Source organism: Rhinolophus sinicus, linkage group LG01 (genome assembly GCF_036562045.2).
Source record: "Rhinolophus sinicus isolate RSC01 linkage group LG01, ASM3656204v1, whole genome shotgun sequence".
NCBI lineage: Eukaryota > Metazoa > Chordata > Mammalia > Chiroptera > Rhinolophidae > Rhinolophus > Rhinolophus sinicus.
Window position 1 is genome coordinate 206,632,260 of NC_133751.1, and position 144,179 is coordinate 206,776,438.

A 144,179-nucleotide genomic window follows, 5' to 3' on the forward strand; every position below is an offset into this window, starting at 1 on the left:
ATCCCTGCATTTCCACAAATGTGTTAGCACAGCCCATTTTTGAGGATAAAGTAGGGTGGATTAGCAGGAAGTGATCAAATGAACTTTAACCCTACCGGCACTGCATGGGTCTATAAAACTATTTCTAAGAATTGTTTCTTTTGTAGCAATTATTATCAAGCTGGCCAATTATATATGCTGGCTTCACTGGCAATGGCTTTATACTCTAAATCAGGGATTAACAAACCTTTCTGTAAAGACCATACAGTAAATATTTGCGGTTTAGTGAGCTACACACAATCCTGTTTCATATTCTTCTTTCTCTTTTCTTTTTTTTCCCCACAACGCTTTAAAGATATATTTAAAATATCTTAACCCATGGACTATATGAAAACAGTCTATGGGCCAAAATCGGCTCACAGACGACCGTTTGCCGACCCCAGTCCTAGATCCTGATTTCCTTTGTCTTACACAGTTTAGCAATCTAGAAGACTACACCCTAAAATGTTCTTCTCTTTGCCAGAATCACATTAAAAGTCAATCTTGTTTTCAGCATGTAGGAAACTGGACTCTTTCAGAGGTTTAATTGGAAGAGAAGAGGTATTCCATTGAAATATATTTTGAAATACATCGTGTATATTTACACATGCTCACACATGTATGGTCTCAGTATTCCAAGTCAATAAAAAACGTCTGAACTTTTTCAGCTCGTTTCCATGGGAATAAATGTTAAAACAAAACGTATATTCTCAACACGCACCAGGTTTTCTGGCTGATGAAACGTTTTATGAGTTGACTTTGGAGGGTGTTTTGTTTCCATCAGTGCCTGCCTGGCTGACTCTCCTTGCTGTCCTCTCCTGTCTCTCCCCCTTCGCCCTTGCTCGCTCTGTGCATTCCCTGAGCCACATGTGCTCCTCGCTTGTCTCCCTGTCTGCTGATTTCCCTTTCCTTCCCTCCTCTCCCTCATCTCTTTGTGCCTCTCACTCTGTGGGCCTCTGAGATGGACGTCAAACATCTGGTTTCCATCTCCCCACACTGTTTAACTGAAGCCCAGCCGACCCAGATTTCCTGTTCATAAATCATTACTCATCTGGAACACACTCAGGACCACTTTGGGGAGTGTTTACTCAGCCTATCTCCTTTTTTAGAAGATCTGTTTTCCTTCCATATCACTTCAAGTTGGCTGCCATCTTCTAAGTTGATAATTTTCTCAATTTTTAGTTTTGAAAAGTGGACAAAAAGGAATTTACTTTAATCAGGCACTTAAACAAATTGCATAAAAATTAGAATAGGGTAAAATGTAAGAGTTTAGAATTATAAAAGTAGTGAAAAAATGAGAAGTACATATATTGTACTAAGATATTTTACATTTGATGTAACATTTGATATTTTAAATAAACCTTTCAGAAGTGGAGGTAATAACACAATTATAGTTATGTGCCAGGTCATGCTTGAAATATTTATTCATTTAATCTCACAACAGCCCTACCAAATAGATACTATTAACCTTATTTTGCAGAAGAGGAAATTGAGGCACCAAAAAGATAAGTAACTTGCCCTTATGGCTACTAAGTGGCAGTCCTGTGAAAAGAAATAGACAGTCTGGCACAAGAGTCCATGAACTTAAGCACCTGATTCAACTGCTTCTTAGTTTCTTCAACTGTAAAACTATCCCCATTTCACAGATGGGGAAATTGAGGCACAGAAAAATGAGTAAATAAAACTGTTATAACCGTATTCAAGTTTTTCCAAACATTGTCTTTTTATTAGTACTTCTGATATGTTTCAGCTGTACTGTATTAGTTTGCAGTAAGCTCCCAAGAAGTGTTTCAATTCTGCTCTACAGCAGCATTAACGTTTAAAAAACGACTTCCATTTTTACATTTTTCATAGAAACATGTGATATGCCTAGGTTTCGCTTAACTGATTCATCTCATAAGATAAATAAAATATGTCAAAATATTTTCACCTAAAAATTGATCAAAGCAATTCAATGATTTTCCTATGGTCATAATGTCTGACTTCAGAGGAATTTATTTTTATTATTTTTTTTGAAATTTATAATTTTGTTTTTATTTCTAACATAAATTTTATCATATTATATACATTTTCCTGCAATTGGCCTTTGTCCCTTATTATGATATTCTTTTTTTTTAATTAAAGTTTATTGGGGTGAACATACAATGTGACTTCAGAAGAATTTAAGAAACTGAGAAAATAAATTAACATAAAGGGCACTACACTTTGTCCTTGAGTCATTCATTATTGGGCAATAACCAACATAAGGAATTTTTAATGACCATTCGTGATGTTTATTAAGCGCTAAACACTGTGCCAGGTACTGGGTGGGAAAGATACATTAGATAATTTTTCTCCCTGCAAAGAGTGACACTGCAGAGGCAGACATAAAGATTGTTGTGAGATTCTTGGGAATTATAGCATTTTGTAGAAATGTAGATTATTTGAATGTGAGAGGTCAGCTAATCTCTATCATTTTTCAAGTGGTGTGTTAGTGGGATAGTGAGGGTGGGAGATGGGGAGGGTTAGTTTGAGTTTCAGTAACTAACAACTCCAAAATCTCAGGCACTTAGAACAGCAAACATTTATTTTTTACTCACATTGTCTATCCTATATGGTACAGCAGGGGCCCCTGCTCCACATGGTCACTCAAGGACCCAGGCTAATGGAGCCTCCACAATTTTGCAGCTGTCCCTTCAAGAATATGTGGCCTTCGTGTTCAACATGGGGACAACGAAGTAAAGGGCATGGCTTTTTACTATCTCAACACTCACCCCTTTTCCTTGGCCAAAACTCATTGTCTGGACCCACTTCCTGCAAGATGGATGGAATAGACTTGGGAGCTGATGAATCCCACCATGTGCTAACAGAAAGGAAATGAAGGCGCAGAAAGAAGAAAATATCAAGCCTATTCCCTAGCCTCATGATCTCTGCACTCCCTGGAGTTGGGGTGAGAGATAACAGTCTTTAGGAACAGGGACAGGTCAGAGCAGATACCTGTGAGGGATAATTTGATGGAGATATTGATTCTGAGATACACTGCAACGAAATATATTACTTATAAATTCCAAGCATGTCCACATGTATTTTATAAGCCTTGTATTTTTTAATCCATATAACAACTCTTTGAAGTTAAATATTTTGCCTAAGGATGCACAGATCATAAGCGATAAATCTAATGTTGGAACACCCGTCAATCGGACGCCAGAGCCTGTCCTGTTCTCTTACATGCAATGCTGCCAAGAGTCCTCTTGTGCAGAGCAAAGGAAGTGGTGCCCAAGGTTTTTTAAAGTTTTATGTTATTGGCATCAATATTGCCCCCATTTTTCTCTTCTATGTGTGGCTCAAAATTCGATTGTCACCTCTACTCTGACCTTTCTTTCTTTAGTCTCTCTCTTGTTGTGCAAATATCTTTTTCATTGGTTTGGTTTCTTCACTATAATTTGTGCCACTTTTACTGTATCAGGAAGGGTACATGCATCGTGATGAAGGAAGTACATGCAGAATAAGGCAGAAAACTATTATTCACTTATCTGTTTATTATTTATTTATTTATACAGAAAGACAGTATTCAGATGGCATTTAGTCTATGAATCTAGTCTTCTGATTCCAAATAAACCAACTCAACAATCATAAAAAAAAAAAAAAAAATCCCTCTGTTGCCCAGCGGTTTCTGTTATTCATAAGCAAAATATTTATAACTAAGAAAAATAAAAAATTAACTATCAGCAACTCATCCTGACATATGGAATTGGCTGAGCTCGGACGGGGGTGATGTACAACCGTCCTCAAGCTCTCTCCATCCTGCAATGGGAAGCTGCCAATTCTTGTTCTCTCCTGGGGCTCAGCTCACTTGCCTACTGAGGCTGGTGCTTTGCAACACCTGAGCGATAGCAGCAACTATGATTCTAAGATGCTTCAACTCCTTCTTAGTGCCTTTGGTATAAAAGCTAAAGGAGAACGCCTGTCTGGCCAAGCAGAAAAACAACAGCAGCGCACGTTTATTTGTGAAGGGAACTTCTTTCTCCGTTCCCAGCACTATAATGACACCAAGTGACAGATAAACATGGCATTTGCAAAACGGCACTGTTTTTAAAGCTGAAGGTGAAGCACCAGTAAGGAAAACAAGAGACCCTCATTATTAGGACCAGGATACCTGGGCAGAGGCAGACGAATTCAAGATGCTAGCTGCTCTGGGCCCCAGACATACACCTAATTCAGAGCCTTTATATTTGTGGTTGCTTCGGCCTGAGATGCCCCTCATCACCACCTATCTTCTCCCCCATCATCAGGTATTTTCAAGGCTGGTTCACATCTTCACTTTTATCAGGTATCTGATCAAATTCCTTCTTTGCAGAAAGACCTTCCCCCAGCACCATTTATAAAACACACACACACACACACCACTCACTCTCAATGTCCCTACTCCACCATATTTTTCTGCTTCGCCTTTATCACCACTGAACATGTTAGCGATTCATTTTCCTATCTCTGCACGTTATTTGGGCAGAAGATCAGAGTCAGACAGCGAGGCATGATAGTGGAAGCAAGGTCAGACAGTGCAATGATGCTGGCTTTCAAGGTGGGGGAGGAGGCTGTGATCCAAGGAAGGTCAGACAGATTCTCTGCTAGAAACTTAGGAAGGAACTCGGCTCTGCCCACACCTTGATTTTTCCCCATGAGACCTGTTTTGAACTTCTGACTCCCCAAATTGTGAAATGATAAATTGTGGTGTTTTAAAGCCACTCGCTTGTGGTATTTGTTGTAGCAGCAATAGAAAACTAATACATTTGGGTTTGTTTGACTTCTCTGAGCCAGTTTTTTTCACTCATTGCATCTGCATTGTGTAAAATAGAGATATTAATAATACCTACTTCTTAGAATTCTTGCAAGGAAAGTACCTAGGACTCTACTTGACATATTGTATGTGCTCAGCAAAAAGACAGCCACCATCACTATTGTGAAAGACAGGTTTTCCATGCGAGCTTTTCCCCAGCATCATTTGGCTGTCACAAAACCTATCCTAGTAATCAGTGTACTTCTCCTGCACCTCACGGAATGTGAACTGATATAATAACAAATAGACTCAAACATATAATGTCTCAACATAACGTAAGTTTTCTTTCTTGCTCACAGAACAGACCTGAGTTCAGTCTCTTCCATGCATCATGCAGGCGCCCAGTGCCTGTCGTGTGTGGCTCCATAGTCGCCCGAATCCAGAACACAGATTATACAACATGAGGACATGTGCATGTGAGGTGTTCATTGTCCAGGCCTGAGATTGGGACATGTCGCTTCTGCTCGTTTGACTGGAAAGGACTTGGCCATAGCCATATGGAACTTAAAGGGACATTGGGAAATAGAGTTTTGTGTGTGTCCGGGAAGAGACAACTGGCGTTTTCTGGAGAGCTCTCAATCTTTGTCTTGTGTTCTTCCATTAAAAGGTGAGCTGCTTGAAAACAGCAGCTTTGTCTGTTTTGTCCGTAGTTGTAGTCACAATGCCTGCAGCATAGTAACTATTCAATAAATTCATACTTAATGACAAAAAAGTGAACATAAGCAAATTTGATTTGAATGCAGCCCGTGAAGGCTGGGAGTGCAGAACAAATTCACCAAGACTCACACCCCTGCTTATTTTCCCATGCATACCTCCTGCAGATCACTAAATTCAGATCCGAGGAGATTAAAAAGTCCTAGAAGTGTCCAAGTACGGACAGTTTCCTTTAGTGAGCCTGGTAAATAAAAATCATGATTACCCAACATTTCTGACATTGAAAATTCACAATTGCACACCTCATAAATAAACAAGAAAGGAATCTTAGCAGTATTTTAGGTACTGCTTGAGATTTTTCCATTAATCTCCAGAATGCACCCCCATCTTTCTCTGTCTTCCATGAACCCCGGGAACAAATTAGACTAATGTACTCACCCTCCTCACAGGAAATCTCTTTTTGCATCTCTTATTCCTGGCCCAGGAGGACACTAGGGCAGGAAATGGTTCAAAAAAGTGGCCGGGCCACTAGACAGACTTCAGCCAAGGGCTTCAGCCCATGCCCAGGGCACTGTGTCAACAAAGGGACATGCACGGCTTTTTCTGTCTGGAAGAAAACAATGTGTGCTCTGAACTTTGACCAGTGGATGGTGCTTCTGGGCTTCCATCTTGTTTTGGCTCTACCAGCTCACAGCAGCTGTGACAGCCATTTAGTGCCCGTCTTGCAGGCGGTGAGGCCCTACATCAGCATTCTATCAAGACTGCGTGGGGAGGAATGGTTTAGACCAGAGAACCTATTCTTAGAGAGCTCCAGGAGCTCTGGGATACCTCCAGTTGCAATGAGTCGTGTGCGCATGTGTGTGTGTGCACGTGTGTGCTAGGCAGTCACACAGTGGACTCTAGACCTGACCAGACAACTTGCTTAGCATCTCTTCTCTAGAAATTGCCTTTTCCTGTTATCCATGTATGTGCTCATATTAGGAGTGAGTAAGTAAGTAGTGACCCAAACTGGGCAGCTGGACCAATTAGTCAGGGAGTCAGGTAGCTATGGGTCTATATGCTAGTGGTGATATTTTCTCATGCAGGTGAAACAAGTGGTGATTAACAGGTTCCATAAAGTGCAGGAGTACACTGATTACTAGGATAGGTTTTGTGACAGCCAAATGATGCTGAGGAAAAGCTTGCATGGAAAACCTGTCTTTCACAACAGTGATGGTCACTGTCTTTTTGCTGAGCACATACAATATGTCAAGTAGAGTCCTAGGTACTTTACTTGCAAGAATTCTAAGAAGTAGGTATTATTAATATCTCTATTTTACACAATGCAGATGCAATGAGTGAAAAAAACTGGCTCAGAGAAGTCAAACAAACCCAAATGTATTAGTTTTCTATTGCTGCTATAACAAATACCACAAGCGAGTGGCTATAAAACACCACAATTTATCATTTCACAGTTTGGGGAGTCAGAAGTTCAAACCAGATCTCACGGGTAAAAATTAAGGTGTGGGCAGAGCTGAGTTCCTTTCTAAGTCTCTAGCAGAGAACCTGTCTCCTTTCCTGGCCTTCCTTGGATCACAGCCTCCTCCCCCACCCTCCAAGCCAGCGTCATTGCACGGTCTGACCTTGCTTCCACTATCATGCCTCGCTGTCCGACTCTGATCTTCTGCCTCCTTCTCCCACTTTGAAGGACCCTTGTTATTAAATTGGGCCCACTGGGACAATTCCAGGTATCTCCCTCTCTGCTATTTGGCAAACTTCATTCCCATTTGTTATCTGATGTAACATATTCACAGGTCTTCAGGATTAGGACGTGGGCATCTTTGGGAGACCATCATTCTATCTACGACATCAAGGTTGCATAGCTAGCAAGTGGCAGAGTTTGAATTCCAATACAAGTCTGACTACAAAACTCAGATTCAAAACCATCACATTCTCCAACCTCTTAGCTGGTTACCACCACACGGCTCTCTCTGCCCCTTGAATGACTTCTTGAGACCCTCCCAGTATCCCAACATCCAAAACCCCTTCACTCTGCAAAGCTCAGAGTGACTGTCGTGTGCTGTGAACAATTTCCTGAGTAACCTCCCCAGGGAGCAACACAGCTACGCTGTCAAACCCCCATCTGCAGTCCTCCTTTCCCAGTGCTTGTAGACTCTGGAATGAAGAACCGTCCCAGCCATGTGTAGCCCACCTCATCTTCTACCATCCACCCCTCTGGTTTTAAACCTTAGGAGTAAAGAGAACAAGAAGAATCGTTCTTCTGTAGGAATGCATTCATGTATATGAAGGAAATGGCCAGCGACCTCTTACCCCCACATCTTCTCTTTGCCACGTGGAAGAGCTTTGGTTCCTTCAACGATCTTCACAGGCCAGGCTGGCACCAGCTCCTTACTCTGGGCACACTCCCTGGCACACACTACTTTACCAGTGGGCCCTTTACACAGTGTCAGTTCCTTAGGTGTGGTCTAATCACACCTCCATCTAGAAACCATTTTTCTATAAACTCTTATGAGCTCAAACTAGCTTTTCAGTGGGTATGTCACAGTATTTACTCAGATTTAATTGACACTGACATGGATTAGAATCATTAAGATATTTGCAAAGTGCTACTGTTAAACTACTATATTTGTATCCTATGAGGGCGTTATTTGTGGGATTTTGATAAGTGGACCCAAATCAAAGAGTTTACATTTATGCCTAGTAAAATGTATTCTTACAGATTCAGCCCCTTTCAACCAAGGACTTTTCACTCTCCCTCCCAGTTTCACGCCATCTGTAAATATGGAAATCGTGACTTATGTGTTTCCGTCCATGGTACTCATGCAAATGCTCAACAATCTGGATCGGGCAGCAGAGTTCTGCAACACAGAGACCAAAACCCTCTGGGTTACTGAGTCGACAGTTCCTTCGGACACCACAGTTGGTAATGCACCTCATTATACCAGCCTCCACCCATATTTCTCCAGCGTGTCTGCAAGTACATCATGAAAAGCTTGTCAAACGCCTTGATGGAGAACAGATGACGTCCTGTGTGAACCACATTTCCCAGCTAAATGCCTGTGAAAGAAGGAAATGAGATCTGGGGGTAGTGGTGGCTGTAATTAGAGTAGTTCTTTTCCTCAGACCTTCCACTGAGTGAAATGGTTTCACACTAGTCACCTTACACAAAATGACACTTATGGTCTTTAATACTATGGAAATGCATAGACTGAAAGAGCAGAGTCATGTAACCAGGTCTGCTCGCTATGTCTTCGGACGTGCCCCAGAGAGCCTTCCGTGTCCTCTCAGTGACGAGCACAGTGTCTGCTCTGCCTGTGTCTTGGGGTTGTGGTGAATATCAATGTAGCTGAGACGATGAGGGTGTGCTACGAACGCCAAGGCACGCCCTCCAGCACTGTGTATCTGAGGACATCGTGGCATCGTCCAAGCACCCCTTTCGTGGCCTCACCTCGATATCCTCAACCAGCTCAGGAATGCCATACAAACTTCAGGGAAGTTCTAGTTGCAATAACTTCCTTAAAAATGCACTTACTACATGTGGAGAGTTTGGAGGTAAAGAACAATTTATACAGCTGATAACACTAAAAACAGTACTAATTCCATGAGCAAGTCAATCCTGCTTTCTTTTAATAGAAGTTTCCCACTTCCCAACCCACTTTGTATTTATGAAAGTGCGTAAGGCACAGCTCTGGCATCTTTGGGATGGCTTGTCCAAAGAAAGAAGTTCTCCAGTCACATTGAAAAGACACCTCTCAGGCATGTGCAGTCACACCTGCCAGTTAGTGCCACCCAGTAACCAAAGAGATGACCAACATGAAGGATTGAACACACAGAGCAGCTAATTGGAGGTGTGTAAAATGTCGTGAAATGACAATCATAGGCAAAAGACCAGCACTCCTCACTCATCAAATGTGTGACCTTGACCTGGCCACTCTAAGTCTCGGAGCTTAATTTCCTCATCTGTAAAGTGGGTTCTTTGTACCTTCTTTACCGTGGCAACTTCTTCATCGTACCTTCCCCACCATTCTGCCATTTCATCATTGCAGCTTTTCCACAATTGTACCTCTCCACCATTGCACCTCCTTCACTGTCGCACCTTCTTTATAGAACTATTGTGAGGATTAAATGAAATAATGTATATGAAATCACCAACTCTAGAGGCAGGCTAGGCCACAGGACTTTCCATGACTAACACAGCAACAAATGTTTTCCTTAAGATGAATCATAGCTAATTCATACAAAACCAGCTTCCGTGGTCGCCTTTGATCTCAAGCTTACCATTTGTCATGGTGTCAGAGCTTTCAGTCATTATGTCACAATCCCCAGCAGACTTACTTTTAGTTAAAAATAGAATCTTATATTATGTATAAGCACTTCAGAATAAACTGAATGTGTCTATATTTACAACATCGAAATTCCCAAATTTAAGAATTTGACCACAACATGAATGGACCTAAGGGTTATTATGCTAAGTGAAATAAGTCAGACAGAGAAAGACAAATACCATATGATTTCACTTATATGTGGAATCTAAAAAAACAAAATAAATGAACAAAACAGAAACAAACTCATAGATACAGAGAACAAATTGATGGTCTCCAGATGTGTGGGGGATAGGTGACAAAGGGGAAGGGATTAAGAAGTGCAAATTGCCAGTTTTAAAAACAGTCATGGAGATGTAAAGCACAGCATAGGGAATATCGTCAGTAACATAACAACATATGGTGCCAGGTGATTACTCGACTTATTGGTTGATCACTTTGTAAGTTATATAACTTTCTAATCACTATGTTGTACATCTAAAACTAATATAATATTGTATGTTTACTATAGTTAAAATTTCTTTTGCATTTTAAGCAAAAAAAGTCAAGTGCAGTGAGATCATTCACTCTTAACCAAGACATGAATTAACAAAAATGCAAAGCAGCTTGCAGCTTTACTGGTAATATTTATAATACCTTTTGATAACGAGGAAAAATAGCATTCTATAATAGCAAAAGCAAATATTCACTAAAAATGTAAAGTAAGAAATTATATTGAACTGTACATTACAAAGAACATTCCACAAACATTAGCTCAACAAATGGCTTTTGCGGATGGGAACACTGAAGCTAGAAAGCTTAGGAAGCTTCCTCGGAGCTCCACACGGCTTCAGTGCCAAGGCTGAAATTCACACCAGCATGTCCTCTGTACCCCGTGCCTTTCCCCTCTAAGCCCAGATTCCTCCCAGTACAACAAGCTGCCTCCAGCCTCTAAACTCACTGCTTGCCACCTTCTTCTCTGTTGCTGAGAATGTCTACCTGAACCCCCACCACTCTTTCCCTTTCTGGTTACTCTCCAGAGGATTCGGACACCAGGCATGCTGGAGATTAGGATATTAGCCACACAGGCTATAGGGTTGGGAGGAACGAGACGAGACATGGCTGGAGGGAGCCAGGGAGACCCAGGCCCTGTGTCCTTATGGGAAAGCGCATTCAGATGTGTCCAATAGATGAGGCCACGCAAGGAAGAGCCACCGGGCTGGTTCCCAAGTGATCGGCCTTCTTCCCGAATGAGAGGAGCTGTGCCCTCATCCCCCTGGCTCAGGCCATCTGCAGGCAGGGACTGGCGCAGTGAACCTGGAGGGAGCGAGAGTCAGGCAAAAATCAGGACCAGGCCTGAGACTGGGGTGGAGGCGGAGCTGCAGACTCAAGGCAAAACCAGGAAGTGAGAGGAAGGTCTTGCCCTCTGGCCACTGTGCAGGGAGGTGGGCGCCGGATTTGCTGTTCCAACAGCAAAGGGAGAGGTGCGCTGCTTGGCAGAGAGAGTGCTGGGCAGGCCCCAGTGACAACTGTCCACTGCAGCCAACCCCTCAGCTACCCAAAGGGTGCCTCTTTGTGAACCCTTTCTCCGGGTGTTCTCCAAAGAACACACGCCAGTCAATATTTTCCCATTAGAATGTCATGAGGGTTTTTGGTTTGGGTGTCTTTAATTAGTGAGTAGGCTTCATTTTTTTATAGCAGCTTTAGTTTTACGGGAAAATTGAGCAGGAAGTGCAGCTCCCATGTCTCCCCACCCCCACCCCGACACACAGCTTCCTCTATCACTAACACCTGGCATGAGTGTGGCGCGTTTGTTACAACTGATGGGCTTGGTTGGTTGAGGTTCTTCTTCTCCAAGGAGGAGCCTTCACCCCCGTGACTGAGGGGTCTGAGCACTTGCTGGTCCTGCCTCCGTGGAATTGCAGTCGTTTTCAGTTCAGCTTCATCACTGTGCTTGGTGGTCCAGGGAGGCCCTGCAGGGAGCACCAAGGCCTCCTCTCCACCCAGTTTGTAGCAAAGAGCTCGTTTCCCCTTCAGGGTCAAGGTCAATCATGCAGGCACTACACCCCATTTCTTTTCTGGTTAACCCAGTAGCAGGAGCAACCCCGAATGGCCAAGTAGCTGCACATTTCCCACTCAGTGGACGGAACCACAGTTGTAAGTTTAGAAGAAGCAGCCCTGCTGAGGATACTGAAAGCTCTAGCCCAGAAAATCCCAGCATCGTGGCTACACACAGGACAAAATGCAATCAGGTTATCAGGGATACTTGGAGAAAATAATCACATGTCCCCTCCCACTTCATTGTTCTTAGATGCCTACGGAACGGTTATGGAAGGCACAGCACCACACGTTGGTCTCTGGCTAAGAGCACAGAGAAAGCCTGCAGGACAGCAACGCAAAATCACAAGGTGCTATTCCCCAGCTGGCGCAGAACTGAGGTTGCAGGAAGCCATTATACTAGTCGTTAGGGTGATACATGGAGTCTGGTTCTCTCCTTCCAGCAACCTAGTGGGAAGGTCCTTCTTACGCCCTGGAAGTTACGTTTGGCCTTGTGCCTGGATGTGACCAGTGACATATAAGTGGGAAGTGGTAACTCACAGGATGTAGGTTACCTTATACTTTTTTTTATTTTTCCCTACATTGGTAACTGTGGAAGCATTTTTCAAGATGAAGCCTCTGTCAGCCTGAGGCTGACATGGTAACCAGTAAAGGCAAACCCAAATTCAGAATAAGTGTCTGTTCCAAGAAGGACAAATCGCTGTTCCCTCAGGATAGAATGGGTCCAGTGTGATCAACCTGCCATGGGGTTGTTGGTTGGTCCCTCAAGACACCGCACCAGGAGACCAGGATTGGTCACAGCTGTTGGCAAGTTGACTACACACCAGTGGCAATTGCCGGGCCAACCTTGATGGAGTGGAGTCCAGATCACAGATCCCATAGAGAGGCTTTGCCCTAAGCTCCTGGTGATTTCAGCTGTGGGCCATTGGAGGAAAGAAGCTAACAAGATCCCCAGTGAGAGTCACCGTCCCACCTGTAATGGGGGCCTTTGGTGGGCTTTCTGACAGAATGTGAATAATCTCAGCTTCTGAGTTCATTGCAAAAGGAGCCTTCTTTTACCCCAAACTGATTTGTCTCTAACCCCCAGTGCTGCTCTTTCGGAGTCCCTGACTCTGATGTCATGGTCCATTAGTCAGCATGACCCTCGTCTCTCGCCGTGTTACCCTGGTTGCCACAAAAGCTGTAAACGTGAGAAGGATGCGGTCCCGTTAGCCATTACTCTCCTCCCAGGCGAGGTTACTTCATGCTAAGTGGACAAGGTGATCGCTTAAAGTTCTACCTTTAGGAGGTTTTCCCTTCCCTGCTGTCCCTCCGGATGTCCCGAGTAAGGACGCAACGCGGCACAGTCCACCTCATGTGGCACTGACACATCTCACAGACAGACTATAAATCATGTTCCGTTTTCCTTCTGAGGAAGCCACGTAGATGTGGGCTGCAGAAGGCTGCATTGTGGCAGAAGGAGGGACAGCTACTTGCTCGTGCCACATTCCCATGTCTGCAGACTCTGCTTGCACCAACCCAGGTCTTCCTCTGAATGAAGGAGGGCTGCTGGGCTCCCCTGACTCCGGGCTGGGTGGGCTGGGTAACGTGCGGTTCGTGACTGCCAACCTAGGAGGCATGGCCATGTCTCACTCACTAGAATGACAGGAGCTGTTCCCAAAGGAGAGCCCTTCCACGCTCAAGAACATGTGGATGGGCTCCCAAATCTGCAGGAACGCTGCTGTGACTCCATCCAGGGCAGGCTTGTCACTGGCCGCTCACAGCTCCCTCGCATCCACAGAGAGTTTGTGACAGGCTGTGCAGGATCAAAGAGCCACCCCAGGGCCTCACAGCTGGTCCCCAGATGCGACTTGCATGTGTCTGTCTTATGATAAACTAAAAAGTCTTTAAAGAAAATAAGCTAATGGCAGTACAAATAAATCGAGAAGATACAAGCCCTGAAGTTTACAAAGTTCATTTTCAAAGAAATGAGAAGAATAAGGAAACAACCTGAAATGTTTTTTGTTGTTTTTTTTAATTTAGAAAGGCAAAATGAAGTAGCACAAACTGAGGTTATGAACAACCAAGATGCCATTCAAAAGGTCTAAAAAGTTACCAAAATAAAGCTTTAAAAGTATTCAAGAGAAAGAAAATGAAAATAGTGTAAACACTAATGATTATGGGATAGAGCCGAAAAGAACGGAGAGACAGTAATGAAGTAAGATGGCGACTCTGCTGCCACATTTTACTTGACAAAGACGAAAAGGAGCTTCCAAATGGAACATGTGACCCTTCCGACCTCCAACTTAGTGGGGAGACCAGGAAATAGCCTCACGTTGGCATCACATCAAATGCTCAGCTCCCTGCCTTCCTCAAAGGGGTTTGGAGGCGGGCAGCCTTGTAGTTGAGACAAGCTTGCCCTCAGCTGGATGTTGGCACCTGGCCCCACATGGCCCTGGGGATGTCCTAATCCTCTTCACCACCTCGCAGCCAACATGTACTCATTCACTCGCCATCCTGTGCATGCCCATTGAGCAAAGCATTCTGCGGGTCTGTGAGGGACATACACACACACTTATCCAAATCCTTGCTCCCAAAGACTCAAGGAATAATAAGGAATAAACATCATATACGAAAATTACTGAAACCCAAATGTCTGTTTTCCCCCCACTGGCCTCCAGCCTTGATCTTCTCCCATTGCCACAGTGTGACTTTGCTTTGGTTCTGCACCAATTTGAACTAATCAGTTTCATAGGGTTTTGTGGGGGGTTTTGTTTTGTTTTTACAGTTTTACTCAAAGTTTATGGGTTCATACGAGGCAGCGCATTACACATAGAGCATTTCCCTGGAGAAGTCCCCGCCTGACACCAGTTACCAGCTCTCTCTCCTGCCACCCAGCCACCGGGGGCTTCCTTACTGCCACAAGGCAGGTTCACAGAACCAGTATCTGAGATGGAGAGTCTCATGCAGAAAGGTTATTGAGCTGTGCTTTGTGGATCAACACTGCCATCCTCAAGGTCACAGTTATTGGGGTGGAGGAATGCAGGGAGTGACAGCGAGAGGAGTGACGAGGGAAGTGATCAAGGTGGGCAGATGACAGCCATCAAATGGAAGGGATCGGTTTTCATGAGGTTGGGGGACACGAGAACAGCTCTGAGAGGCGGTGATGGGGAGCCAAGATGGCAAACCCATCCTCGGGGGCCGGTATAGCTGGGGTCCAAAGAAAACCCTTGCTAGGACTGAGGCAGAGGATATTCCCAACAGCAGAAAGCCAGTTTTCCAGGAAGATAAATGGAAGAACAAACATTCTGAAAACCAGCGAAGATACCAAAGGAGTTTGCTGATGAGAGAGGTGACTCAGAAGGCACAGTGGAAAGATTCGGAAGAGGAGTCTCATTAGGAGATGTGGACAGCACGGGAAGAGATACTAGGCGATGATGAACTAGAAGACCGCCCATTAAGCCAACTATCAGATGCGCCTCACACTACCCAGCCCAGGACCTCGGCAGCACGGCTTCTGGGAGTCTTGTAGGATTTACAAGCTGCCTCATTCTATACTCCTAGCCGCTGTGTGTTTCAACCAAATAAGGCACTCTTCCAGGCCCTAACAAAACGGAAAGAAACCTAGGCCCTGGGGTGTGGGGATCCAGCACCAAAAGATAGGAGAGGCACTAAGGCTACTTCTCCCACGCCCACACCAAGGACAGAGAGGGATGTGCTCCTGGTCTGGGCTCCTTCCAGGAGAGGGACGAGGCTGGGGAGAGATGCAATGTTGTGCCATGGCACTGCTGCCCCCATTCCCCATTGCCAGACCCCCTATTTTTCTCCACTAGCCAGCCACTTAGAGCTGAGATCAGCCAATTGCCTTTTGGGCCCAAGGATGACCCGAGATGCTGAGAACCCTGAAGCCTCGTTCACAGCACCTGGCGATTCCCTGGCAACGGGACCTTGGTGAGATGCCTCTCAGCTTCAGTTGTGGTAGCCACGGTGTCTGAGTCAGCCGTGCTACGCCCTGACTGTCTAATGTGATCGTCAACACTCACTTTGCCACCGGAATTAACAGCTGACACTTTGGCCATTATGGCCCTTTGCCCAGGACTTCGCCATTTGCTGTGGCTCCTTGAGTAAGACATGGCTTCTGACACTGGTTGGTGGGGCACAGGGCAGCTGTCAGAGGGACCCAGGGCCTGGGGAGCTCCCAAACAGCATCCACTGCACAATTTTTTAACCTGGAAATAGAGATGACATTGGTAAGCATGGCTGCAGAGATGAGGTGTCTAAGGAAAGATAGACATTAGTTCATAAAATTTAAAGCCACATAAAGAAAGGAAAATGGTAAGCGCTTTTATTATTATTTTTTTATTTATTGGGGGTGACAATGGTTAGTAAAATTACATAGGTTTCAAGTGTACAATTCTATAATACATCATCTATATATCACATTGTGTGTTCACCACCCAGAGTCAGTTCTCCTTCCATCACCATGTATTTGACCCCCTTTACCCTCATCTACCACCTCCCTTCCCCCTTACCCTCTGGTAACCACTAAACTATTGTCTGTATCTATGAGTTTTTGGTTTCTTTATTTACTTGTCGTGTTCCTTTGTTGCTTTCAGTTTTATATCCCACATATCAGTGAAATCATATGGTTCTCGACTTTTTCTGTCTGACTTATTTCGCTTAGCATAATAATCTCAAGGTCCATCCATGTTGTCACAAATGGCAGTATTTCATCTTATGGCAGAGTAGTATTCCATTGTGTATCTGTACCACATCTTCTTTATCCAATCATCTATCGAAGGACACTGGTTGTTTCTATGGGTAAGTGCTTTCAAAATGTACAATATTTGTGAAACTCATTCAATAAGTAAAGACATTCTTAACATAGAGCAATAAATATGCCAAAAAAGAAAAAAATAGCACCACTGGCAAGGCAGACTTTCAGACTGTTGAATTCAAAAGCCAGTTTGTCTACTCAGTGCTGTGTGACTCGGGGCAGTTACAAACCTCTCTGGGCCTCGGCTGGCCTGGCTACAGCATGAAGAGCTCACATCAGTGCTGGTGGACGAAGAGATGTGTGCCAGGCCTGGAGCAGTCTCTGGCCTGGAGAAGCCATCGCAGTAGATGCTACTGTTAGACTTCTCACGACTGTTTAGAATGAATTCAGCGTGTTTAAAATTTTAACTTAACTGGTCATTTAAATAATTAAAGTAATGCAACATAAAGTCTCGCATATCGAATTAGCAAAGAGTTAGTAAAATGAACGTATACTTATCAGGCAAAGGAGACCTTTCCAAGCCCATTTGTAGGAACCTAAGTTGGTGTCACTTCTCTGCGGGGGCCTTTGGCGACACGTGCCAACAGACAGGAATGTGTGTCATCCTCCATCACATGCTCCATTGCTTCTCATTGGTTCGCCAGTGACAAAAGATACTGGTGTTAACATCTATCGCAAGGTTATGTGTCACTGAACTCTTTGCAATCGTGGGAAGGTGGGAACCGTGCAGGTGTGTCCACCAGCCACCAAGTCTTCTCGTTCTGCCCCGACGCCCCTTGGATGCCGCACTCCTTCCCACCCATGGCACAGCCCTGATTGTGCCTGTATCACTTTCAGCTGGACTGTTAAGAGCCTCTGTCATGCAGGGCGGCCTGCAGGGTCTCAGCTCCCGCTCCCCACACAAGAACGCAGGACATGGTGAGGCCAAAAAGGAACACCCACGGAGCCATAGGTAGGGGAGTCATACCACTATATTCTCACTGGCAGCTGGGTTGGAGACACACGAAGCAGGAGCCACAGAATCCACAACCTGCCGTCCACTTCTCTCTGCCAACCCACCTCACTGGCTAGCTGCTATCTGCCTCTCTGCAATCTGCCCACTTTGGGAATCTAGAGTGAGAAAGCTGGGGTCCGGGGCCCAGGGGCCTAAGAAGGCGTGAGCCTCACTGTCAGGGTCATTATAAGACCAGGGGACTGAAGGACACCGTGCTGGTGGAACTCCTGTCTAAAAACCGAACATTAATTTAGGGTAGGGTTTGAGTGACAACTTCGGCCAAACAAGCGAATAAGAGTCCCAGTGAGACCCGGCAGACAGTTAGTATACTTTCGCAGTAGGTGAAAAGGGGCTGCCACAGCAGAGGCTAATGAACTACGCCCAACTATTTTTAGCCCTCCTCCCTGCCACGCTGGCAGCAGCTCTCCAGCTAAATGGCAGGCAATGGGTTCCATGTGTGTGAACTGGAATGCAGCAGCTGAAACGCCTCCAGAGGCCCAGTGTGTTTCCTTAAAAGGCATGAGAAAGTCAGATCGGATGGTTACAGGGACAAGAGCCTGGACCCCAGGTGGACCCCAGGATTTCCACCCGACAGAGGTCTTGGGGGACAGGTGAACCACAGAGAACCTGCCTGTGAGCATCCTTGAAGTGAAAATGGGTTATTTTGAAACTCAGATGAGGACTAGGGAGATTTGAGCCACAGATACGTTGCAGTCCGGTCCTCTGAGGAAAAGCTATCCCTGTGTGATTCATAAAGCCACTGGTAGAAATTCCCTTCAGACATTTACTTTACTGTCAGCCACTTGGTTAGAACCTGAGGCTAAACAGATCCAGTCCTCGGCTTGCGTCTCTCCCAAGGAAAGCTCAGAGAAGGCCGCAGTTTTCTGAATATATTCTAAGATGAGATGAGAGTAGAATAGAATGGAGCAGAATTAGAATGTATTCTAATTGGGGAACTTTATGCCAAACCGTATAAAATGTGCATAAGTATTTTTTGTTTCTGGAGATGGCTCATATTTATTTTTGTTCTCCTGAAATTGTGTCTTATCATGAGTAGCATTAGTTCCCTTGATGAGGTGGGAAATTCGGAAACTGTTGGGTGTAACTAAGGGTCAAGCATTCTTTTCCCACTAGAGTCCAGAAAGACAAAGATAAGAGACGTGTTTGAAGTCTCTTTGCACAGCCCTGAACGCATTCTCAATCATGACGCTGTTTTCCACAGCGTTGTCAGAGGTCACACGCATTGGATCTGGCGCAGGAATCAGGGCAGACCGCCAGGAAGTCACGAAGGTGGGGAGTTAGGTGTTGGCTGGAGTGTGGGGCACAGACCACGCACGTCCAAACTGAGAGGCAGCAAAGCACGTACCTCATTGAAGCGGCTGAGTTGACAGTCACGTCAGGGCCCAGTATTCCTGTCCCAAAGATGGACAACAGACTGGGAGTGTCGGTAACCCCATTAGCTCAAGTGCTTCCCTTTAACAAAAACTATACCGCTTTGTTTCTGTTTCTCTGAGTTTTGTTTTTTGTTTTTTTTCCCTTTGGAAATTATCAGGAGAGTGAATTGGGACAGATAAAGCTTATACCATTGGATGAACCACACACAGTTTGTTAAATGGCACAGATTGCTGTGTGTTGTGCAGAAACACACACACACACACACACACACACACACACACACACACCTGTGCTCGCGGCCAAGACACAGTCAGCCCACATCCTCCAAACCAGAGCCCCACCGACCTCAGGTTCCCAGCCTCATGGGAGGCGGGTTTGTTTGTTCTTGATTACACCATCCACCTCTGAAAAAAAAAGCACACCAAACATGCCGTTCCTCCCCCATTTTTCCTCCTCTCAGTAAAAGGCATCCTCAACCATGTAACTTCCTTTCCTCACCCACCTGTCCAATCCATAAGCAAGTCTGACTGACTCTACTTCCAAAATGAGCTCAACGCCATCCTCCCTTCTCCATCTCCATGGCCAGCACCTGGCTCCAGCCGGCACCTTCTGGAGGCCAGGGCTGCAGGTCCTACAACTGCCCCTTCACTGGTCCGCCAGCCACACGAGCCATCTTGCTCTCCCTCCAACGCGCCCCACTCCACGTGGCAGACTCAGAAAAGCCTTTGACCCAGCTGTTCTCTCAGCCTGGAATCCTCTTCCCTCAGGTTACCCCACGCTGACTCCCTCTTGCCGTTTGGGTCTTAGCTATAAATCAACTCCTCTGAAGGGCTTGCCTTAACCTCCAGGCAGCCCATCAGATCCTCTCAGCCCCCCGATGGGTCCTTGTTCACTGCCCGGTCTGTAAGTTTGCCTCCCCTCCCCGTGCCATGGAAGGCCCAGCAGGGCAGGAACATGCACTAACCTGTGCAGACCAAGGCCTCATCCCACGCCTGGCATGTGTCCGCGCTGAACCTATGTCTGTTGGATAAGTGAGTGCGTGGCTGAATGTGTACCAGTCCAGGTTCAAGGTTGCAAGTGACAAAAACTTACTCTGGTTAACATACACAGAAACTTGTTTTATTGAAAGGATGTTGAGTATCTTATGACAATAACAGGAAGACCAGAAAAGCAGGTTTGATTTCAAAATGGACAGGAACCCGGGAGCTAAGCAGCCAGAGCCATGGTGGAAATTCACTCCACAGACAGGTCACAGCAGAATGACTCTCTCTGGGGCTCCTGGACCACTGGACGTCAGGTGGTCTTTTTCCAAAACACTGACCCCCATCTTGTGGAGCGCTGGGCATGCAGTGGGCTTATGGTAAGAGCTCAGAATATCTGCTCAGTCATTGAATTCCCTCGTTTCTCCCCACTAAAGTAACGAGGAGCGTAGTGTTTGCTATAGATAGATCTCTCTTGAAAACCCACTTTCATTAATTTGATCTTACGTCTCCACTTCAATTGCTATGTGTTCATGTCCACTCGGGCCAGAAGTCAGTGCTGCATATGCTGTACTCCTCAGCCCACTTCTGAGTTCCCCTGCGGCCACAGGGGATAGCTCCAGGTGTGCTGGCAGCTCTCTCCCTCAGGGCCCATGTCTTCCTGCATCTTGACCTAAGGACCTTCTGTAGCAACAATGAGGGCAGGCAACCTGGAAGTACAGGGGACTTAACCTCCCCAGGAAAATCCTAACCAAAGGGATGAAAGGGGACAGATGGGCACACAGTGTCCCCTTCCTCATCACACCACCCCCAGCTTCTCAGCGGGTCCCCAGCAGGTGGGTGGTTCACCAGCATTGCAACCACAGCGCTAACTGGTTGTGATCAATGCACCTTCTGTTGACCTTTCTCTGTCCTGCTTCTCACTTCCCTCATTGATGCACCCCACATACCATCCTAAACAAATGACCTGCAACCAAACCTTGGCCAGAGTCTGCTTTTAGGGGAAACCCAACAAAGACTGGGTCACATATGACCAGGCAACTCCTTGAACCAGAACTCCTATCAAACACAACTGTTCTCATTTGAGTCTTCTAATCTGATATTCATGAGTATTCAGGCTCCACCAATTTTTTTTGTGTTGTGCTGTTTCCGTTTCTAACATCTCCTGGGAAATGTGTGCAAAGACTGGCACTCCAGCATCCCTCTTGAATGCATACACACTTGGTTCTTCCCTGTACATATGCCCAAGTCCCTTCTACAAGAGGGTTTTCTGCAACAGCGTCGGGAAGGTTTTCACAGACATCTTTGACTTAAGGCAGGAAAACCATATCTATTTTCCAGGTTTCGTATTACTTGGAAGGCATTTCCCTTATGCATATGCTCAGGGGCCCTTTCTTCTTTGGTTGTCTCCCATCACCCACTGTCAAATATCTTTGGGCTGTAGCAACTGGATTTTCAAATACTCCTTCTCTGGTGTTTCAATCTGACAAGTTCACACCCACCATGTGGGTCACAGAATGAGGACTAATGTGGAAAGGGATCCTTGAACTGGTTCCACACTGAGCCTCAGGATCTCTGAAGTACAGTCCAGCTCTGGAGCCATGATTCCAAACAAACAGGAAGACCCCCTGGGAAGCCGACAGTGCTAGGAACAGCTCACACCAGCCCTATGGCTCGGAGGGCAGGCGGGAGGCAGAGGCAGCATCAAAGCGGAGACCAGGGAACTAAAGCCGAGGAAGGAGCAGAGCCTTGGGAAGCCCCTGGACTTGGCCCAGTGTCCCAGCACCGACAGCAGCCCCCAGCTTTGCTGGAAGCCGCGCCCAGATGGGTGAACCCGGAGAAGCTGGCTCGTGAAGACTAACAAGATCCAGCTGGACATTTGACAGCAGGGAAATTTGGCAGGGAAATCTGAACTATTCCCCCAAATGAATCACCATCAGGGAAGAAGGTTAAAATTGACCCTGAGGGTTCATGATATTGGCTTCCTACAGAAGTTCTGGCGCCCATTCCCACTCACTGTGACTTTTTTTTAAAATTATGTAGAAAGTTGTAAAGGGCGAGGCGAGTGGTGGGGGGAGGTAAAGGCACTTATAGTCACAAATCCAGCAAAAATGATGATGAAAGCACTGAAATGTGCTGAGGTTGAGTCCAGACAGATGTGCCTGTGACTCAGCCCCAAGCACGTCACCCTCTGCACAGCCCTAAACTTCAGCTGGGGTGTCCAGCTTCTCTGAGTCCTTCAGAGAATAAGCAGAGCAGCCCCAGATAATCAGAGGTGGGAAAACTGGAACAAAAGGAAGGGGAAGAATAAGGACTCTGTCCGCTGAGAGTAACAGAAGCCTTGGGTAGGGTGATGGGAGAAGGTGGAGCCCTAGCTCACATCCAGCTTCCGGGGAGAGCATCCAAAGCCCCTGGGGAATGGCAGTGAAGGTCCAGCAGGCACTAATGTGGCCTTGGGAGCTCAGGGAGAGCTTCTGGGTCATGGTGACTTGCTCAAGTACAGCTGGATAAACTGGACCACTCTGACCCTCTGTTTCATCATCTGTAAAACTAGTATAATGGCCGCTACCAGACAGCACTGCCTGAGATGATGAATGTGAAACCCCCCGTACAGTGCCTGGCACACAGCTGCTGCTGGATAGAGGTGACTTGTGTTAACTAAGGTCACGCTAGCTGCTAGGACAGCCCCAGTGCCTCACTCAGCAGAAGCTTAGCTCTTGTTAACAAAATCCAAGACACGTGTTCTTTACTGGCACGCCCCCTTCTACACCAGCCAGGCTGGAAGTTCTCTGAGGGCTGCCCCAGAAAGAGCTGGCTGGGCATCAGGGTCAGGGCATGCCAGGGTTCAAGGAAGGATGCGGAGTCCCTGGCGTGGTCTGGCAAAGCACGGGTCTTGGAGAGACGTCCATGAGTTTCGGGGCAGGAGTCCTGCACCTCAGACCACACTTTGCTGAACGCAAAGTCAAGACAGATGACCTAACGGGGTTTTGTTTTTGTGTCTTTGTGGGAATATATGTGGAAAGCTGAACAGAGCACAAAAAATGGAATCAGCTCTTGCCTATTTGGAAACAAAATGTCTCCAGAGCCCACACTTCATTTCTCCTGCGATTGCTCTGGTTGCGGCCACCATCACCTCTCACCTAAATTTCTGCCACAGCCTCATCACGGGTGTCATCACCTCGCTGCTCTGGCATCTCGTCCACACACAGCAGCCAGGGGTCCTTTAAAACTCACAAACAATCACGTCAGTCATCTTAAGCAGCCGCTGAACGATGGCTTGCTTACCGCCGAGTCACCAAAGGCCCCTCTGGCCTCTCCCCTCACTCACGCAGCCCAGCCTGGCTTTCCTCGGCGCTGCTCCTGTGCGTGACGCACAGTCCTTGCTCTCGGGGCCCCGGCTGCCCAGGACGCTCCCTCAGCTACCTTCTTGGCGGCTTCCCTCACCACCTTCACGTGCTCTTCCAAAGGTGCCTTCGCAATGAGACGCGTGGTTACCTACTGAAATGTGGTGGCCCCCGACCACAGCACGGTCCATCCCCCAGGCTCACCTTCTCTGTCCCACGGCCATTGTCATCTCCCGTAGCTGCCCGTCATTGCCTTCTTCACACAACAAAATTACATGGAAACGGGATCTGCATGTAAAATTGAAAATCTGGGGCAGCTGAATCCATTCATTCTTCTTCCACTCCATTTTATAGTTAACATTGGGGTAAAAAGCAACTTTTTTAGGGTCTGGACGTGTGGGGAGTGACAGCATCATCGATGGCTAGGGAAAGCCCCCTTAGGAGTGTCCTTGTGGCCCAGTGGGGTTCTCAGACCACAGCTCTCCCTCCCACAGTTGTTGACTCTGCACATCTGAGCATCCTGGCGTGGGTGTGAGGGCCAGTGCCTGTGGTAATGTACCCTGGAGCGCTCCTAACGTCCAGGTTTTCTCTCCCCGGGACCACCACGTGCTAACTGTGCCAGGTCAGGATAGGAAACCAAGGGAATAGGAAAGACGGCCATTTTACTTTTTTCCTCAGCATCTCCCACCTCCTAAGATTTTCTGGATGTATTTATGCTGTCTGGTCAACCTAGGTCATGTCCAGGAGAACTGTGTGTCCAGTGCCTAGATCTGGATCTAGCACGTGATAAACATTCAATAAACACATGTGAAACAAAGGAATGAATGAGTGAGTGAATGGTTAAGTACATCCATACAACACAGATCATGAAACAAGTTAAATTTACAAATAGTACAACCCATGTATGGAAATACCGTCAAGTTTAAAATAACTATTTGATAAAGGTAGCATGTTTATTTTCATAAAAAAATTAAGTGTAGACGAACATTTCAATTACCACGCTGGAAAGCGCCACTACTTAAATTTTGTTGTATTTACTTTCAGTATTTTTTCTTTGCAAAAGAGACACATATATTTGTGTGTATGCGTGTATACACATACATGCATGGATATGAAACTAAATACACAGATTAAATATACAGATGTGTATCCTTTTTAAACATTCTATCATAAACATTGACTGATTACAGTTGTCCCCCATTAGCTGTGGTTTCACTTTCCACATTTTCAGTTACCCGCAGTCAACTGTGGTCCAAAAATATAAAATGGAAAATTCCAGAAATAAACAATTCATGAAGTTTGGAAATGCATGCCATTCTGAGTACTTCATCTCATCACATAGGCTTTGCATCATCTCACATCATCACAAGAAGAAGAGTGAGTACAGTACAAGATGTTTTGAGAGAGAGACCACATTCACATAACTTCTATTACAGCATATTTTTATAATTGTTCTATGTTGTTATTAAGTATTATTGTAAATCTCTTACTGTCCACAATTTATAATTTAAGCTTTATTGTAGGTACATATGTATGTAGAGGAAAACACATTGTAGACGTAGGGTTTGGTACGCCCATGGTGCGAGGCATCCACTGGGGGTCTTGGAATGTAACCCCATGGATAAGGGGCGACAATTGCATGGACCATTCATCAACATTATGACATATTCAATGGCTACTTATCTTTTTCTTTTGTTGGTGAAGCATGATGGATTTAAGCACCCCCTTCTCGTTGGTCATTTTGATAACCTCTAATTCATTTTTGCCATTGCAAATAACGCCATATGGAATATCCTTGAACATAAATCTCTGTGCATCTCCAGTTGTTTCCTTAGGATAAATTTATTGGGAGAAGAGTTATGAAAACTTTCAAGGCTCTTTACACACCCTGCTGGATGGGATTACAGAGGTGTTCCACGTGGTGAGTGTGGTGAGGATTACATGGGTATATTCATTAGTCAAAACTCATTAAACAGTACACATATATGGATGCACCTCATTGTATGCAAAATTAATTTTTTTAATGTGATGGGGTGAATAGGCCTCATGTAAACAGGGCCGGAAGCAAGACGCCCACCGTTCTACCATCTCTAGGGCTTTTGTTTTCCTACTAGTTGAAGCGCCCACGTCCAGAGGAAGGCCTGACTGCTGGGAGGTGGGAGGGGATTTTAAGCAGCTGGGCGAGGGAAGAGGAGGAGGAGATTTGAGGCAGCTGTGGAGGAGAGGCACTCTGGGGCTGAGACAGCTTATTCAAGGGCTTTTGTGTGAAATCAAACCATGGGATATGTGATGAACTTTCCCTCTTGTCCCCTCAAGGAGTCTTCAGTCACTGGTCACTAATGTATGGTGAAGACAGAGTCACACACACTACTGGGGTGCCTTGGGCTTCCAATTTTCTTCTAGGAGAGTTAGGGGCATGGAGGGGGGTGCAATGTTCAGCCCGTCGCTGAGGAGACTGGGGCCCAAAGCCCTCTGCTCATGAGTTTCCTACAAGATGTTGGTGTTGGGTGGATGCTATCTTCCCAGAAGTGGTCACCCAGGGCAGTGAGTGCACCAGTCACTGCTGAGGTAGAAGAGAACCAGGGGAGAAGGTCACGGTGGCCTTTCAAGGTCAATGCAGCACTTGTGGAGAAGCTACACTCTTTCCTCACGTCCCGTGGGGAAGGGAGGAAACTCACTTCCTGTGGAAGCAGGAAGGGGCATTCAACTGACCCCTTCCTTGAAGACAAAATCCTAAGAGAAATACACAGAGGGGGTAGTTGGCCTGAATTATCCTCACTGCCACTGAGTTAGGGGCTGAAAACCAGCTTTCAAGTGGCCATGAGCCTGACCACTGGACCTGCAGGAGGAGGTTGGGTGGAAATAGGGAGGCCAGTTGATTTGACAAGGTCATGTGAGTTTCCTGTTGATTAAGTGACCCAAGAAGGCAGCTGGACTTGAGCTGACCAGCTTACACTGTACCCCAAGAGGGTGTTGTACTGGATAAAGGCATTTCCAGCACCAAGAGCCTGTGGGGAGGGCTTCCCCCAACAGGGGCTGCGAGACGGGAGGAAGAGGTTCACAGAAGCCCCGTTGCCCAAGCTAGTCTCCACAGATTCTGCCAGAGAACCAATATATGCCCTGAGAGAGCAGCATGGGGGCCTTGCTGCAGAAAGGACCCACGGGCAGGGGAAGAGAGAGCAGCCCCAGCCAACAGAAAGTCAACTCAACCTCTGCCTCAGGGATCCAACGAGGAACTCCAACACAGAACTCCACAGGCCAGGAAGGTAAAGAGGAAGCCCTGGACATCTCCACTCAAACCCCATCCTGTGCCGCAAGTCCAGCCTGCGTGGGGTTCAAGGCATTGGATAGTACCTGCAGTTTAAGTTTTAAAACAAACAGGATTCAGCCTCAAGATCCAGTAGTGATGGTTTTAATACCCAAAAGTGACTAGGAAGTGATTGAATTCAGCTGAAAGGTCTTCGCTAGAGCTGCTACCACGCTGTCAGCAATGGATCAACATAACTGAGTTGGAAGCAGGTATTGGAAATGCTAAAACTGTGTTGTGGTTGAATTGGCTGAATTGCATGCACCCCTAACATCCCCCACAAAAAAATGAAAAACAAAAATAAAAAAGATATGCTGAAGTTCTAATACCCAGGATTTCAGGATATGACCTAATGTGGAAATATGGTCAATACAGATTAACTAGTTAAGATGAGGTCACACTGGGGTAGGGTTAGCGCTCATCCAATATGACCAGTGTCGTTAAAAGGAGATGGCCATATGAAGGCAGAGACATGGGGAGAAGCCACGTGAAGTCAGAGGCAGAGATTGGAGTCATGTGGCTGCACGCCAAGGAATCACCAAAAGGTAGGAAGAGGTAAGGAAAGATTCCGCTAGAGATTTCAGGGTAGCACGGCCCTGCCAACACCTTGATTTTGGACTTCTGGCCCCCAGAACTGGGAGACAATAAACCTCTGTTGTTTTAAGCCACCCAGTTTGTGATATTTGGTTACGGCAGACTGAGTAAACAAATATTTTCCTGGCTTATAAACCATCCACTACGCCACTGACACAACCTTCCTTAGCCCCTCTACAAACATCTCCTGCTCCAATGGGATGAACTTGGCCTGAACACACACAGTCTGAGGGAGGTGCACAGGCCATAGGGAGGTTCCTGTGGGGCTGGGGGACTTTGGGGTGGCTGTCACTGAGAAAGTCACAGACCACATTTCCCACCCAGGCTTCATATCCATTTGAAAGGCATCCATGACCATCACCTGAGCCCTTTAGAGATCTACTAGGTTGGTCTTATGCTACAAAGGGGGGGGGGGGCCTCAAAGATGAGGGGGTTGGCGGAGGAAAAGGTAAAAGCCAGCAGGGTCCTCAAGACCAGAAAGACTCCAGGGTCCTGAGCAAGGAACCCCATCCAGCTGACCAGGGAGTGCTGGGTGTGAGTGGGTCAAATCCCTCCACTGGAAACAAGAAGGTGGTAACCAGGGCCATGGGCCTGGATGGGGCCCAATTTCCCTGGCCTAAGGGTCATTCTGACAACAGGTGCTATGAAAACAAGCCAGCCAACAATAACACCAAACCCAAGACACTTTCAATATACTTTATTAAAAAGTTTCTTTGTATAAATTTCCTAAAAATTTTAAAATTAAAATTAAACCCCCCACCCCCGCAAAAAATAAAAACACACACAACATTAGAGGAATGCCAAAAATATTCTCTATTATGATTTTCTTTTCATTCTTTAATGACGGCATTGGTCCCATAACAGTGCACAGAGATTAAGAGATTTTGCTGCCTTCTAATGTGATCGTTTGTTAGAGGCTTTAGAAAAAGAAAATGCTCTCAAACTTTAATCCAGGGTATTGGGAGAAAAACGGAAAAGTTGGGCACTTGTTTATTCACCATACACAGGCTTTCCATCTAAAGTCATGCTTAATTAAGAGGGGGAAAAAACGAACCAAGCGGAAGTATATAGACTAGCTGTGAAGTTGGGATTATTTTCTAGAACTTACATTTGCCCGGAACAGGCATAGCATGAGACTCCAGACGGAATTTGAGTTTATAGGAATGTTCACATACACACCAGCAGTGGATAACTATTACACAACGTTCAAAGTATATGATATTACTGCCTGGAGACAAAGAGCATTGGGTCCAGACACACTTAGCACCACATCGATAGGTCAGGTGATGGAACGGTTCGTCCCGAGTTCGAATGTGAGTCGAAACATGAAATGGTACAGTGCCAGGGGGTCTACACCCAGAGCTTCTAGGAAGACGGCTTGCAAAGGGCTGACTCCTTCTTCTTCAAGAGGTATGTGTCACGGGTCGGCCACCTTTAGGTCCCAATTGCATTGATGACTCCGGGGTTGACAAGCACTGAGCAGTGATGGAGAGGGGCAGGCAGGGAGAGAAGAGGAGGGGGAAAAGCCATGTTACTGACCGAAAAGGGCACTGGATTGCTCATGAAAACGATCCCACAGCCACTGGTTTTCATCGCCCATCTCACTTTTCTGCTGCAAACCTTCATTGGTTTCCTGGGAGCTTTTTGGCTTGGGGTGGGACTCTGTGCCACCTGGGCCCATCCGCTCACCTTGCATCACCTGCCAGACCTTCATGCTGGACTATCCCGTCCTGGCACTGGGCCCAGGCTCTTGGTGCAGCTGTTCTTATTTTATTACGAATCGAACTGCCCAACATAATGGAGATATTGGGTGGCCCCAGTACCAACATTATTATTTAGAGGAAGCAAAATTATTTAAACATGAATAGATGGGGCTATTTATCTTTGGTGGTATCTATAATCATTCATTATATTATTTCCCTTATAATCGTGTTTATTATAATATTTTATGAATAACAGAGACTTTAGTAACATTTCCAAATACTGAGGAGTAGTTGGTCACGTGTTTCTTCACTGGCAAAAAATACAAAGATACTTGCATGTCTTTAGGAAATTACAATAATTCAGAAAATTAATTTCATTCATGTGCTTTATTTGAATACCTTCCTTATCAGAAGATACAATGTATCTTCTTTTTCACAGCCATCATAATCATTCAAATGTCTTGAACAGCCTCAGTACTGACCTGGGTCTCTTACTTTATTTGAGAACGCCACACACACAAAAGCATAATCACTTACCAGGAGCGCAAACCTTTTCACATTCTTTCTGTGAATTAAATCTATTTTCGTTTCCACCGCAGCCTCCGTACCAGAATCTCGCACAGCTATTGGTCTGAGAATCATAGTACCACTTCAAAATAAATTTCCGGCAAGTGCCTTCTTCTTTTGGCAGCTTACATATATCTTTAAAAACAAGATGAGGAAAGAGCAGAAATCAGAATGTGCAAGTTACTGAGCACCCAGCACGAGAGGCTGAGGGTCTAATCACAATAGTGTCGGAGACAGACCAGAGAAGAGAGGGAGGAAAGCTCCCTAAACCTTCCAGAGCCTCAGTTTCCTCACTGTCAAATGGACATAATACTCACCCATAGCAGTAGATACAACTATATTGATGAAAGGATTTGATAACCTGCACTCAGAATTCCGAATGTCAGCTATCGGTGTTGGATAATTTAAGGTGAAATGATTTGTGTTTCCCCTTTCCAACCACTGGGCTATTTACTCTCTGATCCTTTCACGGCTAAATCCCAGAGAAGAAACCGAATTTTAAAACCTTGGCATTTTCTACTCATTGGCAAAATAGCAATTAATTCTGTCAGAATATAGTTCAAAAATAAAGCAGTACATTTCACTGCCAGCCAACGAGATTGAAAATCAAAGTTAAAGTGGAAAAGAAAAATCCTTTGTGTGTGTGTGTAGCCCAGTGCCTTTGTGACCGGCCAAATTAAACAAGGACAAAGAACTAACACTGATGTAGAATTCACCACAGCAAAAACTGTCACATCGCGAAGCTATTTTGAAGGCTGAGAAGCATTCTTTTTCCAGTTAAGGAAGTTTATGTTTGAAATGCATACTTCTGAGGCAGCCCAGCTGCAAAGTAAAAGCTACGCTGGCCCCAGTGCTGGGAAGGAGAAGTTTACAGCTCGCACACAGGAAAACTCCCGTTGACAGAGTTTTCTGGCAAACTCCAGACTGCCGCGAAGGAGGAGCATTCGTGTCAACCATTATCTGAAAGTTTGAAAAACGTAACCCTTCTCGCGAAAACCCCCCTGGAGTGTCCGATGCTGTGTTTACGTGAGTAGCTAAGGCTTGAATCACCCGGCCCTCCCCACACAGGCTGACATCTCCATGGGCCTCTGTCCCCAGCTACATGGTTGCTCACGGCCGCAGAGTTACTGAGCACATGTGGTTCTGATGGGAACCAAGATGGGAAAGGAAAACCTGAGTCTTCTGGGAGAGAACCAAATCATGGGTCTACACGATGGACTGGACTCCAGCACACAGGACTGAGGCTCAGAATTGCTCTAAAACACTCCCCGGCAACGTTTGGGGGAGCTGTCACCCAGGCAAGAAGACTGGAGGCTACACAGCTCGGTGTCCCAGCTACAGAGCCTCTCAGAGACCCAGGAAGCCAGCGGTGCCACCAAGAGCTTTTGAAGACACAACAAAGCCGGAATAAAGTGATGACAAGTCACGTCAACCACTTTCTTCTTCTCAAATGTGCCAACAACTGAAGGGAAATGACTGGTGTTCAAGGAATGTTGTGGAGAGGACTGAGCACGGCAAGCTCACCCAACCACCAAAACTTACCCCTCGTTTACTGGGTCCCCTGCGAGCGTGAGGCCCAGACCAAATGGTTGTCTCATCCCCTCTCCTTTCTTCCTCAGAGCATCGCCCAAATGGCCCATGTTTGTTCCACTTTATTTGTGCCAACTGCGCTCAGCCTGGCCACCTGTGTTTAGCGATTCCCTTCCCACTGCCCTGTTCCCTTCTGAAGCAGACACGCACTGTCCTCCTGGACCCAAGGACACTGGCCCGCAGGCTGTCCTGCAGCTGGACACTCTGCTCCCTGACTGACTGGCTTTTCCAGCTTCCTGACATTTTCTCCTCTGCTCTCCAGCACCAAAGCATCACCCTTGCATTCTGCACCCTTTGCTCCAGCGAGAGTCTCTGCTGAGACCCTGTGTGGTTTGCTAACAAAGTGTTAGGGCACTGCTACAGTGGACATGCAGATATTTGTGAAACCAAGAGAAATATCTTAATGAGGGCCCCACACTCTTCCAAGACAAAAACCTGCAATTCTCCATTTTTCAGGCATGAAAATGGAGATTCTATGTCCTTCAGAAGCTTTGGAGTTTTAAACTCCCATCACCACGATTTCTGAGACACATGTCTTGGACCTGAGTCACCTGTGCTATGTCTACATATACTAACACAACCATTTTAAAGACAAAAAAAAGTGTCTTGGTGTCCAAAGAGGGATGGATGGTTGGACCTCGTTGAAGCTCTTCCCTAGAACAAGTCTTTGGACTCAGCAGTTGTTCATGCTCCCCCTCCAAACTGAGTTGCCCCTTTGAGCACAGCCCTGGAGGGAGCCTGGAGCCCTCGCTTTGACCTAAGAGAGCGTCTGGCTGCACCCCCACTCATCTTCCCCACCGTATGTTGGGAGCCAAGAAGACAACAGCGTGAAGGTTATCAATAACGTTTCCTGGTTCACTTTTGCCTAGAACAACAACATAAAAAAGCTTCCTTTTAAAGGAAAGACTTGGAGGACCACCTGAGGAAAGCTCCTGGTGAAGTAGCAATGGGTCACTGGGCTTCAGTGAGCATCCAAACACGAAAGGAAACTGGCGCAAAAGCAGCGTTTGGATACACCCTGCTCAGGGAGGCCCAGCTATTCACAGAAGACACGGATGCCAGCCTGGGACGTCCTAGAACAACAACCATGCGGTGGAATCACCCCCTAGAAACATGGTCCATTTTGGTAATAACGTGCGTGTGTGTGTGTGCGCGTACCCACATATAGTATTCATGGGGAACAAACAGGAACACTATGCATTGGGTCATTAAAGGTGGTCACCAATGCTGTGACTGTGGAAGTCACAGTTTCTTCTATTTTTCTGCATGTTCTGAATTCTTCACATTGAATATCTACTATTTTATAACTAGAAAAAGATAATACTCTTTGAAACAAAACATGTGTTGAACTGGAAAACATGCCTTTTTATCATTTGAGATTTCTATGGCATCTCAAAGCAGCATTTTTAAAGGCATCAGCTTTGACATTTTCCAAAGCAGCAAGGTGTCAGGATTTCAGTGCTTCTTTGAGCAAAATGGGGAGGGGGGTTGGGTATTTATACTGTAATTGTGACTACATCCATCATAGGTTTAATGGTTTCACAAACAAGGCTTCATCGCCCTCAGCGCCAACATCGCTGCTGTGGTGTAAACGCTTCCAAACCTCAGAAGCAGGTACAACTTGCCTGGATGAAAAAAACGTCCCTGTGTCTACATTTTGAGCATTGATGGGCTCAAAAGGTACCAAAGAAATTGTGGTGTTTCTAACTCAATTTTAAAGGGAGCTGTGGTTAAGTCTTGGCCCCTTTGCTCTTTCAGATCTTGACCAAGAGACTTTCTGGTTTTTAATTCTTATACTTGACAATAAACATGCCAAATGCCCTTTGAGACCCATCATAACCTAAATATTGCCCCGATAGATACACACTCTCACACAGCGAGAAACACACAGCCTTGAAAACGGCGACTTCTCTTTAACTACACAGAGAAAGTGTCTGTAGCTATTTAATTTACCTGAACTTGTGGGGTTAAGTTAGTTATTTATATTATTATTCACAGAAAGTCATGGGTTATCGTTACAGCATCATTTTGTGCTGGCCAACGCCATATATTGCTAGTGCAACATGGCCAACCAAATACTGCATTTCATCAAAATAAGAAATCTTAATTTTTCTACGCACTATTATTTTATATTCCACAAAGTAGACAAAACACTGTCAAGAAACCATGACGTGTCACCCATTATAAGTCACATTTTAATTTCAGAAGTGTTACAATGGGAAAATCATGCATCTCAGAATCAATAAAATAAGTAAAATGTTGGTGAACTTAATTTCCTTCAGAGCTTTGTAATCAACCCAGCTATGCCTGCTCAGACACCATGTGGTCATCTCTACCGATGGCTAATTTCTAGAACAAGTAGAAAAGCATGTTACATATTTTGTTACTTACTTTGGCTCTCTTTTGCATTAAAACTTTCCCTCAGTATGTATGGGTAAGCCAATAATTTAGAATTCATTTTGTAATATTGCAAAAAGTAAATTTTCTAAGTAAAATTTTTTTGGTTGTTTAGATACTTCAGAGAATCTTATCTTTGGTCATAATATGCATAGAAAACATCTACCCAAGGCTTCTTTAGCCAAAAATGAGATGGAGGAGAAGAGAAATGGTGACCAAAAAAAACACCTAAAACCAAAATTAGCAACTACAGAGCACGTGAAAACCAGCAGTAACCAAGCTGGCTGCAGGTGTCTGGCAGCCAAGGCTTTTCAAGACTGTGATCATCACTGAAAGATACACTTACTTGTTGTAACTGCCATTTACAGGCAGCAAACAGATCACAGAAAAGTGTCTGTGATTCTTTTCAGTGCTGAGGAACACGAAAAGAGAGATGGGATTTTTTTGGAGGAAAGGGAATTTGTTTTGTTTTGTTTCGTTGAGGAAAATGCAAGTATTATTTAAAACGGAATCGTGTGAAATTGCAAAGCCTGGACTCTGAGTGGTTAGTAATGATGCCATGGGTCTGCTGAGGCAACCAGCCTCCATCTCAAAGCCAAGGCCGCAGCACCACACTTGCTCTCCACACCAGACAGGGCCAGGCCCTACCGGGGGACAAAGACTGTCCCCTCACCAGACCGTCCTGTCATTATGTACCTGTGTCACATAAGAAGGGCCTAATAGAGAAGTATTATTAAATGTGAATTTCAAAATGGGCGAACATGAACATATGTCCGGGAAAACAAAAGTGTGAAAACTGCTCACTCCTCTTCCCCTTCATGTCATAGGGTTTTGCCCACAGGTTCCTGCATAGACTCGGACACTGGTCACCACGTTTCCTAAAGCAAAGTGCCAAACTATGACAAAATATAGTTCCTTAAAATAGAATCAAAATCCAGTGAACTTTTCACTCATGGAAATAAAACAGCAAGGAAAAGTAGCTAACATTTAATACTAAGAAAGTGACACACTCTAAACACACACCGTGTATTTATTTAACTGACTGGTGTTGCAGAAAATAAAAGGAATTAAACTGTATTCATGCTCACATAGAAAAGCTTTTTTTAAAACTTGATTTTGCCGGAATTGTCTGAAAACTACATCTTTGGAGAAATAATGCATACTGTAATAATTGATATTTGGATGCAAAACATACATGCAACTAGCGACTAAGCATCCAGTTACCATATTTTTAAAAATACGGTACTTGATAAATACTTAATAAAGTGATAAATTACCATTTCTTTTTCTATCCACAAAAAAATATGATTATCATTAAAATATGTTTGCCCTCAGGGAAAATTTCCAAAGTGACTTAATTATACGGGGGCAGGGGAGAGGCGGAGGTTGGGAGGGAAGCGGGCAAGACAAGCTTTCATCTCCTTATTCTGTTTGCCGGTTTTGAATTTTAAACATTGTCAGGTCAACATCCAATTAATTTAATTCCATTGAGTAACCGTGTATTAAGCACCTTCAGGCAAAACGCACCATTTTGTTACTGTGTAGCTCAATTACGCAGTGGCCTGTTCTTACGAAAATCACGTGAGTCCTATGTTCACGCTGACTTACATCACTAGTGGGAAATACACACATGTGAAATGGTGAAAGAAGATCCAAGTCCTGGGTCCGAGAGCTACATGCTCATCAGGACAAAGGAGAAAGGTTTAGACAAACTACTTGCAACGTTGAAAGACACACAAGCCCCAATTTCAAAACCTCTTCTCTCTCTATCACACAGAGAAAAGAGACCTAAATGTTAAAGGTCTGAACTGAAAACATCTTTCTATTTCTGAATCTGTGACTCAGTCTTAAAAAAAATAAAAAGGACCAGCCCAGCCAGCTTCTTGTTTAAAGATTGTGTTGTTTATATTAACTAAACGTTGTTTATATATTCTTGTCCCTTCTGGACCACACATAAGAGAACCAAAAACATCCCCAAGGCTCGCTGTGTAGCTCACGCTCAGTCATTTTCTCTCAATGAAGCACTGAATTGGCTAGAAATTTTACATTCCCTACACTCTATGAGAGGTAAAGTCACCAGTGAGTGGGAAACAATACATACAGATCTCAGTGACTTGGAAGTTAGAATTTCATCTGCCCTGACCCATATCTTTGGGAAATCCTACGAGTCTTTTGTGGCTGCTCTCTGAGTTAAAGTACCATGTTGGAGGTGACTCAGAAAGGAGCTGGAGTGGGTTAGGAGCTGCAAGGACCCAGTGCAGGGGACGGGCTTAAGGCTTGTGCACGGCCCCCGCTGCTGCACTCAGAAAACTGCTGATTAGCTGAAATGAACGGGGTCGAGACTGAAGTTTTCTTCTCCATCCAAAACCCTCACCCCACATTCCTACGTCCATTGTCTTTTTCATTTGAGTTGAAAATCTTATTGGAAGTTTTTATAAAATATTTTTATACAATCCTCATGAAGTTAAAGCTTAACTACCCAATCTACCATGAATTCCTGAATAGTTCCCACAAGTTTCTATCAAGAGGAGAGAATTTCTTGGTTTTTTTGTCAACCTTTCCATTAGAAAGGCAGAGGGGTTTGAAGACCACATGACTGCCTTTAATATAGACTAATTCCTAAGCTTGTTTCCAAAAGCAAAGTACTTTGCACATTTTCTAGTCCTATAAGTAGCTCGTTTATGTGCCCTTCTTGTACATCTATTGCATAGTAGTTTCACAGTTCCTGCACTGACTCAGTTACCTTCTTTCTCGTCAGTATGGGTTGTGGCTGTACTAAGAAATGGTAGATAAATAGATGATAGACAGATAGATGATAGATAGATAGATAGATAGATAGATAGATAGATAGATAGATAGAGTGATAGAGAGACAGATACACACATACCTGGACACAGGGAAAGTCCATTGATGCAATAGTATATTCTAACAACAGAGAAGATTCCCTCTAAAAACAACTAGAATCAGGAGGCTGTACTCCCAAGTGGCCCCAAAGAGACGGGGGTGTGGAGTCAGAAACCATCCAACTTTATTTAAACACAGAGGAGACAGGGTGCAGAGTCTACAGAGAGGATAAGATGGAGAAACAAATCATTTTAAAAACCTACAGTGGAAAGAGTAAAATGCGAAATCCTGGTCAGCAGCTCAAAAAATAACGTGCTGCTCCTTCTGACTGCACATTCATGGAAGCAGCACGGATGCTTTTAAATCGAGCAGCACAAAAGCGGCTGGGCCCCCAGCAGACGGCTTTCACCATAATCGATCACAGACAGAAGCACTGTAAAGAAATATGCCTCCCTCCTCCTGACTGAGGCCCACACACCAGGAAATAATGAACTGTCCCCACTTTTAGGGAAGACCTTCTCCTTTGGGGTTTATAAAACAAAACTGTATCTAAATGGCCATGGACTTTGGACTTTGGATATTAGTACCAACATCTTTTGCAAAACACTTAAGCAAACATGTCGACTATTTCAATCATCAGTTCCTCGTGGGTGAACGGCCTAAGCTCACAGTCCGCTGAGCGGGGCGGTTACAGGCCTCGCAGAGTTCTACTGCCCAAGAAAGAACAAGCAAGTAATCACTGTCAGTTCCAGAAACACGTCTACCTAGACCCTGGTTAAACACACGATGTGCACCAGCGCGGCCCAGGCACAGAGTGTGTGATAAGTAAGCCCAGGTGTGTGCTCAGGGAGGTAGGACCAGCACACCCATCCCTTGGCTCACTTCCAGACCCATGTCGCTCATGAGTTCCCATCTGGGTTGTCTTGTGTCCTTTTAAGCAGGTTTTTATTAGATTGAATCATTGACTGGATGAAACCCTACGCCTTGCAGTGTCACAAACCACAAATCCACTCTAGTTCCAAGACGAGGCCGAGGGAAAATGACGACACATGAATTCCTGGCTGCAGCCCCCAAAGCAACCCCCCCATCCAATTTCCTCCAAGTGACAGCCAAGGTAAGTTGCCAATTTAGAGTTCAGAATACGCACAATGAGACCATGCTGGGCCACACAGAGCCGATGGGGAACTTTCCCGTGAAGTCATGCCTGGCCTGAGAATTAGAGCCCCAGCAGACGACAGAGAATCACCACTTCAAAGGCTTTCAAGTGTTTGTAAGAATGTTTCCTCAGTGTGGCTAAAGGGACCCAATGTTTTCACAACTCACCTCTTTCATCACCAGCCAACGGCTCCGTGCTCACCATTAGATTGATGGTTGAACTAGCAGCTAACTTTGCTGTTTGTGGAGGTGGAGGCTGAGTTTTCTCTAGAAAAGAAAAATATATGCAACAAGTAGGTAACTCAGACACTGACGGGCTTGGGAATCCGTAGGGACTGGGGCTCGTTTGCCTTTCTGGATTAATTCTTAGATGAGGGTGGGCCACTGAATCATGGAGACTGAAAAAGGCTCCACACACACTACTGATGTCTGTTGTCTGAAAGTTGGATTCAGCTCAACAAGCAAACAGAAAATCACTGAACTCTGAACAGAGCCTCTCATTTCCCACATAACCTCTTCTGTGTCCAGCCCAGAAAACAGATATCTGGGCTTGAAGGGTCTGTGGACTCTTATCTTCGTGGATTACAGGGTGACTGGTGGGCATTCCCTTTCCTCGTAGTTCCTCCATCTGAATAGCACCGGCCCAAAGGGAACAGAATGTTCAGCCCCCAGAGAAGCAGGGGTTGAGAAGAATGTGGGCAGGGGGCAGGGGCATAGAGAGAACTTAGAAAGGAGGGGGGCGCGTGAGTAACTAAGAGACTGGAAAAGCATGCAAGGGCAGGCCTCCGTGCAGCAGAGGAGCAGGGGGACGACAGATGGCAGAGGGCAGAGCCCCAGCATGGTGGGACCAGGGGAGGCAAATTCTGACGTCCTTTCTGCAGTGGCCATGGACGTCCCATGGCCCCTGGGGTGGTGTGACTCCTCAGTTACTCCCGAAGGAGCCAGTGACTCTCCGTGCTGTTTTCTGTTCACTGAACGTGGAAACACGCTTCTGAAACACGGACAGGTGGACAGTCGAGCCCCAGCCAGGTTTCAGGGGCACATTTCTGTCTCCCATGGAAGGGGCTGCACTCAGGCCCAATGGGTCTGCTTTCCTCCATGAAGTGGCCCAGGACCCCAAAGGCATGGCCATAGTTCACAAGGAACCCATTTTCCATTTCATCCATTTATGAAGCTGGGTGCAACCAAAACACCCAGGATTTGGTTTTCACCTTGTTGTTATATCAGAACAGATTGGATGAAGAACTGTTCCCTCTGTGACCTGATGACATTCGTGTAGTAAGCACTTGTACATGGAATGTCAAGGTACCGACTTTCCTTAAACCGACAATGTACTCACTTGTGCTGAAACTTCCTCGGTAGGTGGCCCTGACCTGAGACCTCAGGTAGCAGACCACCGCCACGTGGTACATGTGCCCAGCACGCAGGCCCCCGATGACACGGTCTGTGACAGTGACGTTCTGCTTCAGGACCAGGGACTGATCGTGGGCCGAGGTGACGGTAAGGTCGTAAAAATAAGGACTGGAGGGTTCTGGCCTGTCCCAGTGGAGTTTGGCGCTGTTCTCTGTGATCTCAGACACCTGGACCTCTCCAGAAGGCTTCCCTGGAAGGGAGATCAAAGCAGAGCGCGGACATCAAAATAAAACCCTCAGTGACCGAGACACACAGCGAGAGATGAAATCCGAGAGGTGTGTGCCAGCAGACAGTTGATCGGACACTGCGGTGAAGCAGGGAACTCATTTCTTGTTCAAGTTCCTAAGTGAAATGTGACATTCATAGTAACTCAAAATCGCATGATTCATCAGCACGGTACATAACTCCATTTTCTGTCGAAAATCCCTCTTATTAAAAGATACTTTGAAAACACACGGTTCAGTGTGCTAATAATCTGAATGAAGTGTTCAATACAGAAGGAGCCCCATACTTTAAAATACATTAAGTCATGCAACTTCAGGCATGACATGAAATTCTTTTAAAGGAATCTGTTTTTTTTCTGTTCATAAAGTGAAGACAATTTCCATGAGTTTTTCCCATGAGCATATACATTGTGCCTTCACTTTCCTGTAGTTTGTGGCACTCGATAGTATCTTCTCACATCTGCTTTGAGGGAAAACAATAACATAACACACGCTGGGTCTCGTTAAGCCCACCTCCGCCTCGTACCTAACGCGGCCTGGAACCTGCTTTCCCGTGAGTGGTAGCAGCATGCACTCAGTCTGCTGAAGACGGGATGGTCCGGGCTCCGACTTAGTTTGCTGAACTAAACACCCGATATTGCGGGGCCTCTTTTCTATGGGAACGTGCTGCATCACAGGACAAAGTCTGCGATGCAAAGCTCCTCCCTGATCTTCTGGAATCCTATCCCAAGGGAGGCAGGTCTGGCCCCAGGACCCCAGCATCCCAACTGCCACTTCGCTGCCCATTCTCATTCCCTAAATGGTCTAAGACCCTACTTCTACACCATCCCTTTAGCTTAAGACAACTAGACGTCCAGGAGAGAAGGGTTGTGCCGGCTGCTGACCTCCCAGAGAGAATGGGCAGCTCCCATCCTCACCCCAAGGCTGGGTGTGGGGCTCGGGTGGGGAGTGGGAGCCAGTGGGAGACTCACAGGGGGTAGAAGAAAGATCGCTTTGTAATATAGGAACAAAGCAATGTTTTGGCAATTCCGTCCTCTGATGGGCACCTCTTAGAATACGTCATCTAGATGTACAAATCCCAGACCAATGCTTGTATTTCAATTGCTTTGTAAGCAGGCCTCAGGGGACATGCCCGAGACACAGTAAATGACGACATCACAAGTCAGCAGCCCTACCCACGGCTTTCTTACCCATGGGCTTAGCCATAGCTGGCTTGGTGGTGGCCGGTCTGGCTGCCTGGAGCTTGGGGGCCTCAGGCTTTACAGCCACTGGTTTGGCAGCAGTGGGAGGTCTTACAGCTGCTTGTTTCACTGCTGGCTTCACTGCCACAGGCTTCGCTGCCACTGCAGGTCTAACCGTGTCCGACTGCGTGGTCTCAGGCTTGGCAGCCACAGGTCTCATGGTGGCCGGCTTTGCAGGGACTGACTTTGCAGGGGCCGGCAGGTTTACCGTAGTTACTGGTTTGGTTGTGGTGGTCACTGGTTCTATGGTGGTCACTGGCTTTGTTTTGGTCATTGGTTTGGATGTAGGACTTGAAGTAACATTATTCAGAATGTTTCTGTTAAAACAAATTAAATACTGTTTCAACCCACACATATTATTGCCTGTTGTCTAATATAGACAGATGTAACCCCACGAGTTATGCGAAATGTGCTTGCTGTCTTATCAAAACCTATGCAGGAGTTTTTATGTCTTATACGTAGAATTGCACCTTCATAGGACGTGTGCCACAGAAAACACAGTGAACAGCATATAAAAACAGAATCTTTAAAAACAAAGGCTATATTGTACTATAAATACATCTGACATCTTATTTTCCATTTATGAGATAAAGCAGGGAGAGAATAAAGAGACAATAATAAATATTTTAATAATTATTATTATTTGTATTGTTAACAATAATAGTTGACCAATATTCTAATTATAAAAATTGATGTACTCAAACATATACACCAAAAATTAAATAAAATCAGTTAATAGCTACTCTCATTATAAGAGAGCATCCATTCAACAAAATGCTGTGCTTAGCTGGAAAATTATAGCGTCAGAGTACACTTCCACGCCCAGGGCTTACTGTGTATGTTTGTTTGCATTAATTTGTGTGTGTGTCTGTTTAGTTTTCTTCACAATTTTTTGATCTATTACGAATCCCTAAAGAGAATAGCAACACAACTAAACAGATACAATGGCCCAGACCCACCCTTTGTTCCTTTCTTGTCCTGAGATGAACGTTCACTATTGTATAGATAGATCATGCTGTATGTCATATGCAGAGTATTTTCAAGTTAATGTTATACAACTTCAAATACTAGCTTTGTCCATTCTGTTTTCCTAAAGATAAGGTTGAGCCAATTTTACAAAATGCTCGAGAGGAATTATAAAGATGATTAAAACTAGAAAAAGAGAACCTGTGAAGAGAGATCAGGCAGGCACCACAGTGGCAGAAAGGGGCCGCGGCTGCCTTAGTAACGATTCTCAACTAATGAGCCTGAGATCTGATGCATCCCCTCTGAGGACAGAGGCAAGAGTTGAAGCATTTGAGAGCTGACAGACAGAAGGGTACGCAGGAGGAAGAGGAGGGCTCTCCCTCTCCACCCTGGAGGTCAGCCAGGCGTAAGCCAGATACCCATTTTTCAAGGGTCACTCAAATCCAAATCTCATCTGGGTGCAACAGTCAGAACTCCCACTTGCCCCAAAGCATGGCACACTATGGCATTCTCCTGAGTGGCACAAATTGCTGTCGCATTGCCTGTGCTCAGTTTCTGCTGCCACATCCCCTCGCCTAGCCCTCTGTCACACGACCACACTGCTCTCCCATCTGCTCCTAGAGTTGGCACCAAAGATGGAGCTGGTCTTAAGGTCACTGAGCACGTGGCAGGTGGTCAGCATCACTGTGGGTACCCAAATCCCTCCCACCCCCCAACCGTCTCATTAGTCTTCCTAGTAGAACGTACACCTTGCCTCCTAACACTACCACCGTCACCTGTTATTAAACCATTAATTATTTGAAGAAGATTTGTAGTCCATTTTTTTGCTTAATGTATCCAATCCTTCTGTATCAAATCATTTCACACCAGAGATGGTAGACTGTTTGGACATAGGCCCCCACTGCCCACCCTCTCTGTATCCCCGCCCTTTACAAGGGGATGTGACAGGTTCTCCCACCAAGTCCTCCTCACCCTGAAATCTGGCTAGGCTGGCATTTAGACATGTTTTGGTCAATAGAACGTGTCAGAAGTAACAGTGTGCCTGTTTTAGCCTAGGCCTCAAGAGGCCTTGCACACTTCCACCTTCTCTGATGGAATCTTGCCCAGTCGCCTGTGGACAAACCCAGGCTTGCCACTAGAGAAGGAGAGACCATACGGAACAGAGATGAGCCATCCAGCTGAGACCACTCTAGACCACCGGTCCACAGTTTATGAGCAGCAAACAACAAACATATCAGTGAGCCCACTGGAGGCCAAAAGAACCGCCCAGCTGAGCCCAAGCAAATTTTGCTAACCCACAGAATTGCAAATTAAATAAATAGCTGTTTTAAGCCACTACATTTGGGGTTGTTTGTTACACAGCAAAAGCTAACAGGTACAAGAGATTCTTCAAAAAGAATGTCCCATATGACTTTTAGGAAGTCACATTTTCTGGATTTCAATGTCCTCACCCCATAAAGTTACGCATTGGAGGACCTTTGTATTCCCTCTAGCACTGTCATTTGAGAGACAATTGTTATAGTCACTTACACTTGTTTGTGACCAAATTTCAAAAGATTCTTTGCCGGTTGATCCCCTTGGAACCAATCACACTGTTTCCTGATATCTGGGGACAAGTAGAAAGCATTTTCACCTAGAGAGAAACAGAAAAATATATATACTTTAAGTGCATGAAATCACTTGCAAATTAAAATTAATCTGCTAATGAGTTCAATGGATCATATAGTAGGAAGCCCATAAATATTTGTTGTATTAATTCATTCTTTCAGACAAGCCAAGTGCAGTGATTTTAAACATTAAGTATAATGGTACTTGATCTGTAAGACATCGTAAGCCAATATCTCCTACTTGGCAATTATTTGGGTGATTCAATTGAAGGTAATATTTACTCAATGTGAGGAGGAAGACAGGAATAGAAGGAAAGTCAAGAGCAGAGTCAAACAAGTCCCAAGCTCTTGAACATCAAATTATAACCAAGTTACTTTCAATATTTTCCCAGTGCGGTGGTTGCCAAACTTTTGTTTTCAGACTTCTAAAGACAGTGGCCCCCAGGTAAACTTGCTGGCTTACCTTTGCTTCGCATCTTTTTCCCTACAACTTTTGGGGGACAGGCTTCATAAGTGTGAATACTGTTTTCATGGACTTCACTTTTCCCCTGAATAATAAACTCTCCACATACACGTGTTTATCCATACTTTATACATCTCCCTCCTTTGTTAGAGACCTTCCTGTGACAACTCTGGGCCACACACCATGTGAGGCTCTAGGGAACACAGTGGTCAGTGATACACCTTCTCTAGGACCCTGCAGTCCCCAGGACCACAGACCCATAAATGAATGACCAATGGGCCACGTAATAATAGATGGGGTAGGTATAGTGTCCAGATTAAAGATGAACAAGCCTTGGGAGGGGGAGCATCCATGGTGAGTAGGGGCAGCTAGAGATAAGTTTTGAAGATGAATGTAGATTTGCTGTTAAAGCAGAGATGGTGAGCCCTGTGGGGAGGGGTAGTCACACTGGCAAAGACCCAGAGGTTTCCAAGCGTGGAGCTGGTGGCTAAGCCCAGATCGATGCAACTCCTTCTGGAAGCTACCCCAATGCCCCATCAGGATACACACACATCTCGGCAACATGCCAGCATATTATGTCATGTATAATAACTGTGCACTTCACCCATTCCCACACCTAGACTATAAACTCTCAGGGACACTGTGTCAAGGGCGGGAGGTGCCTAGTCGAATTTGGTTGAATAAGCACGTGAACAAGGACAGGGTTTCCGTCTGTGTGTTCACTGCCAGTTCTGACTCCTAACGTGTGCCTGGGATGTGGTGGGCATTGACATACCAGGGGTGCCAAAAAAATGTATACACATTTTATGCAATGTTATCTATGTATTACTTTTCAAACTGAATTGAATTATGGTAGCAATGTGTAGTACGACGCTTGCTCAAAAGATGGCATTAATCAAATGAATACTAGTGTCACCACCCGACAGGCAGGATAGTCAAAGAAAATGGCGGAAGCATGGTTGTCATTTGAGGAGCACAAGACCATTTGGCAGTGGCATTTGAAATTTGAGAATGTTGTGGAAGTACGACAATGGAGGTGTGAGTGTGCAACAGCACCTCCAACACGCCTGACAATTGCACGCATCCGTGGTAAGTGTGAGACACATGGTACTCTATGAAGAAATTGAAACGGCATGTGCAGCGATGCAAGTAGACACTTTGGTCAGCGTTGCTCAAGCAGTAGTTCACTGTAATCAGAAGTGTCTGGACGCTGATGGCAACCACTTTGACACCTTTTGTAATTGCAGAAGTCAAACGTGACTTGTATTTATCTTTTGTTATCGGTATATATTATTACAATTTTAATAGTTTTTTCCTTTCCTAAAATGTGTATACACTTTTTGGGCACCCTCTGTATATTGTTGAGTGAAAGAACAAATCCCCGTCAGCACACGAGTTGCCTTTTCCATGCCTGGGCCCACCGCCCCGTCCCTGATAACCCCAGCGGGTGGCCGGACAGGAAGCCCACGACGTCCAGCAGGACTTACTGTTGACAAAGGACGGCAACAGCCGCCCAAAGCGCATCAGAGGCTCCTCATTGAGCTCCGTGGACTTATCCACCAATTTGAAGAAGACGTCGTTTGGCTCGCTGGCGAAGCTGTACACCTCCTTGACGTTGACCTTCCTGCCAATGCCCAGAATCACGAAGAAGTAGCCCCTGCATTTGGCCTGCAGGATGGCTCTCTGGGCTTCCTCCAGCTGCGGCTTCGGCACCTCGCCTGTCAGCATCAGGACCACGATCTTCAGGTCACGCGGGTTGGGTGCACTTTCAAAGACGTTCTCTACAGTGTATTGAATGGCGCTGCCCAGGGCCCTGGTGCCCTGCAGCTGTGTCATCCTGCTGCCAAGGAAGTCCACCAGCTTCTCCTTGGAGCCGTAGTCAGTCAGGGAGAACTCCACCTTCACAGGCGGCACACTGGCGTTCCCCACAGACGCGTAGGGTGCGTGCTGCACAACTGCTATCCTGGCGAAATGCTGAGAGGCCTTGGGGTCGGGGCTCACGTCCAGCTGTCTGACCAGGTACCCGATGTATTTCTTCATCTCGTTGAACTGGAACAGAGTCGTGGTCTCAGCGCTGTCCAAGATGAAAGCCATGTCGATGTCCACATCACTGCCCGCAGCTCGCCGGTCCCTGAAGGCGGGCCTCCAGCTGCCAAATTCGCAGGACGGGTCGATGTTGCAGACGTCTGGAAAGAAACACGGCAGCCCATTTTATACCTTGACTCCTGCAGCAAAGACGTGGCACAGCAATCTGCTGAGAACCTGGGGTCATGAAAATTGTCACAGAATCCAGAAACCTATTTATATCCTGTTGACGTGACTGTAACCAGATTTCCGTTTTCATCACCTAACACTTACTAAATAAATCAGTAAGCCAAAATTCTTGTTAGTATATTGTGGCATTGGCTTTAGAAAAGGAGGGGGCATGGGACGGAGGGAAAGGAGATGGGAGGGAGGGAGGAGGGAAGGAGGGGGGGAGGGAAGGAAAACCACCTTACTTTTTCACCACTCCTTGAAGAAATGTGTTCCATTAATAGAAAGTCCCAAAGCCAGATAATTAAAATCTGGACTCCAAGATCAAAATGTAAGCAGAGCCCACTTTCTCCCTTATTGCTTATAAAACTTGTCCTTCGCTATCAGACAAAGCTCTGTTTGGGGGGGGGGGTCACTTTAAATATGGAAACTACTTATGACGTAGTGTCCTCGCTGGTAAATACCAGCTTTCTGCATCTTAATTTACGGAAGGCCTTTACACAGACGATGATAATTCACTCAAACGTCCCCCGTGATAGTACGTTCTGCAGTTGCAGCTAGACAGATGCCCGCTGGGGAAGCACTTTACCCAAGCAAATGTGACACGTCAGGACATTCTTCAGGAAGTCCGTGAGGTCTCTCGTGGGGGGCAGCACGCGTGCATGCCCCACGGCGGTGTTATTGATCTGGTGCAACGAAAGGAAACACTCAGTAGGAGAGACGATAAGCAACTACTTGAGAATACAGCTGAGGAAGGAGTTGGGGTCACGTCATTAAAACAAGCTTCCCAATAGATCAGTATCTTCTCTTGTTTCTTTAGAGGGAGGGTTAGGAGGAGGCACTGAGTTTAATAGGAAAATACAGGTTTTCTTCGGCTGAAATGAGCGGGAGTTCAAATCCCACCCCTGTACTTTCTGCTGGACCCAAAGCAAAATGATCTAACCTCTCTGGGGTTGTTTCCTCAGCTGTAAAATAGAGATCATGGTATATTGCCAACGGAGTTATGTGAAAGGCTAACTTAGATAACGTATGTCAAGGGCCGGGTACAGCCTCCAGCACATAGTGGGGATTTAAATTAGGTCGTTATGCTCAGCAATAATAATAATAGCAACTAGCAAATGTTACCGCATTCCTTTCCTGCTCTCCCAGGTCTAGAAAGGGATTTGATGACAAAGCAAGTAACGAAATCATTTCTGCAAGATTCAAAAAGTCCTGCCCGTCACGGCACCAGGCACACCATCACTAATTATTCACTCAGTGAATCATTAAATTGACTTAATGAATGAATAATTAACTTTTCAAACTCACTGAAACTATGCTGTTGAGAAACCTGCGTGGTTCGGGGTCACTCGGCCCACATAAGGGGGACGTAGGTAAACGCACCCCTTACAAGAGCATGCAGCTGACGGGCCAGGATGGACTCCCAAGTGCAGTGCTCTGTGCTCTAACTGGCTTTTGGTTTGGCAGAATAAACCCCAAGAGATGGCAGCAATAACCCAACCGTCTCGCTGACATAGGCAGTGCGCAAGCCGTAAAATAGCCGATTTGGAAGGAAAGATACATGCAACCATCTCACCCTCACTTCGTCTTTTGCAGGTGAGGAATCTAAGACACAGAGAGGTTAAGTAACATGACCAAGAGTCCTAAAGCTGGAAAGTGGGTGGCCAGGAACTAGAGCCAAGGCCTCCGCACTCTTTCCCTCTCCATGCCCGTCATCCATCCCTCTTGAACAGTAACCCCAGAATTCGCAGAGTAAATTTCAACGAACGACGTACAGCAAGTAAACAGTTATTTAAGCGAATGACAAGGGGGCACATGGCCGCGTCACAGGCTGCCCCTTGGATGCCAGCCTAACTGAAGAAAGGTTTGAAGAATGTGCACACTGGGGAGCTGGAGTCACCCAGGTTTGGGGACCTCACTAGGAGATGGCAGGCCTCCCAGGTCAGCCCTAGGAGACTGTCTTCCAACACGTGAGGAAGGACCCTCAATCTAGTGCCGAAGCCAGAGGCTGTCTTGGAAATCTCACTACTGAAGGTCTCAGTCAGACCAGCCTCCTCCAGGACCTTCTTAGAAATTCTGGGGCATGGATACATCAGGGAGGGCATGGACGTGCCTAAGACCTTTCTAAGAGCCCAAGAAGAAGAGCAGATGTCACCCAAGCACACGGGGCACAGACCTGCAGAGCGTTGATGAGCTGCCGGTCCTCCTGGTTCGTGAGGAACAAGGGCGTGATCCCGGCATCCGACAGCTTCAGCACAGCCTCCCTGAGCTGTGGGGATGCCCTCGTGGGCTTATTGCTGAAGAAAACGGCCACCTTCCTCATCAGGAATCCATTCCTCACGCGCTTAAACGTGTTTCTGGCCACGAAGGACATGGCGGTTTCCAGACTCTGTTGCTTGGATGTCAGAGACACCTGAAGGTTCCTGATACTCTCCAGGAGGGCGGACTTCTTCTTGGAGTCGGCAAACCGGATCTCCGTGGTCACCTCGTTGTTGTAGGTGACCACGGCCACGCGGGCCCCCCGCGGGCAGTTGCTTTCAGCAATGGTCAGGTCGCCCACGATCTTTAAGAGCACATCCCTCATGCGGCCAAATGTATCTGAGGTGACCCCCTCGGACGTGTCTAAAGCAAAGGCCAGTTCCGTCGGGAAGACGGGGCATTCCTGGGGCCCTGTGGGAAGTGGGGGGTTTTCAAAGACACACTTTACTTACTGGAAAAGGGGTCTTCCTCTTTCCTCAGAAGGAAGTCAAACTACTGGAATTAACTTACCATAGCAGCAAGCTGTCAAGAAAACAAAGAGAGGCGTGAAAGACACGTCTACCAGGCGAGACTTCCAAATGTGAACATAAAAATGCATCACGGGCAGCAGGGAATCATGTACTTACGACATTTATCCTTGATGCTCTGGACAAGGGCGCATTGCTTCAAAAGGAAAGGAAAGAAGGTGTGAGGAGAGCAGACAAAAAGGCTTACAGGACAATGATTCGTGCTGCCCACAAGCAACTTACATCGATCGAGTCGCCTCTGTTGCCTTTGTGACCCTGGAAAACAAGGGAGCAGAGGCTGGTGTGGGACGTGGGACGCGAGGCACGGTCCTTGGCCCACAGAAACATGTCAGAGGAAGCAGAAGGGGACCTTGGCTGCCCTTGATCATTTCAAGCTCTCCCTATGAATTTGATTTTACCGCTCAAAGAGCAAAAAGAGGAAGACTTTGGGGACAAAATTATTTCACCTGCGAGGTAAATAGCTCCACACCATGAAAACCTGGAAGCTCATTACAAAGCCACGTGAACCACACATCTGCATGTGAGTCCGAACCCACTTCTTCAGAGAAAAGGAAGAATGCCCTTTCACCTGCTACCGGGGACATCCTGTTCCCAGGACAGTGGGGTCACTTAGCTTCCCGTCAGCTCCAGGTCTACAGCGTCCTATCCTGGCTGAATGCTCCAGGGGAGACCCTCCACCGCCCTCGGCATCTCACCCCAATATGTGTCCACCCTGCTGGGCAGGCAGTCTCCTGTGGGCCCCGTGGGTGTCTCCATAAGGCTGCTTCTGCCCGCTCGCCTCCCATAATACCTGGCGAATCGATCTCCCACTAAAGGCTTCACTCATTTGAACCCCTGACTCGGCCTTCTTCTCCTGGGTCCAACCCATGTAATCCCTTAACCTTTCCTTCTAGCAGTGATCTTCCATGTCCTGAGTTACCTTGTCCATTCTTCTTTGAACCTCATTAATTTCAACATTGGAAGACAGTAAAGGGAGAAATTCAAATAAGGAAACAAAGCTGTGAGTAACGAAGAGATTTTATGGAGGGCTACAGAGAGGCATCCTCGGTGGCAGGACGGACGACTAGCAGGTTCTAAACCGTGAAGCAGTGGCTCCCCTGGGGGTTTTATAGCCCAAAGAAAGCATTCCCCAAACTGAGGTCTGACATAGTCACACGCCTTCCACGAGATGCAATCAAGAGGTATTAAAACATGTTCTCTTTTGTTTGCTTGTGTCTCCCCTACACAAGCCTCAAACAAGGAAATCACACCAGGAAATTGCAATATGCCCTAGACTACAGAGTTCCACATGAAACTTGTCTTAAAACTTTCTTGTTACTCTAAAACTCAAAAGCTCTTTGCTCCATTGTAGTATCAGAAGGGAAGTGGTTTAGAAAACAAAAATAAAAACAGTAACAACAAAAATGGAGCACACCTTTTTTGTGAGGAAAGGAGACAGTGGCAAGTTTTCAGGGACCATGTGAAGACTGTCACCCCACCCCCAGGCGCTTAATCGGAACTGGGTAGGTACTTACAGATGGTCCTGGGTATCCAGGGTCTCCCTTCTGCCCAATTGTGCCTGGAGGTCCTGAATTTCCCTAGAAGGGGCAGAACAAGCACTGGTCAATCGCGGCAGAAGAAGGAAAATCGTCAACTCCTGCAGTTGGAAAGGGGCTGAAGGTGATCTAATCCGACAGCCCCCATCACCACCAGGAATCTCGCACTGTCAGGGAACTTGTGTGTCCAAAATTCAAGTTTAGGGACAAGTGGCCTTAACGAAACTAACAAGCAACTCCCCACGGCTATGTTCTCTGGCAGGTTAAGGTAAGACAGAGCTTGCCTAAGGACCGTTAATAAGACTATCCACGGACACAAAGAAACCAGTAGCTGACACGTAATTAGATCACTGTTTGGTCTGGATAACCAAAGTTTTAAAACCCTATCTTGAGTAGTAAACAATCTAGTTTGACTGTCTTCGTGAAGCAAATTAACAGGATCACTACTATGATTTTAACTACACTTTAAGCTAAAAATGACTTTTGGGAACTTTTACCCACATCTAGACCACGATTTGCTAACTCAAGACTCAGTGCACTCTTCAAAAGACAAGTAAATATCCACCACTGAAGAGAGTCATCCAGAGCCAAAAGTGGCTTGAGGAAGAAGATGAGTCTTTTCACGGTGGGAGGAGAGGAGCACGTGGTCTCAGCCTGGCTCGCCTCTGAGCCGGGGAACCTTGTAAGCACATCCTGCACCTCATGAAATCCTGTCGCCTCACCGTCTGGTGGGGAAGACCAAATATGACCACAGAGACATCACCATCACTCCTTCTGAGACCTGAGTGCCCATGGCGACACTCTGGGCGTGGACCACGGACTAGTGACTCTTGAGAGGTGTTAGAGAAAGGGGCTCCTGGGCCCTCCCCACCAGGGGGACATGGCAGAAAAAGGACAACACAGATGCAACCACAGGGAGTCCTAAGGAGACTGCCCTCCGGCTTAGGATTCCTTTTCTCGCACCCTATACTGTCATCGCCAGGTTGCAGGCAAAGAATAGTGTGCAAAGAAGCAATGGAGGGGTCAGTGTTCAATCACACTATCACACACATTCCCATTCCCACCGGCAGCCATGGTGAAGGCAGACTTACCCTTCGGCCTCTGATGCCTTTGGGGCCTGGAGCTCCCCCTGTTCCTGGCTCACCAGAGGTTCCCTGGGAAGAGAGCCAGGAAGTGGCACATGAAAGGTCTCGCTGAGGTCCCTGGGGCATCTGACCGCACTTCCCAGGGCAGCCAAATGGCCGACTTTGATTTCCTTTTCCACTGGGTAACTAGTGCATTTGTGTCTTTTGCAGACTCAGCCTTAGCTTATTGAACCCGTAATGATGATATGTAGATGATAGCATTTTAAGGTTTACAGAGTATTTCATTGCAGGTTGTTTCATTTCATCTTCACAAGCACCATGACAAGTGCATACTCTCATTTCCATTTGACAGATGTGGGAGCATCACGGAGAGGGTGGGGCTTTTCCCAGGGTCACTGGGTTCACAAGCGGCTGACCTAATACTAGAACCAAGATATTCTGACTCACAGCCCATGGGCACATTGTTTTCTCCTAAAACATGGTGATCTTTTTACCACTAGGGGAATATTTACCTTTGGACCAGGGTATCCAGGAAATCCTCTTTCTCCCTATGAAAGATACACAAATGACTCAATTTTGGTCTCAATTTAAATTCATCTAAAATAAATGATTCTTGAGCAGAAAAAATATATATCCAGAGTCCTCAAGAAGAAAAATTCACTATATTCCAAGAAACTTTTCAGAAATGATTCTTTAAAAAGTACATGTCTGAAGTACGTACTTTTTTGCCCTTGCGTCCGTCACTGCCAACTCCATCTCGCCCGTCATCTCCCTAATTGTAGAGAGAGAGCGTTACTGCAGGCCACCGTGCTGGGCACGCCACAACCACCTCTGTCTAGAGCCATGAGCAGAGGGTGCTTAAGTCCCTGAAATGTTCCCAGATTGAGGTACAGATCAAGGAATTGTTCCTAGTCTTACCCCATCCTCCAGGTGTAAACAAGACTGTGTCTGTAACAGGGGATTAAAGGACTCCTTTGGCAAAACAGTGCTGGTGGACTACCAACGGAAAGACGTTCTTATAGCTATTGGCGAAGGTACTGCTTGGATGTGGAATCAGAGACTCATCGAACCTGGGAATCTTAGAGTTGCAAGGACTATTGAAGGTCACCTTGACTCTATGCATCTATGAGTCTTTGATTCTACTTCAAAGCAAGAACACAGGACTGCACTTCTCCTACCTCCTGAGTCTTCTGTGCTCAGGCCTCCTCGCCTCTCCGCCCCTTCCCTTCCTTCCCGGTCACGCCAGGAGACTGCCTTCTTTCCAAACACCCCCTCCAGGGATGCTAAGATCCGTCCCTATCACGCTCTCATGGGTGGCTTTCAGAAACGGACACAATTAATTATTTCAAAAGAATCACAAGAATTTAGGTAAAATAGACATTAATATCTCTAAAACATACATGGAACATGCTACTTAGTTAATGTACAGTTTTAAATGGACACCAACAGCTAAACAGTTATTGCTCCCAAATTTATGGAAACAGAACCAGGAAGATTGTTCCCGTAATGGTGTGAATAGATTTTAAATTCTGGTTTTTTTCCCTCTGCTTCTAAGACTGAGAGTAACAGACATGGAGTTTCTTAAAACTTCAAGTAGCTGTAGAGATGATAAATACAGAAGATAAATATTTTAAAGCTTTGGGATTATAAGTCAGATCAACAAGGTCCATTTATAGAGTTTTTAGGTATACTGACTCATTTTAGAAAAATTCTCAATGTTCTGTAGATTTCCTTTTCTGGTATAGAAATGTATCCTAGACAATTATTGTTGGTGAGCAGTTAGATATTTTAAATAACAGTTTTTAAAATGTGTTATCAAGGTCATAATTGCAATTCCTAGAATGTCTCATTCAAAGGAAACTGCTCTAATCTGGATTGAGATGTTATCAAACCCAATCCTATTTTAACCCAAGGATATTTATGTATTTATTTTGCAGTGAAGCTCCAACTAATCGTGCTCACAAAGCATTTGCAAGACCGGAAATAAAGGTGGTTCAACCTTCACATACTCGGAAAATAATGTCTTTACCCACTCCTCCCACCCCAATGAAATAAAACTTATTTTGAAGTGTATTTGCTTATCATAAGCAACAGTTGTCACTATTTTCAATCACACCCCCAACGACCCAAAAAGCAAGCATCACGTCATCTCTCCTTGGAACAAACCCAATTTGCAAAGACACAGACTAGACCAGCACATGGCCACACCTCCCCGCTTACTGAGTCTTTCAGAAGAGAGTCAGCGACAATATATTTTGATCTTACCGTCTCCCCACGGGGCCCCCGGCTCCCGAGTCCTCCCTTTGGTCCTGGATCTCCAGGTTCACCCTACACACAAGAAACAAGGCTGAGATCCCTGAGGGTCTGGGATGGATTTGAAATGCGATTCCAAGCCCTGCTTCATTCTAGGTGGTGCCACCGGTAGGGCTGCTGCCAGCTGCTAACTTCACCTTTTAGATTTTGATACAAATGGTTTTTTAAATTGCTATGTTCCTGGGTGGACTCCTCCTAAAGAATCCAAGAAGGTTGGTGTTTGGTTTTTTTCATTAACGTGGCATCGGGACATGCTGACGGGGAAAAGAGAGAAAGAGAAACAGGAAAAGGAAACGCCACGAGAGTCGGTGGGCTGAATTCAGCAGAAAATACAACCCCACCGATAGGAGGGGCCTCACATGAACACATTTCTTGAATGGAGGAAATGCTGCCCTTTCAGATGGGTTATGAGAAGTTGTGGGTTTTCTCAAGGCTTATAGGTGGCAGGTTCTCAGACAGCCATCACAGCCACCTGGGGTTCTTGGACTAGTAAACGTGGTGGGCACAGCTACTGGCTGCACTGCCAGCATTTAGGGGCTTGTGCTCAGCCCAATACGGGTGCTCTAAGTGCCACAGATCTGCTCTGATGGCTCGAGGACGCTGCGCTATGTTCACATGCTGTGGCATGAACAGATCAGATCATCCACGGCTGCCAGCGGGTTTGTTCTGGCGACAAGAAAGTCACCCCAGTGGCACAAGTTGTGGTAGGGGCAGGGACCCTAATGCCAAGCCAGCTGCCAACAGGGCGGGCGGGGCTGGGAAAGGCCGGAGGTGAGGAGAAAGGTGTGTGAACTCAGCAGGTGGGCGGGCTGACAAGTGAGGGGGAGGCCACTTAAGGCCTGGCCAGTCCTGACCTCAGGAAATGAGCTCGACCGTCATCAAGACAAACCTTTCTTCCCAGAGGCCCGGTCCTGCCACGTTCTCCAGGAGCACCTGGGGTCCCTCCACTTCCCTGGAGCAGGAGGAGAGGGGGGTCAGTGCAACGCTCACCCTCCAAGCCTGTGTCTGCGTCCCACGCCTCCCCCACACCCCCAGAGGTCACAGCCACACTCAGCACCACGCACGGTGTTGCAGACCCACGTGCAAACACGCGTGGACATGGCTTGTGCAAACCCAAAATATGAGTGTGACCGTTCTGGCCAGTTTTCACACATTGTGGGTTTCACGTACACGGCTTTGTTCCTTCTCGCGCCCCACACCTCCACGGTGACATGTGACTGGACAGGTGTGGAAACCTGTGTGCACTTTTCCTGCGTGAGTGCTGAATCAGCGTCCCGCCATGCGAGACAGCACCCAGAGCCCGGAAACGGCCCTAATGAATGGCAAAACCAGACGAGACCGGCTTTCTGTGATTGGTAACTACTAAGAGCTTTGGCTCACCCCTACTCTGTCTTAAATTGACTAATCAGAGCTGAAATAAATGTTGACCCAAAAAAAAAAAAAAAAAAAAAAGCTTTAAAATAGATATTTAGGGCTGGCCCCGTGGCTCAGGAGGTTAGAGCTCCATGCTCCTAACTCCTAAGGCTGCCGGTTCAATTCCCACATGGGCCAGTGGGCTCTCAACCACAAGGTTGCCAGTTCGATTCCTTGAGTCCCACAAGGGATGGTGGGCAGTGCCCCCTGCAACTAAGATTGAACATGGCACCTTGAACTGAGCTGCCACTGAGCTCCCGGATGGCTCAGTTGGTTGGAGCCTGTCCTCTCAACCACAAGGTCGCCGGTTCGACTCCCGCAAGGGATGGTGGGCTGTGCCCCCTGCAACTAGCAACAGCAACTGGACCTGGAGCTGAGCTGCGCCCTCCACAACTAAGGTTGAAAGGACAACAACCTGACTTGGGAAAAAAAGTCCTGGAAGTACACACTGTTCCCCAAAAAGTCTTCTTCCCCTTCCTCAATAAAATCTTTTTAAAAAATAGATATTTATCAGATTTCAAACTTGGAAAGGACTTTCTAAGCAAACAACTCTCACCAAGCTCCTGCCTGCACGACGAAATATGTTCGTGCTGTTAGGTAGTTCATTATCAGGTCTTAGTCATCGCTATTTTCTGTAACAAGTGACAGGATGGCTCCCTGAACGTGTGTCATGCAAAAGGGACAGCAGGTACAGGATGCCGGGCACCGATCCCACCTCGGCTGGAACAGCACGTCTGCTAGTCATTGCTGACAGCCAGGACAGACGTGGAAGTTTGCAGTCACACCAGGTTTAAGGGACTTCTGTGTCACACTTGAGGATGGGGACCTCGTACACAAAAATGCCAAGCCACAGCGCCAATCTCCAGGGGCCAAATATGAAACAGTTTGGCATAATCTGAGCATTTCTGTAGATTTGGTTCGATTGTAGGCAGTTCCATCCCATGACCTGTGAGATGAGGCACCGCCTGCTTTCACCAACCACCCAGCTGGTCCACGTACAGAAGGGGCACCACTGGCCCTAGAAGTCCCCGGGGCACCAAGAGAAAGGGCTCTTCCTTCCGCAGGTAAACTAACCCGTCTCTGCAAGGACTGACCCAGGGTCGGTGCTGCCAAAGACTCGGCTACGGGGACGGTCTGTCTTCAGCCTGCTGGGCACCATGCCACCCACTGAGCTAAACAGGGTGGGACCCACAGCAACTCACCCGAGGCCCCGGGATGCCTTGCTCACCGATCAGGCCTGGAGGGCCGGTGGGACCAGGAGGGCCCTGCAGAAGTAAAAGGCCAGTGTAAGTGCTGTGTGCAGGCAGCACTCGTGGAAGCTCAGTGGCATCTGCATTTCCACAGAGCCCAGAGCCTCGCTTCTGCTGGCCACGCTGCTATCTCAGTGGTACGAGCAGCAGCCCAGCCCAGAACGCGAGTGGGGAAGTTAGTTTAGAAAAACACAAGGGATAAGTGTTCAAACAAAAGCTTTACAGAAAGTTCACAGCAGTGCTAGTCCCAGTCTATGAAAGGGGCAAAAGCCCAAGTGTCCATCAACCGATGAATCGATAAATAAACCATGGTCCATCCATCGAGTGGGACATGACTCAGCCACAGAAAGGAACAAAGCACTGACACACCTTTCAACATGGTGAACCTCAAAAATATGATGTGAGTGAAAGAAGCCAGACACAAAAGGCCACCTAGTAAATGACTCCATTTATATGAAATGTCCAAAGAGGCAAATCCACAAAGGCCAAAAGGAAATTCGTGTTGCCAGGAGCTGGGGAGAGGGAAGATGAGGACTGACTACTTGATGGGCACACGGTCTCCTTCGGGTGACGAAATGTTTTGAAACTAGATAGAGGCCATGGTCGTACAACCTTGTAAATGTGCTCATGTTCATTTTACGATGGTTCATGTTGTGTTCAGTTTTGTGAAACTGACTGTCACCTCAATTTAAGGAAAACACGAGAGCGTCTGAGGAAACATCACAAGGCGTGCAGTCACACGGGGTGGGGGGGATACTGACCTGCGCACCTCGTGTCCCCTGCTCTCCCACAGAGCCCGGCTGGCCGACACCGCCCTTGTTGCCCTTTGAAAGGAGAGAGAAGATGCAGGGAGGAGTCAGGATGGTTTATACCAACGTCAGCTCTCTGTTCCACAATCGTGTGTGGACGAGGGGACAGGGCAACAATCCCTGCTCTACAAGGGGGTTGGAAGCCATCGACCCGATAACTCCAGGGTAAGACATTTAAGAAGTGGAGCCAGAATTGCATTCTTACCACCAGTTCTCACTCTTGCCCCATCTTTTCTTCAAGATGGCTTTGTGAAATAGGATTTTTTTTTTAGACCAAAACCTGTCTTGCCCAGGTGAGAAGACTGACACACCTAGATGTTGTCACGTTCTAATGACCAGGTAAGTGAACACATTATAGAGGAGAGACGCCCGGGGCACTGCCTCCTCCACCTGTTTCCCTTATTTGCACCCCCAGCTCCCGTTTATCATTTTTCACAAGTCTTTTAGAAGAGGCTAACTTTCAGGAAATGGGACAAAAGGTGCCGTAAGCCTCGCTTGCAAAGGAGAGACTGTTTTAACTATGGGCGGGTGGCATCTGTGCCCCTTACAGACAGTCCCCTGAGAGCACACGGTGACTTACATTACAATGACAGAAAAAAGGTGCCAGCTCAGAGGCTCACCTTAGCTCCCGCTGGTCCTCTTCGTCCAAAGCCGCCCTGTGGAAGAAGTCACGCAACCGGTGAGGGGACACGGGGGACGGAGCCTGGGGGCTTTGTGTGACAGCCCACACGTTCCTCTGGCACCCGCTGTGTGCCAGACCCTGTGCCCAGTCAGCCCCGAGGAAACACATAAAAAGACACCCTGCTTCCTGCCCTCATCTCAGGAAAGTTTTGCTTCCACGCTACCCTGTTAGTCACCCAAACGGAAGTTTTGAGAATTACTGCAAACCTGCCAAGCAAAATAATGACTCCTTCTGGCTGCACAATCTCAGCCAATTTCAAATACGGAATGTGAAATGGGAATGTCAAGCTGTCTGCTTTTCTACCATTTTCCTAACAGTAGGGAGAGGTAATGAAATACGTTCATTATGATTGAAGGGAGTCCCAACCTCTCCAAGTCCTCCTGGCCAACTATAACACATCCTCAGTGAACAGAATCCAAGTGCACACACGTGAACCTGACAAGCCCAGGAGTGCTTAGTTTGGGCTCGTGACTTGGCCACACTTTCCTCCAGGCTCCAGAGGTAGCCCTTAGTCCAAATAAATGAGGGCTCACTCCATCAGCGACCCAGTCATTCCCACGCTGTGATCGCTTCCTCTTGAGTGGGAAGGTTTGGGATGGGAGCACGGGAACACCCTGGGTATGTCTCTGCAAGGTTAGGAGCTGGCATTCTGGAGAGTGTAACAACCAGCTGGTTCCAGGGCTCGGCCCACTGCTGCATAAACCCAAGAACCACATCCTCCACTCCCAGTGGACCAGCCCAGTGGCAATCATTTGCCATTACTCACGGTAGTGGCAGCTTCTTGAATGGAAGCCTTTGGCTTCCTTCCATGGGCAAGTGAGGGAGGGGTGGGGCCGGGTGGCTCCTCCACAGAGTAGCAAGCTGGCTGGCCCCTTCCAAATGGGACAGACTCGAGTATGACAAGAGGCCATCAGCTCAATGACTCATCGCTCAGGCCAGCGGCAGCCTGACGTGAGGAGTGGGGTAGCCCAGTGGAAGGACACGTCTCATCTGGGCACAAGCCTGTCACAGCAAGGTCCTAGGGAAGGGGTAGAGGCCATACCACCAGGCCTCACCCTGCTGCGAAGGGAACAACTGAGTCTACGAGGGCCTTCAAGGGACTGCATCAAATTCAAACCCAAATTTCCACCTTGTGCATAGAATTAAAATGAATTGTATGCACAACTACATTGTAAGTCATTTCCGGAAAACGAGTTTTGCCTCTGCTCACAAACTGAGTGGCAGAGTACGTTATAACAATTGAGTCCTTCCTCACTGTGTTGTCATTACATAGCTCGGCAGCATTATTCAAAAATAATACTCAAGACTTGAAAGATAGCCTTTTCAAATATTAAGTCTTCTTCCGAATTTTAAAGGTAAAATTATGCCCACAGCATCCCCTGATTAAGGATGAGAGTCGTTTCTTTTAAAAGCCCTCATGCCTGCACACCCCCTCCCACCATCCAGCTGCTGGTCCCTTGACAAGTCTGTCACTGTCCCTGGGGAAATGCCTGAGGGTGCCCTGTTCTTGGCTGCACAGCCCCAGCCAGTTTCTGAGCCGAGACCTGCCATGGGCACCCACCAGCTTCCGGAACTGCCCCTGAGGATTTACAAATTCCAGACCACTTCTCCCCATGCAGGGACCATCTACCAGCTTCAGGTCTCAGCTCTGAGTGCCTCTGGGCCCTGGAGGCTTTCAAACAACTTCCTAAGAGATCATTTCTGTTGCTTTGGCTTTACAACTCTTCATCAAGACTCCAACATTAGGCATCCTAGACTCAAAAAATGAGCTATTCTGCAATTGACATTCCTTGAAATGGCAGCGGTAAGATGCAATTCCCCGGAAAATGGAAACCTGATTTCATTACATGCGTTACAGCAGCACAAAAAAAAAAAAATTATAAAACCAGCAATGAATATCCAACCCCACCAGCCTTGCTGCCCCTCGTTCCCTCACCCCACCCCTCAACTCGGGTTCATGGTTTTGTTTGGATTTTTTAAATATTTAGTGGCCCAAATATTTGAAAGCAGCAAAGATATTACATCACTATGTTTTTTGGGAGGGCAAGGAAGCAGGCCTGGAGGAAGGAAAAAAGAAGCACAGAGCAAATGGTACAAAAGCGGTTTCTCTAAGCAGCAGATTTGGGTGACAGCGGTTTCAGAAATTCCCTCATAAAAAGTTGCTGTGTAACTTTGCCCTAGGCAGCATTTGGCAATTCAGGTGGCACTTACTAACATGACAGCAGAGCCCCCCAAAGCCCTAAGAGTCACTCACATCCTTCCCGGGTTCTCCAGGACTTCCAGACACCCCATCTCTCCCGGGGAGACCCTGGTGTGGGAAAGAAAATTGACATGAGAGTCTCATCTGCAGAGAAGACCGTCCAACATGGCAATATTGCACAAGACACTACAGGAAGAGGGATGGATCCACATGGGGAGGCCGGACACTTGTGGGGTGCATCAGACGAGGTGCATTCCCACCTCCACAGTCTTGGGCTTGACAAGCACTGCCCGTGAATAGCTAAGGGGCACCAGTTCTGCAGAGAAGAAACCCCTCCTGGAAGGGTTGCTTCCGCTCCCCAGCGGGGCCCTCCTTCATGGGGACACACCATCGGCTTCAGAGGGGTGGGGCCCTCTGCGCCTGACCTCTTATGTCCACCACCCTGACGGTCACCGCATCTACGGCCTCTGTGGCAGGAAACGAGCCAGCGTGAGCTTGGTCTCTGGCCCTCAGCACAGCGTGTGTCGGAACGGGGAGTGTCATACCATGGGCCCAATGTCTCCCGTTTCTCCTTTGGGTCCTCTCTGCTGGCTGTCCCGTCCCGACTCACCCTGAAAACAACACAAGTCAGGAATGTGAGCCACATGTGCAAGAAAAGGACACTTGAAATTGGCTTTAGCAAAAGAGAAGCATTTGCAGCTTTTCTTATCGATAGCTCTATAAAACCTGTAAGCAAATGACCGTCCCTGGGCCAGCCTCCTGTCCTCCAGGCCAGGACAAGGCAAGAGGGAGCCTGGGGCACCGTCCTCCCTGGGGAGGAAGAACCATCGCCCCCCTGTTTGGGGCTAAGAATGTTTGGCCAACCCCATGGTCCAGTCCAGTCAGAGTGGGATGGGATTTGGCTGGAGAGCCCTGCATTCATACCATCACTGATATTTTTCTGACCACCCAGTCCATCTGGATTAAAGTTCCTGGGACCACATTTTTGGGAAATCTCTCTGATCTTTGTATGACAGGCTTGGCAAACACTTACGATCTTTGCAGTGTATCTTTGCGGCTAGAGAGCACACTTATCTCCACCAACCCCAAAATTGTCAGAAATGAACAAACCACATTTTATCAACATGTTCTAAAGCAATTTCAAAGGTAAAGGCTTCCTTTCCACCCTCTTCTCCCACAATCCTCTTCCCCAGGTCTCAAGTTGTCAGTGAGGAATCTTCCTTACCGGGTCACCTCGAATTCCAACATCTCCTCTTTCCCCTTTGACTCCTTTAGGTCCTTTGTCACCCTAAATAAAAAAACACAAGCAGAGACCAAAAATGAAATAGGATTTCAAATTTTTATCTCACCCTTAAAATCATTCTTTAGTTCATAAATCTTATATAGACCAGTGGTAACCAGTTATTTACTCATTTGCCATGAAGCTAAAATTACTTCCAAATATTTCTGATTTGGTCAGGTAATCCACAAACCCTTACTGGAGACTCACTCTGTGCAGACACTGGGATTTCTTTATCACAAAACAAACTCAGTTCCCGCCCTACGAGACATAGTCTCCAATCAAGACAATATAATGAAATGTGTCACAGCTGCCAGGGGACACAGGGGACGAGGTCAGGGAAGGCTGCTTGGAGGAAGTGGTCTTAAAATACACGAGTAAAAGAAACAGTCCCCGAATGAAATGTTTACAGTGTTTTCACAACAGCAACACTATGGAAATACACCTACCCTTCTCCCGGGACTCCCTTTCTCTCCAGAAGAACCAGGCAATCCTTTGTCTCCCTGCCAAAGACAATGATAAAATGTCATTCCTGGCACAACTTCTACCACAGACTGAGGTACTAGTCACTGGAATCTTCGGGACCAAAGAGCAGTTTGAGAGCATGAAATCACTTACATCTTCACCGTCGAGGCCATCCAGCCCAATCTCCCCTAATTCACCCTGTCAGGGGACAAGACACACAGGTGAGTGTGGAAACCATCCTGGCCAAGGAGAAATGACAGCTACTGGGCAAGTTCTCAATATAAGAACAAAAACAAGTTTGAGTACCTTCTCTCCTGGGAACCCGCGAGAACCCTAGAAGGTGAGAGAAAGAGGAGACGTTACCTCCTTCCTGGAGGCTAGTCCCTCAGCCACAGAACAGGGCTCGCCCCCCCACACCCCCACAACCCCACCCCACTCGAAGGCACAGCGTCTGACCAGCCAGCATTAGAGGTTTATCTGTTTGTGTTGCCCTCTCACTATCACGTGGGAGATGATACAGCTCATTTGCCTGGACCTCAGCACTTGGGTGGCCTTGGCTCCCTGGGCAGGAGGGGTGGGCCCTGGAAGCCAGGGACAGGGGCTGCAGTCCCCGTCCCTTTGTAACTTCGCAGTGTAATGGCCCTTCCTTTCAGCACCTGTTTTCAAACTTTAGCAAATTCAGGAAAAAGTTCACCAGCCCTCGAATCCAAGTATCTCACACAAAGAACCTTCCAGCAAGTTCAGTCCTCTCTCTCGCCTTCCCCCTCCACCCCCACCCCCACCCCTTTCCCTGGTTCCTCTCGGGGTCCAGGGGCTGAAGCCATGGGCACCGGCCTTCTCTCTGCCCTGGCTCACACCCTGTCTGTCCTCGTGAATGTTTCCTGGCAGCTTCGTGTTTCCATAGGAAACTATTTCTCCATTCTCAGGCTCCCTTCCCAGCGCGCCCTGTGCTCTGGAAGCTGCCAGCCTGCGAGCTGCCCTCCCACCAGAGGCCACGGGCTACCTGACCCTGAGAGCAGAGAAGCCCGGCCTAGGAGGCACTTGGAGAAGGTGCCCCACTTCTGCTCGTGCCACTGACCACCTGTCCCCACCAGGTGGGATGCTGTGGTCCCCCCTCCATACTGTACCTTTACTCCTCTCTGGCCGGGGCAGCCCTGGAAACCTTGAGTGCCATTCACGCCAGGCGGACCCCGTTCACCCTGTCAGGAGAGACAAAAGTAAGTTGGAGCCACTTGTCACTGGGGCTCCACTGAGTCTGCATCCCTGGAAGACGTGTGTGAGAAAGCACATTTTACTAGCGGGAATGCTGACTGAGATGGGGAGCCCCTCCAGCATTCCTGCCCCCCAGACCCAGTCCACAGCACCCTGAAGGGAGTGGGGTCTGAGGGTCTGCAGCGCAGAGGGGCATCCTGGGGGATGAGGTGAGTGGGTTTCTGGGCACCGGGTCTGGGTGGGAGCTGGGCCCCCATGGAGAATCCACGGGCCAACTGCTCCGCTGCATGGTCCCTGGTTCCCGGCTCTGATGTAGCCCCTGACCAGCCCTGACATGCAGACCTACCAGCTGGGACCTTGCAACCTCACCTGCTCCCCATGGGGCCCTATAATCCCATCCCAGGGCTGGGCCTCCTTCTAATGTCTCAAAGCCTCTCGGACCACCTCTGCCCCAAGTACAGCTTCCTGAAGGCTCTACCCAACCCCAAATGGGCCCCGGGTTTACTGACCACCCAAACCAGCAAGCCTTCCCTGGGAGACGCCCTCCCCTTAAAGGGCATAACCCTGATTGCAGCCTGATTCGGTCCCCTGCACCACGCTCCAGCTCGCTGCCATCTCTGCTTGGGCTCTGGTCTTACAGGACACTGAATATGCCATCAGTGTCAGAAGCCACTTCCTCCCTCCCTCTGACACAGATGAGAGCCCCGCACTCTGTAACCGCACTAGCCGTGCTCGGGTCCCCAGACTATTTCCCATTAAGCACAAACATGAATAAAGGCATTAAGGAAGTTAAAAATGAATTTTTTCCCGGTGGGAAAGTCATTGGACTGTTCACTGGACTGGAAACTGAACAGATTTTGAACTCCACAATTCAATCCTAGCACGTGAGGAACAAGGAGAAAATAAAAATGTAAGGAATAAAACAATGCCACTTACAGGTCCACCCTCGTCACCAGGATAACCTCGGTAGCCATCTTCTCCAGAGATACCCTGTAACAAAGTAAATCCATTCCGGGGTTAAATCCGTAGGTTTGGGGTGGGGTGTTCTATATTTAAGCATCTTCCCGACCCCCCTCCATGCCTCCGTGTGGTAGAGTGGTGCTAAGATTTAGCAAGGAGCTGGGTGTCCCTTTGAACTTAACGGTTCTCCACTCACGAGTTCAGTGCCTTTACCCTTTCTTTCAGGACCTGTAGGGCTCCTGGTCTACAGGAAACCCTGCAACTCAGAGGCAGTGCTAAGAGTCCCTGCTAACCATGCGCAGGAAGGCTGCCGGCCAGTGAGCCCCGCTGGTGTTAACGTTCTTTCATAAAGTGAAGAACCAGTGTGTTCAAGAAGAGTCCCTCGGTATTTGCTCCTCAGATCTGCAACCTGAGAGCACCCCTTCTCCGCCTCCTCCATCCCCATGCAGTGACAGTACAGACACCACCCAGCCAAGGTAACAATGGACTCCTGAAACCTGGTCTCGGTGTGAGAAAAGGGCAAAGCCACCATACCTTCGGCCCAATGCTGCCGATGGGCCCCCGGTCGCCCCTTTCTCCGGAGCATTTGCAGGGCACCCCACAGCAAGTTTTCTCGGCAATGTTGTCCTGTGAACATGAAAAAACAAGTTCAAGTCTCAGTAAATGCCTAGAAAAAAAAGGCATAGATATGCTGTAAAGGTTAAAATCCGAAGTGTGTGGATTCCACAGTGAGAGACCAAAGTCACTAGATGTCATGAGCATTCACTCACAGACTGGCTTGGTGGGCGTGGGAAGTCACAAATGGGACACTGAAGGGCAACCAAAGTAAGATCGATCGTATTTGCAATGCCACCTCAAGCTGGGCCTTACTTCTAGAAGCTTCCAACCCAGATATTCAAATTTCAAATGTTACGCATTAACTTATGTAGTTTTAAGCTCCGAAGAGCAAAACCTAAGAAGCAAATTGCAGAGGGTCAGGGCAGAGGTGGTTCCAAAATGGAGGTCCATGTGCCCTTTCTCAGAACCATGTCAGGGTCACGGGCTACGGCACCAGCCTGCAAGAGGCCTGGGGAGCAGCTGCGGTGTGGGGTGCCTCTCAGCCGCAATCGCCACAACTCCGGTCACCAGGGCATCTCAGAGCCGTCACACCCCTGACTTTCCCTTCCCATCTCAGCCCTGACCTTACATGGGAAAGCACACACCCAAGATAGACTTCCTTCTGCTAAACTCATGGGGCCAAATGTGTTCTCTTGCCACGAACTTCCTAGAGTTTCCACTCTCTCCCACATCCCAGTCATCAACTAAGTTGACATCTTTTCAGCCATTTTTCAAAAGGCCTACTTCCAGCAGTGCTGGGAAGCAGCGAAAGGGAAGGAAGGGTCAAAGCCAGTTCACCCCACTGTCCACTGTCACCACCACCAGAGGGTCTCTGAGTTGACAACGCAGCCCCACATGTCCCCAAAGCCCCGCCCACTCCCAAACCTGCTGAGGCTGAACTTGTAGGGCTTAGGGAGCCCAGAGGGCACTTTCATTTGCTGCAAAGGAAACTAGACAAGAAGGCATTAGAAGCGCTTCTCTACCCAGAAATGGTCTTTCTTCCCTGGCATAGGCTTGTTTTCGCCCTGTGAGCTTTCTGAGGCTATTGACACTTCCTGAATGGGAATGGCCAATCTCAGTGTTTTGTCTTCTCAGCAATCTTAGGAATGAAAAGGTCCTCATTAAAGGGGGCAGAGGAAATGCCAAAGCGACAGCATCAGTGCGCCTGGGGCCCCAGTCTCCACCGTGCTGTCTTTCTAGCTCTTGAATATCTCCGTTTCCAGGCCTTACACGTGTTATGGCAGCAAGACAGGTCCCAAGTGCATTAAATGGGTTACATTACCCACCAGAGGCCCCTCTCCCATCGCCTGGCGATAACTGACTCCATTATATTGAGATGCCCAAAACTGTGGCATCTGAACTGGTTTGTGGGTGCAGACATCAAACCTCACCAGCTGCTCTACGAGTTCGTAATCCAGGTCCAGCAAGTTCAGTCCCAGCGGCCTGTTGTACGCAAATCCTCGCCCAAACTCCAACTGCGTGAGCTGCTCCATGTTGGCTACGCGTTCGAGGCCCACCAAGATCAGAGCTTGGACTCCTACAAGGAGAAGCACATTTCGTGACTCACCGAGGCCCTGGAGACACTCAACATCTTTTTCTGCTCTGACTTTTTTAAAAAAAAAAAAAGAAAACTTCAGTACAAAACTTGGCCTTTAGCTTGTCAGCCACTCTGAAGGGTTGAAAGACTGGAACTTTGGACCCTCTGAGCAATTGTCTCAGATATGTCAGTAACTAAACTCGTTCCTATAAATACAGGCAGTGACACCATGAAGCATATTCACACATAAATTCTCAAACTCTGGTCCTATCAACATAACTCAGGTATGCTGCGGGAAGAACTGAAATATCCCTCCAAAATCAGGTAATAGCAATGTCATCCCCGCTGCTCATGAAAAACAGGCGAATAAATCGCATGTTCTCATCACCAGTGATGCTTCTGTAAATTCTTCTCAAACCTCTAGTGTTGGCATCCACTTTTTGGCAGTCATTGCTACCAAATTCCAAAGCAATAGACAACCAAATATTATAGCTGACAAAGGGCATTGGGGCGTAGCCAGTCACCTTGAACTTGGAAGTGTGCTGCTGTTATTTACTTGATATTAAAGTGTATTTTTACTTAGCACTGTGGTATTTCTGAGCTGTGATAACCGTAAACTACAATACAGCAATATTTTTGCTTCAAAATTAACTCTTACTTTATGCGATGTAACTAGACGAATCAAACCTTCACGATCGTCTCCAAAAGCATCACGCTTTCTAGGTGTCCTACCACCAGGTCAGTCTTTCTGACCTGGCAGGGCCTGTGGCAGGACATGGCCTACGTGAAACCCTGGATAGCCCCAAACCCCATAGCCCCAGAGGGGCAGCAGAGGGCAGGATGCTGGGTGGCCAGTGCAGACCCCAGAGGATGCTGGGTGGCCAGTGCAGACCCCAGAGGTGCTGGGTGACCAGTGCAGACCCCAGAGGACCCCACCAGCAGAGTCCCTTCTCTCCAGCAAAGCAGTGTGCCTGCCTCCCCCAGGTCTACTTCTCATGCTTAGAAAGCCTCAGAACCTACCTTCTTCTCGGAGTGCCTCCGACGCCCTTTGTAAATCAGCCAAATCTCCATCTGCTCCATCAGTGAAATGAATGACCACCTGAAAGTAGACGATGAGTCAAACACCAGCCGAAACTAAAAAGAAACATCACAGGCTCTTGGAAGGGAGATGAGCCCATTTGAACCCCTCATCTTGCAGTTGAGGAAACAGGCTGAGAAATAAACACCCCATGTCCACAGCTGTTCGATATTGTGCAACAAATGAGGCAGAAAATGAATGGGTTGGAGTCTGACATCAAAAGACACAGCAGCAAGGAAAATAAAAGCAGTTTATCTCACTCTCCTATTTATGTGACATAGTTTCTGGAAGGTGTGTGTGTGTGTGTGTGTGTGTGTGTATGGTGTGTATGTGTGAGGGTGTGTGTGGTGTGTATGTATGAGGCGTGTGGTGTGTGAGTGCGTCTGTGCTATGTGCATGTGTGAGTGTGAGTGTGTGTCTGTGTCTGTGTGTTATGTGTATGTGTGAGGGTGACTGTGTATGGTGTGTGTATGTGTGAATGTGAATAAGTGTGAGGGTGTGTGTGGTGTGTGTGAGTGTTGAGTATGAGTGTGTGCTATGTGCATGTGTGAGTGTGAGTGTGTGTGTCTGTGTGTGTGTTATGGACTGAACTGCACCCCTCCAAAACTCATTTGTTGAACTCCTGCCCCCCAGAACCTCAGAATGTGACTGTAGTTGGTTGGCAATAGGGATTTTAAAGAGGTGATAATGGTTAAATGGGGTCATTTGGGGGGAGCCCTAATTCCACATGACTGGTGTCCTCATAAGAAGAGATCAGGACACAGACACACAGAGGGAAAAGTACATGGGGACAGAGGGAGAAGCACCGTCTACAAGCCAAGTTCAGAGGCTCCGAAGACGCCAACCCTGCTGACATTCTGACCTGGGAGCGCCAGCCTCCAGGACTGAGAACACACACTTCTGTGGTTTAAAGCAGCTCAGTCTGTATGGCAGCTCTAGTGAACTGCTGTGTGTGTGTGTGTGCGTGCGCTCACGTACGTGTGTGAGCATGGGTATGCACACACAATAAGCACGTATGGATGTACATACAGAGAGGAAGGGAGAAATGTGTAGCGAGAACAGAACTCTTTAACAGGCAGGACTATAAACATGAATTAATCACAAATTCCACTCATTCAAGCTGATTTCCAGGATTTTTTCCAGCTTAAGTAAAACAAGGACGATACGACATTTCAGGCTATTATGATGGGTTGAATAAAAGACGCTTACGCACGGCACTCCCAACCCCAGGAACAGGAGCAGCGTTTCCCAAGCCCCGAGCCGGTCCTCCCGACCAGCCCAAGCCCGGAAACTGCACCTGCAGCGGAGCTCGGGAGCCGCGCTCACCTTCACGCTGTCGGGAGAGGCCTGTCTGAACTTGTTCTGATAGACCTTCAGCGTGTCCGCCGTGAGCACATAGGGGTGCTGGCTGCGCATGTTCCGGAACTTCTCCAACAGCTCGGGCTGGTACTCGGCGAAGTCAAAGGCCTCCACGGGGCCCGAGGGCGTGCTGGCCACCACGGACACCCGCACCGTGGGAGTCTGGCCACCCCCGCAGCTGAGTCGTTGCATCTGGCTGAGTCGATTCAAGATGGCATCCACCTTGGACTCGAGGCCCTTCTGAGCCACAAACACATTCTGAGTTCTTGAACCATCAAACCCCAGAATCACATCCAGGTTACAAGCTGGAAAGGGGGAAAGCAGGCAATGAGCTGTACATCAGGCAATGAGCCGAGATGAACGCAACGCACGAGCACGGCCCTGGGACCTGGACCCAGACGTCACCTCACAGGCAAAATGACGTTTTGTATGGATGAGCTCTGAGAAGCAGCTGGGTCTGCCTCTTTCACAGGGAACACGGGTGCTGACCATTAGGCCATTTTACTATGTTGTTTTATTTTTATTTTTCTCATAATATTAACCAATTTTGGCACGCTGCACAGTTGTTGAAGTGCTTCCCAAGTGTGTGCTTTAAATGCACTTGAGGACTCAAATACTCCGATCACATACAATTAATCTAATAAGCCTATGAACAGAAGCAGGGATCACTACTTCTGAATTATTTGGGAGATTAACGACTTGGGAGAAAAGGTAAGTCTTACAAAGGCACAAAAAAAAAGACAAGCTTCCACTCTTATCCTGGAAGGACATCCGAAAGCAGTGGCTAGGTGACCACCAAGGTCAGACCCACATGGACATAAGTAAATGCCTGAAGTTACCAAACACGGAAGGAATGCATAGGCTCATGCACATCAACAAGACAGGACTGGCAATATGCCCATGACGGGGACTTACCTCTGGAAACATCAGTCACACCCGGACATAAGGTTTCATGCATTGCACCATCCAGAGTTTCCAAAACTTGCTCTTTCAATTCCGACAGCTTCTGGACGTTCCCCACTCGGAACCCCGTCGCACTGTTGGACGCTATCTTCCCAACCTCCACGGAGTCCGTGTTCCCCAAGCCCACGGCGAACACTTTGACACCACTCTGGGTGAGTGCCAGGCTCGCCTCCTGGGCGTCTTCCATTGACTTTCCCCCCATGATCACAAACGCAATCTGAGGGACCCTCTGATCCAGGCGGCTGCCAGCCTCTGGCACAAAGTGATGCTGCTGCAGGTGCTCGAGCCCAACCTTGGTGTTTGCGTGTCTCCCCCCTTTGTAGACCACTTTGTTGATTGCGCTGATAATCTGCTGCTTGGTGGAAAACTCCTTCAGGAAGAATTCGTCAGTGGGGTCCGAGTTGTACTGGACCAGCCCGACTTGGATGGAAGCATCCTCTCCGTAAACTGTATCCACAATTTCGGACACAAAATGGAGCACTTCCTGGAAACTGTCCTTCTGGAAATTGATGGAACCATCCAACAGGAACACAATATCTGCTTTCCTTGTATCTGAAAATGACCAAAATGAAAATGAGGAGAAATTTGTTTTCCATGTCCAGAACGTTCATACACAAAATGTAAATTAAATCATTAAAATAAGACATTCCTGTAACTTATTCACAGTGAACACCTTAGCTCTATTCTGTGCCTCTATAGTTCTCAAATTCACAGCCCTCAAAACATTATGGTAAAAACAAAACGAGACATGATAAATCATTTAGACAAAAAGAAAAGGAAACATGAGAACTCAGGGAAAGTGGGTCCCCGTCGTCCCATGCAAAATGGCATTACACCACAGAGTCAACGCTCCAGGACCTCAGGTGTTTTAGAAAACACCTCTAAACACTTTCCTCTGGTCAAAAATAAAGGATGGTGTCTGCCAGGAGTCAGGGCAGATGTGCTGGAGGCAAAGCAAGGAAGGTCTGGGAAAAACAGATTGGAAAATGGGAAGTGGATCCCACATGCTTTTGGAGGGGTGCCTGCCAGCATGCTGAGAGCTTTTGCGGGACCCTCCTGAAAATGAATGGCATTTGGGGGTAATTTCCCAGTTATATCAAGTGGTCAAGACTGGCGTAGAGAAGGGCATGGATTGGCCACCTCCAAAGATGCTGTCCTAGACTGAGAGCCATCGAGTTTGCTGTTATCCCTCAGTGGACCTTTATAAAAACTTTCAATGGGGCTAAAATTAACCTCATGGAAGCGCATGGATGCCTCATGGAAGAATCAATGACCACATGTTTCCTGGGATATTGTATCGATAAGTACTATCGATTGCTGTGCACAGACTTAATTTCAAGGCCCGATATGCAAGACACACCACCACAAGCCAGGATGGAGGAGTTAAAGAGCTTTATTACAAAGCGAAAGTAAATAAGACAAGATAGAGATGAGGGGAATAGATCATCATAGCACTAACAAGCAAGGAGGCAATTCATCATGCCACCAGGGCCCAGTCTATTAGAGTCGCAGAAGCAGCACTGGCCCTTCATCAGTATGAGCGAAATACCTTGCAGCAGCAGAGGCGGCCCAGGGAACAACCGTACCTGCCTTTTTTCTTCTGGGTTTTAAGGACTTTACTAACAACAGCGGCAAGGAGCCAATAAGCATACGTGTCAGCAACACAAGGAACTGGTCCCGGATCTGGCTAGGAGCCGGGGCCAGTCCTGGGTACGAGATTAGATGTGCCGGAGCCTGCGAAGGCCATCCTGTACTTTCTTGGTCCTTGGAGGGCAGCCAGTCCCCCCAAGGCCAAGCACGTATCCAAGTCACTGTGAAAGTTTACACCCCAGATGTCCCCAGGCAGACTTTCATATGTTCTATCCCTTACAGATATGTTTCCTTCTACAATGTCAACTGAACTTTTTTTCTAATATTTATTTTTCTAATATTATCTGTAGTAACAACCAAGAGGAGAAAATTATTCAAATTAATGCTAATTACATTTTTCAATTGAAAAAAAATTGATATCACTCTCTTCAGTCATGGGTCCCAAGTTCATACCTGTCCGAGGTGGCAAAGGTGTGACCATTCCTGGAGGGGCAGGAGTGACCCTAGAGGGTCCAAATGCGTTCAAGATCCTGTCTTCTAGGTTGGGGATATCTCTGAACTCTCGCACCATGAAGACCAGTCTGGGGTCATTGGTGATGGTCTGCAACTCTGTTCTGTCGATGTTTCGGGTTCCAACCCCTAAACTCACAATCCCCGAGGAGCGTATCACCTGTGAAAACCTGGAAACGTCATCCTGGGATTTTCCACCCAGAAACAGAACCAGGTGTTGGGGCACACCATCTTCTATCCGGCTCCCAGCAGACTTGACAAAGAGATTTCTTGCCACAAATTCCAGAGCTTTGCCAGTGTTCAGCGGAGACCCTCCTCTGAACCTCAGGCGATGGATGGCGTCGAGCACGGAGGCCTGGGATTTATGGGTCTTCAGGTAGAATTCAGGAAAGGCATCGTTGCTGAACTGCACAACCCCAATTCTCACTTTATTGGGGCCAACACTGAGTCTTCGAACAATCTTCATGATAAAATCTCGAATATGTGCGATGTTATTAGCCCCCACGGCATCAGAGCTATCAATGAGGAAGACGATGTCTGCGGCATCACTCTCAACAGCTAGATACAAGGAAAACAGGAGAAAAACGCAGTACATGACTGGTGCTCAACTGGTTTTGTCTCTGCATTTGCTCCTGAACTTTGCATTGTGTTGCACCATAATATGAGTGTTAAAATTACAACCGGATGCACATGTGTTTATCTCTTGGGCTTTTTAAAATTGATTTTCAAAACTTGGGCCTTTTTCACCCAAACACCATCCACTTCTTGAATTATCTTAAGTTCTCCAAAACTTTCTGAGTCTACTTGATTTTAATTTTGGCTTTGTGGCCTGGGTTACAATTAATGTTAAAAATGAAAGCAGCATTTAGAAACTAATCCTGGAGACCGTAATCTACAGAACTGTGAACTGTCACTACCAGAAGGGACTGAGCTCATCCAAACTAACATCTTTGTTGTACAGAAAGAGAGAGACAGCTGAGGCCAAAGGTCCTCTCCTTGCCCACAGCCGCCGCTCAGCTACCAACCACCCAGACAATGCCAACTGTCTCCCAAAGGGCCACTACATCTCCCCAGGTGTTTGACTCATAGTGTTTCTTTTTGCTCACATAGCTCTAGCACTTATACAAAGTTTTTATTTTCACTATTACTTCTCCTATTTTCTTTACGTGGGTCCATTTTTTAACTATAAAATTAATCAAAAAGTCCTGAGAAAGATGAGCCATGTTTTCCTCTTAGTTAGAATTCTGGGTACTTCTTGGATGTCCTTTTTTTTTTTTTTTAAATTAAATTTATTGAGGTGATGATGTAATACAGAATTGTACACCTGGATGTCCTTTTATGAAACTACTCAGAATATGTTGTCACCCAACAAATTCAACCTGTCTTTTGCCTCATAAATCCCTGGGCTACTCAGAGTGATTTTGCTGTGCTGTGCTGATTACTCTGAACTTTGTATTGCATTGCAGGGAAAAAAAAAAGAAAACTAGCACAGCAAAAACTGAGCAAGTCAGGGAATTGAACCCTTTACACTGAAAAAGAAAAGTTTTCTCAGCCAAGCCTTGGGTTCTCCTATAGGACACAAAAGATTTCAGAGAATTTCAGCATCAGAGAAAACCACCCTGTGACCACGATGGATCAAGAAAAAAACGAGGTCATGCTGTAATCATGTGAACACTGACAAAAAAGAAGACAAAAATAACCAAACACTCCCTATCTTGGCTAATGGGAGTGACAACTGCTTTTTTTACCAATTTTAGCTTTAGCCATAAGATTTAGTAAGACCCAATTATAGAATTGCTTCCATTTCCTGACAACACCTGATCCTGGGTGAAGTCCCATTTCCTTAAGCCTTCTCAGAATCACCTACCACAAGTCCAAATCCTATCAGAAGTCCTTTCTAACACCCTCTTACTGAGCTACCCCATGATTCATCCTCCTGTGCACCCTCCCTCATGCAACAAGCAATAGACGCAACTGGTTCAACCGTAGGTGTCCCCTGATTTCCATGTAACTCATCAAAAGTACCATGGATCTTTGAGCCTGTTATTTTTTTATATCAAAAATACTCATAGAACAACAGCAACAAAACACACTCCATCTTACGTGGAAGAGGATACTGGATGCTGGACAGGATCCGCTGTATCTGCTCTGAGGTCAGGGTCGTGATGGGGGTCAGCAGTTGCTGCTCCAGGTTGGGCAGCTCCCGGAAGGTGCTCACTGAGAACACGTACTCAGGGCTCAGGGAGATCTGAACCAGCTCCTCCTGGTCTGTGTGCCTTGCGATAGCCAATGGTGCCACGCCAGACTGCTTGAGCTCTACTGCCGAGTCGCCCACCTCGTCCCCAGATTTCCCAGACGAAATGAGGACCAGAAACTGAGGGACGCCCTCTTCGATCCGGCTCCCCTGTGGCCTCTTGAAGATGTTCCTCACCACGTACTCCAGGGCACGCCCAACGTTGATCTCCCTCCCACCCTTGGGCCGCAGCCGCCTCACCGCATTCTGCACCTCATCCTTGCTGGAGTGAGCATTCAGCAGGAATTCCACAGTGGGGTCCTCACTGAACTGGACGACGGCCACCCGGGTCGTGTCAAAGTCCACGTCCAGGGAGTCCACCAGTCTCTCAATGAGGAGGCGGATGTACTGAAACTCAGGGCCAGCACTTTGGGACCCATCGATGAGAAAGACCACGTCCTTCTTGTTGCCGACACCTGCGAATCATACAGTATCATGGGTTTCACCTTCATGGGCACCCAGTTCTTAGCACCAACAAACCACCTCCTGGTTTGTCCTGAAATCGCCACCTGACAGACAAAGCATCCTAATTCTGACAGTTACCATTAAAAATGCTCGTCCCAGGAGTGAATCCTGGCCTTTCAGTGATTATAAATCAGGGGGAAAGGAAGGAACCAGCAAAGTATAAGGACTAGTGACTCTGAGGGAGGCAGAGACTAGACACACAAGAGCCATGTCCAGACAAATTGGTGATGGTGTTTTGAAAGCAAAATGGCGACTGAGAATTGGCCACTGGAGGGGCCTTAACAAGAGCACTTTGTGTAGCATTGTCACAGTGACTGATAGATTGGGGTGGTTTGGAGCAGAGTTGTGGGGAGCACATATAACTTTTAAAGGAAGCTGAGGCGCTCCTAGATGGGGAAGATGGACATCGACAGAGTGTTTGAGAGAGAGAAAGCAATGCATTTGTGTCATGAAGGGAATCATGCTTCCTATGCTCAGAGAAGAACTGATAGTGCAGGAGAGAGAAGAACTGCAGATGACACCCTTGAGTAGGGGACAAGGGACGATGCCCCAGGGGACAGAGATAATTCACCCCCATCACAGGAGGGAAGCTGAGTATTGACACCAATGCCGGAGATACCGTGTGCTGCTACTTCTGGAAGTTCTTTTCCAACTTACTCCTGTTTCCTCAGTGACATGGGAATCCAGATTGCTATCTCAGAGCAAGCTGAAGGAGCAGAGCGGGTAAGAAGTGGGACAGGGAGAAGGGGGAGCTAGGGAATCATCACTCTGAAGAGTGGGACCGTGAATGGACTAGGAACCGTATTGTTGTAGAAACATACGCTTGTACTTAAAGAAGCTGCACATTCATTATGACAGTAGTTCCAAAGTGTGTTCCCCAGGACACTGGTAGTTCCAAACGTATCATGAAAAGGCCGTTACAGTCAAAGAAGATTTGGAAATGTTGCATTCCCTTACTGTATTGGACATACACAAAACACATCAATGACGGGGCGGGGGGGAACCTCTCACTTTGTTTATCTCACTGTTTCCCAAGTTTATTTGATGATGAGCATTTAGACCATTCCCGGGACACCTGTGAGACATGCTGCATGCTGTCCGGGACACCAGCCAGAAGCTGACACCCCTCAGCTGTGCCACGTCAGTCACCCTGGCCCTCCTCACCCACCCACTAGCACCGCATCCTGCAGCTGACTTTTCGCTCACTTGCTTTTGCTCCTCTCTTCCTCTTTCCCCCTCTCTGTGCCCTGAGGCTGCACATGATATTTTGTAGGATGTGAGCTACAAAGAACAAGACGCAGCTGCTTCGTTACCACTGCAACCCTCCCCACCTGGGTGCCCAGGGAGGGCAGGCTCCTGGTGCGTATTTTTGGAAGGGATGAATATACCTCAGCCCCCTTCCTTCTCAGAAGCCAGCCTCCCACCACTTTCCAGTTCACTGTGACCAGGCCTGGAAAAGGGGAACAGGAAAGAGGATATAGACTGAAATATGCTCATAGAGCCACAGGGCCTCCCTGACACTTAAGACCAAGCAAACTCAGAAGCAATCTTCACACTTTGGCTCTGGAAATACCAATATTTTGGAGACTATGCTCCAGCTTGACAGAGCACCTGTGGTCAAACTCCCTCCCTGCTCATGGAAGGTTGCGGCAGCTTAGAACCAACGGTACTGAACTGGTGGTCTCCATCAGGTGGCCCACCCTTCAGAGAGCTATATGGAAGGCTTAATTCAGAGTTAAGGGGTCTACACTATAAGCCACACATAGTTCCCTCTTTCAGACTTTAATTTGGCCAAAAACATGAATCTTAGCATCTCCCCAAGCCTCTGTCATTTCTGGCACCCAAACCAAACACACATGGTTCCTAATTCTTCGTGTAATTCTGGTTTTCACTCTATATGGCAGAGGAAACAAAACTGAGAACACTTTGTAGCCCACAGTCCAAACAAGGAGCCCCAGATGTTCCAAGAAACAATGACCCAAAGAGTCCCCTCCTTACCTGGGCTCAGTAGAGTGTGCAGGACTGACCGCAACCTGCTCACCTCGTCCCGGCTGAGCTGGGTCACTCTCTGGGAGATGTCCTGTTGGATGTCCCCCAGCTGCCTGAAGGTGGGGACAGCCACCGCAAAGTCTGGCATAAAGGAGATGGTCTGCATCTCCGTGGCGTCGGCGCTGCCAATGCCGATGCCAATGGGCACCGCCCCGCCCTGCTTCAGGTTCACCGCGGGGCCCCTCACATCATCCCCAGACCTGGCGGCCGTGAGGACAATCAGGAGCTGGGGGACGCCGTCGTCTATCCTGCTTCCGGCAGTCTTAGTCAGGACATTCCTCAGGACAAAGTCCAGGGCGGCCCCGGTGTTGGGGGTCGGCCCCTTCAGCAGGGTCAGCCTGTGGATGGCAGTGATCACGCTCTGCTGGTCCATGTACGAATTCAGGTAGAACTCGGGCCTGGTCCGGTCACTGTACTGTACCAGGGCCACACGGACCCGGTCTGGGCCCACGTCCAGGCTCTCCACCACTCTCTGGACAAACTCTTTCAACAGAGGGAAGCCGTTCTTGACACCATCAGAGCCATCCAGCAGAAAAACCACGTCCTTTTCACCTGAAACTGGGAGGAAGACAGCCTGGATGACTCACATGGCCGGAAGAGGGACAATTTCCTACCGACGCGGGGAGCTGAACAAAGACCCCACAAAGACATCCAGTTCAGAATCCCCAGAACCTGACTCTAGCAGTGTCCTTATAAGAAGGAGACAAGAGGATCAGAGTTAGAGGAAGAAGATATGAGATACGAGGATGGAAACAGAGGTCAGGGAAGAGAGAAGATACAATATGGAGGAAGGGGCCACGAGCCAAGGAATGCAGGCAGCACCTAGAAGCTGAAAAAGGCGAGGACACATGTAATCCACTAGAACCTCCGGAAGGAATGCAGTCTTACCGACACCTTGAGTTTAGCCCAGTGAAAATGGTTTTGGATTTCTGACCTCTAACAACGTAAGAATTCATGGTGTTTTGAGCCACTCAGCTTGTGGTACTTTGTTACAGCAGCCATAGGAAACGAATACACCAATATATAGAGAATACACCCTTTTATTGTAGAAGTTTTCAATGCTGGAACAGTATTATTAACTTTCAAAGGTGCACTCAAGAAACAACATTGAGGACCAGAGACAGAAGGATGGCAGAGCCTTCATAATTCTTAGCATTTCATTGATGGGAGGTTTCAAATGATTTTCTACAAGTCACAGTGGATCAATGGGGAAAAATGTAACCCAGATGTCCAGGTTACCAACAGTGTAGGGGCCCAAGAGTCAATAAAGAAACTCTAGATTCTCAGTTTTTTAATCAAAGGGATTATACATGAAACCGATGACTCTTTTCACCGCATTTTTATCAGCAAATGGAAAGTGGTTAAACACAGAGTCATGGTAATGCAAATGGGCAGCTGGAAATTTCCATGCAGTGTTTACAGCGGGAATGTGTCTGCCTCTCATCACGCTTTCTTCTTGGTGAATGCAGTGAAGGATACACAGTGTTACCCCCTTAAAACAAGACACTGGGGGGCTATGAAGAGGAAACTGTTTTAGCTACAATGTAACCAAGTCATATGGCTTTTCTTATGCATAAAGCAAAACTCATGTTTCTTAAAAGGATTTTTAACCACTAACGAGTCTACATCTTTATAATGTATCTGATTATAAAATACTCTAATGTCCTTAAGAATAATCGTCCTGGTTCTCCTGTTTTGCCCTACAGAGCAGTTAGAGAGTCAGAGTCGTGAAACAAAAATCATGCATAGATCCTTGATCCTACAGAAACCACCTATTAATTTTCCATCTCCTCTGGAAACCCAAGGAAGGCTTCAATCTGAGGACCTGGGCCCAGCAGCCTACCACCAACTCATGCACTGGAGAACTGGATTGTGGGAGCAACCGGAATTTCTATGCCATACCTGGTGCCGACACCCCATTTTTCACCAGGTTTACGAACTTCACAGTCTCTGGTTGGAGGTCTCCAATCTTAGGAAGTGACTCCGCAGTGAGGATAAAGGCAGGGGACGGCACGATCTGCTCTAACTCGGCACGGTCTGCGTTCCTGGCCTGTAAGACTAAAGGCACTACAGATGTCTCTTTCAGGTGGAGTGCTGGCACGTCCACACGATCGGAAGACTTCCCCGCCACCAGCAGCACCAGCAACTGAGGCACCCCTTCCGCAATCCGGCTTCCGGCAGACTCCACAAAAATGTGTCTCTGTGCGTAGTCCAGGGCGTAGCCCAGTTTGAGGACTTTGCCAGTTTTGAGTTTCATCTTCTTCACGATGCTCAGGAGTTCAGGCTTATTCTGGTGCTGATCAAAACTGGACTCCACCCTCACATCATTGCTGTACTGAGCCACGGCGACTCGGGTCCCATCTGGCTTCACATCAAGCTCGTCAATAACCTTGTGGAGAAAGTCACGGACAGCAGTGAACTGGCCCAGGAGGTTGGCTGAGCCGTCAAAGAGGAAGAGAATGTCTCGCTTGCTTTCTACAAAAAAAAAAAAAAAACACGTTAGGACTTAATGAGGGGCAAGAATAGAACAGGCACCAAACTGCCGCCAGCCCAGCACCACCAGCATTCGGTAAAGGGAGTTCATGCAATTCATCTGATGATCACTGTACCAGCAAGGGAAGACAAACCCACGCGGATTGTCATTCAAATGTCCGTTTCAAAGCAGTGCTTATTTGCGAAGCACTAGAACAGCTAGAGGGGCCCACCCATCACGCCTCTTCAACAAAGCAAGAGTGAAAAGCCCAGAGGGTTCCATACTTGCACCAGGTGGCAATCACTCTAGGAAAACAGACAGTGTTTTCAAATTATCATAAACTAAACTACTGAACATGTGGTCTTTGTTGTCCTTTTGCTTAAAAATTGACCTGTCTCGAGTGACAAAGGCTAATATGGGTTAATCACCCACAGATAACTGAGTTGACGTATATCTGCTCTAACTGGATTCTCTTTTCATTATGTTTGAGGTGATGGATTAGGCCCCAGAAGAGTACCCATCACCACTTGCAGGTCAGGCTCTCTGTCGGTGCTTTCTAATCTGCTGTAGTTAGACAACAGAAAAAGGATGACAGCCATGGAGGACTACCACGTGTCACGTGAACATGATTTTCAGGTCAAACACTTCTCAGGATTACTTTGCTTAGCTTTCAGTTGTGTCAGTCTTGCCTCCCATCTGTGATGACAGCAAGCTGGTAGATTGAATGCGTGCACATCTAACCACCATATTAATCTGCAGTAATCATTCTAATCCAGACTTCCTCTGGAAATCATTTTACCATCACATAAAGATACAGTCTTTGTTGGGTATGTAACAAATAATTTTGTAGATACAGCAGATTTTGAACATAAAAAATATCATATGATGGAAATAACGGCAATTTTTAAATGATCCTAATACATACTCATGCATGAAAGGGAACCCATCTCCCTCTCACTCTCTCACTTCCACCTGGGGTTGCACACCAGAATCTTCACAGGCATTGGGGCAAAAAAAAAAAAAAAGAGAGAGAGAGAAAAGCATTTTCTGAATAAAGGGAGGGACAGGACGCAAGCAACGTAAGCTGGATTTTCTCCACTTGCTTTCTTTTACAAACACTCTTTAGAGAAGGAATCTGAACTTGCTGGTACAGTGACTCAAACCCCCTTCAAAATACGTCAACCACAGGGAGCCAATCGTCTGTCTATGGTCCACCACGCCCTGGAGCTCAGATCCGGCCACCTGCCGGCCAGCGAGGAGCCAGTGGAAAGAGCCCCGCGCGGGCGCAGGCGCAGGCAGGTGGGGGAGCGTTACCTGGCTGGGCGAGCGGCACTTCCTCCACACCTCCACTAACATATGTGGTTAAGGGCTGAATCAGCTGCTGAGGCAAAGCCGACAGGGAGCTGAAATCATCCATGAGGTACACCAGGCTCGGGTTAAAAGCAATGTGCTCGAGCTCGGCCTTATCCGCCTGGTTGGTGCCTACACAAAAAGTCAGGACGCCCTCGCGGGCCAGGGCGTTGGCCGCCTCCAAATAGGAGTCCTCAGACTGCCCGGCCGTGAGCAGGAGCAGCAGCTGCGGGACGCGGTCACGGGTCCTGCTGCCGCCAGCTTCGGTGAAGTGGTGCGCGTGCACATAGCTTAGGGCAGAGCCAGTGTTCAGGCCTGACCCCCCCTGCAGCCGCAGCTGCCTCAGGTGCGCAAGCACGTCTGACTTGGTGTGGTATGTGTTTAGGGAGAACTCCGTCACCGGAGTGTCACTAAATTGCACTACACCAACACGGATACTGTCACTTCCAACATCAAGGCTGTTAACTACGTTCATTACAAAGTCCCGCACATAAGGGAAATTGGTCTTTCCAACGTTGAACGATCCATCCAAAAGAAAGATGATGTCCCTTTTGTTTACGTGAACTGCAGTGAAGCACAGAAAACAAGGTGAGACATACACACCCGCTGAGGGTGTCGTCATGTGTGCCTGTAACACGTGCACACATGCCAACACGCAGGACACAGAGCAGGACATCAGTGAGCAAAGCGCGTCCATCTCGCAAAATATGGCAGAAGGCTGCATATTTCCCTCCAGTGGTGGCTGGTGCTTGCGAGGCACACCGATAGCTCACACAGACACAGTGCCAAAGCTACAATGTTTGCAACCAGCAAAAATGATAGGAATCCTTGCAGCAGAAGGTCCTTTCCTGGAAATTACTTCTACAAGAGTGCCATGCCCTCTGCCTCGCTTGTGTCTATGACCTCGGTCACAGCCGGCTTTATATGCATGATCCTGTGTCCTCTGGAGTTCACCTCTACACGTTTACAGAGAGAGTTTCACTTACAGACACATTAGAAGTGTTAGTCCAAGTTAACCTGAGAACATGACTTCCTTACGGCTAAAACAAATTAACAAAATTCGGCTGTTCTCATCTTGAGGTATTCCTAGAACCACCCATTTGTCATTCTCTGCTGTCCCCTGTCCTGAGGGGGCAACTCAGCATTGCCCGGCAATGATCCAACAGGGTACCCATGGGAATTGCTCAAGAATGAGATCACGGGATCATGGAAACACAGTACAACACCAAGAGTCGACTTGCTATGGTTGGTTGAGGTCGTGCACATGAAGAATCAAAAGTATCATTCTCAGATTAGAGCATTTTCCTCAACACATTTAGTATGTGCCTTTAGAAACAATTATCCCCCATTTCTTCCCAGGTGCCCACTAAAATGTAAAACCTAACAAGGAATTGTATCCTGTGTTCAATCACATTGAACTTTGGCGATCCAAGTGTGGATTAGAAGCTTTAAGGAAACAAGAGAGGGGGTGGGGGGAAGCATGCGTTCATGCAACATGGGTCATGCACCAAACAGTCTTCCACTGGTAACGTTTGTGAGGCAGAAAAGCCTGCTTCCTTCATATTCATCTTCATTAAGGATAGCAAGCTGTGCCTGTTCAAGTCATAAGCTCATAGACCGTTGCAATATTTTTAAAAATAACTTTCCACTGATAATCACATTACATGCGAGATCTGAAGAACCACTGTTTTTCTCTTCACACCCATCTATTCGCTATGCTTTCCCACTGAAGGACACCCTTAGAGAGGACAGGGGTTAACGTTCTATGCTGGTCAGGCTTGGACCATTTGGAAGGGATGGCCAGCACGGGAGAGGAAGAGCCGGGCTACATCTAGGTGGGGGTGGGAAGGCTGGGCAGCCGTCGTCAGTGGAAACAGAACACAGGGACCTGAAGAGGGGGAAGAACTGCGAAGTGAGTAACCTCCTCAGCCAGAAGCTTCCAAGACAGGTGGCTCCTGGTCCCATAGTTTAACGCATACAGTTCTTAATGTATGACATTTGAAGTCGTACAATTCTTGTATGACCTTAAGACATACAGCTGTACCAAATGGCATTTGAAGTCATACAATTCCCAGCTCGGGCGAAATGGAAAGCTGAAATAAATCCCATTTGTTGCTGTCGCTTCCATCATTTAAGAGCTGTCCCCTCACTGAACACAAAGAAAACTTCCTTTTGTTTCTTTCTTTTTTTTCTCAAAGGCTCTGCCTAGAGACCACCCTACTGCGTGCCTGACGCCCTTCCCACCTTACCTTCAGTGGTTCCAGAGAGGGTCTTGAGAGGCCCCAGCAAGCTGGGCAGCATACCCTGCAAAGGGAGGGCTAGGAACTCGGCTGGGGTGAACACCAGGGACGAGTCAAACGCCATCTCTTCCAGCTCAGCCTGGTCGGCAGCCTTGCTCCCAACGGCAAAGCACACGATGCCACTTTTCTTCAGCTCCTGCGCTGGCTGGCTGATGTCGTCCAGGGACTTACCGCCTGTAATCAGCACCAAGAGCTTGGGAACCCCCTCAGCGGCCCGGTAGCCGGCCGCACTGGTGAACAGGTTGTTCTGAACATAGTCCAAAGCGGAGCCCGTGTACAGGGCTGAGCCCCCCATGGCCTTCATTTTCCGCACGGCGGAAATGACTTCCTTCTTGCTGGGATGGCTGTTGAAATTAAACTCTGGCCTCACAGTGTCTGCATACTGAGCCACTGACACTTGGATAAGATCCGGGCCGATTTCCAGCTTCTGGACGACTTTGATAATGAAGTCACGGATGGCAGAGAAGTTGGGCGTTCCCAGTGCCGATGAGCCATCCACCAGGAAAACTATGTCCCTCTTGTTGACTTCAATGACTGTAGGTAGCAACATGGTGAGGTGAGAATAACAGTCTTACCAGGCACATGCAACTACGACTCTACACAGCTAACTCCTCTCAAAGAATGTTCTCATCTGCTGGGACTAAAGGGAAGTCAGGGGAGCCCCTGGGGAGTTTGTCATAACACACACACGCACGGGATACAGCTGCATCCTTCCCTACGGGACGGCAGGCTGGGCTCCCATTCACCACCACCCACCTCCCGCCTTCAGTACTTTTTACAAAAATTGTTGCACAAAAACAAATTTACTTTTAGTAGCCTGCAGTTTAGCATGCTGTCACTTAAAAAATCAGGAAGCTCTTTTCTGCCATAAATCTATAGCTCGGGTTTCAGAGCCCAGAATGATGCCATCGCTCAGATGATGAAAGAAGCAATCCGTGTCTGCTCAGTGGCCCGCTTGTGTCACAAACTTGACTTCATAAACACCTACTGCCAAGTGCAAAGGCTGAAAGATCATAAACATCCCGATTGCTTCCGTTCTATTCTCCATGCCTTGATTGTTCAGGCAGCAAAAAACATTACTTGGCATCATGAAACGTATAGAGCCCTGTGTTGTGAAGGTTCTAAGCTGTGTGGTAAGACTGTGATAAAGACAAATGAGGAAGCAAAAACACCTCGACAAAATCTCTGCCTGGAGGTGACTGAACTTATCCCCCTGCTGTGTCCACGCCTCGGCAGGCCGCCTGGGTCAGGGGAATGAAACAGGTCAGCCCACAACACCCAATCCAGAAACCTGGCAGGGCTTCCAAGACTCACAAGACCATACATGGGGCAGGAGGGTTTGCAGTTTATTAGGTAATGGTCTGGACGTGAGGGGCCGCCATCCTTCCACATGGTCAGTGGATTATATGCAACACTTTAATTCACTTGATATTTAACTATATTGACGCCGATTGGTCCAAACCTTCCTCTGTAGAAGGAATCACGTAAATGCACACATAGACACAGAGCACCCAGGGACAGGCACGTGGGGATCGTCGCTTTGGCATTAAGCTGTGGTGTAGACAATGCATGTCAAGTTCTCAACTCTTGTGGAGACCTACAGACAGGCCTACATCACCCCACACAGGGATCTCAGCTCCCAGCTCACTGAGGTACTGGAAGCCACTGAGGAGGGGCGCTGGCTCCCACAGCCTCCCTGCGTCGGCCATGTCCACGCCCCCGTCTCTCCACACCGGGACCCTGATGACCTCCACGTGGACACAGCAGTGGGTGCTCTTTGTCTTCATCCTATGCAGCTTATCAGCAGTTCAGGGCCCTGGGGACCTCTCCCCCCATCACTGACTGCCCCTCCCAGCTCCTTTCCAGGCCTTTCCTTTCCTCACCCAGCTGCACAAGCACAGCTCCTGGAGCCCGGTCCCCGGGGCCTGTCTCTCCCATCCACACCCCAGGTCTCCTCTCTCGTCCATGTCACTACCCACTGCTCATGCTCACCTAAACTTGACGTGCCCACAATAAAGCTGCAGACACTCGCTCCCGAAATGAGCTGCCTCTCCAGTCTTCCATGTGCCAAGCGAGCCCCAGCCCCTGCCTCCGACAATTCTGAAGGAGCCAGGCTCCTCCGTGCTGCAAGCCACGCACCTGGAACGCTGCCCCCTCTGCTCTCCGTCTGCTCACCTCCTCTCTGTCCTGCAGCCTCTCAGACTGGCCTTCCCTAGCCACCTGCCACCCCATCAAACATGCTCTGCCCTTGTCCTTTCCATGACAGCCCCTTACCTGTCCTCATATAACTTACCGCCCTCGGGGAATGTTTTGTGTGGCCATTGGTTTACATTTCTGTTACGTGTCTATCTCCCCACTATAGTGTAAGGGGCCAGTGTCCCTGCTGGTCTCGGCCACCAGCACTGTGGACACAGACTGGCACACACCAGAGAGCCAAGAACAGTTTTTCAATATACAGAAACAAACACAAAGATTAAAAATGATGTTTGTAAATGCAGCTCACACACTAGTGAGCTACGGAAAACTGAAATGAGGGACACGTGCTGCCACAAACAGGAAAGAATTTGAATCTTCTCCGGGAACAGAACTAGATCTTCCTCTAGTGTAACTCCTTTGTCATAGATTCAAGAAACTGGAGCCCAGAGAGGTTGTGTGGCCTGCCCAGGGTCACACAGCTGGTTAACACAAGATCCGGGACCAAAGGCCATCTTTTCTGACTACAGCTGTGGCGTTTCATCAGGGTTGACAAAACCCGTGGATATTTTTGGTTTGCAAAAGTGAGCAAGCCCAGAGACACCTGTGTAGGTTGCGTTCCAATCAGATGGATGTCTACAAATACCAGGAGAATCTTCAGAATGGGATCTGGTGTCCACTCTAATTTACCCCGCCCAGCAATATGCCTAACGCCATTGGTAATAAGATCTCTGACGGACAGTTGGGCTCTCCAGTCAATGGAACCTCGTACAACCAGGTCTGCCTGATGTTTAACTGCCACAGCACCAAGCACATCTGTATTCTTGTTTGGATTTTGCAATACACTTCCCAAATCCCACAGTTGCTACATGTATATTTGTTATGTGAATTGATGAGTTTTATGTTTTTAAAATGACTCCAACTGGGTGTTTTTGCAAAAGGCCCTCCTTTGAGTGTATGTCCTCGTGTCTCCACTCAGAACTACCCTAAACTTGACAGGCACAGGGAAAAGCTTCCCTAAATATTGTACCACGCTGAGTGCTTTGCTATGTCTCCCATTCAGAAGTGCATCTCCCAATAGCCAGCACAAAAACAAGGATTTTCGGCAGACAGTGCTCACATATCTATGAGCACACTTCTAACATGCAGACTTTTCAAGGTCAATGGCGTTATCCTGGAGTAATTTTCTCAGAATCGTAACGAACGCTTGAGGTCCATTTTTAGGATAACTGCATCATAAGTCGATGATACAAGGATGTTTGACATCTCAAAGTAACAGGTTCGTTGAATGACAACTTTCTTGACCACTCATGAGCTTTTCCACTCACTCATAGCTCTTTAGAAACCTCAACCGTCACAGACATCACATCCGAGCACTGGCTCACCTCAAAAGGACTTGGCTGTGTGTGGTACTTACAGGTTCTCCTGAGGCGAATCGTTCTGTAAGGTGCCTGCCTGACATCTACAAAAACCAACATACAAAACACCCCACTCCCACACGGAGGGTGAGAAGAGCATACGTACCTTGTGTGACAATGGTTGGCGGTTGCAAGACAATGCGCCTTTGGGCCACACCAACAATGTACGACAGTAATTGCTCCTGGAGATCCCCAAAGCTATGGAATTCCGGGACAGTAAACACCAAGTTCTCATTGGTAGCTATGTACTGAAGCTCTGCCCTGGGGGCGGCCTGGGTTCCAAGGCCGAAAGAAAACACGCTAGCCTGCTTCAGTGCTACCACCCCGTCGTGGATCTCGTCACTAGAAGGCCCGGCACTTACGAGGACCAGCACCTGGGGAATCCCTTCTTCCACTCGGCTGCCTCCTGCCCGGGTGAAGTGATTCTCCACCACGAAGTCAAGGGCAAGGCCGACATTGGCCAACTCCCCACCAATGAACCCAAGGGCTTTGACTGCATCCAGAACCTCAGCCTTGGTGGAGTAGGTATCCAAGGAGAACACGGTTCTGGGCTCATCACTATACTGGACCACCCCCACTCGGATTTGCTGAGTTCCAATTGAGAGTCTCTCAAGGAGATTTACAAGGAAGTCGCGAATGACTGTGAAATTGACACTTCCGGTGTTGTTTGATCCATCAATAAGGAAAATAATGTCAGCAGAGTCTTGTGCTTTAAAAGAAAGAAACGCAAAAAATGTGAAAGCGTTAGAACAAGTGACCACATGCATTGTTCAGTGTTCTGACATGTTTCTTTGGAAACCAATAAGAAACAGGAAATATGGACAAACGCAACACATGTTGATTAAGGAACGTGAAATTCTTTCTTAGTTCTGCATTCTGAATGGATAAGAGGCAACGTCTTAGAAATGATGGTGTAAAATAGGGACATTTAAATCAAATTTTTGTTTGTGCCATTTTTGTAGAGCTCTGAGTCACTATTCTGGGTACATACTCTAGATATTTCTAATAAATTTGGAGGGAAATGTAGTTGCATGGAATTATGCATTACCACACCTATAGAAGAAAATAAAGGACTACATTAACAAAGGTCCAAAGACAATTTCTAATTTTTAACCATCTCTCTTATTATCCTCACGGAATTGTAAGAATTTTCCTTGTCCAAATCCACAGCTACAAAGCAGAATCTCAGATTCAGGGTTTGGTGACTCATCCCCAATATGTTAAACACTTGGTTCCTTGATCAACTATTGTGTCTTCTTTTTTTCTTTAAAAACCAAAATGGCCACATACATGCAACTTTGTGAATTTGAAAGGAAGAATTCAAACTACACTTAAAATTTCGATTTTATAAATACTCTGATAAATTTTTGGTTTGATTTTCTTTTTCTCACATGATGTTAAGTTGCGTGACACTCGAATGAAGGTCTGGGATTAGGCTAGATGTTTTGTTAATGTCTTTTTGCTGTTGCCTCTGTATTCAATCACGTAATGCAGAACAATGTTAAACAGAGTGATATGAAACCAGTCATGACATAATTATCCAACTTTGTTTTTATGACATCCTAAACTGATTCCCTAGCGGGACCATGAGCCTCTAAGAAACCCTTAATCAGAATTAGCTTCCGGGTTATGCAAATGAGCATAAAAAAGGCTGACCAAGACCTCTTTTCTCCCCACAATGGTAAACATGAAACTTCCATTCCGTTACTGAGAATTGGGGTTTCACAGAAGCACTGAGCGAGGAATGGCAATCAAAAAAATCTATAAACCGGGGTAGGATATTTCAAAGGCTCAGCTAGAACATTTAAGTCAGACTGAGTTAAACTACCGAAAAAGCAAACATATTCTGGTAAATGTTATTTTAATAACTTAAGTGTGTGTTAGAACAGGAAGAGATTTAATGGGATCATATACAATATTTATATTCTGAGATTTGGGGAAGCTATATTTGGGGTATAATTATTATACGTAAGGCTATTCATTCTGAGTTTCTTCATGACAGTGAACATTTTATATTTAAAATTATTTTTTCTTTGTGCCAGCAAAATTGCTTTGATGTTCACTATGGAAACAGGATACAAATTTTGTCTCAAACAGTTGAAGAATTTTGCTACAGTGAAATTATGTTCTCACCCTACAATCCCTCTCATTGTGTAAGCTGAGCCAGAAATTGCTAGAATCAGAACTGCTCTTTCTTTCTTTACATATATCCCTGGCATCCTGGCACAGGAAAAGATATTAACTTGGAAATATAAGGTCTAGTGAGGATAATTTTCCACTAGAGTAATTAAGACCTTGTGTTTTTAATAATTGTCACAGAAAAGAATTAAATAAGGCTGGGCCTTTGCTAAGAATTCCAAAGCATTTGCCACTCTTTAGCCAAAACATTAGATTCCTGAGGGATGTGTGGGCGGGTGTGGTACCCGCAGTGTGAGCTATGTAGCAGGCCATATAAATGCTCACGTCTTCACGTGACTAAGGGCTCTGCAAATCACACCACAGAATCCCTCAACATGGCCCAGGCCTACACCAATGACCCCGAGGGATAAAGGAAGATTTGCCACACACTCTACAGAGCCAGACAACTCATAGAAAGATTAACGATGATCCCAGGGTCCATAATAGAAAATATCACCGGATGACACGTTCCCTTTTAATTACATACTTCTTGATTGCAATTTACAAGAGTCTAAATAAGACAAATGAACCCTGAGGGAAAACCCTTGAACGCTTCCCTTCTAAAAGGCTGAAGAGCTGCAGGTCATAGAAAAATGTTGGATAATTCGTCATCACTGAAAAAAACAACCTTGTCCTCTTAGGCACACAATGATGGGACACACAAGGGCATGCTGTGTTATCCAAGAGAGCCGAAGCCTCAAGAAGATGCAAGAGCCACAGGCTGCTGTGTACAGCAGGGCACACCAATCACCAATAAGAACTCTAAGTGTGATCTGGTCTATGGAAAATGAACACCGTGAACTGGTCCTTAGCTCATGGGGCATTTTTTTTTTTTAAACATAAATTAAGAAGATCACATTTGTATTTCTTATGCAAGTACAAAATTATTGATGGGTTTCATGCATTCTTGAAACCTTCATGTTTTGCAGAGAGAAGAAAACCCCTCCTGGAATCCTCACTGGTTATAGCACATCTTCAGTTTCCATTTTAGGTCAAAGCTTTTGTGTCTAATATCCATTTATAAAAGGGACTTTAAAAACCAGGATTTTTGGAGACTGATTGCAGCATTTATTTAGAGCAGTGGCAATCATGAACATTGCATACATAAATGTATTTACGGGGGAAGGTACCTGGTGGGCAGGTGATGGGAACGAGGTGCCCTGACTCGTTAGCAGTCTCTGTAATGCCTTCCTGACTCCCTTTCCCCAGGACGAGAAGCAGAGAGTTATTAATGTGATTTTATTTTGTCTGTGGAACATGCAATGGGACATGATACTGGAGGAATTGCGGAGTGAAGTTAATTAGAAAAGACGACATAAATGGGTTAATGGTCCGCCCTGGTGCCGCTAGTGGCTTGGACACTAGAAGACAGAGATGCTTTCCTGGTGTAAAAACAAAGGTTTTATCATCTGTATGGAAACATATTGTGTTGAGAGGCTCAATCAGAATTCGTATGGCAATCTAAGAGTCTGCTCACTGACACAATGGCAGACCCATCCACGCTTTGTCCTGAGTTGGGCAGCCCGTCAATAAGAAAAGACGTCCCATTTCTCTACGGATCCCCCCCTCACTGCTTTTGACATGGAGTAGTTCCTATCAATGTATTCAGAAATAGAGTGATCAGTGAATTACTGATCCTGAGACTATCGTAGCAAATGGAATGGGTCCTCATAGATACCCCCTTGTCATTTCCTTGTAACCTGGAGTGTTTGGGTTGGGGCTCTCGAGGGTCCCACCTGTGTTTCCTGAAATCTGGCAGGATCAACACTGGTGCCATCATACAGAGGTGAAGCATGTAATTTGAAGGAGGGGACACGTTTTAGTGTTAAATATAAATGACCCAGACTGTCACTCACCCCTCCCTATTGGAAGCAGACCCACTGGTGGGGGCATTCGCTCTCCCACCCCGTCAAAGCTGAAACCGTGCGTAACCATCGGGGAAACCATTTTATGAACAACCAAATGAAACACCTTGAGGTTGGTCAGTTCTGAAACCCTTCTCTTAACTAAGCTCTCTGCCTGCCCGAAACAGCGGCTTCCTTGCTCCTGACGTCTGGTCAGCTCACTCATCCCTTGTTTTCGGAATCTCTGTGATGAAGGCCTGATGTCTAGGACTGTTTCCCTACAATTCCTCCCTTACCCTGATCCCCATCCCCAAAGCTCTGCCTTTCTCTACACTCCTCTGCCCCTCTGGCCTCCCTAGGCCCCGCCCATACGGCCTTTCGATTGGTTGATTTTATGCCTCAAATCTTCAGCCCTTCCTTCTTCCTGCTCCATCCAATGTCTTGAATTAACCAGAGACCGACTTTGCAACCTGTCACCTCGCCTCCACCCCGCTGTCTCTGCGACCCTCTTGGCGGGAACCACTTTAAAAAGCCCGGGACAAAAGCAGTCCATAAGTCTTGCCCCAGAGATCTTCCTGCTCCATCCACTGCATGCCTCCTTAGGCCCATTTGCCCAGTCACTCCCTTCTTTTTCATTCACAGAGTTATCCGCATCCTTGTTGCAGCTAAGTACCCTGGAGGGATTTTCCAGGCTTCCTAAATGATTTCAGTTACGCCGGCTCAGCCTGCGTCCACACTGCACACCCTGTGGTGACTTTATGTCTAGACTGATGAGGTCCCTGAGCACCAGCCTCTCGGGTCTCCTGCTTCCTCATGCCTGTGGTCCTCCGATGACTGCACCCTAAGCCCGTGAGGGCCATTGTGCGTTCACTTGAAACTCTTCCACCCCCACCATCTGCCCCCCACGCATGCTGGCAGTGTCCCCGTGTTGAGCCCGCAGCTGCCTCTGGGGCTGTCCCCTCAGTCTGGCCTCTCGTCACCTGGCTTTCCGACATCTCCCAGCCCATTCCGGCTTTCATCCGCTTCCCGGCCCAGCCAGGACCCCAGGGTCGGCTAGGTCAGGAATCTACTTGCTACCACTCTGGATTTCCTTGCCAAGATCTTGCCTGTCTATCATTCTCTTTTTGCAAACTCTAAACCTGGGAACTCCTTTTCTTCTAAGAGGGCCTGAGACCTCAGCAGAAAGTCAGGGTGGCCCACTAACCGGAAGACCCAGGATCTCTGCTGACAACCGGCCATCTCTGAGACTCAGCGGTGGCGTCCTGGACATTTTGTGCCCCCCCCCCATCACAGCCTCCAAGCTCCCAAGCGCCACTGCCCCTCTCTCTCTCCGTCATCTTCTCTTACTGAGATGATTGACGCCAACTCAACTGGAACTCGCTCAGCTTCCCCCATCCACCTCAAAATCCTAAAAACACAGCCCCTTTCTCTTTCCTTCCCTCCATCTCAGAGGATGTGCCTTTCTCTTTTCCGGAGCTCGCCTCGCCCGTGAGGCCCTTTGCTTCCACCTTAACCCCCTACCCACTCTCCTAGAATTCTCTGTTATCAATTGTCAACCGGCTACATGGACTAGTTTCCAGACAAAGTCAGTCCTTCGAACCTGCCCGGCCACGATGAGTGAGCCTAGTCCTGGCATCAGTCAAAAGTGCTGCGGCACAGAATATTTGGCATTTTACTTGCCAAAGTCTTTCCTTGTCAGTCTTTTAGGCACTCAGCACTAGAGAGAGAGAGAGAGCTAATGGGTTTGACTGTTTAAATGACTTGCCAGTCAATCACTTCTGCACTTACCGCTGTGCAATAACACATCAGCGCCATGTCCGTGCACTGTCAGTTCTCGCAGAGTGGCAGTGACAAAGGCCATTCGAACAGAAGAGTGTCTGTGGGCACAGCCATGGTTGCAGCATAGAGATGAGGGAAGACCAGACCCAGAACCCACACGTAAGGGCCTCCAGCTCTGGCTCTTTCTAACTCCATGTCACTTACCCTCCAGGACTCAACTTCTCCTAAATCGATCTGGACTGGATCGTATCTAAGGTTTCTTACGAGTCTAATTCCATCAATTCTCTGAAATAAATTCCACAGAACAGAAGAGAAGAGCTCTCTACGTTACTCCACTAGACACAGAGTGGATGCTGCTTTCTCCCTCCACGCGTGCCCTTTCAGACGTGGAGCTTTCTTTAAAGGACACAGGCCTTGTGTTCCCATGACAAATGGAGGGGTTTCTGTTAGAAGCCTGTTTCGCCTCACTGAGGCTTTCTTTTCTATGGATCATAATGTCTGCCAGGTGTGGTTTTTCGAGTTAAAATTTGTTTCAAAAACCATCCTCTTGGGTGTAGGTGAATGCTCTATTTTAGAAGGAGACTACAGAGAGTATCCAAACCTTTGTTTTTAAACCTGTGAACGGTCATCTCTTCCCTAATCCACCCACCATCCTTTAGCCATAATGTTGCTTTAATGCCAGCAGTTGCCAAGCTTATCTCCAAAGAACAGCAAGGCGGGCAGCAGCGTGACAGCGTTGCCATTACCTGTGATGTCTTTAAGGGTCTCTGTCTCTCCAGCCCTTTCTAGAGCCACGGATGAGTGCACATAGGACACTAAGTTTCCTACTATGTCAGGAAGTGAGGTAACATTCTCTAGGTTGAAAACATGCATATCGAACGGTTCACTTGCTATTTCTTTTAACGCTCCTTCATCTGCATCCTCAACTCCAATTGCAAAGACGTTAACATCAGCAGACTTAAGTTCCGCTGAGGGCAGAGCAAGGCCGTCGTCCGAGTGTCCATCAGTTAACACTACAATAACCTGAGGGACTCCGTCACTGGCCCGGCTTCCAGCAGCCTTAGTGAGGTGGTTTTGCATTACGTATTCTAATCCTTTTCCAGTCTGATTGCTTTCCCCAATATAAGACATGTTGGAAATATGGGAGAGGACTTCTTGTTTAGTACGATACGTATTTAACAGGAACTCGGTATGTGGGTTGCTGTTGAACTGGACCAGAGCAAAACGGAAATCATTTTCTCCCACAGCTAAAGATTCTATAACATCATATAGAAACTCTCGAACAAGTTGGAAATGTTCCTTCCCAATGCTCCAAGAGGAATCCACTAGAAATATTATATCGGCAGCGGCACCATTTTTGACATCTTTAAAAAAAGACATTGGTTTAGATTTTTCTCCTGTTCAAGCAAAGCCTTCCTAAACTAATTCAGTTTGTGCTATGCTGTTACTAAATAATTCACACCTCACTTGCAATACAGGCAGGTAGGCTGACTTACCTGAGAAGCAGGGACCTGGACATATGGATTCAACAGCCGCTGGCACCCAGTCCTGGCCCACGCTCTGTATGCAATGAGTGAGCACACACCACCCCTGGGCGCGCCCCAGAACAGGAAGCAATGCTCTCGGGCTGTCTGTTAACTTAAGCATGATTCTTTGTGGCACTGTGAGCCCCAAAACCCACCTGCTCAGACCGGAAGGACAGCCTATCACAGGTGACCAACCATCATTGCATAAACTCATTCTTCAGTTTGGGGCCTGAAACTGGGCCTTGAAGAGAATCAATAGTGAAAACTACTACTTTTTACATTACCTAACCTCCAATGCTTTGGGGAATGTCAAGAAAAATAAATGCAATAAATAAGTCTTCCTTCAGTGAAGAAGACTTGTCTAACTGTAGAGAACGGCAAGTCTCATTTTTCTCAGACTTTTCAGCATAAAGAAAGGTCCCGTAATGAGTTCCTACACACTTTTCAGGGCCAGAAAAGCCTTCCTCACTGTTGCGCTTAGGTTATGTCTTTCAAAGATGAATCCCGTTCTCCCTCAGAAGTGGGAGCAGGAGACTTAGGGTGCCGGGCGGTTGGGATGGGCCCGGCTGGCTCCTGGGCTCTACTTACCTCGGGCTGACCCCGTGCCCCAACCAATGCGCCCCTTCCATTGAGGTGGCACTCGCCTCCCCACCATCTAAGAATTAGCAGGTCTGACGGGAGGATCCCTAGCAGAGGCCCAGCTCATCCAGCACCGGAGAGGAAGACCCCAATCAATCCTTTTGAGCTCATAATGCGGGAAGCATTTCTCAGTTTTCTAAAACTCTGCAAACCAATTCTTAACAAGGTTATCTAGGATTGATTTTTTTAAAACAGTTTCGGGAAACTGGTTTTGAAAAGATCGGATGACTCTTGATGGGAAATGTTTCTGTGTCCAGAATTATAGAGAGAGGGTGCTCTTTGCACTTGGTTTCAAGAAAAAATCATGTTTACTCTCAATAGTTGTCTTCCCCGGTTTGATGGGCTCAGAGACCAGCCAGGGCCAGAAATGTGGAAAAGCTGTCCAGATGGTAAAGTCTTTGTGACACAAACTTTCTGTTCACACCCAATGTAAAAACAAACGACTTGCAAACCAACTCCAAAATATCAAACCCAAGTTCTCGTAAAACTAAGCCATCCCCACTGGATAAAGAGTATCTGAGAACGTCTGTAAATTAGACGAACATTCCATAATGAACAGCTTAGCTACCCCCTAAAAGCTTCTCTAAGCTCTACATCAGCTCATGACCTCATGACCTCAAATCAGAAAACATGATTTATTTTAATAACGTTCAGAGACATTTCTGGATCTTACCTGCTTGTTGCTGGGCACGAGTTAACGAAAAGCCTGAGAGAAAGAGGCCAAAGATGGCCACTAAGGGCAAATGTCGGTGTTTCCTCATTTTGAATTTGTCTGAGCACCAAATGTGAACCTAAAGGAGAAAACAGAACAGAGGACAATGACCAGTGTTTGACTCTCAGATTGCTAACGAGTGCATTAAGGATTTATCCCGTTTATGAAAAATAGCTTTGACTGAACACATAAATGAGAATCTTTGAATCTCACGATTGTATTATTTTGACCATAGCCAAAAACTGTGCAATGAAACCTTTTTCCTCTCAAATTGGGGCAGGCAGCAACGGCGTATCACTAAACAAACGGCAAAACAGAAACAAGCAGGAGTAAAGGCAGGTTCGGGCACAAAAGCGGCAGGTGTGTGACACCCAGCTTAACTTTGTAAATCACGTGTAAAGGGATCCCACAGGAAAGCCTCAGTTCATGGAGAACGGACTTTGCCCAAATCACAGCACGTGCAAACACAACCACAGCAGCTGGGACCATTTTGAATGGTCCTCTTACTCCCCATTCGCATTTAGCACTTTTCCCCCAACAAAAACCACCTTGTGTCCACCTCCAGTCTCAGAATGGAACAAGCTCAGAGCTATCGAATTAGCAACACTGTGAAACCCGACCTGCGGACTGACTGCTGCATTGCATGGTTCCCATACCCACCCACCAGCTGGTGGCTGCAAACATGACTTCTGGCCAGCTGAGCTCATGGTCAGATGGCCTCAGTGGCCAGTGTCACCGAACCTTTTCCCTGCAAGCAAACAACACCCACTTCCCACGCCAAACCTTGAGGTCCCCCCTTCACCTTCCAAGCCCCAATCCAATGACATCAGCTTGAAAGCCTGGGCTTTTCCTTACAACCCTCCAGAGAGCTGGCCAGGTCTTCTCTGTCCAGGCTTATGTCCCCTTGCCAGGACAGCACCTCTTTTCTCTTCCCCTTGGTCCAAGGCTCTGATTGCCCCCAACTTTTTCTTGGGTCATGGCTATGTAACCCTTGCAATCCCATAAGACCCCATGCGTGATTTAATGCTGTCTTGAAATTCCTAATAACTTTTGGACAAGGGCCCCTCATGTTCACTTCGCACTGGGCCCACAAATGATGGAGCTGATCCTGGGTGCAGCTGTGCATGTATATCAAGACTGTCCTTACTCTTACTCAGACCAGGAGAGTTTTTCTGGTCAGGGGCTCGGGTAACAACATTGGAGAGAAAGGGCGCTGGCAACATGAATAGGATATGACGTTATCAAACTACTGTTTTTGACGTCATGTTATCAAAAGTTACTAAGCACCTACTATGTGCCAAGCACTGCTTTTCACCATTTATCTCATTTATTTTCACTCTTTCTTTCTAGGTAGATGTTCATCCTCATGCCTGTAAAGAAGGAATTGGGGCTCAGAGAGTAACTGGCCCAAGTCACACAACTATTAAGGGACACCTTGATATTCAAATGGCACCCACCACTCTCAAGGTCAATAAGAAGAAAAGCATTTATTATACTCTACAACAACTTGTCAATCAAGTTCAACAGCTTGAATTTGGAGCTTTTTAGAAATCAAATGAGGAGACAGTGACAGTGCCTGGGTGACTATCAAGGTACTTGGAGTCGGATAAACCTGGATCTTAGTTCCACCACATCCCACCTTGGGCAGGTCATTGGACTGCCCTAAGCCCCAGTTTCCTCTTCTACAACGTGGGAGAAATACTAATAACACCTCTCTTGCCAGCTTCCTTGGGACTGTGTAACAGCTGCTTGCTAAATGCCTGACACAGACTGGATAGTAGGTGAATTCTAACTACCACTCTCTTCCAAGGTAAGTTTTGCCAGCATTTCACAAAGTGTATTTCATGGAACGTTCATTCTATGAAATGTTCTAGAAAAAAAAGGAGGGGTTCCATGAGCAACAGAGTTTGGGAAGCACTAAATAGCCAGCCACCTTCTGGAATAGTTACAATATACACTAACAACAAAAGAGTATCTTTTGTTGTTAACAGCTCTGAGAAGGAAAGAAACCTGTTCCACCTTATTTAACCCAGAACTTCCTTAACATGTTTCATAAAATCTTTCTTCAATAATAGCGGTCCACATCCAATGAAACAAGGGGCACACATTAGGAGCAGGGGGTACTCATCCCCAGGTCTGGTCTCGCTAAGTCCTTGCTGCTCTAAAGCACTAAGCTAGAGGCATCCCCACCTGCCCAGATCTCCTGACCCAGGTCAGGGGTTTGCAGATGTCTGCTCCCTGGGACTCCATTAACTGCAAGAGAGGATCCATGTCCCTTGATGGAAGAGCTCGCCGCCTCCTAGTGACCAAGTGAGAGGATGGAATGTGTAGATGACCAAAGGATCTCCAAAGAAGCTCTGCGGAGGGGCAGGACCAATCTCATCCTCAGCATGAACTGCCAGGGTGCTAGTTCATATTATTGGTTATTTTTTCTTGTACTTAGTTTCAGAAAGTACTGTTTGATATTGGAAATTATATGGTACAGACTACAGTTAAGTGGCAAATCCCACTTGATTTAAGAAACTTAAATATTTAATCTAGAGAGATTGGGTTACCATCAAAATTTATATTTCATTGTTAGGGTTTGAAGGTTAAAAAGAAGGTCTTGTGAATTACAACACAAAAAGGCATTCGGCTTCAGTGTGAATGAAAATCAAAAACACCTCTCTTGATTTTCAAGTATATGTCAGATCTTCAAATGTAGTTTTTTTCATTTTATAATCCTAAAAGTCCAAATGCTTCTAAATTGCTTTTATATCCCCTGTGTTAGGAATGGCTTGACTCTTCCCTGAGAGAGGCAAGGGGAGACAAGAGCAAATCAGGAATGCAAAATGGCTTGTGAAATATCATTACTGCTGAGAAGCTGAGACACTTGCAAGACTCCATGAAACCCAGAAGAAGTGAGGACAGAAATGTACCAACAAATTGGATAACCTAGAAAAAGTGGATAAATTTCTAGAAACATATAACCTATCAAGACTGAATCATACAGAAATAAAAAATCTGAATAAACCCAGAACTAGTTAGGAGATTATTTCAATAATCAAAAATCTCCTAACAAAGAAAAGTCTAGGACCAGATGGCTCCACTGGAGAATTTTGCAAACATTTAAAAAAGAATTAGCACCAACCCTTCTCAAACTTTTCCAAAGAACTGAAGAGGAGAGAACACTTCAAAAATCAATCTATAAGGCCAGCATTACCCCAATACCAAAATCAAAACAAGATACTACAAGAAATGTAAGCTAAAGACCAATATCCCTGATGAATATTGATGCAAAAATTCTCCACAAAACACTAGCAAATCAAATTCAACAACACATAGAAAGGATTATACATGACCAAGCAGCAGTCATTCCTGGAAAGCAATGATGGTTCAACATACAAAATTCAATCAATGTAATATATCACAATAATAGAACGAAGGAAAAAAAAAAAGATCTTCTCAACTGATGCAGAAATAGCACATTGCAAAATTCAACACCCTTTCATGATAAAAACACTTAACAAACTAGCAATAGAAGGAAATTACCTTAACATAATAAAAGCCTTATATGGAAAGCCCACAGCTAACATCATACTCAATGGTGAAAAAAATGAAAGCTTTCCTTCTAAGATCAGGAATAAAGCAAGTATGCCCTCTCTCACCACATCTATTCAACACAGTATTGAATTATGCAAGAAATGTAAATGGCATCCAAATGAGGAAGGGAGAAGTTAAAATTGTCTCTGTTTAAAGACGACATGATCTTATATGTAGAAAACTCTAAAGATGAAAGAGAGAGAACAAGAGAGAGAGAGAGAGAGAGAGAGAGAGAGAATAACTGTTAGAACTAATAAACAAATTTAGCAAAGTTTCGGGGTATAAAATCAACATACAAAAATCAGTTGCAATTCTATACTAACTGAACAATCTGAAAAGAAAATCAAGAAAACAGTCTCATTTACAATAGCATTAAAAAAACAACAAAATACTTAGGAATAAACTTAACCAAGGAGGTGACTTGTACACTGAAAACTACTAAACTGAAAGAAACTAAAAGACACAAATAAATGGAAAGAAATCCTGTGTACATGAATTGGGAGACTTAATATTGGTTAAATGTCCACACTACCCAAAGTAATCTACAGATTCAATGCAATCCCTATCAAAATCCCAATGGCATGTTTTTGTAGAAATTTTTGAAGACAAAATTTTGAGAAAGAAGAGCACGGGCAACAAAAGCAAGAATAGACAAATGGGACTGCATCAAACTTAAAAACTTCTGTGCAGCGGAAGGAAACAATACAGTGAAACCCACTGCTTGGCTGGCTGGTGTGCTTTCTCCGTTGAGGATGACCTGCCATGCCACAGCCCCAGCACTGCCCCATTCATTCTCTAGAAATCCCTCAAGCCCACGCTCTACAATGAGAATCTTCCAGACCTTTCCATCCACCCATACCTTCCTTCCCCACACCCTGTTAGACCTATTCCTACATTTTTCTTTATAAAAAATAAAAGCAATTGCAGTGTCTGTGATTTGTGTGTGTGTTCTCAACTAATTGCGGGTATACACTTTAGAACAAGGTAAAACTAAATCGTACACATGCTAGTCTTAGTTATTTCTATTAAAAGTAAACATTGGAATTTTTATTAGTGATAATCATTCTACTAGAAGCCATTTTATGGGGAAATTACCTGTCCACATTATTTAAATTTTATTGGGTCCTTTCCAGAAATATAACCTATCCTTTCCAAAACAACCTGTAACGTTATAATTGGGCAAGAACATTTTTAATATGGAATCCATGGTTTTAAAGGATCTGACAACTTTTCACAAATGTGTGCAAATTGTGTACGTGGGGTTTCCTGGGGATAGGATCCATGTCTGAATGTGACTCGAAAAGCATCTGTTCTAACTCCCCACTGAAGTTCAACTACCACTGCTTCAATGAAAAGATTTAATGGAAGTCTTCCGGGGGGGTCCAGTTCAATTGTTTTAAATATGCAGGACGTTAGGCAGTACTCCACGATAATGCTCTCATCTTTCACAGCGCTTAATAAAGTCTAAATTGTATTAGGCTGAAATCTGTCAAGTCTCTCTGAGACATTACTTACTTCAACTATTTTTTCAGGAAAATGAATTTTAAATTAGTTGAAAATCATATGTAAATATTTTTATTTCCAAGATATTAATCTTTAAAAGAGTAACCCCCTAAATGAAGTGCTTCCCATTGGGACACAAAGTAATGAAATAAATATACAGTGCACAGGAATTGTCTTTTCCAAAATCTATACAGATACTGAGGAGAGGGGAAGGAGGGGAGGAGGAAAAGCCCTTCCAACTCTGAAAACGAAGAACGGGAGAGATATTTGTAAGCTAATGAGGTATGCAGACTCCACTGATGACTAAGGAACTCACATGATTTGGTTGAGCTGAATTCCCAGGTGGGAAAACCGCCTTCGGCTCCACACACTTTTCCTGCTGTCATACTTAGGAGCCAGCCATGTGGCTTGAGCGTTCCTAGTCCAGATGTTAAATATTTGTTAATGCTTTTGTTTGCAGTTAAATGTATTCTATTGCTTATCATGTCATGGAGTCCCAATTTTTAAAACTGAAGTTCCTGGCAATAAACTTAGAGAATCGTTTCATTCAGCTTATTAAGTGATGTCAAACCTCATCTGTCCAAGTGACCACCTGGCTTGCCCATTTTAATAAGGCAGCCAGCCCGCTCATGACCCTCCCCCGCCCCCAGGAAATAGAGACAAGAGAGCAAAAGGAATACTTACTGGGTGCCCATCTCATAGGTGGGATTTTGTGCCTTCCTCCCAATAACTCAATGGCTATTTTCCCCCCATTTTATAGCTGGGAACCTAAACCAGGTGAGGCAAAGTGATTTGCCCGAGGGCACACAGGTAAAACAAAGTAGAACCAGCATCCTCATGAAAAGTCTGCATTTCCAAAGCCCACGGGAAGAACCCCAAGAAACCCTAAGAGGCTGTGCCAGATTTGGCCCAGATCAAGGAAATTCCCCATGTCTTTGGGGGAAAAAATAGACTTCTTTGGTGGTGACAAACCACAGATTCTATGTCAACAGAATCCATTTGTCTGTGCTGTTCCTTCAAGTATGAAAAAAAATTGGCTGCTTGAGACCCTTGGGTTGGGTGGGGCGACATGCTGCTTTTGTGTCATAGATTCAATGTCCCAAAGGCAACAGATTCAATAATAGAACTTCAATACATTTTTACTCTTTCTATTTAGCATTGGTAATTCCTTCTTTCTACTCTGCCTCTTTCTAAAAAGGATTGGAGATGCCTTTTTCCTTTTAGTAGCGGTTCATATTATAAAGGTTGCTTTACACGGCCCTTCGACTTGAACTTGTATTTAGTCATAGTCCAAAGACTTTCCCAAGCTATTTTGCAATTCTGTGACTTTACTTTTCATTAAGTCTACTCAAAAGCTTTTTCATTTTCCATGTCTGGAAATCTTTTTAAAGAAGGAGACACACACATGCACACAAGGAAAGAATTTTAAAACAAAGGCTTAAATACATCCAGAGCTCCTATTTTGAAGTCATTTCTTTGGTCTTCTCCAAGCACTGCCTCTGAAAGTCAGGCTGGCTCTCCTATGAAGTCCTAGGACTTCTGTTAACTCCTAAGGGTCCCATTTAAAATGGGAGCCGCAGGAATAAAAGACCATGGTGAGAGAACCCTGCCATCCGCTGTGAAATGAGAAGTTACATTTCAGTAAACCCTAGGGGCCCTGAGCTTGCAAGCTACCTCGTTCTCTCTTTTCCTTGCTCTTCTTCCCTTTCTTGCCTGAATCTTGGGAAAGGAGTTCCCCATTCTTATCCCCAGAGAGGAAGTTAAGAGGAGATTTATTGGGTCCTTCGAACAGGGAAGGAGGAGCATGGGATTTGATGTATTATTTCCGCTTGAAAGAGCTTGAGGGGAATCCTCAAAAGCAAAAATGATTTGGAACAAGCCTAAGAAAACCCCTTCAAAGAAATACATCAGAAGATTATTTTTTTTACTGTTTATTTCACAACTTGAATCTCTCATTTCCATTCTATGAAACCTCACTAGATAAGAAATATCAGCTACACATATGTATCTGTAAGCAGTAGTCTATTTGACCCACGCTCTGTGCGCTGTTTCTGGGGAAGCAAAATTTTAACTCTTCTGACCCTGTGTTTGCTGCCTCAGCCTCACTGCCACTTACTGGTGTCCTTGTAAGCGGCTGACTGAGTGTCTGGCTCGAGATCCGCAGTTCTTCCTGGTAAAATCAAGTGACATAATACCTGCCCGACAGCTCACGTGTTACAAGAGAGCAATACAAAAAGGGGGGTGGACGTCCCTGGCGAGTAGCCTTCTCCCACGTGAGGTCCCAAGCAAGGACGTGCGGAGCACGTCGGGGTTAGTTTCTTTCCCCCCATGAAGGCAACTTGAAGAACCTCCAGGTTAACTGCCCACATATTTGGAAATTTATTTAAAGACATATTCCTAGAGTCCAAGATAATGACCATGAGGCAGAAAGTTCCATCTCTGCTGTAGTTGGAAAAGCCAGCTACCACCATGCAAATGTACAACACATTTTCCCCTCTTAAATCTAAGGCAGCCAGACAAGGCTCTTCCTCCATTTCTACTGCTAATTATAAACATGGGGCAGAGACGCGTTCGGATTTAACATTAAGGAAGAGGGTGCCTTAGAAATGCTTCAAAAGAAATGGCACGAACACCCACTCCATCCCAGCCCCAGGACACGTGGGGCTGTTGGCTGCAGATCAGCGCTCGGCGTTCACCCTCCTCCCTTCCTTTCTTGGCCTCGGACTTCCAGGCTCCTGGCCTCTCCAAAACCATGATGTTCCTTTGTAGAATTATTCAAGGTGACTAAAATGTCCTCATATTACGAGGAACAATTAAACATTTGGGTTTGTTTTCCAGTCTGATTCATGATCAAGTAAAAGAGAAAATTATGCAAAGTGAAGACTTTTAAAAATTAAGTCAAAACATCTGATAAAATATCAACTCTGGATGTAGCGTAACAGCCTGGAAAATTCTACTTCCTCACTGTCTCTATCAGTAATGGCCGGTTAATTCCTCCCAGCCTCGCTCAGGGGTAAAATGAGGCGAACTGTCTGGTGCTCCGACAGGCAGTGCTCCGACAGGCAGTGCTCTGACAGGCAGTGCTCCTGCGACCACTTTCTTCCATCTGTTACCCTAGGCTCTGACCGGTGATGGGGTTCCCGCTGCCCCCTTGGGCAAATCACAGAGAGCCCCCCAATGCATGTCGGGGCAATCCGTGGGCTCAGCTGAGCTGGCTCTAGCTCTGGGTGCCAGCACTGGGCCACTGAATCAACTGATGAAGATTCCAGAAGAGAAAAGCCGGTTTCCTGGAATGGCTTCCCTTGAGACCTGAGTCATCTCCAGCTGCTGTTCAATTTTTAATTTTGAAATTAAATCAACCCATGAGCTCTTCCTTCTAGTAGCCAATTCTCCATGCTCGGGACCCATGAAAATTGCATGTATAGCACGAAATGGGGGGATGGGGGAACAGAAGTATTTCCCATTGTGCTTTCCCTGGGCTCTGCTATCTGGATAATGTTTCTGTGTGTTTCCTGAGCCTTAGCATTCCAGAGAGCAGCAGGATTACACGGTGCTAAATCCAGCCAGACCCCTACAAAAGACTAATAACTTGCCTTTGGGAGAGGGTTTGGCAGAACTTTCCATATTTGTCTTAATTTTCTTCTATCCAGATTTTTTTTTTTTTAACAACAATTACCTCTCTGCTAAATAAACTTAAAATACGCTACTCCTTAAAAGACTGGTCAATGGAAGGAAGTGCCTTTCTTCACGTGATGCTCTACAATACACTCTTAGAGACATGTGCTTCCGGGATTCCTGGTCCTAGGGGTTTGCCCGTGGGAATATGCTAACATGTGCAGGAGCCCCCAGGAAAGGATGATTTGGCTTCACTGCCTGCTCTGTGACCTCAGGCCAGAAATTCACCTTTCTGTGCTACAATTCTTCATTCGAAATGTCAAAGGTGTGGAGAAAGCATCTACCAAGGTAGGAATTTTTTGACAATTCAAATAGTCAAATGGAAATCATTTTTGCCAGCCAGAGAGAAGGGCTTACGTCTTAGTCATTTTTGTCCCCTCCCTCAACCCCAAAGCTGTCCGCCATGGCGCACAGTGGGATATATTAACCACAGAGACCAAGTAGGAGGTGAAGTTTGTTCGCTCGGAGTTGGAATTCTGTAACTCAGCATCCTAACAGCGGACATCTCAGAGTAACAATCACAGGTCAGAGAGTCGGTGATATATTTGTAATTAACAAATATTTTAAATGGGACATTTATAATTCTAGTTTGTGTGAATTTTTAAAAATACATTCAAACAAGTGGCCTATTAGAAGAAAATAGCGAAGGCAGGTAATTAAAAAGTGTGAGTTCCTGGATCAACTCATCTTAACTTCCCTTCCAGTTCTAAATGTCAAGACTTCTACGTGATACAGCACAGCATGAATATGCAAACTGGCTTTGTTAATTTAAACTTTTCATAGGAGCTATTGGTACAACATTTCTTTTAAAAGTTGATTGCTTAATGCCCTTGTAACGAAATGATTTTAGAGTACAGAATGCTTCATTTCAAGGAATAATTTCACCTCAATAGACTCCTACCTGAGCATAGAAAAAAATAAAATTCTAAATTTACATCTATTTCAGATATTACAGTCATGATTTTTTTAAATATGTATTGAAACCATCTCTAGATAGGTCCTGAAGTTACCCACGAGCTCTGTTGCAGTGCCTCCCAACCCACTCCCTGCAGCCCGGAAGCCCCACCCTGAGAGATTCTAGCACCACTTGGAGAATTTTCCAGAGCTCGGAGTGATACACCACCCTCTAGAGGACAGAAAGCCAGACTACATTTTCAGGAACAGTGTTCTAATTCAAAATTTCATCTCCTTCCCAAAGTAGACCTATGAGACCAGTAGGTATTAAAAGAGAGAACCAATATAATGAATTTCTGAAGAGAACCCCTCGTTGTAAATCAGGACACTGAGTGTGAGACAGCCATTACCCATGGTTTAGAGGGAACAAGCTGCGTCTTTTCAGTAAAGGGAAGGATTATCTCCCAGAATTTTTACACTGGAAAGAGAGAAACCATATCTAGATATGGGGGGATGGAGATAGCGGTCCTTGACTAGTTCAAAGCTGTCTGAATCAGCAGGGACTTTTTAAGCTTCCCTGCTTTAAAATTTGAAGCATTTGGGGCTTTCGTTTCCTTAGCCAGAGCTACTAATAAAAATTTTTTAAATGTCCGGTTGCTCTCACATCATCCAATATTTCTGAGGCAGTGGTGTGTTTTCACTGCCTGCTTTCCACAGCTAAGACACAGTGAAAAGTTTGCTCCTGTAGGTCACTGAGAAAGCTGCCTGGTACACAATGTCCCATTCAGAACGGGACGTGTCATTCAAGGTCCGATTCTTCTCCAAGATAACAAATCCTCAGGTTCTTCCAAAAAGAACAAATTTTCAAATAAAGCTTTTGGCTAAAGTTATTTACATTATGCCTGTAAGACAGTCACATGCTACAAAATTCAGGACTTGCCGGTGAATTTTAAATGGAATTTCACATACAAGTGGGTGGTGACACAGACTCCTGGTAAGGACCACACGTTATTTGGTTGTCTAAACACTGAGCAAAGAGACATAAGAAGCCTCAATGGCAAAAACTCTCTACAAACTTTCAAAGGGAAAGGAGGGCTGATTTCAAGCTGGCTTTAAGCAGTGTTGTCTGCGGCCTCCTAACTCAAAACTAAGGTCAGATGGGGCTCCTCATTTGAGCCACAAATAGTTCCCAGACCATTGATTGAGTAGAGGGGTTTCTTCCTGCTTTATCATCAGTGATGTATTAGGTTCTAAGCTACGAAATTACAAAAGGCACCATGATGACAGAACGAGGTACAGTGAATCCTAAACCCGTTAGAAATCAAAGGAAGTACAGAAAAAAAGACAGTTCCTATTCAGAAAGATGCTTATCGTCTATCAAATATGTCCTTAAGACCCAAGTTTGAACACTCACCACAAACCCCATCACCTGAGGACCACAAGCAGGGTGAGGTGGGGCACACACCCTCACAAGTGCTGGAAGAGCCGGGGACAAGGGCTAACATTCTAGAGGCTTCCCCAGCCACCTCCCAGGACGCTGGGGTGGCCACACCCTCCAATTCCCCAGTTGGAAAAAGGCAGGACAGCCACACTTCACCACCTGCCATGATATCCTTTCCCAAGTCCTCCGCTCCACCCAGTGTCCTCTGAATGGTTTTCTCACTGCCATGAGCAGGAAAAAGTAAACCCATGGGAATGAAAAACCCTTGACTCAGCAAACAAAACAGCAAGACGACATCACCATTCTTATATTTTGAATTCCTACAAAAGCCCCTTACTTCCCCAGCCCCACACCTTCACTCTCAGCAACGAGCCCACACAAGAATGAAGCAAAATGCCAGTCCCATCTTTCTGGGCCCCCAGCCCTAGGGGTGGCCTGAACAAAGGAAACCTGCTCAGGTGACCTGCTCATAGAGCCGATGTCCGTGCCTGCGGGTCAGCTGACCTGTCCAGCACTTCTTTCTCCATTCATTGGTAGAGACTTAGGGAGCATAAACCATTTCTCCAATTACTTTTAGTAGAATGTCACAGGAGGATGTTATCTTCTGGGGGAACAAATCAAATAGCACATTCCAAACCCAGAAGTAACTTAGTTTGAGACCCCCCGTTGCTAGGCCACCTGCTTTCCTGAAATGGTAAATATTTCACTGCCATCTCAGCCACCTGCTGATCCAGTGGCCTCAGCAAGTAATTTAGCACCTCAGAACCCCAACTCTGCACCTTTAAAAGCAGGGAACCACATCTCAGTGGTTTCTGAACAAGAACCTCATCCATCATTGTTGGCCCAACACAAAACTCAGAGGTTCTGATCTTGTCCAACAGCCAGCCAGCTCTCCATTTACTTAGAAACAAAGAATACTTGATTTTAAAGCCATTTCTACTCAGGTGTTTGAAGGATTAAGAAAGGGTTCCCTGGGACGCAGGGGGGATCCCAGGCTAAGAATAATCTATCTACATGAGCTCTGTGCACGCTGGCAATTCACAGGCAGACGTAGCTGTGTGCAGGCCAGGAAGCTGGCTGGCATGGTCAACACCCTGCATCCCCTCGGGGTGCAGGACACTCCCCTACACTCAGAGCAGTTTGTTCTTGGGGTCCAGACCAGGCTCTAAATTTGTACCTTGAGCTGATTTATTTTACACTACACGATACTCCCCTGGGTCCTCCCCAGGACCCCACCCCTACTACTTCAACCCCAGTTGATTTCCTAACACAGTAAGCCCTTGAAACAGGTCCCCAAAGCAGGCTGGCAACTATTAGGAAGCACTTTCCATCCTGGGCCAGAGGCCTGAGCCCCACCCTCCCTGCCAGGGAACAGGCCTTGGGCCTCCGAGCTTGGCATCCACGCCACATCTGGGCAACACAGGCCGGCCTGTGGCCCCAGGAGCCCTGTCTTATCCACTGGGCTGCAGCCCAAACCCCAATCGCCTTCTCCTCTGACCCCTGCAGCTGCTTTAAGCAACATCAGAGGACAAAGGCTTCAACAGTGACTTCAGGTTCCTGAAAAGATGAAGCCCGCTGGTAATGGCTGGGGACCTCGACTTGGCCCAGAGCCGGGCACCAAAGTCCCCCGGTCCCCGGAAGGCACAGATGTGCTCCGCCAGCCCGGGCCCAGGCCAGGTCCTCCGGCAGGGGCAGAAAACCCACCTGACACACCTGGGAGATCCCAGGTGGAGTGTCCCCAAGGTGCTGCCCAACAGGTAGCTCCCTTGAATCCCCCCAAAGACACTTCTGCTAACAAAGCAGATGCCAGCTGGGCTTTAGAAGGAGGAGACAGCGTCCAAGAAACAATGAGTCTAAGTAGCGAAGTCTGCACTGGAGCGCACAGGCGAGCATGGGAAGCCCCGGAGCCCCACAGCTGCAGCCGGGTCCACAGGGCCTCCACCCGGCTACGCAAACCCCGTCGCCACACCTGGGAGAGAAAAACCAGCGGAACCTCCCAGAGGCCAGCAACGGGTACAGAAAACTGACTGTCACCGCGGGAACCCGAGAGCCATCTAGAAGCGGTCACCAGGTGAAAGCGCTCACAGACTTGGGAAAAGAGAGGGGAACTGGCACTCACCCTGAGCAAACCTGAAGAGGTGTGTGTCCCTGGGCGTCGATATTCAGTTATGCTCGACCTGACGCATGTTTTTCCCACTCACAGCGTCTCCTCTTTCCGCAGCGGAGGGGACCAGAGCGGAGGAGGCAACTAACCCTCCTTGGGGTCCCTGCAGGAGTCTGGAGCGCAGGAGGATGGAGCAGCCCAGGGTGGAATAGTGAGCTCCAAACTGGACGGCGTCCAGAGTACAGTCAGGGCTTCCTCCGGCTCCTCCTCCGCGCCCCTCCCCCTAGCCCCTCCTCTCCCCCTCCCCACCACTGGCCTGCCCCAAACTGTAAATGAAAACCAGACTCTCTGTGCTCTGTTGCTCCAGCCCCAGCCGCGGGCTGATGTCACCCTCTGAATGCTGTCTTCACCCTACAGACGTTTCGCTGGTCTCCTGCAAACCCCACCTCTTGACACATACACACACACAAAAAATTCACTTCTACTCGTCACCTTTTTGGGCTGGGCCCCGGTGGCAAAGAGAATGAATTTTGGAATTTTTTCGTGGGTATCCATGGTTTTCCTGCAATGTTTTCCAACACCATCAGAAAGGGAAACAGGAAATGCAGTCGCCCCCTCCACCCTCACCACGCCCTCCCGTTTCTTCTTGAAGTTTCTGAATTGGGACTTCTCCTAATAACCTCCCCTTTCAAATATTAAAAAACAGCCATTAAAGTCGCCTGGGCTCTCTGCTAACCAAAGCTCTATTTGCCAGTGAAAAGGGAAGAGCAGGAGACCGACCACGTGGTCTTTCCTGCAGTTCTATATGTAATGACGCTGATTGTGAGGCGAAGGACGCCACGCCAGGACACCTATGAGGGGAAAGAAAATGATTCTCCCGCTCAGGTTCCAAGAAAATTCTTGAGAAAGAACTTGTGTTTCTCACAAGGTGTCGCCCGGTCCCCAACACTGGGATATATGTCATCTCTTTGATCACGAACGTCGCCACCCCAAGCTCTCTCACAGACACATGCCATTTTTTTGGTTAGGTGAGATTATGGTCCCATCTTACAGATGAGACAAACCTGGGTTCATAGCAGAGCACAGATCTGAACCCTGGCCTTGGACACCCCCACACTTTTCACTGCTCTCCTGTCACGTGGCCCCTGTGAAAAGTGAGTGACTGCGAAATATCCAGAGACATCTGAAACACCATTAATTCCTTTCCAAGTTTAGGGGAGAAGGGGAGACTGTGCACACGAGGCCGTGCCTGCTTCCTCCTGCAGCCCCAGGACCTCCAGACTCGCCCTTCTCTGCACCCTAGGGTTCAGCTCGCAGAATGTCAGGCTAGAGGACAGAGACCTGTATTGAGACACGTCCCTGCGCCTCACCGGTAGGTGAAGAAGAAGTGAGCAGAGGCTGTGAGTAGGAATCACATCGACCGTGTGACATGTGGAAAGGCCACGTTCAAAATAGCTAAGAATGTACATTCCTTGAGTTAGGAGAACAAGATTTAAAGAAATAGAAAAAAGCCCACTCAGTCAAGAACTGTACTCCATAATATTTAACTGTCACTAACCATGGATGACCTAGACCTTGTCCAACACTGCCTGCGGCTCCAGAAACCTCAGGAGGCTGGTGGCAGGGGGTGGCAAGCCTCCAGAGTCTTCCTTTGTGTATATTAGCGAGAGTATTTTGGCTCCTACGGTTTCCTCATAGAATCACTAAGATTGGGGATTCTCACCGAAATGTCCAGTTCCTCTGTGCTGCCTGGTCCCAAGAAGAAACTAGGGCAAATGTCAGCACTGACCTAAATATCAAGGGTCCTGGGTCAGGGCCTGGCCACCTGAGGGGCCTCAGAAGCCACAGAATCTCACGAGTCAGTTTCCCGTTCGCTGTTGGTTTGAATTGGCCCTGGCTCTGCCTCCATTTCCTTCTGCACAGACCGTTACATGTCCATATCCCAGGCTCCTTGCAGTGGGGACTCTGAGGGCAGGTTAGCTTTCCCTCAGACGCACTGCTGTCATGTGGGGAAGATGGACACGCGCTCTGGCAGCTTTCCTACTACTTTGGCTGGGCTTTTTGCTTCTGGCAATCCCTCTGGGACAGGGAAGCCTGTCCCAGACGCTTCCCAGGTTGGGGCACCCACCCCAGCCACCGTGCACCTTGTGGGAGGACTTCCCTGGCTGCTGGGAGCGGCCTCTTCCGGAGACATCATGATGTGTTTGGTAGGCAGAATTCTTAGGGAGACTCCAGCTTCCAGGGAGCTAAGCGGCAGTGGCGGGGGGGAAGCTGAGCTCAGCATCCCATCTCTGGCTCCAGGAGCTGAAGGTATGTCCTGAAGGGAGTAGCAGCAGCCAGACTCCACATTCAGCTGGGGATCCACCCCTTCCCCATCTGTGTTCCCTAACCCTGGATTGCAGCGTGCTGTATGTGTCAGTGCAGCCCCTCATCGCCCCACCTCCCAGGATGGGCCAGACAATGGTGCGGGATACCCTGGGTGTCCCCACTCCTCTGGCCCTCCCCAACAATTCCTGGCCACAACCCCCTTTCTGCCCACAACAGCTAGGGTGTTTCTCTTCCCTGTATGGAACCCTGACTGGTGCAGGTGCATTACATCAGCTGTAAAGTTTCGTTCGGCTCTAAAAGCCTGTGCTCATATATTTCATATGGCAGACAAAAAAAAAAGAAAGAATACTAGGCCCAAATGGGATTGTAGAGGCAATTTGTATTTGATGAGTATTGTATTTGCTCAGTCCTACATGGGTTTTTCTGTGCCTGGCAGCCTCTGTGCCTCTGAGTCTCTTCTCTTGGAATGACACAGCTGCAGACCGTGACAATGAGCGGCAACGTTTCATGTGTCCCATGTGTCACGAAATGTGGGAGCAGACACTTAGGTGGAAATTGGTTGGTTTTTAGAAGAAATGTGAAACACTTTCTTCTCAAATGCCATCTCTTCATTTTAAGTCAACATGGGAAGTCAATGCTGACGGAGAAGAGATAACACAACTCACGTGACCCTGACTTTTTAAATGGCCTCTCGGTGGAGATGGAAACCATCAAGTTTGCATGAACCTTCAGAAATGCTACTGGCAGACACCCTGGGAATAGGAAATCAGATGGTTCACAACCAGCTTCCAGAACTGAGCTTCCAGAAGTCCACAGGAGCAAAACCCTTTTCGATTTTATGTCTTTAACAATCCTCCCCCAGATCACTTCCCTACCACCATCCCCACCCCTGTCACCATCCTATAATAAGCACAGGTAACAGAGTGGACGGGCCCCAGGAGCCCACCATTGTGACCTCTGTCCCCATTTGGGAGATATGTGACCTGAGGTCCAGCCCGCTGAGCTCATGATCCCTAGGCGAGCCAAGAGGTGCCCCACCACCTTCCATAATCAAAAGGCCTTTTCTGGGTCACAGCCCACACCCCCACCTTCTCAGCCCCAAGGAAGCTGCTTAAGACCACAAGGATCTTCCCAACAGGCATCAAAGAATTCGGCAAATAACAAGCAGACATGAAGACTATAGCATTATGAGTAAAGGAAAATCCCAGTTCTGCATAATTGTGCCCCAAGCTAGAAAGATGGGGAGTATCCCTCTATCGGTCCATCGAGTGTGGGGTTCCTGAGCTCCTACAGACAATCCTGTGCCTGAAGTCTTGCATGTGTTGGTGCCTAGAAAACACTGAGCAAAGAAGAAAAGGAAAGTCAACAGGCCTTTCTACCTCTAAGATAAAAACCAAATTCCTGGAAGAGACAGAGCCTGGGGAATGGAGGGGAGAATCTCAAGGGTTCCCTGTGTGCCGGCACTGTCCCCGCATTCAGAGCTCACAGCAAGCGTCTGCCTCTGCCGTCACGTTCATGGACGTGCTGACTGTTGGAAGGCTGGAGGGTCGTCTTCCTGGAGACCGGGTACGTGAGATTCCAAAGCCCACGAACAGTGAAATGCTCCAAAGAGGCAACTCTACTATTTCAAGAGAAGAAGGAATGTGAGCCCAACCAAGAAGGAGGAGTTGAGGTTTCCACTGACCCCACAGCTGGAGGGCAGCTGGGAGTCCTCATTCCATCCCTGGACCCGTTGTCTGCTTCCTGAAGCAGCATAGTGGAAAGTGGGAACGAGGCCTTCATGCCTTCTTGCCACTAATGAACTGCAGGACTCGGGCGAATCAGCTAAGCTTGATAGGCTCAGTTTCCTCATCTGCAGAAGGAGTGACGGCTGTCACGACAATGTCAGGACAAGTCTGGCACTGACCCCCTGGAAGTCCGGGCTGTATCAACCATATTTGCCTCTGCCTGATCTCCAGCCTCTGCTCGTCCCCTGCCCCAGGCTGCAGACTTCTGACTATCCACCTCTAGGTTCAGCCCCACCCAACCCAGTCAAGCTGGAAGATGTGTGGGGGGCTCATTACCCACTTCCCCTGCACTTGGTACACGCATAGGGTTGCACTCCTCCTGCTGGTCTAGTCTACCATTCAAATAATGCTGTTGCAGCAATTTCTGAGAGCCTAAAAGTAAGTGACATTTCTCCTCCAATTACCAAAGCAGAGCAGGCTGTAAAAGAAAATACAGTACTGGTAGGGGACAGACACCGGTTATGTCATTTGTCTAGACCGCACTTCCCTTACTTTGGGAAAAGCCCTTCCCCTACTTTCATCATGTGTTTCAAACGGGAGCTGCCATCTTCCTGCAGAAGCTTCCAGCACCATCTCCACTGCGTGATCCAGAGATGGGCATATGACACACATGGTCCCAACTAAGCCCTTCCCCAGGGTTTCCAGTTCATGCCTCCAGCCAGACAGTCTCAGGACCTCTGTGATGTGATCCCAGGAGCTGCCATATTTGCAGCCATGTGAAGGAAGGCAGCCAGAGGGAAGGAAACAGAAAGGAGAGAAGGGGAGAACACCATCACTTTCCTGCTTCCACACATCCTAAGGCCAAGCCCAGCCCGTAGTTTGGTCCCACACCACCCGTCTCAACTCTCCCTTTGATTACATGACCCAAAACTATTCTTTTTATATGCTAATTCGAGCTAGGTTTCTGAAATTTGCACCCCAAAGAGTCCTGCCTGATGCCTTAATAAAAATAGTTCCAGGGCAATTTTCTAATCTAAGTCCTAGGCTAGCAGGTCAGTCAGGCTTTTGCAATAAATACCACTGCAATTCCATGATTACTTCTGTTATTGTAACAAGGTACCTCATCTTGATTTTCCTTAAAACCATTTTTCTAATCACACGTACAGGAAGTGAAGTCTTTGTCACTGAGTGGCACGTGGACTCAAAGCCTGAAATGCAAACTAGATATTCAATGTGTTCACTACAGCATCCAACTGACAAGATATGGCGGGAGCAGGGTGGGGAGGGGGCGGGCTTGGGGAAGGGTCCCAAAGCCAGCCTTTGATTTTAAGGCTTGGAAAACACCTTGTAACAATACATGTTCTTGCAAAGACGTGCCAAACAAGTGGAATTTTATGTTTTCTTGAATCAGAATCAGTAACTTTTGGGGAACATGTGAGCCCCTCCATTTCAGGAAATGAGAAGATTGCTTTGAGTAGAAGTAATATGCCAGCATTGAACTGCCTCTGGGAAAATGTGTGTAAAATTGCCCAGTTAAAAATACAGCATTTTTCCCAGAATTTTGTGAGCTATAACCCATGTCAGCTGATTACTTTTAAGGATGGCAAACCCAAATGTGAGAGGGGCTAAGAAACTGTTTGCAGTTAATTGCAATTCAGAAATTTTAGCAAGAAAATGTTTGGTTTTTATCATTATTAAACTACACTAAAGGTCCAATTTGATTCATTCTTTTTTTTTTTAACTTTGAAATATAAATTCCATTTGTAAAGTATGGGTGGGTTGGTTCTTTCTTAAACAATCTTAGCCTCCGAATTGATTTACCCTTAGGCTTAAAGTCAAACATACACTCATTTTAACTTCACTGTCATCTCAGTTATTCAGCCATCTGTGTACTGAGGGGCTATTGTGTGCAAAAGCTGTGCCGGGAAGTGGAGGTGATGCCCGGAGGAATCAGACACAGAGACTTCCCTCTAGAATCTTCTATTGCAGGTAAGACCTAGGATAAAGGAAGAGGCCTGGGGGAGCACCGAGTAAATGCTTGAAGAGGCCAGAAGAGGGCACCCTCATTTCCATCTGGGAGACTGCAGGGGTTCTGGAAGCTGGGACCTTTAGCTGAGGGGCTTGAAAACTAGACATTTGCTATGCAGAGGCAGGTCACTCAGGAGCAGGAAGTTCCAGTTAATTTTAAGTGTGAGCTGCGGCTGCAAGCACGAGGATTAGTGGGGAGGGCACAGGCCCCCAGGTCCTGCCTCATGCGGAGCATGCCTTCCTCACCCAAACAGGAATCAGGAGGTTAATTTCAAAAGCAAAGAAGCTCCAGGGGTGGAAACATGGGGCACAGAATAAGACAAGGGTGAGACCCTACACTGACAATGGGGTGTTAAGTAAAGTCTCTATATGGAAAAAGACCATCCCCTGCAATCTGCTTGACCCCTCAGCCCCCATAGCAAGCAGCATTCATCACACAGTCTCTGGAACAGTGTCCTAGAAGCTCTGAAACAAAGTGCCATAGACAGGAGGCTGAAAACAACAGAAAGTTAGTCTCTCTCATTCTAGAGGCTAAAAGTCCAAAATCAAGGTGTCAACAGGGAGATTTCTAGTCAAGATGGCGAAGTAGGTGCTCACCCCCTCTCAGGACCACATCAATTACAACTAAACCACAGAACAACCATTACTGAGAATCACCTGAAGTCTAGCTGAACTGAAACCCTGCAACTATGCACTTACAGAAGAAGCCACCTCAAGACTGAGGAGAGGGACAGAGACGTGGAACAGGCTGGTCCCACACCCTCATCTGACCAGGAGGGATAGCTCAGCTGCAGAGATTCCCCCCACCCCAGGAGCAAGGGGTCCCTTGCCCATACTGGGCTCCCCAGCCCAGGGTTTCAGTGCCAGGAGAGAAGTCCCCATAACTTCTCGCTGTGAAAACCAGCAGAGATTGTGGCTGAGGGGGACAGAGGGTGGCTGCAGTCCCAGGTCCTCCTCTAAGGACCCGAGCATGGACTTACTTGATAATGGACTCACTCGCTGAGCTCCAGTGCTGGGGCAGCAGCTCCAAAGGCACCGGGGACATATGGGGAGGAACCGAGTTATCTGGCCTCAGGACAAAGGCTGGAGGGGCAGCTTGCTCCCAGAGGGAGGAGCTGGCAGAAGCCATTATTTCCTTGTTGAACTTCCCCCTTCCTGGCACACAGACTCAGGCAGCCACCATAGCTGAGTCTTCATTAAACTGGCTATTACCTTTCATCTGCCTTGCCCTAGTGATTCCCTGAGAGCACGACCCACCCAACTTTCAGGTACACCCAAGTCACTTCTAGTGACTTTTCCCTGCAAATGACCTGTCTTAGCTCATGCTGCAAAGTTTCCTAAAATCTCTCACAGGTCCACAAAACCCAAATAAGCAGCATCTGGCTTTGGCATGTCCCGTACCCCTGGCTGAGCAACCCTAAGCCCAGCACTAGTGACAGCTGACCTCAGTTTGCAGATTGTCCTCTCGAGGCACCTCCAAGCCCAGTGTAGGTGGCAGCCATATGCAGATTGCTTTGTGGTTCATACCAGGTGGCCCCGAGTAAAGCACAGGCTGCAACTAAACTTGGCCTGCAGCGGGTCCCCTCCCAGATGGCACCAGGGCTGGCATAACTAATGGCCAGCTTCTGACCAAGTCAGAGCATCACCTGGCCTGCCTCCAAGGATGACACACCCAAAGGGCAGACAGAGCAGGCACCAGAGCCATGCTAAAGTGAACCCTGCTCTGTAGGGTCAGCTTCTGCACAACAGCTTCTCCACTGTAATCATGGCCAATCCTCACAACCAATCAGCCTGAGGGTCAATCCCTCCCATTGATGTGCAAACAGCAACCAAGGCTCAACTACAACCAGAGGGCACACACAACACACACAAGGGACACACCTGGAGCAACCATCTCTGTTGACTGGGAGACTGCACCACTGGGTCCCACAGGACACCTACTACATAAGGCCAGGAGACATAGCAGCTCTACCTGATAGATAAAAACAAACATAGGGAGGCAGCCAAAATGGTGAGACAAAGAAACATGTCCCAAATGACAGAACAGAACAAAGTCTTAGAAAAAGAACTAAGCAAAACAGAGATGAGCAATCTACTAGATGCAGAGTTCAAAACATTGGTTATATGGATGCTCAGTGATCTCAGTAAGAAATTCAACAAAGAGATAGGACACAAAAATGGAGATAGAAAACATAAAAAAAAAAACAGTCAAAAATGAAGAATATAGTAACTGAAATGAACAATACATTAGAGAGAATTAACAGTAGATTAGATGAAGCAGAGGATTGAATCAGCACTTTGGAAGAGAAAGTAGCAGAAAACACCCAATCAGACAGCAAAAAGGAGAATAGTTTAAGGGGCCTCTGGGACAACATCAAACATACCAACATTCGCATCATAGTGGTACCAGAAGGAGAAAAGAAAGAGCAAGGAAATGAAAACCTGTTTGAAACACTAATGACAGAAAACTTCCCTAACCTGACAAAGGAAATAGACATACCGGGGGTGCAAAAAAAAAAAGTATACAAGTGGACACATTGGTCAACGTTGTTCAAGTAGTAGTTTACCATAATCAGAAGTGTCTGGACACTAACGGTAACCACTTTGAGCACCTCTTGTAATTGCAGAAGTTAAACATGACTTGTGTTCACCTTTTGTTATCGATATATATTGAGTATTACAGTTTTCCTTTCTTAAAATGTATATACAATTTTTTGGCACTATCTCTACAAGTCTGGAAAGTGCAGAGAGTCCCAAACAAGTTGAACCCAGAGGCCCACACCAAGAAACATCATAATTAAATTTTTAGGTTAAATACAAAAAGAAAATCTTAAAAGCAGCAAGATAAAAGCAGTTAGTTACCTATAAGAGAGCAGTTAGTTACCTATAAGACTGTCAGCTGATTTCTCAACAGAAAATTCGCAGGCCAGAAGAGATTGGCAGGAAATATTCAAAGTGATGAAAAGCAGGGACCTACAACCAAGGTCATTCTACCCAGCACAGCTATCATTTAGAATTGAAGGAGAGCTAAAGAGCCTCCCAGACAAGAAAAAGCTAAGGGAGTTCATCACCACCAAAACAGCATTACAAGGAATATTAGAGGGACTTCTTTAAGATGAAAAAAAAATCAAAAATATGAATAAAATGGCAATAGCTACATACCTATCAACAACTACTTTCAATGTAAATGGATTAAATGCTCCAATCAAAACATAGTGTGGCTAAATGTATTAAAAAATAAGACCTTTACATATGCTGCCTACAAGAGACTCACTTCCTATCAAAAGACACACACAGTTGGAAAGTAAAGGGATGGAAAAAGATATTTCGTGAAAATCAAAATGGAAAAAAAAAAGAAAAATCTGGGGTAACAATACTTATACCAAACAAAATAGACTGTCTAGCAAAGGCAACAACAAGAGACAAAGAAGGACACAGTAATCCCACTTCTGAGTAATTATCTGAAGAAACCCAAATGCTACTTCAAGGGAATGAGTGCATCCATATCTGTTCATTGCAGCATTGTTTACAATGCACAAGATGTGGAGACATCCTGGGTGTCCATCAATGGATGAATGGATAAAGAGTAAGATGTGTGTGTGTGTGTGTGTGTGTGTGTGTGTGTGTGTGTGTGTATAATGAACTATTGCTCAGCCATGGAAGGGAATGGGTTCCTGCCATCTGCAGTGGCACAGATGGACCTGCTGGGTCTTATACTTAGTAGAGTATGTCAGACAGAGAAACACAAATGCAATGTGATTTCACTTATAAGTGGAATCTAAAGAACAAAATTAACAAACAAACAAAACAGAAACAATTTTATAGAGACAGAGAACATTTTGACGGTTGCCAGATTGGAGGGGGTTGGGGGTGAGTGAAAAAGAGGAAGGGATTTGGAAGTACAAATGGGTTGTTACACAGTAGTCATGGGGATGTAGGGCACAGCATAAGGAATATAGTCAGTAATATTGTAATAACTATGTATGGTGTCAGATGGGTACTAGATTTGTTGGGGTGAAAAGTGGGAGGGATTCAGGGGCAGTGTGAAAAAGGTGAAGGCATTAAGAAGTACAAATTGGTAGTTACAAAAATGTAGAGGAAAGCATAGAGAATACAGTCAGTGACATGGTAATAACTATGTATAGTGCTAGGTGGGTACTAGACTACTCAGGGGGATCATTTCTTAAATTATATAAATGTCTAACCACTATGCTGTCCACCTGAAATTAATATAAAATAATATTGAAGGTCAAAATAAATAAATAGTTAAAAAAAAAAAAAAAAAGAGAGAGAGAGAGAGAGAGATAAAAAAAAAAAAGGTGTCCATGGGGCCACACTCCCTCGGAAGCTTCCAGGGGAGGATCTTTCCTTCTTTCAGCTTCTTGTGGTTCCAGGGGTCCTTTGGTTTCTGGCAGCATTACTCCAATCTGGCAGCATTACTCCAATCCCGTCATCACACAGCATTCTCCTTGTGTCTATCTTCTTATAAAAACACCAGTCATATTAGGTTAGGGGCCCACCCTATTCCTTTGTGACATCATCTTAACTACATCTGCAACAACCCTATTTCCAGATAAGGTCACATAAGGTACTGGGGGTTAGGAGTTGGACATACCGGCTTTAGGAATCACAACTGAGCTCATAATACTTGCCTCGCAGAAAATTGGAAAGTTCCTCCATGGAGAAACTCACTCGTCCAAAAGAAAAAATACCCATATGCTGGCATATAGAGGTCCATTGAAAAATAGGTAGGTTCTCACCCTATTGTGAAGTCCATTATTCAACAGTCCCCATCGTTGAATATTGAGCTTCCAACTAGATTTTGAAGCCCTATTCTTTAATGTAAATAATAAGATAAGCCCTCTAGGAAAACCTCTAAATAAGAAACAGAAAATTAAACAAACATTAATTAATTAAGAAACTTAGAGGAGACAGACAATGCAAGAAGCAGAGAAAATTTTTCTACAGGTTAATACTGAATATTCACAGAAATCAAAGAAAAAATATTGTATGCATGAAACAAGAAAAGAATGCTGGATTTTTTAATGAGAATATTTACTGAACAAGAAATCTATTTAGAAGTTAAAAATACCGGAGGATATCTCACTTACATGTGGATTCTAAAAAGGTAGAATTTACAGAAGCAGAGAAAAGAATGGTGGTTGCCAAGGGGCAGGGGATTGGGGGGAGGATGAGGAGATGATGGTCAAAGATATTGGAGGGACGTCAGCACAGACTCAAGTTATAAGCTGAATAAGTTATGGGGATCTAACATACAGCACAGTGATGAGAGTTAATAAAACTATATTGTATTCCTTGAAATTTGATGAGAGAGTAGATCTTAAGTGTTCTCATCACCAAAACAAAACAAAAACCAGTAATTATGTGAGGTTATGGATGTGTTAATTATTGTGATAACCATTTTGCAATGTATATGTCTAACAGAACATCATGCTGTACACCGTAAATATATACAAATTGTATTTGTCAATTATACCTCAATAAATTTAGAAAAATACCATAACAAAACTAAAAAATTCAATGGAAGTTTTTGGAAGACTACCTTGAACAAATCTCTCAGAAATGAAAAAACGTCAAAGTGAGAGAAAAATTTTTTAAAAATTGCAGGCCCATTCAAGAGATCCAATATCTGAGGAATGAAAGTAACACAATGAAAGAACAGAAGACAATAGGGAGAAATTTATTAGATAAATAATATGGTGAAAACAGAATTGGAGAGTATGTCTTTCCAGATTGAACAATGAAACAATGAATGAAGAAAGAGGCTTGCCAAGGGACATCATTGTGACGTTTCACAAAACTTTGATAATAAAGAAAAGATTCTAAAAACTTACAGAAAGTCAAAAAGAAAAAAGATTAGGGGATTTATGCAAAGGATTAGGAATCAGAAGACCTATCAGACATTCTCAAAAACAATGCTAGAAACAAGGAGATCATAGAGAAATGCATTAAAAAGTCTGGGAAAAAAATAAATATTACCATTCTAGAATTCTACACCCAACCGCTATTATTCAAATATAAGCGTAGGAGAAAGACACCATTAGGCAAAATCCCAAAAGTTATTTCCCAGTACCTTTTCTCCAAAGTCCATTAAAGGACGTGCTCCACCAAATTAAGAAAGGAAACCAAGAAAGAGGAAAATGAGGGTCCTGGTGGACAGAGATCCAACAGAAGAGGCAGGAAAGGGGCGTTTCCAAAGAGATCACAGTAGATAAGGAGCAGCTGCTTGTGCCGCCGGCCAGGAAATCAACGGTCTGGAACCAGAACAAGAGGATGGGGGTTCCAAATGGGAGGCCTCAGAAACTTAGAAAACAGATAGGGTAGTGTTGTGCTTGCTGATTATTGAAAGGAGTTTGGAGAAGAAATATCAATAGGTACATAGACAAGTGTCGTGCGGGGAGGCCTGCGGGGTCTCTGCTCCCGCTCCCCACACAAGAACGCAGGATATGGTGAGGCCAAAAAGGAACACCCACGGAGCCATAGGTAGGGGAGTCATACCACTATATTCTCGCTGGCGGCATCTGCCTCTCTGCAATCCGCGCTTGCTAGCTGAGCCACCATCTTCTTGCTAGCCCCATTTTCTCCTTTTGCTAGCGTAGCCACAGCAGTTATATTAGTGGCCAATGGCTCACTGGTTACAGCTGACGGCCAACTAGCCACAGCTGATGGCCATGCAATCACAGTTGATGGCCATTTACTACCTGAGTCAGCACCTGTCTATGTGAGGCCGAGAGCCTGGAAACTACTTTCTGGGGCTCTGTCCCCACAGTATAGAGCCGCCAGAGAGAATATAGTGGTGTGACTCCCCTACCTATGGCTCCGTGGGTGTTCCTTTTTGGCCTCACCATATCCTGCGTTCTTGTGTGGGGAGCGGGAGCAGAGACCCCGCAGGCCTCCCCGCACGACAAATGGCGCAGCGAGCAGGGTCTCCCGCACGACAACAAGGAAACAAAGAAGTCTTGGTAACTCTCATAACCACTCTTGTGACATAATTATCAATAGGGAGAAGGGAATTGTGGACGTAAGAAACCTAAGCACTCATTTCCACAGAAGAAAGTCAGAAGACATTTGTAACTGAGAAAGCTGAGGACAGTACAAGCATTTCACATAGATAGATAGATGATAGATAGATAGATAGATAGATAGATAGATAGATAGATAGATAGATAGATGATAGATAGATAGATAGATAGATAGATGATAGATAGATAGATAGATAGATGATAGATAGATAGATAGATAGATAGATGATAGATAGATAGATAGATAGATAGATAGATAGATAGATAGATAGATGATAGATAGATAGATGATAGATAGATAGATGATAGATAGATAGATAGATAGATAGATAGATAGATAGATAGATAGATGATAGATAGATAGATAGATAGATAGATAGATAGATAGATAGATAGATAGATAGATAGATAGATGGATGGATGGATGGATGGATGGATGGGTAATGGATGGATGGATGGGTAACGGATGGATGGATGGATGGATGGATGGATAGATGGATGGATGGATAACGGATGGATGGATGGATAGATGGATGATGGATGGATGGATGGATGGATGGATAGATAGATAGATAGATAGATAGATAGATAGATAGATAGATAGATAATAGATGATAGATAGATAGATGATAGATAGATAGATAGACAGATAGATAGATGATAGATAGATAGATGATAGATAGATAGATAGATAGACAGACAGACAGACAGACAGACAGACAGATAGATAGACAGACAGATAGATAAAGATAGATGGAAGCAAAACAGATGAATGAAAAGAGTTAAAAGGATTTCAGTAATGGTGGGATAGAGGGTTGCTGGGTTTCAGTTTATTTTAAAAAATTAACATTTTTTAAATATAAAGAAACAATCTGGAAGAAAATCAAATAACTTAACTGTGGGTTTAATACTTAGTTTCGAAATTTCTGAGGATGATTAAAGGGTGGAAAATTGGGAGAGGGTCCCCAACAACAGCATCAAGTTTATACAAACTAAAGCCACTACTTTTCAATTTGGAGAAATGGGCTTTGAAAAGGTGCCAGGCATAAATTCATATACACATTTCCATCATTTAAAAAAAAAGTGTGGTCACATTTTCTTAAAATGCATAATTCCCTTTGAAATACCTTGGAAGATAATTGTAATAATCTGAACAGAACCCGGGGATGTTTTCCTACGTCTTGATGTCCCCAGTCAAGGGATTTTCCCTACAAGAAGCTGAAGCAAGGAAAGCCTTCATTAAAAATGCTGATTTCTCATCTGTGTTTCTACAACCGAGTCTCTGTCATGATTAGAACAGACTGTTTTTGTGAAACACATTCCAGCCTCATCACAAACTGATAAGTAAACCGCACCCTTGGTGAAGCGTGTGTGGAGTGGCCTGGGACACTGCAAATGGCAGAGAGCCATGCTGTTTGCAAGCCACCCCTGATATTGACATGTGCTGAGAGGTTTGAGCTGTGCCATGCCACTAAGCCTTCAAAGAGCATTTTTAGTCATTCTTCTAAGACAAAGGGCTTATTTCGGGAAGGGTTCCAAACACTTCTAAACATTCCTATAAATATCTGGTTTTCATTAATTCTAAACGGACTGCTATTCCTGTATTCCAAGGGACTTTTCCTGCTTAAAAAAGGTCAAGAGATCGTTTTGAGAGCTGCTCCCCAAATACACCTTATTTTGTCAATGAAATTCACTGCAGCTTTTGTGTTTTAAAATAGTTGACGCAACACACGTAACCCAGCTAAACAATATCGCACATGTGACTCTCAACTGCATCTATAATTTCTCGTTCTTTAACTCTTTCGACGCACACTTTTTAAGCCATGGGCAGTGCATTAAATGCAGGGGTTCCATCTAGTGAACAGCCCATTCCATCATGCAAAGGTCACGTGAAATGTGCAGTGTTCTCTGCTTTCCCCTTGTTTACAAAGAAGAGAGGAAAACATGCTGGGTGTGGCAGAGTGTATTATTGCCCCACTAATATTCACTCTCTTCCCTGGTAGAAGGATACCTTCCCTCCGTCTGCCACTGATTTGCAGCACCTACTTTCCCGCAGATTGTAAGTCCCGCCCCACTGTCAAGCCAGATGTGTGAGTAGCTTCAGCCAATGGGACGTGAGAAGACGGCGTAATGTAAGAAATGCATCCCAGATTTCTGCTGCTCTCTAACTCTCTCTCCGTCTGCTACAAAAACAGTGTGACCCGGAGGGGAGCTCGTTCTCCAACCCAGGCTTGTCTAGACTGCAGGGTGCAAGGAATAGATGCTTCAGCCAACCCACAGCCACTCTGACGCAACATGATGAAGACATAAACGTTCAGTATTGAAAGCCACTAAGATTTGGTGTTTGTTACCACAGCAGAGCTGACCGATGGACTAAGTTACTAGAATGATTGCAACAGTTACATACTGCAAAGATGGGGGATAGTTCCCTAAGACATGTGTCTTATCTCTCTGTACCCTCTCTTTTCCTTAAATATGTCCAGCTTTGTGCTCCTCAGGGTCAAATGCTACTCATAACTTCTGATCTACGTCCCTCCCACCCCCAGGTTCTAGAAGAATGCCTTGAAAATTTCTAGAAAAAAGCACTTATTTGCTGAAAAAAATGGTTCTCCCTGGGGTCTGATATATTACTTGCCACTCTGTTGTAATAACTTCGCAGAGAATCAATATATCACAATACACCTCTGGTCTGCTTTCAATTTGATTTGCCATTTTTTTTAACAAATACAATTTAAAAAATAAAAAAAAGTTATAATTAACAAATTTTTTGCCCCTGATAAATTTAATCAAATTCAATACAGAAATTGGATAAAATATATGAAAATCACAATCATCCTTGGGGAAGGGGAGGGAAGCAAATGCCCTGGCCCACCCTACAAGATGTGAGTCAGGGTCACATCTCACTGACCTGCACTCCCCCTGAAGATGGGCATTTCAGATGAGTTTTAAGAGTCCTGAATGGTGGGCAGGCCAAGGAATCATTGCCATCAATACCACCACCACTCCTCAGACGTGACACTGCTCATCTCCAAGGGAGTCAGGACAGAGCAGTTGAAAACCACCAGCTCACGTTTCATCCATTTTCAATGTCAGTCCCCACAGCTGAGCATCCAGATGTCAGAGAGGTTCTGCCAACCAGGCCTGCCACCTACCCTCCCACTTGATTCTATGATGTCTGTGTTTGGCTGTAAAGGGTTCTGTAGCTTATCATCACAGTGGTCCTTCCGGGCCATTCAAGCGTGGTTTGGGTCCACGCCTTTGACTGGAAGCCCCTTCCTTGCCTCCTCTGAAAGTGGCCGTGCCTCCCAATCCCAGAAGCTTCTGCTTGGCCCTCCGTGTGGCCAGGCATTTCTGGCATAGAATCAGTCCTGGCTGCCCTGCTCTATTAATGGCAGGACCCGAGGCAGGCTGGGCTTCAGCTCTGGACTCTGGTGTGATGTCTGATTTTGATCTTGGTATTCTTCACGACCCAATAACGCCACTCTTTCTCTGCCATCAGGTGCCTCTCTCCCTGAGTCGTTATCACATTCTCAGCTCTTTTAGTCTCTGGGGGGAGTTCCAGTCTCTGGAAGGTGGGGCCCAAGGTCAGGAACCATCATCTGCCATCAGCTCTGAGCACTCTGTGGGGACTTCTGCCACCCCCGTCAAGTGACAATGACCAGCATCAACTTCACAGCTACACATGCTGGGCCTCATCTCACTTCATGACAAACCAATGAGATAACAGTGTCCTCACTGGAATCTACAGATAAGAAAACTGAGGCTTGGAGCAGCTGATACATTGGCCCAAGTTCACCTTTCTAATAAATGTAGGGCAGAGATTTGAACCCAGACAGTTGAACCCTGCATGTCCTCCCAAGGGGAGAAAATGAAGAAAGACATCACCTGGGCCCAGAGTTCAGCCCTAAAGGTGACTGGGGGTCAGACGGGCTCAGACAGAGCGTCCCACCACCCCAGGCCATTGTTTCATTTTCTTCCTTCATTTGTAACTCTTTCTCAACACTCCTTATTTATCCTTCCTCTTAAAATATCATGGCGTCTGCCAAGATTAATTCTGTAAGAGAGCTGGAAGAAAATCAAGCTTCCTCAATTCTTAGCATGCGAACAAAGACATTGCCAACCAAAACCACTGCTCACGATTTAATTGGATGTTGTCAGTTGGTGAAGGAGACAAGCACAATCTCCCAAATTGCTCTTCAGTCTCATAAATGCCTCATTTCCCATGAGTCTTTTCAAACCACTGGTTCAACAGAAAAAGGAGAACTTCCTATCATGTCAAAATGCGTCACTCTCTAGAATTAGAGAATCTGAGAACTGAAGGTCTCCTGAGAGACGTATAGTACAAATTCTTCATTTTACAGATAAGGAAACCAAGGCAGGAAAAGATGATGACCCATCAGGCCACAGGAAGATCTAGCTGCAGAGCCAGCCCTGGAAATCAGCCTTCCGGTTCCCCACCCTGGGACCCAGAGGGTCCCTCTCTATGACCTTCTCATTTGCCTGTGGTTCTCCCTGAGGGCTGCTACATTCTCTCACACTTAGCCATAAACTTCATAGAAGGAACACTGATTTTTTTCTCTATTCTGCCTATTTTCAGCCTCAAAATGGGGACAGCTTTTCACTATTTAGATTGTGTGTGTGTGTGTGTGTGTGTGTGTGTGTGTGTGTGTAACATAGACTATAATGAGATTTTTCTTCCACATAATAAGTCAACCTTGGTTTTTCCCTCATGTCGTCCATATCATCTAAATGGCTCTGAGTCACATCCTTACAACCCTCTTAGGGAAAGAAACAATTTTCCTTTGCCCTTCTTTGCTAGCTTTCCAGCCCCAGGTTCATCTCTAAGATTAGAACATTTGAAGTTTGGATACAGCTTTTAAGAATGTTGTTTGGGGTCACAAGTCTCCAAGATAATGAACATATTTGCAACCCAAGTTTGACGTAAAGGATTAGATACACGATCAGTACAGGCCGGGAGTGAAGTTCTCTTCTCTCATTAGCCCCCAAATAAACAGGAGTTTGTCCCAGATGTGGTGAGAACTTTTAGCAAAGGATACTGAACAGCCCCATTGGACTCTGGGGGATTTCAGTGCCTTTAATCCACCCAGGTCCCCGAGGGAGGCACCCAACCAAAGCAAGATTAACCTCATGGCCCCGTTGGAGTCCATCACCTTGGACTGTCCTGCTTCTCACCTCTCACCCTTGCTCCCCATTCCTGTCTCCATAGCATCTGCTTTTCTTATTGTTCATCCAGCACCAAACTGAGCTTGTCCTTTGGGTTAAAGAAGGCCAGGATATCAGAAACTTGGATCTTCATAAACAAAGGAAGAGCATCCGGAAAGGAATAAATGAAGACGAAACAAAGTATTTCGGTTGTCTTATTCTTGATGGATACAATAGGTAACTACTCAAAGCAATAACAGCAACAATGTATTAGGTGGTGCCAGCGTATGGACACGAAATAAATGCCAGGAAGTTGCAAGGGACTGGAGGGAGGGATTGGAAAGACTCTTTTACAAAATAGCTGCGCTGTCTGTGAAACACTACAGTGTTACTTGAAAGAAGGCTGAGATTATTTGCAAATGTGTACAGCAAACTCTAGAACAACCACTATGTTTCTTTTTACAGATGCATAATCAACATCCTAAGGGAAGAGAGAAAATAAAATCATATAAAATGCTCAGTTAAAACCAGAGAAGGCATAAAAAGAACAGGGAAGAAAGAAACAAAGAACAAGTGTGATAAATAGGAAATAGTTAAAAAGATGGTAGATATTAATCCAACTCTATCAAAAATCATTTAAAATGGGAATAGTCTAACTGTGCCAAATAAAGATAGAGATTGGCAAAGTGGATTTTAAAAAAAAAAGACCCAACTATATGTTTTCTACAAGAACCCCAATGTAAATATAAAGACTAGGATAAATGGACAGTGAAAAGATAAAGATATGCCATGTTAACATTTATCAAAAGAAAGTTGGATTAACTATATTAATGTCAGACAAGCAGACTTTCGAACAAGGAAAAGTACCAGGATAAAGAGGGGCATTACATGAAATAAAGGAGTCAGTTCTCCAACAAGAGATAACAATTTTTAACATGTATGCACCTACCAACAGAGCATCAAAATACATTAGGCAAAAGCTGATGAAGAGAAATCAACAAATCCCTACTATGGTTGGAGACTTCAGTCTCCCTCTCAGTAATTGACAAGTCAGTCAATCAGATAATCAATAAAGATATAGGTCATCTGAACATCACTATCAATAAAGTTGATCCAATTAACATTTATAAAATATCCCACCAAACAATAGAAGAATAAACATTTTTCTCAAAGTCACTTAAATCATTCACAAAGAGAGACCACACTTTGAACCATAAAAATCACCTGAGCAAATTTAAAAGAATAGAAATCATATAAAGTATGGAATTAAACTTTAAATTGGTAACAGAAAAATAGCTAGAAAATCCAAATATTTAGAGATTAAACACATTTCTAAATGATACATGGGTCAAAGAAGTATCAAGAGAAATTAAAGATATATCGAACTAAATAACAATGAAAATATAATTTATAAAAATTTGTGCAATGCAGTGAAAACAGTGCTTAGAAATTTGTACCATTAATTGCATTTATTAGAAAGGAAGAAAGATCTAAAATTAATCGTCCAATTTTCCACCTTGCACAAAGTGTTCACAGCAGCATGATTCATAATATCCAAAACGTAGAAACAATCCAATTGTCCAACAACTGATGAATAGAGAAATAAAATGTGGTTTATCCACACAACGGAATATTATTCAGCATTAAAAAGGAATGAAGTTCTGATACATGCTACAGCATGGCTGAACTTTGAAAACATTACATTAAATAAAAGAAGCCAATCACAAAAGACTACATATTGTAAGATTCCATTTATGTGCACTGTTCGAATAGGCAAATCTATAGAAACCAAAAAATTACTAGTTGCTTAGAGCTAGAAGGAGGAGAATAGACTAAAACAGAATGGGGTGGGATGGGATGGGATAAATTAGGAGAGGAGAGGAGAGGAGGGGAGGGAGGAGGGAGGGAGGGAGGGAGGGAGGGGAGGGAGGGAGGGAGGGAGGGGAGGGCAGGGGAGGGGAGGGCAGGGGAGGACAGGATCATACAGATTCTGTGCATCAATCAAGCCGTCAAGAAGTAAGGGACAGACGAGAACAAGAGGCCTTGGACTGTAGACACAGCTCTCCACTCTGGCTGTGAGACTTTGAGCTGGTCACTCTATCTGAGCTCCAGTTTTCTCTGTGGTGAAATGAGAACAATTCTCCCATCATTCTGGTCTCACGGGTTGTCATGGAGGTCCGTTGAGAGGCGTAAGTGAAAGCATTTTGAAGACACAGGAGGTTCTAGCAGATACAGCAGGTGAAAAGCCTTGGCATTTCATAGCCTCCTCTACTGCTCTCTCTGCTTGGAAAGCCCTCTCCCTTCTTCTCTGCCCAGAACGTCTTTGACCATCACTTCCTCTATACAGCATCCTTGGCACCTGACAGAGTGGCCCCTCCTGCCATGGGGCGGCCCATGGTTGTGCTTGACTCGCTGTGTCATCATGTCTGTTCATCCAGCACCCACTGACACACGGGACTGGGAGGGGAGCATGAGAAGCTGAGGGAAGGAGGGCCAGGTACCCTTGGGGCGTGGGTGGACAGAGGTGGGAGACAGCAGGGAGGAAGGTGGGCTGCCCCGCAGGTGGGTAGGTACACACCCAGAAGATGACATGGCAGTGAGTAAGGGTGGAAGCAGCAAAGGAAAGCCAGCTCACCTCCTACCCACCCACCACAGCCACAGACTGGGAGGGGCTGAGCCCTGAGTTGGGGTCAATGATGCAATTGAGAGGAACAGACAGACTGCCGGGCAGCCATTCATAGGAACTGGCACAGGCACACCCATGTCAGCTGCCACCTCAGCCCTCCCTCCAGGGGCAAAGTGAATGGGATACTCACAGAGGAAGCTGTTAGCAAGGGCGGCTACTGATTCACGGTTTATAAGCAGCGGTGAAGTCCTTTTTCCACTGGCTTCCACGGCCTAGATGCTGTAAACAGTAACTGTGACCATGCCAGTAGGTCTCCACCTTGCCTTCTCCTCGTCTCACCTCTCCAGCTCTGAGTGGGGACTGGGGACACTAAAAATGTCCCATTACTTCTCACCCACACAGCAGCAGCTTTATACTGAGGAAACACACATTGACACTTGAAAAGACAGACAAGACTTATGCCGAATCTTCCAGCCGAATTCTGCGAGAGGTGGGGGTGCACTGTCATCCTGTTTCTTAGAGAGACTGAGAAGGGGCAGGTACAGAGACTTCAATCTTCCCCAGCAGGATTTTCAGCAGCAGCATTTGCCCAGAACCTGGTGGCAACAAGGCTGGAGGCACCATTGCTTCATTCATTCATTCATTCATTCATTCATTCATTCATTCATTCATTCATACAACCAAGCTGTCCTTGAGGGCTTTCACATGGCAGGAACTGCCAGTAGCTAGAGACAAATGTATGTGGTTCGCAGCACAGAGGAAGGGCTGGCACGTTCTCAGGACATCTTTTTGTCACCTTCAAATCCCCACGAAAAGGGTCCCACTAGGTACCACAGCAGACAGGTGCCTGGTGATAAGACCTAGTATTGACAACTGCCTCTGTCAAGATTCTGGAGCCCAGGAAAAGCTCCAGAAGCACCCCCCTTTCAAGGATTGCCCTGGCCAGACTTACACCTGCTGAGGTGGGTTACGTGGTACTAAGGGACCAGGGCTCTTACAGCTATAGTGGTGGGTGGGCTGCCCCCACCCAACCCCTGGGATCCCTTTTCAGCCCAGGAATGCCCACTGCCCAGCTGCCACAGGTATGGCGAGTCAAGGCTCACACCTGCAGCCTTCTCTGCAAGATTGTCCTGGAGCAACTACCGGAAGTGGCTTACACCGGCCATGCTGGTCAGCCTGCTGCCCCCGACACACACACAGTTTCTCTCAGCCCCTGTGGATGCTTCTGAGCCTGCTGTCCTCATGCCTCTGTCCCCACGTCACCCCAGGAGATGACAGATGAAACCTTGAAGACCAGGCCTCCAGGGCCCTGTCTGTCAGGCCACTGGACCCTAACAATGACCCAAAAGGCCTCAGTGTGCCTTCTAGAAGCTTCCCTTCTTGCCCATCCTCACCCCATTAGGACCCTCAGGGCTACCTTTGCTGGGTGGGAAGCAGCTGGAGAAAGGCAGCCGGGCTGCTTTCCTCCCAAGACCACAGGACTCAGATGCCAGGTGGGCGTATCCACTGGCCTGCCAGGCAGTGTGTAGTGCCTTCTGCAGCCAAGTGACAGTGCTGTCGTCCTTGTCTGGGGCCACCAGGGCTGGCTGAGATCATTCACAAAAGATCCTTGACAGGAGGGGCTCTGCAGGAGCGTCAGGACCACATATCATTAATACTTGGGTATTTACGACTAGGCATTTCCCATCTGCCAGCACAGGCTCGGAGCAGAGACAGACCAGAACAAGCAGACAGTTCCCGGCCCTGATAAAACTTAAAATATAAAAAAATCACAGGAGTAGACAAAAAAAGCAAGGGCCCATAATTTGGATTATTTTTATAGTCATACAGCTCCGTTTAAGTTAGTAATGTCTAAAATGATTGGTGTGCTTTACAGTATTGATCTGCATAACAGCATGCTATGGGCGCGCGTAATGGTGTTATTTAAATAAAAATCCTACAGCAGCCCGATGGGGAGGGAGGGAGGGAGTGCGAGCAGCCTTCATTGGGGCCTGCAGACCAGGGCGGCCCCTGGCTGTGGTCAGAGAGGAGGTGCGCGGAACAAAGAGCTCTCAACTTCACAAATCACTTTGACGTGGTCGTTGGCTGTTCTGCTCTCCTCCCACTCACAGTCTCCGTGACACAGAGAATGATTTCCTCCTAAGAAGCTCCCAGCCCTTCCTGTCTGGTGCAATCCATGCCCCGACCATCCTATTAGGTGCAAGGGTGAAATTCGGTAAATCAATAACGCAGTTAGACATGGCTAGTTGGCAGTTGACTCACAGCATAGCTCTCTATCTAGCCACCTGGAATCAGACTTGGTTAGTTCGCAGTTTGATCCTTCCTGATAGTCAGCTGTTTCTGCTTTGTTTCTCCCCTCACTGATTAACTGAAGAATTCTGTTCTGATCCATTTCTCCAGGCTACTCGTACCTCGTGAAGCCATTTAACTAACAGAATCCCGACCTGAAAAGAGCAATTTCTTAATCCTCAGGCGCCCGGACACCGGAATCCAATCTACAGCTCCTTTGCCATATTCCTGGTGACGCATAAAAGTCCCAGGCCTCGATGGCCGTGTCCCAGTCGGGGTCCGAGATAACGTTATCTTCAAACAGACCAGACCCAGGAAGCGACGTCAGCCCTCAGACCTGCCTGACCGACTCCCCCTTTCCCATATGAGGAAAACCTAACCTGAAGTTCGGTGCAGCTGTCCATTCTGAGATGCTATGGGGTTAAGAATGAGGGTTTCTGTTCTTCTCATCGCAAGGGGATCCATGTGTGTAAGCCCAAGTTCCAGGGGCAGCTGCAGTTAGATCAGTTATACAGATAGAAAGATAGATAGATAGGCAGATAAGAGATAGCTAATACATGATAGATTAGATAGACAGATAGATAGATGATACACAGCTAGATGATACACAGATAGATGATTGATTGATAGATAGATAGATAGATAGATAGATAGATAGATAGATAGATAGATAGATGAGAGAACAGATACACACATATGATAGTGTGTGTGTGTGTTTGTATGTATGTATATATGCATGTATATGCCTTCCAAAGACAGATTTGGGGTTCCTGGATGCTGGCCTCCCTCTCTCCGGCCCCACCGCTCTCTGGAACCCTCTCGCACACCTGTTTCTACAGTTCCATGTGGTTAAGGTGAGGGTGGGACCGTGGCACCTAACGAGAACATCCGCACTGCCCTGCAAAGATGCCAGCCCAGGGTGCTCAGAGCTTCTGCATTTCAAGACAAGCTTCAGATCTCACTTTTCGTGTGAAATTGAATTTTAAAATGTTGGAGCAAATTTTCTTTGAAACCAAACATGTCCTGCAGGCTTCCAGTCAGGACCTCCGTCACAAAAGAGGGACAACTGGAGTGGGAGACCTGAGGACAGATCTCAGTTCAGACAGGGGCTCACAGCACTGAGCCCTCAAAAAAAAAAAGACAATAAAAGTCCTGACTTAAATTTTCTAACTGTCTCTGGTGTAGTTTATTAAAGCATTAACTACATTATAAATGTGTCTATTGAAACACGGCCTGGCCAGTGAGAGCTTAACCAACTACCAGGTTTCCAACTGTTTTCCATTGACCCTTCTATTAAAATAGTAGAAGCCGTTGGTCTCCTGAGGTTTCTGGACAACCCTGGATCGAGCAGGAATGACGCGCCAGTTGTGGAATTTCACTAGGCAACAGACCCCAAACAGACAATGTCAGCACTTCTGCGGGATAATGCAGTGTTTCTGGTACACTCTCCCTCTAACCCCTTTCTTTATCCTGTTTCTGCTGTTTTATTTTTACCATTCCTTTTAAGTGTTCATCTGTGCTTTTATTGCTGTAATTTAAGGACTACTTCACTCCCTAATATGACCCTTTCTGACTCACCACATCGCCTGCAATTACCATGGTGACCCCCCCCCACCCCAATCCCTGGAATAAGGCTCTGCTCTGTTGATGTGCTCACCTTGGAAGGGCAATGAATTTGTGCCTCGTCACCAGGGTCTGGGTATCCAAGGAGATAGCAAGGCATTGCTCACTGGCCAGACAACTAGTCAACCAGAGAAAGGCCAGCCCAGGAGGGATGGAGGCCACTGTCCAGGTCCAGCCAAGGGTCTATGAGCCTGGAGATGGATTCAGGCACCAACATCATCCAAAGGAAACCAGAGATATACACCCAGGATAAGCTGATCTGCCACTGTACACCTACCCCAGAGCCACACAGAATATAACCATCTGCTAAACAAATAAAAATCAAGAGATGTTCCTCATTTATATGGTGTATACTCCCTCCTTTAGGAGTCATGGAGCAGAATGGCCCCCTGGAGATCCAACAAGTTGACTTTACCCTTATTTTCATCTGTCAGACTCTGCAGAGAGCTCACTCCACAGGGAATTAGTCTGAAAAAGGGGACGTGTAAGAGTTCAGGGAGGGTACTGGTTTGAGTGGTGGCCTTTCAAACTATACATCCACATCCTGACCCCCTAGAAACTCAGAATGTGGCCTTATTTGGAAATAGGTCTTTGCAGATGTGATTAAGTTAAGGATTTTGAGACGAGATTTCCCTGGATTACCTGGGGGGGGGGGCCTAAATTAGGCAATGAATAGTGTCCTTACAAGAGACAAGAAAGAACACAGGGAGAAGAAGGAGAAAGTGGAGGCAGAGGCTGGAGTGAGGTGGCCACAAACCAAGGAATGTTGGCGCCACCAGAAACTTCAAGAGGCAAGGAATGATCCTTCCCTAGACCTTCTGGAAGGAGCCCAGTTCTGCTGATACCTTCATTTCAGACTTCTGGCCTCCAGAACCGTGAGAAAATAAATTTCTGATGCTTTAAGCCACCAAACTTGTGGTAATTTGTTACAGCAGCCACAGCAAACTAGTAGAGGGAGATGCCCTTAGAAGGGGTCTCATGGGCCCCTTGCCCAGTGATGATGTAATCTCATTTGGGAGTGGGAAGGTCAGCTGTGGAGAACGACAGCGGGGGGTGGAGGGACCCTAACCAACAAGACTCCAGGTTGCCCTGTAGTGGGGCCCACAGTCACCCATACACAAGACTCTTCCATCAGCATCCTGAGGCCCCAAATTCAAATATGTCCCTGACGTAAAAGTCATAGACCAAGAAAGATCAACAAATGTAGAAGAAGAAAAAAAGGAACTCTGAGTTAAAGCAAACAATAAAGAGAGCAGAATAAACCTTCAGGAAAAAACTATATTTGAAACCTCAGAGAAATAGGACAAAATAATGTATTCTTAGAACAAGGATATTATTTTTAATTTTTTAATAGAATAATGACCACTTGATAGTTTAAAATATGAGGATGAGGACAGAAAAAAAGTGATAGAAAACAAAGTTGAAGAAAGCTCCAAAAAGGCAGGACAAAAATAAAAGGAATTTACAATGAAGGAACAAAGATACAACCACTAAGGAATCAATCAGGGAGATTCAAGATGGTGGAGTAGATAAACACTCTGCCTGCTTCCTTCCATGAACACATTAAAATTACAACTAAATTATAGAAAAATCAACCTGGAGAACCATCTGAAGTCTAGCTGAACAGAAGTTTTATAACTAAGGACATAAAGAGGAAGTCAGGTTGAGACTGGTAGGAGGGGTGGAGACCAGAAACAGGCCAGCCCCAAACCTATGTGTGTGGTGGTTGAAAATCAGGAGGGGTATCTCAGCCATAGCGGTTCCCAGTCAAAGGTGTGAGGGACCCCAGTCCCACACCAGCCTCCCCAGCCCAGAGTACTGGTGCCGGGAAGAGGAACCCCCACAACATTTGGCTGTGAAAAACAGTGCGAATTTCAACTACCCAGGTAGGACAGAAGGCTGTGGGAAACCCAGACGTCATCTTAAATGGCCCAAGCACAGATTCTCTCACTCTCAGGCACTTACCTTGGATTCCAGTGGAGGGACTTTGACTCAGGGAGCGTCAGAGCGAGGGCTGGAGGACAGTAGCCAATTTTGCTGTGTGCCGTCCTCCTCCTGTGCAGCCAGCAGGCAGGTGCCATCTTTCCTGTATTGAGCCCATCCCCACACACCAAATCTGAATTTGATTGGTCTGGTGACCTCTGCTGCTCTACCCTCCTGACTCCCTGAAACACCACCCCACCCAACTCGTCCAACACCAGAGGCACTTCCTCTGAGAGCAGACAACCCTGCCTGCATTGTACCCTTTCTTGAAAAACTATCAGTCTTCAGGACTCAGGTGGGCTGCAGCTGGCCTCAGTGTGCTCTGAGACTTTTGCTGAGTAGCTCCAGGTTCAGCACTGGAACAAAACCAAAGTCTCCATTAACCTGTTAACCACAACTCTTCCCACTCTAGTGACTTCCTCAGACCCTGCTTCACCCAACTCCTGTACCTCATGAGGCTTTATCAGGGGCTGAACTTGAAGGGAGCCACCAGGTAGCAGCAGGCCTCGGGGTGTCCTGGCTTTTTATGGAACTACCCCAGGCCCACTACTGGTGGCAGCCATCTCAGTTTGCAGCATGGCCTCTCCCACATGCCACCAGGGTTAGCACAGGGAGTGAACAACCACAGATCACTTTGTAGCTCCTACCAGGTAGTCCCAGGCAGTGGGTGACCTGCACCTGCACAGGAGCCCCTCCCAAGAGACCCCAGAATAAACATACTTGGAGGTTGGCTTCAGACCACAGCAGAGCACCACTCAATTATCCCCACAAGTGGCAAACCCAAAGGGCATTCTCAACAGACACCAAATCCTACTCAGTGGGGTAAGCCCCCTGTACAGTAGCCTGTAAGCTGTTGGTGTAGCCAAACCCCACAGCCAATCAGCTTGAGAGTCAATCCCATCCACTGATATGCCAATAGCAATCAAGGTTCAACTATAACAGGAGGGCAAGCACAACCCACACAAGAGACACTCCTGGGGCACCCAAAGCAGGTGACCAGGGAGACTGTGACAGGGACCCACAGGGCACCTACTACATTAGGTCACCTGGCCAAGACTGGGAGACATAGCTGATCCACCTAATACATAAAAACAAACAGAAAGGCAGCCAAAATAAGGAAACAGTGAAATAAATCCCAAATAAAAGATCAGGAGAAAACTCCAAAAACGGAGCTAAACAAAATGGAGGCAAGCAACCTACAAGAAACAGAGTTCAAAACAACGGTTATAAGGATGCTCAAGGAACTTAGTGAGAACTTCAACAAAGAGATAGCAAGCATTAAAAAAAAAAAAAAAAAAAAGACATAGAAACCACAAAAAAGAACCAGTCAGAAGTGAAAAATACAAAGACTGAAATAAAGAATTCACTAGAAGGAATCACCAGCAGACTACATGAAGCAGAGGATCAAATTAGCAATTTGGAAGAGAAGGTAAAAGAAAACACCCAATCGTAACAGAAAAAGAACCCCCCAAAATGAGGACATTTTAAGAGAACTCTGGACAACATCAAACATAATAACATTTGCATCATAGGGACAGCAAAAGGAGAAGAGAGAAAGCAAGGGATTGAGAACCTATTTGAAGAAATAATGACTGAAAATTTTCCTAACCTGGTGAAGGAAATAGACATACAAGTCCAGGGAGCACAAAGAGCCCCAAACAAGATGAACCCAAACAGGCCCACACCAAGACACATCATAATTAGAATGGCAAAGGTTAAAGACAAAGAGAGAAGCCTAAAAGCAGCAAAAGAAAGGCAACTAGTAACTTATAAGGGAGCTCCCATAAGATTGTTGGCAGATTTCTCAACAGAAGCTTTGCAGACCAGAAAGGATTGGCAGGAAACTCTCAAAGTGATGTAAAGCAAGGACCTACAACCAAAATTACTCTACCCAGCAAAGCCAGCATTTAGAACTGAAGGACAGATAGAGCTTCCCAGACAAGAAAAAGCAAAAGGAGTTCATGACCACCAAAACAGTATTACAAGGAATGCTAGAGGACTTCCTTAAAATGGAAAAAAAAAAAATCAAAATTATGAATAATGAAATGGTAATAGCTACATATTTATCAACAATTTCTTTCAATGTAAATGGATTAAATGCTCCACTCAAAAGACATAGGGTGGCTGAATGGATAAGGAAACAAAACCCTTACATATGCTGCCTACAAGAGAATCACATCAGATTGAAAGACACACACAGATGGAAAGTAAAGTGATGGAAAAAGATGTTTCATGAAAATAGAACTGAAAACACTGGAGTAGCAATACTTATACCAGACACAGTAAACTTTAAAACAAAGGCTATAACAAGAGACAAAGAAGGGCCTAGTAATCCCACTTCAGGAAGAAGTGGGATTTATCGGAAGAAACCCAAATGCTACTTCAAAGGGACATGTGCATCCATATGTTCATTACAGTATTGTTTGTAGTGGCCAAGATGTGGAGGCAGCCTGTGTGTCCATTGATGGAAGAATGGATAAAGAGAAGGTAGTACACATATACAATGGAATATTGCTCAGCCATGGAAGGAAATGGGTCCTTGCCATCTGCGGTAGCATGGATGGACACGGTGGGTACTGTGCTGAGTGGAGTGTCAGACAGAGAAAGACAGATGCAGTGTGATTTCACTTATATGTGGAATCTAAAGAACAAAATAAACAAACAGAACAGAAACAAACTCATAGATACAAAGAACATATTGAGGGTTGCCAGATGGGAGGGGTGTTGGGAGTGAGTGAAAAGGGAAAGGCGTTAAGAAGTACAAATTGGTTCTTACACAGTAATCATGGTGATGTAGGATATAGCATAAGGACTATAGTCAATAATATTGTAATAACTATGTGTGGTGTCAGATGGGTACTAGATTTGTTGGGGTGAAAAGTGGGAGGTGTTGGGGGCAGGATGAGAAAGGTGAAGGGATTAAGAAGTACAAACTGCTAGTTAAAAAATAGTCATGGGGATATGGTAATAACTATGTATAGAGCCAGGGGGTTACTAGACTAGTCAGGGGGATCATTTCTTAAATTATACAACTGTTTAACCACTAGCCTGTCTACCTGAAATTAATACAAAATAATATTGAATGTCAACTGTAATTGAAAATTTTTAAAAGAGAGGAAGAGGCAAAGGGGAATAAGAGGTCCAAATTTCGACATATAAAACAAATACGTCATGGGATGTAATGTACAACATAGGGAATATAGTTAATAATGTTGTCATAGCGTAGTACAGTGTCAGATGGTTGCTGGACTTACAGTGATCACTTCTTTAGGCATATAAATATTGAGTAACTACAGTGTATACCTGAAACTTATATGATATTGTATGTTAGCTATATTTTAATAAAAATCTTTTTAAAATTAAAAAAAAAAAAAGAATCAATCAATTTCAAAAGTCTCAAATGGAGAAAGGAAATTATGAAAGAAATAATAAAAGAAAACATCCCAGAACTGAAAGACTTGAGTTAGCAGATTGAGAGGTCTGACAGCAACCATGAACCCCGGGAGTGACTCTTGAACCCCATGTTGTGAGAGGACGTTGATGTCTGTCTTCCCTCTGCCACTTCCCTTCACCTCCCAATGCCCCACCCTGTGTGACGAATCCTGGCACTTTTTTTTTTTTTTAATTGGAAACATTTACTTTCAATGATGTTTCTGCATTGAGTACATTATCCAAAAATTGAATCTAAAAGTTAAACACACACCCACCCATGGTGTAAATATTTTTCACTGCACAAGTGAATAATGTGCTAAGATTACATTTCTTCCTCTAGAAGGCAAACAATCCCATTGTAACAAACAAAACTCTCTAGACATATTTCCACCAATTGCTCTGCCATCTCCTTGAGACTCTCCAGAATCTCAGCTGTTCCCTCCTCTACCATCTCCTCCTTTGCCAGAGTTTTTCCTCTGCCCTGCACTCAGGACTACCCACCACCATCATTCTCAGAGGGGACAGCATGCCCTGGCGATGAAATGCACTGTCTCCTAGAATCCAGATCTGTCTCTTCCTTTCATCTCTCCTTCTTTGGGGGTTTGTCCTCTACAACTTCCCAGGGAAAGGTGCACAGGAGGTAAACGTCCTGAGTTCTTAGATGTGTGAAAATGCCTTTGTTATTCCCTGTGCTTCAGTAGTAATTGAATGGGGTGTAGAATACTGAGATGAAAATCATTTCCTCTACGAACTTGGAAGACTTTGCCCCATTGTCTTCCAGCACCTCTGCTGCTGGTGAGAAGCCTGAGGCCAGTCTACTACTGATTTCTTTGTAGGGTATCTTTTCCCCGCTTTTTCTCTCTGAGAATGCCTTCCCCTCCTTTTCCCCCATTTGCACTTGTTAGCTTTGGAGGCAGGGGAGAACAAACTGGGAAATGAGACGCAGGAGCGCCAGACAGGAGGTCAGCAATATCAGTCATGTTGCTGGTGGAGGCCACGTGGAAACACGTGCCTCAGAGTGAAAAGCAAATGAGACAGCTGCAGAACTCGGCCGACGTGCTTACACAGTTGCAGTGACATGGGACCATGGCAGATCTCCCAACAGTGGGACAGAGCAGAAACTGGGTGCCCTGCAGAAACAGTCCCCTCCCAGAGGAAGAAAGATGGGGCTGTGTGGCCCAGCAACCTTCCCAAATTTATGAGTCCGGAAAGTCAGTGCGGCGAGGAGAGGAGCGGTGGGAAGCAGGGAGTCACCCCAGTGGAGTCCGTCAGAGCAGGAGGGGCTGTCCCCAATAATTATTAACACTACTAGTCTGACATTGGAGCTCCTAGATTGACCTCATTTTCTCTCATGCTCTCTGTACCTTTGTCTTTTGTACTATTTTCCAGGAGATTTCTTCTACTTGTACTGAATTCTTTTCTATATTTTTAACGTCCCAGCACTTTCTTGTTGTAACTATTCTATTCTCACAGCCCTGTGTTCACGTTTCATGGCTGCATTATCTTTAAAAAAAACAAAAAAAATTCACTGAAGACACTAACGAGTCTAGGTTTCATGTTGAGTTTTTGTCTTATTTCTTTTCCCAGTTTGTTGTTGTTCTTATTTTGTTTTGTTTGTTTTTTCCTGTATCAGATCATCTGCAAAGTGAATGAGACTTGGCAGTAAAGCCTGTGATGAGTGAAATCAAAGGGGGCAGGAGAGTATCCCTCTGGCCACCGGGTTCCCAGCTCGCCCATCTGCAAAGCTTGAACTTCTCCCTCCTCCTCAGCAGACCCAGCCCCAGGGCCGGAGATGCCAGCTGGGGGAGGCACTGGTCCAACTGCGGTGGGTGAGGTGGGGGTCTGGGCCATGCAGCTTCCGTATACCCCCTGCTCCTGCTCAGCATCCGTCTCCGGAGCAGCTCCATGTTAGAATAGACTGCCCTGGACACACCCCGCTTCATGACTCGTGGGTCATAAACAGAGACACGAGAGGGACCACCACCCCACACTCATAAAATCTGCAAGGGCATCGCTGACTGTGCCAACCCACCCGCCTTCCAGAAGGTGACACTGTTTTAGATGCCCTACCTTGGCAGAAGGGCTATCCCACTGCCAGTTGTGTGGGTCCAATGACACAGGTGGGCACTGCAGTGCTGAGCGCACCCCATTTCTGTTGTCCCCATATGCACCATTGCCTCCCCATTTTCAGTAGACTGGGTCGTCACACCAGTCAGCGCATCCTTCACTGGGACCCTCTCTCAAGTCACTACAATTAAACTTGTTGGCATCCGGGCCACTACCTTGTGCCAGGGACTGTCCACAGCCCACATACCATTGGGGATGGGGGACCCCTTGCCAGCCAGGTTGTGAGCGCACTAGTCCCTAAATCTAATTCTTGGGTCTTCTGCAAAGCAGAGCAAAGACAGACATACAAGAGATTTATTGGGCATCACACCTGTGAAAAATAAAGGGAAAAGGCCAGGAGGAGGTGGGAAGGGCCTTCAGATGGTGGTGCAGGTCCAGCCCCTACCACAGGAGACGGGGGAAGGCAGGAGGACTGGGCAGGGGAGGCCAAGTCTGCCATGCAGTCTGAGGACGTCCTGCCAGCCCATCGGACAGTGCTGTGCAGCCCACCCTGAGAGGACGCCCACACTGGCCACAAGTGCTGAGCCTTGTCATTGCTGTCACTGGCAGGGGCTGCTGGCGGAGCACACGGCCTCAGCACAAGACAGGGCACAGCCTGAAGGTCCCGGGGCAGGCTGTCAGCGAGCTGCAGTCTTCCCGGGAGCGAGAGCAGAGTGCACACCTCCATGGCTGCCACGTGCATCTCTGAAGGCGCTTTTCTTCTGCGTTTTTTTTCCTGAGGGCGTTTTCTTTGCTGCTCTCCTTCACATTGCCAGCTTGCCTTAAATGTCTGGCAGTCACGGGCTGTGTTCACTAATGGGAGCAGGGCATAGCAGCCGCTTGGAGAAGGGGCTGGCCGCTGGCAGACCTCACACTGGGTGACCAGCTGGGGCACACAGTACCTCGGGACCTCGGGAACAAGGTCTGGGGAGGTGTCAGTAAGTGTCAGACTGCCAGGGCTTGGCTCTGGGGTACCCAGCAGAGGTGATGCCAACTTCAGTCCTCCCAAAATAACTCACTGAATTTCTTTAGAGCAGAAACTTCGGTTGGTTGCTTGCTTACTTGGTTCATTGGTTGGTTGGTTTGTTGGTTGCTGGGTGGGTGGGTTGGTTGCTTAGTGGGTGGGTTACATTTTCAGTGGGAGGTAAGATGCTCTGGGAGGGGGAGCAATATTTAAATGCTAGGGGTTCCGGAGAGGGGAAAATCAGGTGTTGTGCTTCCTCTTAACCCCTCCCATTTCAGGGCCATAACCTTCTCCACACTGGGCACCCTGAGTCCCGGGCGTCCCAGGCTCTGTGGGGCTGACACCCCCTCCTCGGCTCTGCATCTCTGCAAGTATCCACAGGCGACCCCTCCACCTCATCCCCAAATGTGTTGAATCTCCCATCCTCCAAACAATCCCCTCCCAGTCTCTATTTTTGTGAGTTTATAACTTTCGGCAATCCCTTTACTATCCTTTAATGGGGCTGCAGGCTGGAAAGACGACAAAGGCATATGGTCCACCCACCATCCTGGCTTGGAAGCCGTGCACTAGCATGCTTTAAGCATGGTCATCATAAGTCTTCTCAATCCTGTTTTGGAAATCAACAGTCGCATAATTTATATTTCTAACACTGCGCTGATGAAGCTTACAAGTTGTTCTCTCTCTGGTCACTTCCTACCGTCTTCCTCTTGACCCTGCTCTTAGCATCTCCCTGAGATCCTGTCCTTGCAGTCAATTGTCTCCCTTCTGGCTGAAATGGGATAGGGAGCCTCGTGCACCCCATTCCACACACAGGCCCATCCAAAGAAAGGCTCCACCCAGCTGCCAAGATGTTACTGGAAGCAGCAGACCTGTTCAGGGCTGTGTCTCTCAGAATTGCTCAGAACACTCATAATTCCCAGGAAAGTCCCTGAAAAGTCGTTCAGCCTGGCTCCCTCTGCAGTTCCATCCTGCAGACCTCCTGCCCACATTCTCTCCGTGGAGGTCCCGGAGTGCTGCTCCCTCCTTCCGCTGAACCCCTCCCCGGGGCTCACTTCCTGTGACCCTCCACGGCTGACCAGCCAGCCATTTATTAACAAGCGCAGAGCACAGGCGCCACTTGTCCCAGAGGCAGTTTGGCTGGGGCCCCTCAGGGACGCCAGAGAAGACCATTCTGACCCCTACTGGTCTCCAGCCAGAGGCAACAGTGAGGTCAAAAGTAACCAGTACTCACAGGAGAGGACTGTGTCAGAGGCGAGGGGCCAGGTCCACTGGAGGCCTCAGTACCCACCTGGAGGCGGGACCTGGGAGACCAAAGGGGCCAGGAGCCTGACCCTGGCACTCTCTCTGTCCCCACACATCCCTCACGTGACGAGCCCATGGCCAGTCCAGACAGAGATTAGATTCACACACATAAAAAGTTAAATGCATTAGGCTTTTCAAAATGCCGGTGTTGAAAGAGGTTGCATCCCAATTTGCGTATAATTATACAGCATACAATTTATTCCATCACTCGATATGTGACTTAAGTGTACATTTGAGCGGTGTCATCAGACCCATAACGAACATATTCTAGATGAAACTGACTCATAAACCCATCTCTGGCGTGTTCCTGGACCATCAATTTCTAAACCTTCCTCCCTTTCTCTTGGTTCACATCCTAGCACCATCAATCCTTTTTCTGCCGAGAAAAATCTGTGCTGTTGTGTGGACGAGACTGTGGATGGACCCCCACAGGGGGGAGTGTTTCTCAGCCAGGATCAGGAGGGGATGGCTAGGAGGGAACTAGGTAAGGTTCGCCCTGGGCACCCCCACCTCCCCGGCTGCTGCCACCACTGCCCGGCAGCTGCCCAAGCCCCACACCTCTTACTGACTGTGACCCTGCCCCGGCCCTCCTGCCCGGCACTGGACCACCACCCCCACGCCCTGCCTTCATGGCAAAATGGGGGAGGCTCACACAAGTGAAGGCTTGGAAGCAGGGGTGTGTGATGCCTTTGTGGGGTAACCCACATCTAGGAAGCGTTCAGGAGGCATGGTGGGCAGAGCCTGGTGGCACGGCCCAGCACCTGCCCTGGCCAGGCCCTCATCGCTGCTGGTGCACTGACCACCATGTGGATCGTGTTCTTTGCAGAAGGAAACACTGCATTTTTTCCACATATTAAGCAACACCCAGTCCTGATTTTTCCAGCTAAGATTTCCACAGATAATTCCTTTGGGCTTGGTTGTTATAATGTTGCAAAGGCAGCTGAAATAGAGCAAAGGTATTCCTGAGCATGGGTGGAGAGCCTGGGGACCCTGCAGAGAAAATACCTGGGCGGAACCAAAATATGAATCACAGCAAGACGAGCTTAGCCAGGAGAGGTTGAGAGGGCAAGAGGGAGAGAGAAGGGGAGGAGGGGGGAAGGGGAAGGAAGAAGGGGAGGGAGACGTAAGGGTGTCCTCTTAACAATAAGATGCAACATGGAAGCAGCATTGAGCAACCTCCACCAGTGAACTTTGGAAATGGAGATGGGCCAGGTCGTTCCCCAGCCAAGGGTCATTTTCATGTCCCTGCCACAAGACACGTTTTAAATATTCCTATTTTATTCCAACAGGCTCTGTTGGTTCAGTCCGTTCCGGAAGCTGAGGCCAAGACGAGATTAGGGGTGTGGGAGAGTCCGTCACTGGGGACACCCAGGAGGGACCAAGGGAGGAGAAGGGGGAGGCGGCGAGCCTGCAGGCGGGTACGGGGCTGACGCCCAGGGAAGAAGAAGGAAAAGGAGGCACCTTGGACTCCAATGCAGCTCCAGCAAAGTTGCAGCTGGGCTGGCGGGAAGCCCTGGAGCCAAAGCCCGCCCTTGGAGGGGGTCCCTCAGCTCCCAGGAGCAGGCCTGCATCAGGACCCCAAGTCCTGAACTGGTAGCGGCCCTTAGGAACTGTGACCTGAGAGAGGAGACCCCCGAGGAAGGAGCCCAACCCCAGTTGCTAGCAAACTCTCTCGAGCACGTATCACGATCAGAAATTATCTCTTGATGTCATTTGCTTCCTTGTTCGTCAGCTTCTTCCTCCACCAGAATATCAGCTCCCTGAGGACGGGGACTTTATCTCTTGTGTCAACCTTGGACCCCTAACACACGGCCAGACACTTAGTAGGGCTCAGCTACTTGTGGAACGAAGCACCTCACGGAGGGGGATTTCGCCTTGACAAAT

At 46.5% G+C, this 144,179-nt stretch overlaps 1 protein-coding gene across 5 annotated transcripts; it reads right to left on the minus strand.

Annotated features, from left to right (window-relative positions):
* Positions 1 to 27,898: 27,898 nt before the first annotated feature.
* Positions 27,899 to 107,953, minus strand: COL6A3 (collagen type VI alpha 3 chain). Of its 5 annotated transcripts, XM_019740939.2 has the most exons (44): positions 107,697 to 107,953; positions 94,444 to 94,561; positions 92,352 to 92,969; positions 85,911 to 86,513; positions 82,143 to 82,727; positions 79,858 to 80,457; positions 77,973 to 78,545; positions 76,020 to 76,628; positions 73,367 to 73,972; positions 71,207 to 71,821; positions 69,116 to 69,715; positions 68,168 to 68,505; positions 66,784 to 66,862; positions 65,618 to 65,763; positions 64,164 to 64,256; positions 63,606 to 63,659; positions 62,585 to 62,656; positions 61,764 to 61,790; positions 61,611 to 61,655; positions 61,442 to 61,495; positions 60,939 to 61,001; positions 60,259 to 60,324; positions 59,768 to 59,821; positions 57,452 to 57,487; positions 56,784 to 56,846; positions 55,975 to 56,037; positions 54,249 to 54,311; positions 53,312 to 53,374; positions 51,768 to 51,818; positions 51,559 to 51,594; positions 51,053 to 51,115; positions 49,941 to 50,003; positions 48,649 to 48,681; positions 48,526 to 48,562; positions 48,410 to 48,421; positions 47,817 to 48,310; positions 46,230 to 46,326; positions 44,875 to 45,573; positions 42,848 to 42,950; positions 40,301 to 40,668; positions 38,813 to 39,076; positions 37,642 to 37,740; positions 29,458 to 29,622; positions 27,899 to 28,692 (listed from the first exon to the last, which is right to left on the minus strand). In XM_019740939.2, the coding sequence occupies exons 2-44, from the start codon at positions 94,529 to 94,531 to the stop codon at positions 28,652 to 28,654; spliced, it is 9,501 nt and encodes a 3,166-aa protein (XP_019596498.2). In that variant the 5' UTR covers positions 94,532 to 94,561; positions 107,697 to 107,953; the 3' UTR covers positions 27,899 to 28,651. The 5 variants fall into 5 exon arrangements, with proteins under 5 accessions (XP_019596498.2, XP_074171705.1, XP_074171702.1 ...); XM_074315604.1 differs by lacking the exon at positions 92,352 to 92,969 and having other exon boundaries at positions 107,697 to 107,952; XM_074315601.1 differs by lacking the exon at positions 79,858 to 80,457 and having other exon boundaries at positions 107,697 to 107,952.
* Between the last annotated feature and the right edge of the window lie 36,226 nt (positions 107,954 to 144,179).

Bases quoted from the DNA above. Each gene is read 5' to 3' on its own strand.
- COL6A3 (XM_019740939.2), bottom strand. From the start codon at position 94,531: ATGAGGAAACACCGACATTTGCCCTTAGTGGCCATCTTTGGCCTCTTT. The intron at 73,973-76,019 runs GTAAGGAGGGGA...TATGATTCGCAG, and splicing joins GCACACTCTACTGAGCCCAG to GTGTCGGCAACAAGAAGGAC. The intron at 51,595-51,767 runs GTACGTACTTCA...TATCTTTCATAG, and splicing joins ACGGACGCAAGGGCAAAAAA to GGAGAAAGAGGATTTCCTGG.